General features: G+C 42.5%; 1 protein-coding gene across 5 annotated transcripts; it reads right to left on the minus strand.

The window, feature by feature from the left end:
• Positions 1-610: 610 nt before the first annotated feature.
• On the minus strand, positions 611-91410 carry Eya3 (EYA transcriptional coactivator and phosphatase 3). Of its 5 annotated transcripts, none has more exons than XM_057783988.1 (18): positions 91308-91410; positions 70805-70901; positions 65373-65416; positions 59395-59474; positions 57022-57088; positions 53871-54007; positions 43125-43175; positions 36560-36645; positions 34487-34670; positions 32223-32359; positions 26369-26452; positions 23262-23351; positions 19363-19421; positions 16077-16234; positions 12429-12543; positions 10511-10632; positions 5993-6093; positions 612-4058 (listed from the first exon to the last, which is right to left on the minus strand). In XM_057783988.1, the coding sequence occupies exons 2-18, from the start codon at positions 70835-70837 to the stop codon at positions 3978-3980; spliced, it is 1629 nt and encodes a 542-aa protein (XP_057639971.1). In that variant the 5' UTR covers positions 70838-70901; positions 91308-91410; the 3' UTR covers positions 612-3977. The 5 variants fall into 5 exon arrangements, with proteins under 5 accessions (XP_057639970.1, XP_057639971.1, XP_057639969.1 ...); XM_057783986.1 differs by having other exon boundaries at positions 43125-43262; XM_057783987.1 differs by lacking the exon at positions 26369-26452 and having other exon boundaries at positions 611-4058; positions 43125-43262.
• Positions 91411-115435: the final 24025 nt, after the last annotated feature.

Below are 115435 nucleotides of genomic sequence, written 5' to 3' on the forward strand. Positions count from 1 at the left end.
GAGGGTTTGTGCGAGAAGTGTTTTGTTAGGAGGAGAAGGAGATGTCTGCTCTTGGGATTTGGGGGGCAGTCAACACTGGGACCTGTGTTTTTCACCGAGCAAGGCACAGACAACAGCTAAAAGACCACTAGCCAGGGTATGAGATGTTGTCACACTCCTGAGGAAATTCACCTCAAAATGATAAACGAATCCTATTCACTTCACTGTAATACAGTAATGGCCACTCCGACCAGTGTGAAGGACTGGAGAAAAACGTGATCAGGCCAGTTAAAGGGTTCGTGTCATTTGTTTTACTGGTTTGCAGCTTATGCTCAGTACAGACTGACTTCTCTTTAGTAAAGCTCAGCATACTTGACAGCTCATGAAATCTACTTCACTTCCACATCTTAAAAAGCAGTGCATTCTAGAAACAATTGAAATAAAAACAATTCCTTGTTTCCCAACGTATACCAAATGATCACTTTTTGTGTGTATGAAATTAATGACCCAGTTATTGAAAGAGTGACATCTTTCTTAATGAAGCCCTGGTTAGGACCCTGTATGGCTCAGCAACTGTACTAACCATATTTAAAAAGACAAATGAGAAAACTGAATAGAAAATAAAAATTTTATTTTTTTCAAGTTTATAAGATAGTTCCCATTACATATAACATTATGATCAAGGACTCTATAGCCACAAATGCCCGCAGTCACATAAATATATCCAACCCAACCGATGCCTTTTCTTGCTAAAGAGGCATCTGAAGTCCAGAGGGAGAGTGGTGATGCCAGTAGAAATGGTCCTTAATGGGATAACTCCGCTCAGTGTGCTAGGAGGCAGCCAGGGAGCCTTGCTTGCTAGAGCGAACTCAGGGTAGAGGGAGGACAGGTGGCCTGTGGACAGGGCTGAGACACAAGCAGATTTCTGCCTCTTGTGGATAAGATATTTGACCTCAGAATTCCAACTTGGCATCTACAATAAGTCTGTCTGGATAGTTCTAGCTTCTTGAAGATGAAGACCAGGTTAGCAGCAAGGAACATAAACTTACTCAAGAAGGGCCTCTGCTACACCCTGGAGAGGAATGAAGGAGGGCCCAAGCTTGCCACCTGGGGGATAGCCCCCCCCATGCTTTGCCTGGTGCTCTTGTCAACTGTGACTCCTACTCAAAGTAGTGTCTGGAAGTGCCACACGCTTGCAATTGCAATGTCAATCAGATTCTAGTTGGAGCTGCGAAGGTTGAAATTTGTGTGAATCGCAAACAAGCTGTGCCAAGTCTCTTGGGATGCTAGATCTGACACCCAACTTGTACAGAAGACAGAACACCCCCAAATTAAAAGCCCAAAATAGGCACCTAAATTCTGGAGCAGGGATCCACTCTCCTGGACATCACCAGCTGTCCCAGGGGCACTGGACAGGGTGATGCTAAGGCACAGTCAGTTTTACATTCGAAAGTCACCTCATATCCCAGGACACTCCTAGAATCAGCCCACACCATGAGATGTCTACACTAACCCTTCAGAACACTGAATCCAGCAGGGAAGGATGCACCAGCGATTGCTCAGGGCGCTCTGTCCAGTAAAGACGGCCTCTTTTTAATGAAACGACCCAGTTTCTTGCAGCTCCAAGTTCTAACAGCTTTTGATTTTTAAAAGAAATTTTATTTTCTGAGTGTTTTCTTGCATGTATGTAAGTGCTTGGTGCCAGAAGAGGGCAATAGGTCCTCTGGAACTACAGTTACAGATGTTGTGAGCAGCCTTGTGGGTGCTCACACCTTGACCTCTGTACCAGCAACCAGTCTTATTAACTAGCGAGCCGTCTTTCTAGTACCAACAGTTCCTAATGCTGCCAGCTCATTTTCCTACCCAAGCCTTTGTGGGAGGGAGGGAAAGTCAATGCCAAGGGCAGCGATATACCAGTATACCCCTGCTTCCTGTCTACCAGAGCAGCGGCTCCTCAGCTCAGTATCTCCTTGCTTCTCTTGGCCAAGTCCAAATTCTTTTTGTAAAGAGAGCTAAATTGGGCAGGCAGGGCAAGATGAAAAGGGATTCCATGTTACATTCTAAGAATGGAGAGTTTCCCTTTAAGTGTTCATGGTATGACCTGTGTGCAGAAGGCTGTGCGCCACCACTTGACAGTCTTAAAAGCCTGAAGTCAACAGGTGGCCTTTGTCCAGGACAAGAAACTACACTGGCAACGAGGGACGGGGTTGAGGCTTCAAAGTAAAACTTATCCTCGAGTTTTCTATGGTGAACCACGAAAAAAGGCCGGGCAGTGTTGGGATGGTGGTGCTCAATGTAGCCTAGGAAAGTCAGGCTTAGATGCCACCTCTTTGTTCCCACCCCCATCTCAAAACAAAGCCAAATGAGTGACTAAAATGGAACACCAACCTCACTTCCTGTCTGAGCCCCTTCCTCAACTGCTGCTCTCAGAAGTACTGGCCAACAGGTCTGCAGATGGTGAGCCAGGCTTTCTGCTGCTGTCTGGCAGCCTCTGTGCTGCAGCGTTTCTGGGGACAGTGGCTGGAGCAGTGGCTGGTCAAGGACGACATTTCCTCACCTCTAGGGAAGTTTACCCCAATTAAGCAGGTACTCATATTGGTCCTCAAACAAAACAAAACAACAATAACAACAAAGCCAAAAAACAAAACCCAGCTGGACTTGAAGGCTGGGACTACGCCCAGGCTCTCCTCCAAAGCATCTGGGGCAGGCTGACAGGGCCCTTGCAACTAGCTCAGGCTTCCATTTTCAGGCATTTAAGTCAAGAGAGTATTTCTGGCCTGATTTCCCACTTCATGGCATCTGAGAAACGTAGTATTTCATGGGAAATTGGGTTTTGGTTCTAACAATCTGCTCTCTATTCCCAGACACAGATCTGGGCAAATATAAGTCTGGACAACTGCATGTAAGTGCAGGGCAGAGGAAGCAGGTGTAGCCTGCTCTCAAGACTTTTTGACTTTACCTGAGAGGGCGGGGGCTGGCCAGAGCTGCATGGAGAGAAGTGGATTTGAGAGAGAGCAGGGAGTGTGAACCCAACATCTGATGACTGAGCTGGCCACAGAGCAAGCATCTGCTGGGAACAGGAGCTGCTCTGCAGAAGGAGCACTAGGAAGACTCCTACCTCAGGAGCCAAGGATGAAATTCCTAAGGACCCTGAGCCCCCTCTCTCCAATTTGGAGGGTGAGCCTCCTGGGACACAGTCTCTAAATTATGAGCTAAAGGTGTAGATTTATTGTTTATGGGAAGGAGTTTCCAGGGTTGTGACTTTTGGTTACAGATGAAGAAGGACTGGTAAGGAGACAGAGGCTTACAAGATGGGAGACGCCAAAGTCTAAAGTTAGTAAGTGACCAGGGCCCTAAGACAGTGAGGAGCCTCCTGGAAAGCAGAGTCCTGGGCCACTAAAGGGTGCTGCTGACACAGAGAGGTATTTCAGACATTTCCATTACCACTGTCACGGAAACTTTACACACCGCTTTCTTCATAGAGGGGGGAGGAGTGCTTCAGAGACCAGACCCTCAGCTACAAAAGTAACACACCCATTCACTGGCAGAGGACTTCTCCATCTAACATTACAGGAGATGTTCTCATGGGACACATTTTCCGTCAGGAGGAGGAGGAGCTCCCAGTCTGTCCATGCACCAAAGGTGCAACTGTGCCCCAAGCATTGCCTTTTCTCGTTCTTCTTTCTTGAATGAAACAGAACTAAAGCATAGTAGCAGCATCAAGTCTGCTGTTCCAGCCAGCCACCTCCTGGACTATGGACGGGGCCGCGGCTTGCTCTTAGCAAAAACTGCAGTTGGTTCTGATTGTGTTCTCGCCAGCATTCCATGGAGAGAGAGAAAGAGCACAAGAGAAGGGGAAGGGGCGCTGAGACACAGACAGACAGACAGACAGACAGACAGACAGACAGACAGGAGAGAAGGGTCTCAGAGGGCTCTGGCCTGACTCCTGTTGGAGGTAAAAGAAGCTCACAAGGAAGGAAGGCTCTGCGTTCCAGTTCTCAGAGGAAGTCAAGCTCTAAAGCCTGGTGCAGGGACACCAGGTCTCCATGGTTTGTGATCCTCCAGAAGGGCATGTTGTGCTGGAAGAGAAGAAGGAAGGCTAATTAGCCCAGCTACCTATGCTTTTATAAGAAATACCTGTCCTAGCTTTTAAGGTTTTCAGGATCAAATAAAATGGTGATAAGAAATTAGTATTTCTGAATGTAGTATCGAATGCCTGTGATCCTAGCACTTGGGAGGCCGAGGCAGGAGGATTACAAGATTGATGCCATGGACTGGAGAGATGGCTCAGCAGTTAAGAGCATTGGCTGCTCTTCCATAGGACCCAGGTTCAATTTCCAGTACCAACATGGCAGCTCACAATTGTTTATAACTCCAGTTCCAGGGGATCTGACACCCTCACACCAATGCAAATAAAATGAAAGAAAAAAAAAAGGTTGAGGCCAGTCTGAGCAACACAGCAGATCCTGTTACTACTAACAGGCTGGGAAGGAAGCTAGTGTGAGTTTTACTGCTTTGCAGGTGGTCAGTTTCCTGTAAGCTTTTGCTCTAACAGGCTTAAATACTACCCATGTCCAAGATGCAGGATGATATGGCACCAGAATTGTACTAAGACCACATCCTGTTCTGGAAGGATTATTCCAGTGCAGAAAACCATGTTCGGTGAAGTGGAAGTGTGGAAGTGGATCACTTTCTCTGACCATCCTTTTTGGCTGCTCAACTGTCAGGTTGTTAGCAGACAGCAGAGGAAGAGAACAGCAGAACTAGATGGTGGCGTTTTGTCCAATGGAAAGAAGGACACTGACAGCTGGGATGTCCCCATGGGTAGCTGGCTTGGGAATCAGTTCCTTCTTCCTTTGGGTATGTTCATGCAAGGACTAGTTTTCTTCCAGAAAGGCTGGTAGAAAGATTCCTGACAGAAAGCAAGATAAGTTGCATAAAGCACTCAGACTTTTTTGGTTTTTCGAGACAGAGTTTCTCTGTTTAGCTCTGGCTGTCCTGGAACATGTTCTGTAGACTAGGCTGGCCTTGAACTCACAGAGATCCGCCTGTCTCTGACTCCTGAATGCTGGGATTAAAGGCGAGCAACAACACCACCTGGCACACTCAGACATTTTTAATCAATATATTCTGTTTTTTCCTCAGTGCTGAGGACTGGCTAGTAGGACTTTTACACCCTGGACTCCTGGAGAATGTATTTCCTAGTAGATTGCAGACCTTAGCTTAGGGTGACCTCTGCGACTGCTCAAGTGCTTCTCTTCCTTTCAGACTGAGAAGCCACTGAAGTTTTTCCCAAAGCTTCGATGGTTAACATGGAAAAGCTCTATCAAGCTCTATGTCTTGCTCTATCAAGTGGCAAATGATAACATGAAATAACGATGCCAACTGATAGTCAATCACATAGTTCACTGAAGTTGCTGTGATTTCTATGAACTGGGTGAAGAAAATCAGGGCAGTCCTAGTTGGTAAGCCATGGTTCTAAATCTAAAGAGAAAAAAAAGGCCATAACCCTTAGAGATGGTTGAGTGGCAGGGAGGAAAGGACTTAACAAATTATAGGAAAAACTCTACCTGGGGAAAAAATGACATTTTTCTTCAAGAAAAATGAGGAAGGACAATATATACTACAAATACACAATAGTTGTAAAGATTTTTCAGTTTTACCATTTTTCTCCCCTACCCCTTTTTTTGACAGTCTCATGCATCCGTGAACTATGTAGCCAAGGATGCCCCTTCAACCTCCTGCTTACACTTCACACGGGCTGTGATTGCAGGCAAGCTCCATCCTGGCTACAGAGTGCTGAGGACTGAATCTGGGTTCCGTGCGGCTGGGCAGCAGCCTGCCAAGCAAGATCCACCCTCAGCCTTTGCCTATAGTCCCACCGCAAGCACACGTGCTTCGCATCCTCTTACTGCCTCCAGATGTAGGGATTACAGATGTGCTCCGCTTTACAGGTCTTCTAACTGCTCCTAACAACCACATAGCTCATTTTTTACTTTCTTTCTACAGTTACCTGTTTGGCTGCGATTTCTTCATCTCGTCCGTCTCCAATCACTACATATGTGACTTTCTTCCCAAACCTTGACACAATTCTCTCAAAGCAGCTCTCCTTACCTGTAGGAAAAACACATCTCCTATTAGACCAGTCTTCCCCAGCTTTCTCAATACCGAAGGTAAGGACTGCTGCTCCACTCACCTGCCATGCTAGCAGCCTGTGCAGACTATTCGGGTTAGGAGCAGAGCCAGAGCTTCAGGAGCCCCTCTGCCCAAACAAAGTGAAAGCGTGCCATTACCAAAACAACTCACTCTAACCTTCACAACAACTATCTAGAAACAGGACAAGGAGCCTAGGATGAACAAGCTGTAACCACCCCCACCTCTCTTGTGTATTTCCCATACAGAGCTTACAAAGCACCCACCTCTTTCACTAAGCTGCCATTCCCAGCTTTACAGACCATCATAGGTTTAGTGTCTCACCAGATCACATGCCGGCAGCTAGACTCAGCTTGGTCTCGACTCCAAATTCAGGCTGTGGCCACGGTCTATGGCAACTGCTCTTTTTAGAACTCCATGATTTTTTCTCTCCCCCGAGACAGGGTTTCTCCGTGTAACAACTTTAGCTGTCCTGAAATTCACTCTGTAGATCAGGCTGGCCCTGAGCTCAGAGACCTGCCTGCTTCTTCCTCCCAAGTCCTGGGATTGAAAGTGTGTCCACTACTGCCCAGCTTCCATATTTTTTTATTGATTAAATTTGTTCTTAGAGAATTTCACATGTTTATAATAATATGTTCTGATTACTCTCAGCCCTGCCTGGCATCTCCTTCCCACCTCTGTGAGGCCCCCTTTCAAAGCCCCTTTCCCACATTCATGTCTTTTTTTTAAAAAAAATATTTATTCATTTATTATGTATACAATATTTTGTCTGCCTGTATCCCTGCAGGCCAGAAGAGGGCACCAGACCCCATTACAAATGGTTGTGAGCCACCAGGTGGTTGCTGGGAATTGAACTCAGGACCTTTGGAAGAGCAGACAATGCTCTTAACCTCTGAGCCATCTTGCCAGCCCGTCTTTTTGTTTTGTGACCAAGAGCTGAGAGCTATCCACTGGGGCCTGGTAGGCTTCTTTATCCGGCTCCATTAATCTCATTTTTAATTCCCGTCAGATCCAGTGACCCAAGACTCTTCCGAAAAACCCTGGAATGCCACCTGCAGGAAAGTAGTCATGATACCTGTAAATATGACACTCCTAGCCAAGCAGCAGCTCAGTGATGTCCTGGTGTAGACACTGGTCTGCTCTGGCTCCCAGTTTTTTCCTTAAGAGACAAGGCTTTTTGGGTATATGTGGCGTTTTTGGTGCTTACTTCACTGTGGCAGTCCTGCCTGACTCTCCTCTGCAGCATGCAGTTGTTGCTGAATGAATGCTTTTGACTGTACATTAACTTACCATAAGACTCCGAGAGCCGGGCGGTGGTGGCGCACGCCTTTAATCCCAGCACTCGGGAGGCAGAGGCAGGTGGATCTCTGTGAGTTTGAGACCAGTCTGGTCTACAGAGCTAGTTCCAGGACAGGCTCCAAAGCCACAGAGAAACCCTGTCTCGAAAAACAAAACAAAAAAAGACTCCGAGAGCCACTATACTGAGCCCAATTTGGATCAACTATTAGATAATCCAACTAATATTCCAATAATTAAACTAATCCTTTCTATTTTGGGTATGTATCTGTATGTGTCTGACAGACATGCACATGGAAGTCTGAGGTAGACCTCAATTGTCATTCCTTAGGAGCTTGTTCTATGAGACAGGGTCTCTCACTAGGACCTGAGGCTCACTGCTTAGATTCCTCTGGCTGACCAGTCAGCCCCAAGGATCCTCCTGTCTCTGCCTCCCCACTGCTTGGATTACAAGTGTCTGTCATCATATCCATTACATGTGGGCTGGGGACAAATTCGGGTTTTCAGGCTTATGTGGCAAGTACTTTACCAAATGAGCTCTCCTAGCCCAAAACTTTTATTTTTCTCTTTTCTTGTTTTATGACGCTGGTGACCATTCTGTCAATTAACTACAACCCCAGCCCTGAATTCTTTTTTAAGTTAGCATACAAAGTGATAGGTTTCATTATGTCATTTTCATATATGTTATAAATAAATTAGTATTTATTCACATGCGTACAGGTGATTGCAGAAATCAGAGGAGCTGAGCTGGAGTGACAGGCAGTTGTGAGCCACCTGACACAGAAGCTGGGAGCTGAATTCAGTGAAACACTATTAATTGCTGAGCCATCAAATCCCCACTTGCTGCTTCCTTTTGTCTCCCAAACAGTCTCTCTTCTGTTCTCAGCAGCCCATTGAACCCCTCTCTCTGCCTCTTTTAGGATCTTTTCCTTCCTTTCATGGCCCCTTTCTGAACACTCTTCTCCCCTACCCTGCCTTAAACCTAAATTCCATTTAGGGGAGAAAGTAGATGATGCACCTTTTTTTTTTTTTTTTTTTTTTTTTTGAAATGGGGGTCTCTCTACATAGCTCTGGCTGTCCTGGAACTTATTTTGTAGACTGGGCTGGCCTTGAACTCACGGAGAACCACCTGCTTCTGCCTCCCGGGTATGTCTTTCAAAATCTGGCATATATAATTCCCAGTTAAAAATATCATATTTCATTTTTCTATATGCCCAGTCATGAATTATTACGCCCAAAGTGTTAAAGTTAACTGTTTAATTCTATGATAGCCTTTCTAATAAGCCAGTATCTAAGAGTAATCTGCTCATGAAGAAAACAAAACATCGGTTCAGATTTCAGACATTTTCCTAAGATCAAGCAAAAGGACCATGTCATGTTTAGGAAGAAGGATGAAGAAATTCCCAATGTCGTGACATGCTCTGGTCAAGGAGGAAATAGCCTCTGGCATGCCTCTATCACACTCTGGGCACAGGAGGGCAGGGGAGGTGGGGGAGGAGAGACGCACAGCAAGAACCTACTCTAACGGATGCCACAGAGCGCTGGACGGGAGCTCTTCAGCTATAACAGATGTTCTGGAGGATGTGGTCAACCAAGTCGTTGGAGAATATCAGTCAGTGTGGAGCACAGCTTGTAACCAAAAACTTCACTAGGTGAGGCAGAGGGATCACTGTGAGTTGGAAGCAACCTGAGCTAGAGAACTTAATTCCAAAACAACAAAACAAGGTCCCTAAGCGCACTTCTGGCATTTTCAGAAATGATCTTGAGAATTCAATATCCAAGGTTACTGAGTGACTACATAGAAAATCATAATTTTAGCTGGGCATGGTGGCACATATTCTAGTCCCAGCTCTTGGGGGGTTGAGGATAATCAGAACCTTCCGGGTCATCCTTGATTACACAGTCTGTTTGAGGCCAGCCTGGGCTACGTGGGACCCTATCTCAAAAAATATACAAAAAGGAAAACCCTAATTTTGAAATCACTTTTTCCAGAGAAATTGGAAAAAAGCCTTCCTATTCTTGTTCCCATTTCACAGTTCTGTCAAGAAAAGCCTCGGGCTCCTCGCTGTGGTTACCATGGCACCAGATCACACTGCAGCTTCCAACATCAGCTTTGGAGAATTATGATTAAGGAAAATCACCAAATAAGCTCCCTAATGTCAGAGAGAATAAAGCCCTTCCATTAGTTGGATTAGCCTGTGGGCAGTAGGCCTTAGTGCAATGATCACCACAGAAAATGCAGCTCTTGGGTGTGGAGGCTTCCAGGGAAGGTCTGCTGCATGGGAAAGCAGAAACGGAGGCAAAGGTGAAGGGAGCCATTGTCTGTTTCCTCAATGCCCAAAGCTCTTATCAATGGAATATATAACTTATAGGAGAAAGGATTGGTGAATAAAACCCAAATGACTACAAAACTCCACTACCAAACTAAATTTTCTCAATTCTTATTTAAAAACTTAAAAAAATTAGATTTATTCATTTTATACATGTTTTGCCTGTATGCATGTATATGTATCATGTGTGTACTTGCTGCCCTCAGAGACCAGAAGAGGGCGTCAGATCCCAGAACAGGAGTTCTGGGTGGTTGTGAGCTGCCATATGGGTGCCGGATACCGAATTCAGGTCCTCTGCAAGAACAAGTGCTCTTAACTGCTGAGCCATCATTCCAGCTAATACATCTTTATTCATCAGTTGTATGTGAGTGTACACCTATGTTCCATGGTATGAAGGTGGAGATCACAGAACAACTATGGAGTTGATTCTCTCCTTCTACCACCTGGTCCTAAGGACTGAGCCCAGGCCATCAGACTTGGCAGCAGATTCTAACCTAGCCAGGTAGCGGGTCTCAATAACAGATTTTCAGCCAAAATAAAAAAATAAATAAACAAATGAAGAAAGAAATGTTGTGGAAGAAAGGAGCTTACTAGTTCAGTTCTGCTTTCTTGAGCGAACATGGTGCCTGCTAAGCCTCAACCCTCTTACGGAAGACTGCGGATGGCGAACAACATCTGCACTGTGCAGCAGAGCTGCCAGGAACACCAGCCCCAGGGGAAGTTTCCCAGAGGCCAACGGGAGAATGACATACCGATTTTGGTAGCACTGTAGATGTTTTCAATAGGGAATATTTCTCCTAGTCCATACAGGAGAACCTTGGCCAGGGCTGGAACCAGCTGTGTGGTAGTGATCAGAACATTCACACAGTTCTTCCTAGGAGGAAGGAGGAAAAGAAAATGGTGAAACTGAAGCAACCTAAGAACAAGAATTCAAATGGGTCAGCTCTTCAGGGTCTGACTGAAAAGGAACCTCAAAGAGCGGAACACTGCTGGTCAATGCACTGTCAATGTTATATTACTCGTCTTCTTCTTCTTTTTTCCCCCGAGAGAGGGTTTCTCTGTATAGCACTGGCTGTCCTAGAACTCACTCTGTAGATAAGGCTGGCCTCAAACTCAGAAATCTGTCTGCCTCTGCCTTCTGCGTGCTGTGTTACCACACCCAACTCAATTATTACTCTTATTCAGATTTTATTTTCTAGACTAAAGGGCAGAGGGGCCAGTGAGATGGCGTGATGCTAGGAATTGAACCTGGGTCCTCTGTAGAGCAGTAAATGCTCCTGCACTGAGCCTCTCCACCCTCATTCCCCAGCTCTGGCCACTGCTTTCACTGCATTTGTTAGCTATCAGCACCAAGTCTTCTTGTTCTGGACACCACACTCTAGAGACAAGTGCACAGAGGAGAGCTTTCATTTGTGGTCTGTTCAGTGGAAATGAACTCATAACACACGATTCACGTTCTCTCTGCTTGTCACTCAGTAAGACACAAAGATTCCCTAGGTCTTTCTTTACCTCCCATGGATTTCTATCCTCAGTTTTTTTTGTCCCCCAAATTATAGACCTGAGGGAGAGAGGAGCAACAGGATACTGGTACATGCTATGGCTGCATTTATTTTCCATCCTAGGCTTCAAGGTAAAATCTCCTTAATCACCTGTATGTTTGCATGTATACCTGCCTGCCAGAAGAGGGAGCCAGATCTCATTGTAGATGGTTGTGAGTTGCTGGGAATTGAACTCAGGAAGAGGTCTTAATCTCTTAATCTTTGCAGTGCTTACCTTCATTTTTTTTTTTAAAGTTACATTTATTGTGTATATAGAACTAACACCATTAGACTTGGTAGCAAGCACATGTTTACCCCTTAATGGTTTCCTTAATAAATCTTTTTTTTTTTTTTTTTTTTTTTTGTTCCAAAAAGGTTTCTTTGTGGCTGTCCTGGAACTCGCTCTGCAGACCAGGATGGCCTCTAACTCACAGAGATCCTCATGTCTTTGCCTCCCAAGTGCTGGAATTAAAGGTGTGCACTGCCACAACCACCACTCAGTCCCTTAATCTTCTTATTGCATTATTTCTCCTTTTCATTCTCGAGACAGTCTCAAGAAGCCCAGACTGCCCTCAAACTATATAGCTAAGGATGGCCTTTAACTAAGTCCTGATCTCCAGCCTACATCTCACAAGACCTGGAGTCACAGGCGTGCATCGCTATGCCTGTCCAGAGACCTTTTCATTGAAATTCTGCTTTCTTCTTTTGTTTTAAATTTATTTACTTATTATGTATATAATATTCTGTCTGTGTGTATGCCTGCAGGCCAGAAGAGGACACCAGACCTTATTATAGATGGTCGTGAGCCACCATGTGGTTGCCGGGAATTGAACTCAGGACCTTTGGAAGAGCAGGCAATGCTCTTAACCACTGAGCCATTTCTCCAGCCCAAGACAAGGTTTTTTTTTGTATAGCCTTAGCTGTCCTGTAACTCGCCGGCCCGAAACTCAAAGATCTGCCAGCCTCTGCCTTCTGCATGCTGGGATTAAAGGAGTGCGTCATGATTGCCAGCACATTTGAGCCTTCTAATCCCTGTTCCTAAACTCCATTTTAGGGGATGGCCTAGCTTGGATGAGTGATAGGAAGCAGTGCGTCCTTGAGAGGATAAGATGCAAAGGAAACATTTCCTTACCTAGACTGGATGAGAAGCAAGGACTTTAGCGCAGTTCCTAACCAGGAATCCGTCAGAACTTCGATCTCTGCTCTCAATCTCTGCAGTGCTTCCTTCCTCTGCGGGCTGAGGAGGCCTTCAGAGAAAAGCAGACACATTTGTTATCTGAAACATAAACTTGCTATGACAGTCAATTTGATAGTCAGCATGATGGGATTTGGAATCGCCATGGAAACAAATCTCTGGTCATATGTGTGAGGGATCATCAAAATTAGGCTACTGAGGTAGGAAGACCCACACCCTAAATGTAGATGGGCCGGGGTCCTGAACTGAACACAAAGAAGAAAGCAGCTGAGTACAAGTATTCTTCGCTCTGTTTCCTGACTGTGGACTTGATGGCCAGCTGCTCTCTCCTACTGCCACTGTGACACAAAATAAAGCCTTCCTTCTAAGCCGCGTTTATCTGCTGCTATGCTGCAGACCAGGAGCCAATATACTTGTTATACAAAGAAGCAACTCCCATGAGCCCCTGAGGTTATACAGTCCCCATGGTTTAGAAAACTTTGAGAATGGTACTACTCCAATGTGACTCCTCACCAAATTGTTTTCTTCCCTATGGGCACACCATAACAGGACATAAGCGTCATAGTGAGGTGTTGTACAAGCTTCCCTGCACAGGAACATGCCAGGGTGAAGAACCAATCCCCTGCAGGATATTTACATCTGTCAGCTACAGCTGACAGCAGACAAGGCACTGCTCTAGGACACTAGATTAACTGGGCATAAAACATAACAGATCTCATAGAGGAACCCACTGTCAGACACTCTGGGTTACAAAATTCAGAGCAAGTGTGACTCAGAATTATAAAAAGTCCTGTATTATAGGGAGGTACTACCTTTTTTTTTTTTTTTTTTTTTTTTTAGGCAGTCTTAGTATGTAACCCCGGCTAGCCTGGAACTTACTATGTAGACCAGACGGGCCTTGAACTCAAGAGATCCACATGTCTCAGCCTCCCTAGTGCTGGCATTAAATGTATGTGACACATGTCTGGCTGGCACCACTTTTTAAATGTTCTCCCAAGCAGGTTCAGGTGTGCTGTATCATTTTCTCCAGGAACTGAGGTCTAGTCAGTAGGCAGGAAAGGATCACACACTTAGGCTTGGGGGAGGGGAGGATCTGAAAAAAGAAATTAGGTTCCTGAGAGCTAGAAGCCCATGATTTTGTCTCTTTGCTCTCAGAAGGCTGTCACAGGATGACCCAACTCAACTTCAAAGCCCCATCTCTGCTTTCAGCCACAGACTGTGACATGGCAGAATGTTCTCCTGTGCAATCCACACAAATCCTAAACTTCATGCAGCACTGTGTGCAGTCTTTTTTGAGGGTGAGGGCTCATAGTTTTAACATTTTCTTATAAGAGCACATCGCTAGTAAATGAACGACAAGATTGGAAAGTGCATTGACCTCAAGTCAGGGAATGTGGCCAGCCTACTAATTTGCTCTATATGACTGTGTTGTGCTATGCTTGCCCCTATGATGGATGCTAATTTGTCAAATGTCAATTGTCAAATGAGGTATTTAGAGTAGATTTCTATAGTGATATTTTATTTGTGTTTTAATAAAGCTTGCCTGAAGAGCAGAGTGCAAAGCTAGCTACACGAGTCAGCCATAAAGGTCAGGCAGTGGAGGTACACACCTTTAATCCCAGCAGCTACACTAGTTAGCCATAGAGGCCAGGTGGGTGGCGCAGTAGAGAGGAACAGGAGGAGACAGGAGCTCAGGGTCTTAGTCTGCAGTCACATTGAGGACAGGATGGCCCAGCCTTGGTATAGGTAAGAACTCTAGTGGTTGGCTGCTTTGCTTTTCTGATCTTCAGTTTGATCCCCAACATCCTTTTCTGGGTTTTTATTATTTGCGCTACAGATTTCTAATGTCTGTAGAACAATCCATGAAACTACAACATTTCTGGGCAGATAATATTTCCAAGGCCTTTCAGATAACAGCACATGAACACTGCCACTATGATCCTGGACCTATCTCCCAGCCAGTGTAATAACTATTTGAGTTGCCATAATGAGTGTGGTTATTTGTTATTCAAACTATGGCAGTCTTAATTAGTACCAACAGTGGCTGTAACTCATTAAAAATTCTGCATCATAAAAGACAATAATCCCCAAAGGGAGTGGCACTATTGGGAGGTGTGGCCTTGTCAGAGGAAGTGCGTCATGATGGGGGCGGGCTTTGAGGGCTCTTTTGCTCAAATTTCCCTCAGTGTGGCTTTCAGTCAACTTCCTGTTGTCTGTAAGATGTAGCACTCTCAGCTCCAGAACCACATCTGCCTCACCTGCCGTGCTCCGTTAGGGTGATAATGGACTGAACCTCTGAAACTGTAAGCACGACACCCCAAATAAATGTTTTCTTTATATGAAAAAAAAATTCTGCATCAAATATGATATATTGAGGTGGTTATAGTAGGGCATGCCTAGCGTCTCAGTTCTTGGGAGCAAGTTCAAGGATAGACTGGGATACCTAACAAGACTGTCTCAACCTACCAACAAACCAACCAACCAAATAATAATCTGTGGGATGTATTATAGTTTAGATTTTACCTAATCTCCAAAAGCTAATGTAATGAAGGCTTGTTCTCACTGAAGGTGCTTTAATGTGATATTGGGAACCAAGCTACCTTCACTTCCTCCTCCCTCTTTCTCTGCTGCAATGAGATGACCAGCCTCTCCCTGCCATGATGTTCTGGCTGGCCACAAGCTCAAGATAACAGGTCCAAATGACCAATAAAATAAATAAATAAATAAATAGTAAATCTTTCATCCTGTTAAACTGATCATTTCAGGTCACAGCAAGGAGCCGGGCGGTGGTGGCGCACGCCTTTAATCCCAGCACTTGGGAGGCAGAGGCAGGCGGATCTCTGTGAGTTCGAGACCAGCCTGATCTACAAGAGCTAGTTCCAGGACAGGCTCCAAAACCACAGAGAAACCCTGTCTCGAAAAACCAAAAAAAAAAAAAAAAACCACTGTTCAGGTCACAGCAAGGGAAGTCAACAGCACATTTTCTTTAAAAAGATACTTGTCTAAGGAAAATAGCATAATCATCCGAAGTTACATTAAGAGGCTTTAGGAATGTAGAGCTTCTACTGAAACCCCCATTCAAACAGCCATCAATGGTGCAGAGCCTTAACTATCATCTCCCATTCTTTTCTTGGAGACATGGTGACATGGTTTCTCTGTAGCATTGGAGCCTGTCCTGGAACTAGCTCTTGTAGACCAGGCTGGTCTTGAACTCACAGAGAGCCACTTGCCTGTGCCTCTGGAGTGCTAGGATTAAAGGCATGCGCCACCACTGCCTGGCTCTATTCTTTTTTAAAAAAAATTTAATATTTTTTTCTTGAAAGAAGATTTCTCTGTATAATAGCCCTGGCTGTCCTTGTAGATCTGTATGGATCTGCCTGCCTCTGCCTCTTGAGTGCTGTGATTAAAGGTGTGCACGACCATTGCCTGGCTTGTGTTTTTTGTTGTTGTTGCTTAAAATACAGAATTAACATGGCATAAATTCCTAAGAATTAATTAAGTTGCAAGGTGGATTAAGGGCACTCTCAGAAAGGAATGTAGGAAACCATTAAGAAACAGATTCAGACTGGCTCTGCCCACACTTACCACCCACGTTGCTTTTATGTTTGTCATAGATCTCTCTCACTTTTCGATAGCGGAAGGCCAGCTTCCTCATCCAGTCCACACCTCCCTGAACGCCCACAGATGAACCGTGACCACTGCCTCCTGAACCACTGAAACCATCCGTTGAGAAACTATAGTTGCTGTAGAGAGAGGGGGGAGATATGAAAATTAAAATCTGTATCTAAGGGGCATGAGGTTAAATGTTACCTGAGATTCTGTGCCCTGTTGTGTCTAATAAACAAAGCTAATACTTTAAAACTCTTCTCATGGATATTGGTTCTGTTGGTGTTGTTTTTATTTTTTGAGGACAAGCTTCACGTAGCCTACACTAGTTTCAAGTTCTATAAGTAGCTAGTAGCTGAGGCTGGACTTACACTCCTGATCCTCCTGCCTCTCCCTTCCAAGGGCGAGAACACCAGGTGTGCACCGCCAAGCATGTCCAGTCTCTCCTGACCTTCTCAGGACAAAATGATGGTGACCACTGAGAGGAAAGTAACCTAAGCACCAGCGCCCCACAGAGGCTGACTGTTTTCATTAGTGACAGAATACTATACAGTGGGAAAAAAGCAGAATATACAGCTATGTAAATATAATTACAGCTATGTGAAAAGGAGAAACAGAACCGGCCATGGTGGCTCACATCTAATTCCAGCGTTTGGGAGACTGAATTGGAGGAGCATAAATGTAAGGTCAGACAGGCTACATAACAAGTTCTGAGCAGCACAGGCTACATTTTTTCAAAAACCAAGCAAGTCAAAACAGGACTCAATACATTAAATAAAGCTGCCAAGAGGCCTTTCTTTTTGGTCACCAACCAGCTCCTAAATCATGACACAGAGACTTATTAGTTTTGAATGCTTAGCCTCGCTTAGGCACATTTCTGGTGAGGTTTTTAAGCTTAACCTGTTTCTCTTTATCTCCTTTCCCCTTGGGGCTTATTATCGCCCTCACTTCTGCACATCTTACTTTTGCTGCTTCTCTGTCTCTGGCTGGACCACCTAGGCGTCTCCCTCAGCTCCCCTCTTCCTTCTCTTGTTCTTCCTTATCCTTTTTTCTGAGCCTAGATTTCTCCTCTTATTTATTCTCTTTGCCTCCTAGCCCTGCCTATCCTTCACCCGCCTATAGACGAATCAGGTGCTGTAGGCAAGGCGAAACAAAAATGCAACACATCTTTTTTTTTTTTAAATATTTATTTATTTATTATGTATACAATATTCTTTCTGCGTGTATGCCTGAAAGCCAGAAGAGGGCACCAGACCTCATTACAGATGGTTATGAGCCACCATGTGGTTGCTGGAAATTGAACTCAGGACCTTTGGAAGAGCAGGCAATGCTCTTAACCACTGAGCCATCTCTCCAGCCCAACACATCTTTTCTTTTTTTTTTTTTTTTTTTTTTTTGGTTTTTTGAGACAGGGTTTCTCTGTGGTTTTGGAGCCTGTCCTGGCACTAGCTCTTGTAGACCAGGCTGGTCTCGAACTCACAGAGATCCGCCTGTCTCTGCCTCCCGAGTGCTGGGATTAAAGGCGTGCGCCACCACCGCCCGGCCCAACACATCTTTTCTTAATTAAACAAATGGAACATAAACAAAAGTAACAAACCTTTACACAGCTGAAGTAATATTCTGCAGCATAAACAAATGTAACATATCTTTACCTAGTTAAAATAACATTCTACAACAGCACATGCCTTTAATCCCAGCAAGAGGCAGTTGGATCTCAGTTCTAGGACAGCCTGGTTTATAGAGCAAGTTCTAGGACAACCAGGGCTATATAGAAAAATCCTGTCTCAAAAAATTAATAAAAGGGGCTGGAGAGATAGCTCAGAGGTTAACAGCAGTCAGTGGTTCCAAAGGTCCTGAGTTCAATTCCCAGCAATCCACATGGTGGCTCACAACCATCTGTAATGAGATCTGGCGTCCTCTTCTGGCCTGCAGCCATACATGGAGGCTGAACACTGTGTACATAATAAATAAATAAATCTTTAAAAAAAATTAATAAAAAAACAAAGCTGCTAAGACATAAAATAGGAAATTCGAACATTCACACATAAAAGAAAACAAACAAAAATATATAAGCAAACAAGCTATAAACAGCTTGGCAGGAGGCTTCCAAGAGACAAATGAAATCTCAGCCATTAAGGCACGACACATGAGCAGCTGCTGTCTGCGAGAGAGGGGTTTCCTCTTTAGTGCTACATGGACAGGTGTGTCTAGCTCTGCTGTGCCATTAGGAAATTATAGATGAGCCAGGTGTGGTGGGACACACTTTAAGTCCCAGCACTCAGCAGGTAAAGGCAGGCAGATCTCTGAGTTCGAGCCCAACCTGGTTTATAGAGTAAGTTCCAGGACAGTCAGGACTACACAAAGAAACCCTGTCTTGAAAAACTAACAAACACCAAACATAGATGAAATGCTTAATTTTAGGGAAGACACAGGAAAGAACATTTTACCTATGAAAAGGGATAAAACATTAAAATAAATTAACATGAAAAGATAGGATAGTCTTTTCTTCTCAAGTCTTTAAATGTTTGGGTGTCTTTTAGACAAGATCACCGGGTCAAGGCCACTGGAATGGCTCAGTGAGTAAATGTGCTTTCCACACAACCATGGTGACTGGATTCAGTAAAGGTAGGAGAGACTGAGTACACAGTTATTCTCTGACCTCCACAAGCAAGCGTGTGTGCACGCATCTGTACATGCAATGACAAGAAATAATATGTATTTTTAAAAGGATCAGTGGGTCAGAAGAAAGAGTAGCCAACAGAGGAATGAGGAGACTTAGTTGCCAATGGGACTGCCCTGGTTTAATTTTCACAAGAATACGACAGTTGACTATTGTTATTCCTGACACCATCAAAGCCCCACGATTATGGGGTAAAGTTCCTGATGCTTAGGTGTGACTGCGACTGTCTAGTCTAGAAGCGTGCTTTCTCTGACGGAGAGTCTGTGTGAAGGGAGACCAGCATACTCTTCACTCTGAGATGCTGGCTCAGCATCCAGTGTCACTACCTGAGATTTCTTGAGGTCATCACTGAGGCCTCTCTAAAGGTGCCTGCACCTGCTCCCCTCACAGATCAGCACCACTCCACTTCCTGCTCTGCTCCTATCACTTCTCTACCGCTGCCTCGGCATATGTCGGTCAGTTACATTGGCTTTGGACTCTTCTAACAGGAGACAGCGAGTGTTCTCATCTTTCTCTTCCTCTGCACTCAGTGTTGTGCACATACTGGGTGTACTGATGTTCAAGGCATCACCATGTTTACCACACCTCAAATCCTGGCCATTGTCATCAGAAGCCACGTCTTCCACATGCACCTGGTCACACTCCTGTTAAAAGACAAAACGCACTATTTCACTCCAGGGAAGAGAAGTGCTATCACTACCATGTAAAGGACCACATACAATGGCAGAGGATGAAATACTTTGTAATCTCTCTGGCACGTGGCCCTCTCCATTGTCCAAGCACTTTAAGACCTGATATACAGCAGACAGTCGTTATGAAACCTTCTTACCAGTTCTGTCACTTCAGTCTGCTCTAAACAGTTTATTTCCTCACACTGTCCAGTGTGTCTGCCTCTATGATCTTGATTAGATTGTAAATTCTACAAGATATGCTGTAGGACTCAGAGCTTGTATCTCCTTTACATCACTTAAGATTTACTTTGTTATTTTGAGACAGAGTTTCCCTGTGTAGCCATGGCTGTCCTGAAACTCACTCTGTAGCCCTGACTGGCCTGGAACTTACAGAGATCTGCCTGCCTCTGCCTCTCAAGTGCTAGGATTAAAAGTGTGTGCTACCACTGCCCGGTTGATTTATTTTATTCTTTTATTTTTGTGTATGTGTGTCTGTAGATGTGTATGTGCAAACTAGAAAGAGAGGCAAGAAGGGGGATCAGATTTCCTAGGTCTAGAATTATAGGTAGTTGTGAGGCACTTGGCCTAGCTGCTGGGAACCGAACACAGGTCCTCAGAAGAGCAGTAAGTGCTCTTAATCATTGAACCATGTATCTAATTAGTATCTTTTTTAGGACAAGGTTTCTCTATGTAGCCTAGTCTGTCCTGGAACTCGCTCTGTAGACCAAGCTGGCCTCAATCTCAAGAGATCTGTCTGCCTCAACCACCCAAATGCTGAGATTAAAGATTTGCACACCACTGCCTGGATTGTATACAATTAATTTTTGTAGATGAAACAGATGTTGAAGTATGGTATCATAAGAGAACTGGCTGCTCTTCCAGAGGTCCTGAGTTCAATTTCCAGCAACCAGGTGGTGTCTTACATCCACCTGTAATGGGATCTGATGCCCTCTCCTGGTCTGCAGGTGTACATGTAGAAAGAGCAATATTAAATACACAAATCTTAAAAACAAAAAACAAAAACAGAATAGCTGGAACAGAAATGCCTACCTAAATATATGCATAAGCACAGGCCATCTAAGTCAATGCTAGATCTAGAACTTGTATTCTAAAGGGAGGGGAAATGATTTTCTCAGGATCAGACAACTGGTGAGTGGTAGGAAGAGACTAGAAGGAGTGGAATTTTCTGTCAAGCTCAAATGTACCAACTGCCTCAACTGGCTGCTTGATGTGTTCCCTGACACTACTAGGGCACCTGCATCAGAATCCTGGGGAAGACTTTTAAAAGTGCGTATTCTTGGGTGCATGGCAGACCTACTTGAACTTCTGGAATTGAAGTCCTAAAATCTCCAATTTTAAGACACTACTCATGGGACTTTTATGCCCCTAAAGTTGAAAACTACTGACCCAGGGGGCAGGAACACATTCGGTCCTGAGTGCTCACTATGTCTAGAAAATCAGTACAATTTGGCAATAATTATTGGCACACAGTAGGCTTCCAACTAATGCTTACTGATTAGAAAGTATGCTGTCTCAATTTGTCAACAAGTGAGTTGAGGGCAGGTTTAAAGGATTGTAGAGCTGAGGTAAAACCACTGGTGTTAGAGCCACAGGAAATCTGATTTGCAGGAGAACTAGTCTGCATTTAAAGAACAGGGCTTACTGTGTATTTATAACATGTTCTTTACTTCAAAAATACTACTTTTAGAAGTGAGGTAGTACATACACATTGCAGAGTGTGAAGACATGAAGTACAAACAGCTTTTCCCTCCCCACCTGTCCTGTACCCCCACAACCCGCTCCTCTGGCCGGAGCATACGTGACTAGTTTCTCGAACAAGATGACTGCGCACACCCAGGACGGGACCATGACTTTTCCAGCCCAAGACTCCCACACTGAATTTTTCACACTCCCAATCCTGGGATCTGCTGGACCATGTTTACTTCCAGAGGGAACACCAAAAGCAAAGCCAAGAGCTTCACCACACCCTCTCCGCATGCTCCATTCACCTATTCATAAGATGGTGAGAGAGTACTCAGAGCTTCACTTACACACAGGTAAAAAATACAAGGGGAAATACAGTCAAAGCCATGTATGGTATTGTATGCCTGTAAAGTCAGCACTCAGGTGGCTGAGGCAGAAAAATTTTAAGTTTAAAAGTCATTTGGGGTTATACAGACTGAAGCCTTGTCTCAAAAACTTACAGGTCTCCAAATGAAAAACAACAAACAAGGCCAAAACCAAGCAAAAACTATTAAAAGTTTCTATAAGAAAACACAGAAGAATATCTTTGCCATTTGAGGGTAGGCAAATAAACTTTAAACAAGAGCTAGAAACATTTTAATACAGAAGAAAAAATATAATAATAATTCTTTATTAAAACTAAAAATTATGGATTTCCAAAAGACATGGAAAAGTTAGAATTATTTAAAGAAAATATTTATAGTGTATATATGATACCAGGCTTTTATCTGTCATATAATGACCTTTGAAAAATTATACTGAAAAGACAAAAGTCAATTAAAGTGGACAATAAAACATCTACTAGCAATGAGTTATACTAATCATCTATCAATTAGAGACCAAAGGACCAAGATGGTAAATTATTGTTTTTAAAAAGGTAAAATTAAAGAATAGTCAAGATATAATCAAGAAGCTGGGCATAGGGACTGGAGCTGATTCAGTGGCCAAGCATACGTCTGCTCTTCCAGATGGGCTGGTTCCATTTCCCAGCACCCAAAGGGTGCTTTTAACCCCAGTCCCAGGGGATCTGGTGCCCCCTTGGGGCATCATGGACAAACATAAATGGAAAATACCCACACACACTTTCAAAAAAAAAAAAAAAAAAAAGACAAAGAAAGAAGGAAAAGGAAGAAAATATTTTTTCTAAAAGCAGTAGAAGGCTATAGTGATGCACACCTTTAATCCCAGAACTCAGGCAGTAGAGGCAGGATGATCTCTGTGAGTTCGAAGCCAGCCTGGTCTACACAGTTTCAGGCCAGCTAGACTTAAACAAAACAAAACAAACAAAAGCAATTATAAGGGCAAATAATGAAACCTTTTATAAATTATTTAATAACATACTGGATTACTGACTTTCATAGTAGTGTTCCTATAAACACCAAATAAAGTAACCAAAACAATAGTAAATTTTTATTTTTTGGAGACAGGTCTTGAACCCATGATATTCCTACCTCAGCCTCCTAATTGTTGGTGTGTAAGGTGTGTGTCACCAGACCTGTCTCAAAGGGGCAGTTCTGAGAAATCCACAAACTTTCTTTCTTAGTACTACTCTTTCTATTAACTCCTGTGCTTAAAAATCTGTTAAAAACATCTTCTAAACTCTAACAAACTCCAGCTGGTAGAGTGCTGACTAACACACAGAAACCCCTGTTCACACTGCATAAACTCCTGCGCTGTGGCACACCTGTAACTCTAGCACACAGAAGGTAGAGGCAAGATCACAAGTTCAAGGTCGTCTTCAGTTACATAGTGAGTTTAGGCCCCTCTGGTCTATATGGGACCAGGTCTCAAAAAAAAAAAAAAAAAAAAAAAAGAAAGAAAGAAAGAAAGAAAGAAAGAAAGGAAACAAAATATGACATATCCAACTCTTTTTAAAAAACAAAGCAAAATCAACTAAGTCTAAACTAGCACACCCAGATCTAGTGCTGTGACACTGATCTTCTTCCCAGAGAAAGACCCTTGTGGTGTTATTGTAGCATAACCGCTCCACCTCTGGTGTATCTAATTTCCCACCTTCTAAATACAAGCATTGGCACTAACAGAAGCAGAAAAACAATTTAAACCACTTACCTCTAAGTCATTGAAAAACAGATGTGTATCAGCCACTTCAAAAATCATTTCTTCCATTGTTAAACCTGAGCCAATTACTACTGTTGGGTCCTGGAACAAAAAAGGAGTGAGAAGAGTGTTTGATGTCACAACTCTGGTCACAACACTGATTCTAACTTTCAGATATTTTGAAACAACTTTGAGCCATGTCCAAAACAATACTGGTCACACACAATACTTCAAACCTTATATAATTTCACTAACATTTATAAGAACTTGGGATTACAGAATATAGAGGCTATAGAACAGTTATTACTAAAAATGTCAGGATTTCAATTTTAGAAACCAGTATTTTCATAAAGTTATAATTACAATTCACATATTGCTACTGTAATGTGCACGATCCCTTTCTGCTCCTATGACACACAGAACACTGGGAACCTAACAATCCTATCAGCCAGAAAATAAAGAAGGCCAGAGTCCAAGTATGTGCAGGACAATCATCGCAGGTTGCTTTAAAACTAAGCAACATCACTTAGAACCTAACTATTTTCCTAAGGGATTTAGGGATGTAGTTCTGGAGCCTGTTAGTTGGTCAGACCGTGGAAAGTACTTGCAGAAGAGATTCCTGGCAATCCCAGATAATTTGGAATAGCAAGACAATGAACAATTACTTTCATAACTTATTTCTAGAAATGAAGAAACACGACCCTGGAGATAATGTGTGGAGAAACACAGTTCTGCACTCAGGAGGCTGAGGCAGGAGAACTGAGCTCAGGGACAGTCAAAGCACACAGTGAGACCCTGTCTCGACAAAGACAGACACAGAGCTAACCTACCAAAGCTCATGCTTCTGTTACAGTAATGTTCACACTGAAGATTACACATACAATTCAGTTTTTATTTTTATTTTTATTAAATATTTATTTATACAATATTCCGTCTTTGTGTATGTCTGCAGGCCAGAAGAGGGCACCAGACCTCATTATAGATGGTTGTGAGCCACCATGTGGTTGCCGGGAATTGAACTCAGGACCTTTGGAAGAGCAGGCAATGCTCTTAACCGCTGAGCCAACTCTCTAGCCCACAATTCAGTTTTTAAAAAGCACATCTATTTTAGATCTAGGGGTAGTGGCTCACACCTATAATCCTAACACTTGGGAGGCTTATAAGCAGAAGGATAATTGACATTTAGAGGCCAGCCTGTGCTACAGAATGAGACCTAGTCTCAAAACAAAATAAATTTAACAGAAATCATATGACAATCTGTACTATCCATACTACTACCCGTACTATGGTCCTGTAACACCTGTACTACGTACGTGTACTACGCCTGTAGTGTACCGCCTGCACTACCGGACCGTTTGCGAGCCAGGCAAGTGGCTGGAGATTGAAATACACAAAAACACAGAGACACAGGTCATCCTTGAATTTCCCAAGAAGTCCCCTATATTGTGTTTCAGGGCAGCTTATATAGGAATCCTTAACTGATAGCCACGTCCCAGCCAAACCCACCAGAAACCACTTCCCTGCCATCAGGAACTCCTGAGGGTCTCGTGCTCAGAGCAGCTGCAAACACAGGAAAACAAGTTGTTTTGCTCAGAGCAACTGCAAGCATAACAAGTTGTTTACAGGAAATTCAGGGTCTGGAGGTCCACAGTCCCCAACAACAATTTATTTTAGAAATCTATTTTATCTATATGTTTAATTTGTGGCAGAATACTGGTTTAACTATAAAGATATGTTGCATTTAATTATTTAAAGATGTGTTACTATTTCACCTTGCCTGCCTGAGGCACCTGACTTATCTAATAAAAAGCTGAACAGCCAATAGCAAAGGAGGAGGTGCAGACTGGACTCCAGGCAGAGTAAGTAGGAGGAGGAATTTAGGCTTGGGGAAGGCAAAAAAGAAAAAGGAGATGCTAGGGGCCAGGCAGACAGACACGGAGGAAGCAGGAAAGTAGGACATACAGAATGAAAGGTTAAAAAAAAAAAAAAACAAGGCACAACAGATGACTAGAAACAGGTTAGATTAAGTTAAAAGAGATAGTGGGACAAGCCTAAGCTAAGGCCAAGCGTTTATACTTAATAATAAGGCTCTGTTAAACAGAGAAACCCTGTCTCGAAGAAAAAGAGAGACAGAGAGAGAGAGAGAAACTTTAGGAATTTAATGCTTAGTAGGTCAGTCTTTGGAATATATAACCCTTAGATTTCATTAAATTCAAGTGAGTCTTATTCCTACACTTCAATGCTTATAAAATTAATTAAAAATACTCTTATTTATTTTGTTATGTGTGTGTTTAGGCATGCACATTGTTGGAGGACAACTTGTGGGGAATTAATTCATCACTTTCACCAAGGCCTGAACTCAGGTTTGGCGGCAAGTACTTTTTCCTGGTAAGCCATCTCATCAACCTGAAAACGCTCTCCTCAACACCTTCAGCTTTTAGTACTGCTCCTAATCAAGTGTCTAGCTGGACCATCAAACCTACCTAGTCATGGAGCCTGCCGGCAGCTATGTGGTCAGGTTTATACATGGAGAGTCCAAAGTCAACAAGGTAGGGCTCGCTGCCTAGCATTTGTAAGGCCCTGGGTTTGATTCCCAGCTTTTTTCTTTTTGTTTGTTTTTTTTTTTTTTTTTGGTTTTTCGAGACAGGGTTTCTCTGTGGCTTTGGAGCCTGTCCTGGAACTAGCTCTGTAGACCAGGCTGGTCTCGAACTCACAGAGATCCACCTGCCTCTGCCTCCCGAGTGCTGGGATTAAAGGCGTGCGCCACCACCGCCTGGCTTTATTTTTAATTTTTATATGTATTGGTGTTTGGTCTGAATGCATACAGTGTCAGCAGAGTGCAGAAGAGAGTGTTGGATCCTCTGTTGTAAGCTGCCATGTGGGCGCTGGGAACCAAACAAAAACCAAAACTTGTTGCTCCTTTATAAGAGCAGCAAGTGCTCTTAATCAACAAGCCACCTCTTGAGCCCCAATCACTAATATTCATATATAAAAGCAAAAAGTCAATAGGGCAAGACAGGCAGCAGAGAAAATGGATTTTCTACCTTAATAGTTGGGAGAGTTAGGTCAAGCTGCTCATCTTGCCAGAGGAGGGATAGTTACAAAAAAGACTGAATTACCTTTCCATACTTCTGAGCATAGGATCCAGTGAGAAGGGAATGAAATATGATGATGGTTTCATCCAAGTCCCAGAGAAATACCCGCTGGGGGGGGGGGGAGACAAAAAATGAGTTATCTGTCAATTACAGTGGAATCAAATGAGAAACCAAAACCAAAAAATAAAGTCCACAAATACGTGGGAGTTTAATAACACAATTTTAGACAATCAATGGTCCAAAAAAGAAATCTAAATAGAGATGAATGGTAGTAATTAATATATTGTAAATAAATATATTGAAATGAATGAAAACAAATACAACATATTAAAATTTATGAGACACAGTGATGGCAATGCTGAAAGGGAAATTTTAGCTGTAAATGCATACATTAAAAAAGAAGGAAGCAGCTGGTATGAGAGCATGCCTTTGATTCCAGCACTTGGGAAGCAGAGGCCTGGGATCTCTATGAGTTTGAGGACATCTGGATTTATACAGAGAATTCCAGGCTAGCCAGAGATTCCCAGTGAAACCCTGTACCAAAAAAGCAGCTGACATGAGTGCATGCCTGCAACCCCAAAACTGGAGAAAGAGGCCAATCTAGGCTACACAGCAAGAATTCATAACAAAGGGAAGAAGACAAAGGAAGTGGAAAGTCTCAGAGAAGAGCTTATGTTTTATAAGCCTAAAGCTCTGGGTTCAATCCCCAGTCCAAGAAGAAAAATCTCAAATTATAGCCATACCATACTATTTAGACAAGACTATTTAGACAAGAATGGCAAACTAAAGCTAAAGCTACCAAAAGGGAGGAAATAATAAAGTAGAAAGAACCAAAAGAATAGGGTAGTAGAGAAAGCCAATGAAAGCTGTTGGGGAATACTATTTTCAGGTGTGTGACTTTTGTTTATGCTGCATTTGTTTAACTCTGTGAAGCTGTTACTGTGCCTGTCTAAAACACCTGATGGTCCTAATAAAGAGCTAAAAAGCCAATAGCGAGGCAGAAGCAAGGATAGGTGGGGCTGGCAGGCAGAGTATAAATAGATGGAGAACTCTGGGAGGAGAGGAGAAGAGCAACAGAGAGCAAGGAGAGGAGGGCTTCAGGGGCCAGCTACACAGCAAGTCGAGGAGAAGGAAGAAAGGTAGAAAGAAGAAAGATAAAAGCCCAGAGGAAAAAAAGCAGATGGGTTAACATAAGCCGGCAAGAAACAAGTCAGCTTTTCTTATCTTAAATTATCCTGACTACCTTTTGCTAGATTTTCTCCTATTTATACTCTGCCTGCCAGCCCCGCCTATCCTTGCTTCTGCCTCGCTATTGGCTGTTCAGCTCTTTATTAGGATCATCAGGTGTTTCAGACAGGCACAGTAACAGCTTCACAGAGGTAAACAAGAGTCACACACCTGAAAATAATATTCCCCAACAGAAAGCAACAGTGGGTTCTTTGAAAATATCAAAAGAATTGGCATTTACCAATACAAAGACAGAAACTCAAATTACTAAGATCATAAATGCAAGTGCAGACGATGTTATAGACTTCATAGAAACAAATGGACCCTGACTATGAATTATGAACAGTTGTATGCCAACAAGTTGGATAACCAGGTAAAATAGCTTAATTTCTAAGAAACACACAATACAATGTAGCACAAGTTCCAGATATTGGGGTAAATGCTGAAAGATCAGAGAAGGAGCCAACCACTAGAGAGACTTTTTACCTCTACAGAATCCTCAGACTGAAGGTGGCAAGATCATGACTCCAGGAATCCTCAGGCTGAATGTAGTGAGCTCCTTCTCCCAGTCATATCCCTTCCTGTCTCTACCTCCCCAGTGCTAGGATTAAAGATGTGAGCCACCACTGCCTGGCTCCTGTTTCTCTTTTAGACTGAATCAATCTCGTGTAGCCCAGGGTGGCCTTGAATTCAGAGAGTTTCATCTGTCTCTGCCTCCCAAGTGCTGGAATTAAAGGTGTGTGCCATCACTGCCTGGCCTTTATGGCTAACTAGCGGCTAGCTCCGCACTCTGATCTTTAGGCCAGCTTTATTTGTTAGATCACAAAAATATCACCACAATAAAACCTGAATTGGCTTGAGAAAAAGCAGAAAATTTGGTAAAGCCTGCCAGTAGTAAGAAGATGAAGATGAAGTTAGTAATTTAAAAGATTTCCTAACAGGCGGGAGAGATGGCTCAGAGGTTAAGAGCATTGCCTGCTCTTCCAAAGGTCCTGAGTTCAATTCCCAGCAACCACATGGTGGCTCACAACCATCTGTAGTGAGATCTGGTGCCCTCTTCTGGCCTGCAGGCATACACACAGACAGAATATTGTTTGTATACATAATAAATTGAAAAAAAAAGGCCTTGACCCAGTGACCTCACTGGTGAATTATAGCAGCTATTTAAGTAAGAATTAACAGCATTCTTCCTAAATTTTTCCATAGACACACTGAAAAGAAAGGAACACTTTCTAATTCATGCAGTGAAGCCAATGTTACTCTAAGACCAGGCAAGACCACAGCATTGTGGAAAACGACGCCGGCATGAAAAACAGTAGCAAGCCAAATTCCCCAACATATAAAAATAACTGTGTAACATGATTGAGTGTGATCAGTTCTTGGAATGTAAGAATGGTTCAATCAATACATAAAATTAATTAGTGCAACACAATAAAAGAGGGAAAACACATGATACTCTGCATTGATACAGAAAATGAATGTAACAAAAATCCAGTGCCTTTTCATTATATATATATTTAAAAAAAAAATCAATAGAAGTATAAGATGTCTTCAATACATTAAAAAATAAAAACAAACCTAATGTTTTAATGTAATGTGTGATCTGAAAAAATATTAAAAATCAATCCCATGAAAAATAACATTTGGGCTGGTGAGATGGCTCAGTGGCTAAGACCCCTGGTTGCTCTTCCACAGGACCCAGGTTCAATTCCCAGCACCCACATGGTAGCTCACAACTGTCTGTAACTCCAGTTCCAGGGGATCTGATTTCCTCACACAGATACATGCAGGCAAAACACCAATGCACATAAAATAAAAATTGGAAAAAAAAGTAAAAAAAAAAAAAAAACCACTCAGGAGTAATTTAACTAATAAAACAGATTTGCACAATACACTGAGAACTCTAAAATACTGCTGAGAATGGAAAATTATAAATATTCCTGGAGTAGAAGACAACATTGCTAAAGTGGCAACAGCCACGCCAGTCTACAGCCTGAATCACATTCAAATCTCCACTATTTTCTTTTTATTTATTTAAAATTCTCTCTTTAGGTTTCTTTTCATTTTATGTGTATGGCTGTTTTGCCCTTTTCCATCTGAGCACCTTGTGCATGTCTGGTGTTCTTGGAGGTGCTGGGAGTGAGTGCTGGGAACCAAACTTTGGTTCTCTGTAAGAGCAACAAATACCCTTGACTGCTAACCCACCTCTCCAGCCCCTCCAGTGTGAAAGTTAAACTCGGGTTAAAACAGTGTTTACATCTTATTGAACTTAATTACTAACAATTTAAAACAAACAGCTTAAAAAAAAGAAAAACTGTTCAAAAATTCACATGCAATCTGATGGGATCTCCAAACAGGCAAAACCACCCTGAGAAAGGACTAAGTTGGAGGAGTCATGCATTTTAATTTCAAAACACTACAAAGCTCTGGGACTCAAGGTAATGGAAAGAGGTTCAATACCATTGGTCATTAGGGAAATGCAAAGGAGACCTACAGTGAGACATCACTTGACACCCAATAAAGCAGCTTTCGTTTTAAAGGGGGAGGGGCCGCTCTATTACTGTGAATTAGGCTTGCTTAGTTTTCATACTAAGTTCCAGGTCAGCCAGAGCTATGAGGAGAGCCCTTGTCTCACCACCACCTAAAACACAATTTAAAAGGGGAGGAGAGAAATAGCAAGCCCTGAGGAGAATGTGGCTAATGGTGGGAATGTAACGTGTAAAAGTCTGGTGTCTCGGCCGGGCGGTGGTGGCGCACGCCTTTAATCCCAGCACTCGGGAGGCAGAGGCAGGCGGATCTCTGTGAGTTCGAGACCAGCCTGGTTTACAAGAGCTAGTTCCAGGACAGGCTCCAAAACCACAGAGAAACCTGTCTCGAAAAACCAAAAAAAAAAAAAAAAAAAAAAAAAAAAAAAAAAAGGAGTGTAGTGCAAAGTACTCAAAGCCTCATTATTCACATTGACCTAAAAAATGAAAGAGTCCTTCAACAGACACAAGATAAGACACAGTACGCATGTGCATACAAAATGGAGTATCATTCAGCCACTGAAAGAAAAGAAATTATGATCCATGCTGCAGCACAGATAAATCCCCAAAGCACTGCACCAATGAATGAGCCTGGCAGAAGAAAACAGACACTGTATGTTCACATTTAGATACATCTAGGTCAGGCAAACTCACAGTAGTAGAAAGAACAGTTGTGGCCATGGGCCAGGAAAGAGTATGGTGAGTTGCTGTTTAATAAAGAGGTGCCGAGTCTGTTTAGGATTAAGAAAGGTTCTGAACCCAGAGCAGAGTGGCTCACGCCTGTCATCTCAACACTTTAGGAGGGTGAGGCAGGGTTGCTCAGGAGTTCAAAGAAGAACAAGACTATCTCAAAGAAAAGCAAACACAAAAACAGGAAAATGTTCCAGAAATGGTAGCTAATATATTTAATAACACTGAATTGTGCTCCTAAAATGGTAAAGCTGGGCTGAAGACATGGCTTAGTAGTTAAGAGCATTGGCTGCTCACGTAGAGGTTTGACTCCTAGCACCCATGTGTGCGACAACTCTCTCTAACTCCAGTCTCAGGGGATCAGACAACCTCATCTGTCCTCTGTAGGTACCAGGCATGTTCGTGGTATACAGACTTACATGCAGGCAAAACACTCACACATAAGAAAACATTCATACACATAAAATTTTCACATCATAACAAAACAATAAATCCTTTAAAAAACTTTCTTTGGCCGGGCGATGGTGGAGCACGCCTTTAATCCCAGCACTCGGGAGGCAGAGGCAGGCGGATCTCTGTGAGTTCGAGGCCAGCCTGGTCTACAAGAGCTAGTTCTGGGACAGGCACCAAAGCTACAGAGAAACCCTGTCTCAAAAAACCAAAATAAATAAATAAATAAACAAACAAATTAATTAAATAAAAAGGGGAGTTATTAATTTTTCTTAAGAATGGTATCAGAACTTTAGTTTCCCTATTTCTTGCTGTGTTTGCTCTCCAAAAATGAAGAGAAAGACAGATACAGATTCAATTTACCTGCGCCAAAGAGCACATTTAAATTTCTCTTTGCTTTAAATAACCACATCAAAGAAAAATTAAAACTACAAAAAAGGTAATGTAAAAATTTTAACATTAGAATTTTATGTTTTTCTATTTTTCCAACCATAACTGCAATCTATGCCCACAGTAAGCCCCACAGTGCTCTCAGCACGGCACGGCCCTGGCACTCTCATGAAGCCATCACCAGATCTGTGTGTGTCTCACTCACTCTATCTTCCCACTTTTTTTAATTTCCAAATGGAAACAGTATGACATCATTCATAGCTCCCCTTTGTTGTCTTCTAAGATGCAGTGTTATCCTTCCTTCCAGTCCCCGAATGTGGGGAACAATTTGCTCTTTTGGTTAGAGCTACCCTGAATCAGAAAAGGCTTTTCGGTGCTTTGGTAGAACAGCAGGAAGGGGTAATTAAGTCGTGCTGCACATGGAGGAATTTTCTTTTACTTTTCCCCCCTCTTGGCCAATTCACTGCTCCCCAACCCCCACCAGGAGTTCAAGTGGACACAGCATACAATAACATTATCTCTGCAAATTCCAGACATGTACTTGACGGAAAGTGAGGAGAACAGAATAGGTAACTCCAGTGAGTTTCTTCACATACTTCTAATTCACTGTCCTGGGAGGAACCGGCATCAGCTTTCCTCTTGCCCCGGTTCTTGACAGTCATATTCTTCCTGGACTGATCATCGGCATCTTTATTTGGTGTAGCCTGTGACAGAGATGGGCTTGCAGACGAGTCTGTTGAAAGGAAAAGCGAGACAGTAACTCATAAACTACGAGAACCACAGGGAGAACTGTGGGAAGAGAGAGAAGCCTCAGTAGTTCTCAACCTTCCTACTGCAGTGGCCCTTTAACATGTTCCTCATGTTGTGGTGACCCCCAACCAAAAAAATATTTTTATTGCTACTTTATAACTGTAATTTTGCTACTGTTTCGAACCGTGATGTAAATATCTGTGTTTTCTAATAAGTCTTAGGTGACCCCTGTCAGAGGGTCACTGGACAACCCCAAAGGATTACGATCAACATGTTGAGAACCACTGGCCTACAGAGACAGTATCTGTCTTCCTAAAGATATCCCAAAAGGACAGCAAACAACAAATTATGCCTATTTATGGCCAGAATGTTTGTGACCTCGAGTTTAATCGTATTAGCACCCCCTCTCTCATCCCTAAAGCTAAACAATGTACCTCACAAAAAAAGGACCTTACAATTTCATTTATGAAGAAAATACCCTTGACTGAGAGATGGCTTAGTGGATAAGAACACTTGCTGCTTTTGAAGAGACTTGGTTTAGTTCCCAGCACCCACATGGGGACTCAGGGCCACTTGTAACCCCAGTTCCAGGGGACCCAAAGTCCTCTTCTGACCTTTGAGGGCCTAGAAGCACACAAAACACACACAGATATAAAATAAATAAATCTGAAAAATTTTTTTGAAGAGAAATAAATCTTGACAGTTTAAAAAAATTATTATTGTTACTTTATATGTATGAGTGTTTTTGTGTGCATGTATGTCTGTGTACCACACATATGCAGTGTCCCAGGAGGTTAGAAGAGGACATCAGATCCCCTGGAACTGCTAGAGTTCCAGACAGTTGTGAGCTTCCATGTGGATGCCTGGAAGTGAACCCCGGTCCTCCAGAAGAACAGTCAGTGCTCTTAACTCTAGGCCAACATCTAGTCCAACATGGAAGAACTAATCTCTAACTTTTTTTTTTTTTTTTTTTTTTTTTTTTTTTTTTTTTGGTGTGTGGGGGGAAGATATGGTCTCACTCTGGAGCCCAGACTGGCCTAGAACTCATAGATATCCAACTGCCTCAGTCTCCTAAGTGTCAAAGGTGTTCACCACTACACCCAGCTTTTTTTAAAAAAAATATTTATTTATTTATATTTATTATGCATACAATATTCTGTCTGTGTGTATGTCTGCAGGCCAGAAGAGGGCGCCAGATCTCATTACAGATGGTTGTGAGCCACCATGTGGTTGCCGGGAATTGAACTCAGGACCTTTGGAAGAGTAGGCAATGCTCTTAACCACTGAGCCATCTCTCCAGCCCCCACATCCAGCTTTTTAAACTTACTATTTAAACTTAAATTTTAAGTTCTGTTTATTCTTTAAATTTTGTTGTAAATTACATTCATTGAACATTATAACTTAGACACAAAGTCCTATCTGTAGCCATTGTAAAGCCACCTAAGTGAGATTATCTCTTGAGGAGTCACAGCATCATGGGCTGTGTGATCTTTCTCAAGCATTTTACCTCCCACACATACTTGTAAAGGCATGTATTCTCCCTGTCCTTAACTAACTCACTTTGTTCACTCTGGCTCATTCTAAAATTCTGTAGTATAAACAAGGACTGGACTTATGTAAGTGAGCAGTCCCTAGGTGGAAGAGAGTTCCCCAGGCTGCTGGGGACAGTGCAGGCAGAGCCACACCTTCCAGAGCCATGCACAAGCAGTGTCTAGCTTTGTGAGTCAAATGTTAGAACTGCTGGGAAAGGACTGTAGCTGTTCTCCTATTCTGAATTCCTAGCAAGAGCCTAAGACATGGCTGGATTAAAGCTGGAGCCCCCGCAAGTATCAACAAGTACACTTAGTCTACAGATCCGCGGAGTATATCACACTCACGGGAGGGCAGAGTATGTACTAGAAACACTAATTCGTACTGCTGGCACTTTTCTGTTCTCAGAAACTACAGACATTCTGCCAGTTTCTCATTACAGTCTCTTTGCTATGTTTAAACTTGCAAAGGGAAACCAATGGCATGGTGAAACCAACTTATCCCAGAACAAAATCATTTTTACCATCACTGGGAAATACCTGCTGGGTAAAGTGTCCTTAATTTAGCTTTCTGTACTCACCAGAGGGAAGTCTCTGTGTGGCTGGAGCAGGCACCATAGCACTAGGCTTCTCAATCTGGTACGTGGTAGCGGCTAATGCGGTATTCTCAGCATCACTGTTAGTCTGACCTGTGACTCCAAAACTGGAGCTGGGGTAGCAGGACTGGTACTGATTCTGTCCAAGAATAGTATAGGTGGGATAGTCCTGTGGACCAAAGGGAGGAAAATAAGATTATTACATAACAAAAGAGGCTTTCTCTTCCCTATTATTCATAATTATTTTCCTAATATATTATCTTATTTATCTATCTACCTAGCAGTCCCAAGAAATCAATGATTTTCAAAATAAGAAACCTGAGTACAGATGCACATCTAAGCTGACACTGTAAGTTTGGTTAAACACTCTTCAGGAGTAAGTTACGATGTGAAAAACTAAAGACACTGGCCTTAGAAGACCAAAAAGAAAAGCTGTGAAAGAGCCTGCAGCCAGGCAGAGGCAGGAGGATCTCTGTGAGTTCAAGGCCAGCCTGGTCTACAAGAGCTAGTTCCAGGACAGGCTCCAAAAGCTACAGAGAAACCGTCTCAAAAAACAAACAAAAAAAAATGAGGAGGAGGAGGAGGAGGGAAGGAAGGAAGGAAGGAAGGAAGGAAGGAAGGAAGGAAGGAAGGAAGGAAGGAAGGAAGGAAGGAAGGAAGGAGCGAGCCTGTACAGGACTGCTCATCTGCACAGGAGGACAGATGGACAGGAAGGAATTCAATAGAAACACTGTGCCACTATGGTGGCACGTGAACTCAGCTCAGAAGACAGACAGGAGGATCGATGCAAGTTTGAGGCCAGCCTGGACTATGGTGCATCCCAGGACAGTCAAGCATACACAGTGAGGCCTTACTTCAAAAAAGCAACCCATCCATCCAAAACAAAACATCACCCTCTCAACCCCAAGGTAACTGTGTACTTCAGAAGTACAAATGCAGCAAGACCGGGACAGTGAGACACGGAGTAGGTAAACTGCAGCCAGAAAAGTTGGTAGAGACATCAGTGAATGTCTACATAGAAAGTTTGCACATGTTAAAAACAAAACAAACTCAACACATACACAATATAACAGTGATCAAGACTGATGGAAGTGGGTCATCTTTCTATCTGTTGTTTCATTGGTTAAGTAATAAAGAAACTGCCTTGGCCCGTTTGATAGGACAGAAAATTAGGTAGGCGGAGTAAACAGAACAGAATGCTGGGAGAAAGAAGCCGAGTCAGGAGTCGCCATGATTCTCCCACTCCAAACAGACGCAGGTTAAGATCTTTCCTGGTAAGCCAGCTCGTGGTACTACACAGAATATTAGAAATGGGTTAGATCAATATGTAAGAGCTAGCCAATAAGAGGCTGGAACTAATGGGCCAGGCAGTGATTAAAAGAATACAGTTTCCGTGTAATTATTTCGGGTAAAGCTAGCCGGGTGGTGGTGGGAAGCAGCCCTGCCGCTCTTATTACTACACAAGACCAAATCACAGCTGGGCATGGTGGTACACGCCTTTAATCCCAGCACTCAGGAGGCAGAGGTAGGTGAATCTTTTTGAGTTCGAGGCCAGCCTGGTCTACAAAGTGGGTTCTAGGACAGCCAGGGCTACACAGAGAAACCCTGTCTCAAAAAACCAAAACCCCCAAAAAACCAAAAAAGGCCAAATCACAAATAGTAAGGAAATGGGTAGAGTTAGTATTTATTCACCCACAATGCTTATGAGTGTTTTTTAAGTGAGTGCCTGGGGTTTGTCTAGGCTCTGGGAAGATAAAGTGAACAAAAATAGAAAAATCCCTGCCTTCATGGAGGGCATGATCTAGTGGGGGCAGGGTTGAGGCTTGGGGTAAACACAGTAGTAGGTAATGCTGTAGACAGAACCATATTCCTGGGAGGATTAGCAAGAAAAAAGAGAAACAAGACAGTAGCCAGAGAGTTCCATCTAGAAATAGGACTCAACCGACTACACTATATTCCTGGTTGTTTCTTAGATGGGCAAGTTAACCATGAAAAGAAGAGAGCAAGTGAAAGACAGGTGAATCACATCAAGAAAGATGAACAAATGGGGCACGGTACCTGGTTTGAGATGCTGGCCACTGCGGCTGCTGGAACATTGGCAATTGCAGATGATGTGGATATCAGGCTGGCATTTGTGCTTGAAGCTACAAGATTGAGAGTATTAGGAGATATTAAAGATCACATGTGTAAATGGCCTAAAGATAGGGAAAATAATCAGTTTTAAATGAATGTATCTGCGAGAAGACAAAGAATACTGGCTAAATAGGCAAATGCTGGAAGCTGGAGAGAAGGCTCAGTGCTTAAGAGTATGGCTGCACACTGGGTGGTGGTGGCGCACACCTTAAATTCCAGCACTCGGGAGGCAGAGGCAGGCGGATCTCTGTGAGTTCGAGACCAGCCTGGTCTACAAGAGCTAGTCTCAGGACAGGCTCCAAAGCTACAGAGAAACCCTGTCTTGAAAAACAAACAAACAAGAGTATGGCTGCTCTTCCAAAAGACCTGGTTCAAGCCCCAGCACCTATATGATGGCTCACACCCATATGCAACTACAAGCCTTCCTTCTAGCCTCTGTGGCACCAGGAACACATATGCCACACAGACAACAACAACAACAACAATAATAATAATAAAATCATACACATACAATTCAACAATTTTTAAAAATCAAACACTTGTTTTGTTTTTGCATGCTATATCTCAGACATGTCGAGAATCAAAACACTTGGAATGTTTGCTTCAACTTGTCCTCCATTCTTTCTACAAAAGTCCTAGAATGATGTATACACAAATCACAGCTCCCACTGACACACCAATGAAGTCAGAACTAAGCCAAATCACCCCAGTCTTTTCTAGAAACTGAAGAATGATTTCCTGCAAGTAACCTGACAGTCAGCAGAACTCTGGTAAATCCTATACTGTGGTATTGTTTATGCCATTTTCCCCAAATTATGTCTATGTAAACATGTGACTCATAGAGATCCACCTGCCTCTGCCTCCTGAGTGCTGGGATTAAAAACATGCACCACTACTGCCTGGCATCCATCAGGTTCTATCCCAGACTTCAGTGGCTGGCAGATACCACAGAGTACCCAGGTAGACAGGGTAGTCAGTATTATGAAGCACTAGTTCTGAACTCTTCCCATCATAAGCAGAGACATGGTTCCTACTGCAGTCATCCATGCCCAAAGTGCTCACCACCAGAACCAAACTGATCAGTGACAAAGTCCTCTGGTGAATCTAGTACAAAAACCTCCATTAGGGACAGAATGGGAGAAAACACAGCAGGAAAAACGCAGGCCAGACTAAACCAGGTTCCTTTCCTGAAGGACAATGTCCTGAAAGCTCTGTCTAGACAAGAAAGCTCAGCTAGCTGAAGAGTTTAGTCAGAGAAGAGTTTAGACAATGTGTTCAGAGGTGCTGTGTCGGGGTCCGATGCCAGCCCCATCATAAACTAGCTCACTGGAGCGGCGTGTGGAGGCGGAATAAAGACACAACTCATATGGCTTTATCAGGAGGGAGATTTTTAGTGATCCTCATAAAATCCTGAGTTTACATCTTGAAAATTCCTCTCATTTATTTTACAGCCTTTATACCAAAATATATATTCATTAGCATTCTATTTCCTAGGTAACCAGGTGAATGGCTTTAGTCATGTCCACACCTTTGACCACACCTTTCCATGCCCATTTTGTCACTTCTCCCTATCTTCCTGCTCTGTGTGCCTGCTCTGTCATGTAGGCCTGATAATTAGCATCTCTATCCCAAGCGTCCTCCAAATTACAAAGAAGCAGAACAACATCCCGACCCTTTGTTAGGGTAGCAACAGCCTGTCTGGAAGGCTATGTGACCACCTCAGGTGCAACTATGGCCAGGCTAGAAAATTTTAGATGCAAGTTTAAGGTCAACCTAAACTATACAGAAAGACCCTATCTTAAAAAGGATCCGGTTTTTACTCACTCTTCTATTTTAAAGCATGTCACCTGACCTTGTTTGCACACAACAGCTCTATATATGGTACTCAAAACAAGACAAATTCTTGAAGGACTAAGGTCAATTAAGGTAAACCCTCTCTAATCTTACTGTTTATGTCTTTTATTCCCTCCAATAGACTGTAAGCTCCATGAAGATATATCTTATCATCTCCAGATCTAGCCAAGTATCCAACATCTAAAAGATGGAGTGGCGCAAGCCTTTAATCCCAGTACTCGAGAGACAGAGGCAGGCGGATCTCTGAGTCGGAGGCCAGCCTGGGTTACACAGAGAAATCCTGTCACAAAAAAGAAAGGAAGGAAGGAAGGAAGGAAGGAAGGAAGGAAGGAAGGAAGGAAGGAAGGAAGGAAGGAAGGAAGGAAGGAAGGAAGATGATACCCATTAACTGTGAGATTCAGTTTTCCTCGCATTAGGCATGAGAGACAAAATCTTTTTATCCGTTAGAGGCTGACAGTCTAGTGACACACTCTTGAGGGAGTCATAAACTCTCAGCACCTAACAAAACACCTAATAAAAACTCAAACCAATTCCTAGCCTTTGGGAGCTAGCAGAAACTGCATATTTGGTTAAAACTGACTGCCTAAGTGGGTCATTCATTCATTCATCAAACACTTACTGTTTTCTAAATGTAAGAGCTATTTCATGTGCTTGGACTGTAACAATGTATTAAAAAAAAAAAACCAAGAGAAAAGAAACCTGCACTCAAAAAGCTTAGTTAATAAATCAAAGTAACATCTCCTAAACAAGGACTGGTGAGATGGCCTGCTACCAAACCTAAGGACCTGATTTCAGATCCAGAACCTCCATGGTGGAAGGAGAGAACTGATACCCAAAGTTGTCCTCTGACCTCCAAATACACACTGGGGCACATGCTCATACCTGCTTGCATGCACAAACATACACAGTAAATGTTGAAGTACAGATTTATATCAATGATGAATAGTCAGAAATGATCTATGTCATAACAGATTAGAGGTAGAGAAACCAATAAGGATTCATGTTTAACTTTCATATGTGTACTTCCACAGGTCAGAACACACACATATTTCTTGCTCTGTTAACAGAATACCTAAAAAGTTATCACCTGACACCATAGTAGCAATGTGTCAACATCTTGGTTTCTTTAAAAAAAGTTTTATTATTTATTTATTATTATAAATAATTTATTGCAAGCCGGGCGGTGGTGGCGCACGCCTTTAATCCCAGCACTCGGGAGGCAGAGGCAAGCGGATCTCTGTGAGTTCGAGGCCAGCCTGGTCTACAAGAGCTAGTTCCAGGACAGGCTCCAAAACCACAGAAAACCCTGTCTCGAAAAACAAAACAAAAAAACAAAACAAAACAAAAATTATTGCATTGTAATGTGTAGTGGTCTGAATGAGAATGGACCCATAGGCTCATGCGTGTGTTTGTGCATGTGTGTCATGGTGCGAATATGGAGGTGTGTGAGTAAGAGGAAGACCTATGGGAGGGAGCTGGCTCTTTCCTTCCACTGTGGGTTCTGGGGATTGAACTCAGGTTGTATGGCTTCCACAACACATGATTTTACCCACTGAGCCATGCTGAGAGCTCTACTTCTTTCTTTAAAAATTACATCTATATTTGGATAGTGGTGGTGCATGCACCCAGCACTTGGGAGGTAGAGGCAGGTGGCTCTGCAGCTTGGTCTACAGAGCGAGATCAGGGGTCTATTCCCAACACCCACATCATGACTCACAACCATCCATACCACCAGTTTGAGGGGACCTAATATCCTCTTCTGACCTTTGCTGGCATTAGGTATGCACTGATACATACACAGACATGCAGACAAAACATTCATGTATGTAAACAAATCTTTTTTAAAAAAAGTCTGCTAAAGAAAGGAAAACTCCTGGTCAAAGACTAATGGGTAGCCGGGCGGTGGTGGCGCACGCCTTTAATCCCAGCACTTGGGAGGCAGAGGCAGGCGGATCTCTGTGAGTTCAAGACCAGCCTGGTCTACAAGAGCTAGTTCCAGGAAAGGCTCCAAAACCACAGAGAAACCCTGTCTCGAAAAACCAAAAAAAAAAAAAAAAGACTAATGGGTATTATCAACAAAATAGTCTAAAGACATCAGATGTGTGTGTGCTAAGGAAAGAGAAAGCAGGGGAGAGGTGCTAATTATGAAGACGCTACACTTCAACCCACAAATAATGCCCATACATCATTTTAGCCAAATGTTTTCCTATAAACTCTTCAGATTAAATAGTAAAGATGAAAAACTTGATGCCTTAAAATTTCTACTTTATGTCAGTGTGTTAACAAATAATAAATGGAGGAAAAATAAAGTTTTAGATATTTGTTAATGCAGTTCCTCAAATATGGGAGAGTTGATACTGACAACATGATTTCAACCCTGAATGACATATTACACTCACACTTTAGAAGTAGAACGCTCTACGTCTATCCTGACTTAAATAGTTACTTAGATTCTCTGTGCTTCAGGTTTCCCATTTGAAAAGCGGAGTTACTAGTACTTAGAGGGCTGTGAAGATGACATGAGCAATACCTACCCTACTAAACACTAGCAGTTACTACTAACAGAAAACTGAAGGAAACCAGTTAGCAGAGTCAAAGGCACATGACAGGTTAGAACAGCAGTTAATGAAATTCAACAGATACTTCCATGACCTATGACAGTAATGACTTCCAGCTTCACTCCTCGTTGATGCCACTTATTTTCCAGGGAAGAAAAGTGAGTGTTAAATTCAAGACACAACTACAGAAGAGTGGAGATTTGTACCCCAGCAGGAAGAGAGCCCTTACTCCTCCTCCTCTTCCTTCATGACCTATGTATACCCTAAGAGGGACCTGATTACCTCACTGTTGATTCCAAAAGTCTATTAACTTAGAAAACAGTAAAGAGAAAATCAAAGTCAGAAATGGTGGTGTATGCTGCTCCCAGATGGCCGCAAAAGGCTGGCCTAGGAGGCTCTTTTACTACGCCCCGGTTCAAGGCGAGCCCGGTCATGTCCTTAAGCTTTGCTCCTCCTGGTTGGCTCCTGTTAGAAAGAAGGAAAACAGGGAGGCAGGGACAAAGAAAGGATGAAATGTAAGAGAGGGGATTCTTGAAAACTGGAGGAAAGGTAACTTAGACCTAGGTCTTCAGAACAAAGTAGGGGCAGAAGTGATGGCTCAGTTTTAGGAGCACTCACTGCATGTCCACTTCACCTGAGTTCTGCTCCTAGCACCCATGATGGGCAGCTCACAACCGCATATAACTCCAGCTCCAGGTTATCTTCTGGTCTCTGTAAGCTCCATAGGGATACCTTCATGCACATGCATAAATACACACAAAAATTAAATCTTCAAAAAAACAACAACCCAGAACAAAGAATAAAGTGGCCTAGAGCTCTTCCTATAGAATCAAACAATACCAAAATCAATGAACAGAAAACAGTTAAAATTACAAGTCTTTCCCATCAGCAAGGCTCCTATTTACAGCTTTTTGGTGTCTGCACTCATCCCTGTAGAGTCTATTTTTTATCCTTTTTTCTTTTTGTTTTGTTTCTTGAGACAGAGTTTTTCTGTAGCTTTTTGGAGCCTGTCCTGGAACTCATTCTGTAGACCAGGCTGGCCTCAAACTCAGAGATCCACCTGCCTCTGCCTCCCAAATGCTGAGATTAAAGGCATGCATCACCACCACCCAGCATAGAGTCTATTTATAAAGAATGAAATGTAAAAAAGCTATAAAACAAGCAAAGAACAATCATAGGAGCATGGAGACAGATGAGAAGTCAGATACATGAACAATGCTTTCCACTCTAGATCAATGGACTCGGGAGAGTAGGAATTAAACATCACACTGCCCCTTTGCCTACTTATCTTGATTATAAAATTCTAACCTTTTCAAAGAACTCAGGAAAGTAAAGTTGCTTAAGATTTAAGTTTCACCCTTATTAAAAATGAAAATCAAGCATTTAGGAGGCAGAGGCAGATGAATCTCTGTGAGTTCGAGACCAGCCTGGTCTACAAGAGCTAGTTCCAGGACAGACTCCAAAGCCACAGAGAAACCCTGTCTCGAAAAACCAAAATAAATAAATAAAGAAAGAAAGAAAGAAAGAAAGAAAGAAAGAAAGAAAGAAAGAAAGAAAGAAAGAAAGAAAAGAAAATCAACTTTTCTTTTTTCTTCAGTGCCTCACACATGCCAGGCAAGCACTCTACCACAACTTGCACCCTCAGCCTGCTAATCATCTTTTTGCAAGAAGGAGTGGGGGTGGGTGTCACAAAGCCACCAGCAGAAAAGCAGTCCACATGGCACATTCCACTACAAGTCACATAGAAGTCAGCCAAATCCCGACTCAAGGAGTCGCCAACTTACATGTGAAGATGCCACTGAGACCAGACTAGAACTAAGAGGAGCTTTCTGGATACCAGCATGCAAAAGAGAAGGCTTCACTTCTATTAAGCAGCTCACATTCAAAGTCTAAGCTACTGATAAACCACACTTCTGGCTCAGGCTTGCCTAACACAAAAAGCATGCACAAACGCATGCCGTTCCTTTACTTTAGAAGACAGTGGTCCTGTATCATCCAGTTTGTTTGGATATACAGGCATATTAAAAATAAAAAACTGATAAAAATGAAATAACACACACACAACCATGCCTATTTACCTTGAATGGGAAAAGAATAGTGAGCTGGGCTTGGCTGGCTTGTGGTTAACCCTGTAGTGCAGGTAAGAACACTGTGTTGACTTGGAGATGGAGTCTGAATTAAACCACTTTCAGGTTTCATACCTGGCCACAGTGCACCTGAATCAGATAAAGTGGACCAATTACAAACAACACACGGGGCCGAAGAGCATGGCTATGCTTTAAATACCAGCTGATAGGTTTAAAGTCAAAATCTTTTTTTTTAATTTTTTTAATTTTTACTTTTTTTCTTTTTCTTGGTGTCTAAAGTCGAAATCTTAAATAATCTTGCCTGTAGGAGGAAATTACTGATTCTCCCACTTATACCACAAGCAAATATATTCTCAAAGAATTAGAGGATGGGGTCATGGGAACAAAACCTTTGCTAAAACCCCAACAGTAGCATCTCAACAGCTGGAGCAATTGAGCAGAAGACGGATGTCAGTGTATGAGGAGAAATTCATTTTCTTAAACTGACTGTTCTATAAACTTTTTTTTCTAGATTAGGAAGACATGCCTGCTTTTAAGAAGAGATTAACAATACTACATCGGCCCCAGAGGTGGTCTTGTTTAGTATATGTAAAAGCTTTAGTTTCAATTCCACCACATAAAGTGGGCATGGTGGTGCATGTCTATAATCCCAGCACACAAGAAGCAAAGGCAGGAGGATCAGAAGTTCAAAGTCATTCCTTGCTATATAACAACTTTAAGGCTATCTTCAGCTATATGAGACCATTTCCAAAAAAAAAAAAAAAAACCTGAAAAATATAACTTAGCTGGTTATTTTTGGTGCAACATATATATGGTACATGCCTATAATTTTAGTGCTCAGCAAATTGATACAGGTGGATTGTGAGTTCAAGGCCAGCCTATTCTTCATGGCAACACATTATCTCAAAACACAAAACCAAAAACATCTTGAAATGGAACTGTAAAAAAAGTTACATAAAATTCTATCATCCAAACTTCTGGGTTGCAGAAGAATTACATCTCTCAGGGTGTCCTATCTCTCTGCCTTTCTCTTTGAGACAGGGTCTCTCATTAAACACAGAGCTAGTTGATGGCCAGCAGGCCCTAGTGATCCTCCTGTCTCTGTCTGCCACCCACTAGTGCTTGGGTTATACGCACACACGCTGCCATACTTGGCTTTTTACATGGGAGCTTGGGATCTGAGCTCAGATCCCCATGCATGAGAAGCAAGTAATCTTTCCCACTGAACCACCCACCCTCCGAGCCACTATTTTATTTTTAAAATTTTATATGTAAAAGGTGAGTAAGACTCAGTGCTATGATTCTTGGTAGTCTGACATGCATTTTTGTTAAGCTAATTATCATTTACATGTTAGAATAACTTCCATATTTATTGTAAACAATGTAGTTATATTTTCCAAGTCGGTTTTGACCCCAAACAATTAGATTTATGAACATGTTTATTAACACCTCGTATTAAAGCAACATCTCATCTATAGCAATGCATCAAGTAAGAATGCCTTGTTAGCCTTGTTACTTAGTACTTCATTTTCTGAGGCAAAGTTTTGCCATGTGGACGTCCTCCTGAGATAGAGATTACAGGCATTTGCTATCATGCCAGGCCAGAAGCGCAAACAGACTTAACCTAATTTTTTTTTTATAAGGAAAGGAGGAATGAAAGACAATACAAAAACTGCCTCTAGCATCACTGTAGCTCCTGTCCTTTACACATGAAAATATATTCCTTTGGGGGCTGGAGAGATGGCTCAGCGGTTAAGAGCATTGCCTGCTCTTCCAAAGGTCCTGAGTTCAATTCCAAGCAACCACATGGTGGCTCACAACCATCTGTGATGAGGTCTGGTGCCCTCTTCTGGCCTTCAGGCATACATGCAGAAAGAATATTGTATACATAATAAATAAATAAATATTTAAAAAAAAAAAAGAAAATATATTCCTTTAAAAGCATCCTGTCCAGAACGCCTTATATTAAGTAGTATGACCAAATAGCTCAATTCTATAGGACTATTGACAGAGCCAAAGAGGAAAGCAAACCATAGTTTCTTTATTTAGAGTGTGCTCATGAGCATACCCGACACCAGAGGACAGCCTCTCTTCTTCTACGGTGTGGGATCCAAGACACAAACTCGGGCCATCCCCTTGTCAGCAGGCTGCTGCTCCACCACCTCACCGGCATTCCCTCATTCCTTCACTAACTTGTGATTTTGAGCCAGGGTCTTACTTTTTTAGAGCCAAGCTGGTCTTGAACTTATGTCCTCCTGCCTCTGTCTCCCAAGGGATGGGATTACACCTGTGCACTATCATATTTAAAACCTCAAGTTTTTGTGTGTGCGCATGTGTAGGTTTTCAAAGTTACTTTTTCAGTTAGCATATAAAATCACGGGTTCCGTTATGGTGCTGTCACGCATGTGTCATATCTGGTGCTGACTCACCGCCCCCCCCCAGGTCTGCCTCCCGCCCCACAGCCCACTCTCCTGGCCTCGCTCAGCAGACCCCTCCTGTTGCTTTCTCACCGCATCTACTCCATTAACCTTCTCCTTCCCCTCCCTTCAAGACTTTCTGCTTACAAGATCCCTCCCTGCTTATACACCAAGAAAACACTGGTGTTGCCGGGCGGTGGTGGCGCACGTCTTTAATCCCAGCACTTGGGAGGCAGAGGCAGGCGGATCTCTGTGAGTTCGAGGCCAGCCTGGTCTACAAAGGGAGTTCCAGGACAGGCTCCAAAGCTACAGAGAAACCCTGTCTCAAAAAAAAAAAAAAAAAAAAAAAAAAAGAAAACACTGGTGTTGATCTGAGTTTGGCTTGTTTTGCTTAACATAATGAGTTCCAACTTCAGACATTTTTTTCTGTAAATGTCATGACTTTATTTTTCTGGGTTTTCAGTTTGTTTTTGTTGTTTTAGACCTTCAATTCTTAACCTTCCTGCCTCTATTTCTGTGTGCCACCACACCTGGTTGCAGTCCTACTGATGGACATTACGGCTTATTCCATTTCCTGAGTACTGTGAACAGTGAAGTAATAAAAATGGATATTCAGATAGCCCTGTGGGAGCTGAGGTAGTGTTCTTCAGACAGAAACCAAAGTGGTACAGCTGGGCCATATGTGGGTTCTTTTTTGAAAAAGTTCCACAATGGCTATATAAATTTACATTCCCAATAGCCATAGATGTTTTAAGAATATAAATTATGGGGGCTGGAGAGATAGTTCAGTGGTAAAGAAAATGTGTTACTCTTGCAGAGGACCTGAGTTTACTTTTGAGCATCCAGCTTGGGCAGCTCACAGCTGCCTCTATATTTTAGTTTCAGGGCATCTAACACCTCTGGCCTCTATAGGCAGTATACTTAGGTATACACACATACTTCTACCCCCTATCAAATTGTGGCTGGAGAGGTGGCCTCACAGTTAAGAACACTTGTTGCTCTTGCAGATGACCCAGGTTTATTTCCCAGCATCCATGTGATGGCTCACAACCATCTATGACTCCACCAGGGATCTGATATTCTCTTCTGACCGCCACAGGTACCAAGCATATGGCACACATACATACAAGCAGACAAAATATTTACTCACAAAAATAAATAGACTTAAGAAACATTTTAAAAGACCATAAATTATAATGGCTACTGAGTTTTCCATTATATGGACAACTGCAATTTAACATATGCTTTTCTCTTTTTGTTTTTGAGACAGGGCTTCTCTGTGTAGCTTTGGAGCCTGTCCCGGCACTCACTTTGTAGATCAGGCTGACCTCGAACTCACAGGGATTGCCTCTGAGTGCTGCGATTAAAGGTGTTTTGTTGTTGTTGCTTGAGACAGGATTTCTCTGTGTAGCTCTGGCTGTCCTGGAACTCACTTTGTAGACCAGGCTGGTCTTGAAAACACAGAGATCCACCCGCCTCTCCCTCACAAGTGCTCAGATTAAAGGCATGCTCCACCACGGCCTGGCCTTTTTCTAAGTTCTTACTACTATAAATAATGCTGCAATGAGTATCTCTGTTAACAAATTTTTGTACCTCTAATTAGTTCCACTCAATAAATTTCTAGAACTGAATCTGATTCTGGAACTGGAATGAACTTTTTTTTAAAAAATATTTATTTATTTATTATGTATACTATATTCTATCTGTATGACTAAAGGCCAGAAGAGGGCGCCAGACCCCATTACAGATGGTTGTGAGCCACCATGTGGTTGCAGGGAATTGAACTCAGGACCTTTGGAAGAGCAGGCAATGCTCTTAACCTCTGAGCCATCTCTCCAGCCATGGAATGAACTCTTAATACGCATCACTAAGTTTTCCACCTCACATCAAAGTTCTTTCAAAATAAGCAGATTAGTGCTGGCTCCGACCACACTGTGTGAGTCTTACTCACTTCTCAGTTCACCAGACACAGGGCTTCAAACCCCTTTCCTATCACAGCACCCAGCTTTCTAAGCTCAAGAAAGATATGAGTACAGACTACCCCTAGCAATTTTTCTAGATTTCTTTTATTTTTTTCCCATATTTTTTAAAGAGGACACTTTGATTTCAAGCTGAACTCTGAGACCATCTTTTTAATAAAGATCAAAATTTAGAAGAATTTATCAGACCAAGGCTTAAATCTAAACCTATACATTTACTAATTTTATGACTTTAGCTGCTGAAAGGGGACAGTATTACTACTTACCACTAAGATCTACTTTAGGATTGAATGAGACAATAATGTGAAGCCCTATTCTAACATATTTTGCATGATACAGTGACTATTTTTGTTTGTTTGTTTGTTCCTCAGTGTAGTCCTGGCTGTCCTGGAACTCACTCTACAGACCAGGCTGGCGTGAGTGCTGGGATTAAAGGCGTGTGGCATCACTGCCCAGCTACAACAAACATTTAAAAATATAATTATAATGAAAATTTAGGGCTGGAGAGATGGCTCAGTGGTTAAGAGCATTGCCTGCTCTACCAAAGGTCATGAGTTCAATTCCCAGCAACCACATGATGGCTCACAACCATCTGTAATGAGGTCTGGTGCCCTCTTCTGGCCTGCAGACATACAGACAGACTATTGTATACATAATAAATAAATAAATAAATATATTTAAAAAAAAAAAGAAAATTTATTCATTAGTTTAGGGTTTTGTGTGTGTTTATTTGTTTTTTTGTTTGTTGAGTTATGGTTTCAACAAACAAAATTTGTTTTGGCCCAGGATGACCAAAGTCATGGCAATCTTCCTGCCTCTGTTTCCCAATTAAAGAAGCGAGTCACTATAGTTAGCTACAATTATGAAGATGTTTTCAAATGTCTACTTATACTTGAAATATATTAACAAACTAGTTAACCTGAAAACAGCACTAAGGTAACAAACCCACTAAAACCCTAACTTCAAAAGAAGCATTTTCTGCTGGGCAGTGGTGGCACACGTCTTTAATCCCAGCACATGGGAAGCAGAGGCTGGGGGATCTCTGTGAGTTTGAGTGAGGCCACTCTGATCTGCCGAGTGAGTTCCAGGACAGTCAGGGCTACACAGTGAAAAACCTTGCCTTGAAAATAAAAATAATAAAAATTTTTTTATATCTAAGTACATAAATATAATACCAAAGAGAGTCATGTATTAAATTCCAAGGAAAAAGTATTTATTTAAATCAGTATTGCACTCATGTGTAAATACCCTCATGCACACACATTTGTGAGAACCACAGTGCAACTTAGTGGAAGTGGTTTTCTTCTTCACCTATGTGTGAGTTCTAGGGATCAAATTCAAGTTGTCAGATTTGCACTTCAAGAGCCTCTACCTGCTAAGTGATCCTGATGGTTCTAAAAAAAAAAAAAAAGACTCTTATTAAAGGCAGGTCCCAAGAAAATGATTTGTAACTAGGCCAGGCATGGTTGCACATGCCTGCTATCCCAGCACCTGGGAGGTGGAGGCAGAAGGATTGGAAGTCAAAGGTCAGATTCAAATACATACAGAATTCAAAGCCAGCCTGAACCAAGTGAGACCCTGTTTAAAAAAGACAAACAAACAGAAGGCCTGTGAGATACAAGAGGCCCTTAGATACAGGACATGTGTTTGATTTCCCCCGATCCCACAAGGGGGCAGTAGAGAACTGGCTCTCACTCTTGCATTCACTCAGTTACATGTACACAAAATTCATAAAATTGAAACAAAAAAGATAGAGTAACGTTAAGAGATATAATAAATAGGGGCCAGGTTCTCTGATTTCTTTCTCAGCCCAGAGAAACATCACCCTTCACAATAGCCACAAGTAAATATCCTGGAGTAACTCCAACCAAACAAATGAAAGACCTGTATCACAAGAGCTTTAAATCTTTGAAGAAGAAATTGAAGACACCAGAAAATGGAAAGATCTCCCATGCTCTTTGGAAGGTAGAAGTAACATAGTAAAAATGGCAATCTTACCCAAAGCAATCTACAGAGTCAATGCAAATTCCAGCAAAATTATTTACAAACTTCAAAAGAACATATGAAAAAGCAACAACAAAAATCCTCTACAATAAAGGAACTTCTGGAATCATCACAATTCTAAACTTCAAACTCTACTACAGAGCTACAGTACTGGAAAACGCCTGGTACTGGCATAAAAACAAACAGGAGGACCAATGGAACTGAATCGAAGACCCGGATATCAATGCACACACCTACAAACCTGATTTTTCACAAAGAAGCTAAAAATATAAAATGGAAAAAAAAGCAAATTCAATAAATGGTGCTGGCATAACTGAATATCAACATGTAGAATAATGCAAATAGATCCATATATATTGCCATGCACAAATCTCAAATCCAAATGGATCAAAGACCTCAACATATAACTAAACACACTGAACCTCATAGAAGAAAGTAACCCAGACCCAGAAAGACAATTATCATATGTACTCACTCATAAATGGTTTTTAAACATAAAGCAAAGAAAACCAGTCTACAAATCACAATCCCAGAGAACCTAGACAACGAGATCTCTAAGAGAGACCTACATAGATCTAATCTACATAGAAAGTAGAAAAAGACAAGATATCTTGAGTAAATTGGGAGCATTGGGGACCTTGGGAGAGGGTTGAAAGGGAGGGGAAAAATAGGGAGGGGAGCAGAGAAAAATGTAGAGCTCAATAAAAATATAAAAAAAAAAAGAAAGAAGAGAAAGTGGTAAGGAGACCACTTCCTAAATATAACCCCAGCAGCACAGACACTGAGAGCAACAATTAATAAACGGGACCTCCTGAAACTGAAAAGCTTCTGTAAAGCAAAGGACATGGTCAACAAGACAAAACGACAGCCTACAGAATGGAAAAAGATCTTCACCAACCACACATTGGACAAAGGACTAATCTCCAAAATATACAAAGAACTCAAGAAACCTGATATCAAAAGATGTAGGGGAGACCCAGCCAATCACCTTGCTAGCAGGGGGCGGGGTCCCCCGAGGATATTTTTTACTTATAAAGATTGCTGGAGTGCTCCCAGCCGCCCCTTCTGCTTTCCTGTTCTCCGCTGGAACTTCAGTTCTGCGAGTCTTTCCCTAATTAAAGCTGAATATTTTTTATAATTTCTGTCTTCCGTTCATTTATGCCGCGACAAAAAGAACAAATAATCTAATAAAAATAATGGAGTACAGACCTAAACAGAGAACTCTCAACAGATGAATCTCAAATGGCTAAAAGACACTTTAGGAAATAAATCAAGAGAAATGCAAATCAAAATAACTCTGAGATTCCACCTGTCAGAATAGCCAAGATCAAAAACATTGATGAGCCGGGCGGTGGTGGCGCACGCCTTTAATCCCAGCACTCGGGAGGCAGAGGCAGGCGGATCTCTGTGAGTTCGAGACCAGCCTGGTCTACAAGAGCTAGTTCCAGGACAGGATCCGAAGCCACAGAGAAACCCTGTCTCGAAAAAACAAACAAACAAACAAACAAAAAAAAACCATTAATGACAACTTATGCTGGAGAGGATGTAGGGTAAGGGGTACACTCCTGCATTGCTGATGGGAGTGCAAACTTGTACTGCCGCTTTGGAAATCAGTACAACTTCTCAGAAAATTAGGAAACAATCTCCCTCAAGACCCAGCAATACCACTTTTGGATATATACCCAAAGGAAGCTCAATCATACCACAAGGACATGTGCTCAACTATGTTCATAGCAGCCAGAACCTGGAAACAACATAGATTCCCCTCAACCGAAGAACAGATAAAGAAAATGTGGAACATTTACACAATGGAGGACTACAATGCAGTAAAAAAATAACGACAGCTTGAAATTTGCAGGCAAATGGATGGATCGAGAAAAAAAAAACATATTGAGTGAGGTAACTCAGACACAGAAAGACAAATATAATATGTACTCACTTATACGTGGCTTTTAGATTTGGACATAAAAAAAAAGAAAAAGAAAAAAAGAAAAACCAGCCTACAGCTCACAACCCCAGAACCTAGGCAACAAAAAGAATCCTACCTAAGAAAGACATACATGGATCTACACAGGAGAAAAAGACAAGAGCTCCTGAGTAAATTGGAAGAGCTGGAGTCATGGGAGAGGGTAGAGAAGGAAAGGGGAGGAAAGGAGGGGAGCAGAGAGGAATGTGTATAGCTCAATAAAAACAGATAGATAGATAGATAGATAGATAGATAGATAGATAGATAGATAGATAGATAGATAGAGGCAAGGAGAGATGGCTCAGTGGTTAAGAGTTCTGTGCTAATCAATCATGAGGACCCAAGTTTGCATTCCAGAGCCCATGTAACAATCTAGGCATGGTTTCAGTATGTGCCTGATCTCAGGGCTATGGTGAACAGGGATAGGACAATCACTGGGGATTGCTGATTGTCAGCTTACCCCAAAATGCAAGATCCAGGTTCAGGAGAGACTGGGCCACAAAGAGATGGGCAGAGGCACAGAGGAGGATACTCAACAACGTCCTTTGGCCTGAGTGGACTTAGAGGTACATGCTTCTGCACACCCATGTTGCACACCACATCCACCCACACACATGCATGCACGCAGGCATGCATACATACAAATACATTGCAAACATCTCATATACTTCCCAGAAAAAAATGGAAGAAAATATATCTATCATATACATTGCCCCTAACCTAAATCTTTTATCAGTAAGTCTTACTTCTTACTTAAAGTCAAATCAAGTAAAAATAATCAATTATTTTTTCTCTCTCATTTATTCACAGGATAATATATGTAAATTTCTCTTGACTCCAACTTCAATAAATAGATTACAGACATTATCATTACCAATTATTCTTTGTAATATAATACTTTCCTAAAGTTCTCAGAAGAGCTCTATTTAAAGAATTTCCTTTTTCGGTATGAGAGAGATAAGTGGAATGACTATAAAGGATACACAGAGCACCTTGTGAGGCATTTCTACTATCTATCTATCTATCTATCTATCTATCTATCTATCTATCTATCTTTTTTTTTTTTAAGATTTATTATTTATTATGTATACAGTGTTCTGCCTATATTCTGCCTGCAGCCCAGAAGAGGGCATCAGATCTCATTACAGATGGTTGTGAGCCACCATGTGGTTGCTGGGAATTGAACTCAGGACCTCTGGAAGAGCAGTCAGTGCTCTTAACCTCTGAGCCATCTCTCCAGCCCTCTATCTTTTTTTTTGAGACAGGGTTTCTCTGTGTAGCTCTAACTGGGAACAGTTGCTACTGGCAACTGAACCTGGGTCTTTGGCGAGAGCAATAAGTACTCTTAACCACTGGGCCATCTCTCTAGCCTCCCAAAACGTAACTTTTAACATATTAAGTTAATTTAATACTAAATTTTAAAACCGGGGCCAGAACAGAGGAGCAATAATGCACACTGTACAAATCTACCGATTTATACATACATGTGTAGAAAATGTGCCACAGATATTATTAAATGCTCAACCTCAAATTAACTTCCAGTAAATAATTTTGATTTACAGTTTATATCCAAGATAAATAAAACTAATAAAAACAATTCCCTCGGCACATGGCTTCAAATGCCATCCATTCTAAAAGCACTTTTGGTTCATCAGAACATTTGATCAATTTGGGGAAGGAGAAGTAGGGGAAGGGAAGAGAGAAACTAGCCAAAACAAAAAACAGAAAACAACAATGATAAAACAAAAACATGAGACATATTCTAACTGAATATTTAGACTACACGGTTTTAGCAGAAATCAGTCACCTCAAAATATATTTACCACATTTACCTTAGCATAGTACTATGTCCTATGTAAGTAAGTAAGGCAAATCAATGATGATCCCTCAGTTTCCCAATGATTCCAAACTTCTAGCTGGACGTGATGGCACACACCTGTAATCCCAGCATTCACCAAGCTGAAGCTGGAGTACTGAAATTTCCAAGTTAGCATTTGCTACACAGCAACTTCAAGGCCAGCCTGAACAATGTAGCAAGATTCTGTTTCAATAAGCTAAAGTTTAGGGAGCATAGCTTAGTCTCAGAGATCTTAGCATAACAAGAATGTGAGCACAAACCTCAGCATTTGGGGGGATGCAAGTAGAGGGGGCCACGTTTCAGAGACCTTGGAAATAGGCAAGTTTTGGTGAGTAACCAAATAATTATGGAAAGCCGTGAACACAACTTCTACCACACACTTAATGAGCAAGCACCTATAAAGCACAACGTCTCTTCCTCTTTCCTGGTCAGCCTTGCTTGCTTTCTGAGGAGGGACAAGTTTCTGAACGATGAGACACTCTTCTAAGAACTGCTCACAACAGGCCATCTTACCAAAAGGAGGTAGTCCGTATGTTTGGGTTGCCTGAGGGTAGACAGCGTAGGGTTGAGATTGCTGCAGTGTCTGGTACTGCGTCTGCCCAGGGTAAGCGGTTTCCGAAACAGGAACTGAGAGGATATGTGCATAAGGTCTAGGTAAATAGAGAAAATGAAAAGTTCCATTTGTGGCTCATTTCAGCTAATGAAAATGGACAAAACAGCTAATATCACTAAGACAAAGAATCCAGGAATGAGGAGATTAATTTTCCATGGCAAAACAACTCTCATGATCAGAAAACACAAATTTGTCCATTACTCTTTCCAAGGAATAATTTAATGAAAAATTAAATAGTTCAAACATCTTCCCAAGTTATAGCTATTACTCTACAGAAAACTGTGTTACATGAAGGCCCTAAATGAGATACCTATTTAATCTCCTAAATGAGGATTACTTATTTACACCCCGTGTTTGACTAATGACTAAAACCTGGGCTGGTGACATAGCTGGTGGAGCATTTGACTCTTTTTTCCTTTTCTTCTTCTTCTTTTTTTCTTTTCTTTTCTTTCTTTCTTTTTTTTTCGAGACAGGGTTTCTCTGTAGTTTTGAAGCCTATCCTGGAACTAGCTCTTATAGACCAGGCTGGCCTTGAACTCACAGAGATCTGCCTGCCCATCTCCTGAGTGCTGGGAATAAAGCCATGCGTACACTACCACACCACATAAACTGGGTATTGTGGAGAAAGTCTGTAATTCCAGGACTTGGGAGGTGGAGGCAGGAGGATCAGGAGATTAAAGTCATCCTTTACTACAGAAAGAATTTATTCACCCTTGACTATGTAGTGAGTTTGAGGTCAGCCTGGATCTCTTAAGATCCTTTCTCAGAGCTTTTAATTCCAGCACTCAGGAGGCAGAGGGCAGGCAGATCTCTGTGAGTTTGAGGCCAGCCTAGTCTACAAGAGCTAGTCCCAAAGCCGGGCAGTAGTGGATAGGCTCCAAAGCTACAGAGAAACCTTGTCTCGGGGAAAAAAAGAAAAGAAAAAAAAAACAGAGATCCTTTCTCAGAACTAAGCAAAAGCAACACTTTAGAACAATGCAAGAATGAACAGAACTAGCATCTGGCTTTCTCTTCATTCAAGCGTTGGGCCAACTGCAGCTCTCAGACAAGGAAGGTGAGGCTGATGGAGCAAGGAAAAGCAACCACATCCAAAAACAGGGAGTAGAGGTGTGTTCCAGTATCGTGTTTGCTCCTTTGTGAACAGGAGCCAGCTGAGTTAACAGATCCCAGACGTCACTTTAAGCTTCAGCACACTGTCCCTAGTTGGTGCCAGTCACACCAGGGACAGCCAGGGAATCAAATTCACCAGTGAAACCCCTGAGTCTTTAGCCTGGCTTTCAGACTTGGCAGTTTATCCATTCTACTATACTCTATATAAACTCTACTTACCTTATTTGGTATATGTTGCAAGAAAAAGTGCTATCACATACCATAAAAGCTTTAATAAATATGGGGCAGAAGGGTTATGCCTTAACAAGGGAAAAGACAACCTCTCCTCCCAAAAACTCACCTTTGGGGGAAGCAGATAATAAACAATACTAGAAAGAAGCAGCACGAAGGACTTCCCATCTAAGCGGGAGCCTTATACTAAATCCTGAGGGAGGTGCATTCAGAGAGGAAAGGAGCACGGCCCCAGTACCAGTCTAGAGTTCAGACAAATACAAAACAGGAAGGCCCATGCTCGCTGAATGAAGAATGGCAAGAGCAGAGCGGTTTTTCTGCTTTGTTCTCTTTTGTTTTTTAAATAAAGATTAATGTCACGTTGCTTTCTAAAATGGATTAAAAGGACATAAAATTGGAATGAAGGTCAAGTTAAACGAGGACTTGGATGCAATGGTCCCGTAAGTGGTGAGGAGGTGAGAATGAAGGGAAAGGCAGACCCAAATAAAGAACTGGAATGTAGCGGCTATACACACATCAGGGCCGACTGTGGTGTGTGCATTACACTCATATTTCAACAGAGTCTCGGAGACTTGCATCAGCCTGGGAAACAGATTAGACAAGAGTTGCCACTCAAGTCACATGAGAATGCTTTGAAATAGCAGTGTCTTAAAACAGTCGATTTCCAGGTATTGTAAAGCCCATAGTCTCTTCTCCCATGTCTTTAAGGATAACACCACCAGGACAGTCAGGATAGCTCAGAAATGAAAGAAGACACATGATCTCACTTGTTAGTCTTCCAGACTATAATATGGCACAACTTGGATACCAGAAAGCTTGCTTAGTTGACCTGTTTCACATTTAGTATCTAATCTAGGTGTGCGCAATCTGTGACCTGCAGGCTGAATTCATCCCAGGCTAGCTATGCACGAGGCCTAGTCCATTTGTAGAATGCACAGCAGAAGAGTGGACACGCCTATGGCATGTTAAAGTCTCCCTACAATGTTTCAAGACAGTGTCAGCCATGCCACAGAAGAAAACCACATGAGAACAATTGACCCAAAAAGACATTAATATTAACATCAAAATGTGGAAAATTTTAATTAGCTTATTTTTTTTAACTAAAGGTATAAGTAAATGGTACAATAAGGAAAAAATGACAGTTTCCTTCTTGTAACAGCCTCATACTGATTTCTCACCTTTGTTATCCATTTCTTCATGAATCGTGCATTTGCTCACGAAACCAACAAGAACATGCTAGCTTAGCAGCTGTCTGAGTCTTTGTATGGGTAGGTTCATTCTTCATTAATACACAACTACAACTTGATACATATTGTTCTGCACCCTACCCACCTTAAAGATGACTAACCTGGTTGGTCTTAAACACTGACCGTATGCTGTCAAGGCCTAAAATGTACCTCTCTGTAACTTTAACCCATCACATTTGTCTCATTTCAAGCTCAACTGTCTGTAGTTGCCAATCCGGAGCCACCTTAAGCTGCTTTTACTGCTCCGTATGTCAATGTACAGAAAGGAAATGATCAGCTTGCTAACATGCTTTCTGATCAGTCTTCTATTCCAGCAACCATCTGGTTTTTAAAAGGATGACAGATTTTATTTAGATGTGATAAAAACTGGAGTAAGGACATAAAACAAGGGAGGTGAAAATAGCTAAATATTAAATTTTGCAATGAACTTAGAGAAAAGTTTGGAAATAATTATTCAACTTACTTTGCAGAATACATTTGTGAGGTATAATCATTGGATGAGCGAGGGATGTAATCGGTGCATGTCATAACTGAAAGAAAGATATTATCAGGTAAAAATAAGTTAGAACATTTTAAAAATCAAGTGGAAAACATCTTCCTGTATAGTCCTTCAAAGTGAGTAACATAGAGACTGGATACCAAAAAGGTCCAAAGACTAGCAGAAAACACCGCATTTCTGTTTACAGACCTGTCTACAGAGTTTAAGAGGCAGTGAAAGAAGCAAGATAGGACGGAGGTGGATAGATAGACACAGAAAAGATCTGAAGATGACCCATCTAATCCCCACTTTCTCATCACGAAACTGTCTACGAAGCCAATTTCCCTAGGCTCTCAGCCATGCTCATTGACAAACTTTAAAAGCCATACCCATATCTAAGAAATCAAACGATGCTTCTTCTTTGTTGTCTTTAGACTTTTGATGCTTACTCCAGGGCATAATCTGTCACTATACAATAGGGGATTTAAAAGGTAGCCTATTGTCACAGAGGACAGTAACAACAGTGAGGATGAAACAGAGGGAAGGTGTAACTAACACATCACTTGAATCAGCTCGATGTATGGAATAAGGAAGACAGGGAAGCGCAAGGTGACTTCCAGGTTTGTCATTTGAACAGATGGTGGGACAGTACTACAACTTCCTAAAAAGGGGATGTTTGGGAGAGGAGAAAATCTGATTAGTTAGAAGAGACAAAAGCTTCTTACATATTACTTATGATTTTGTTTTCAGACACTAACTAGAGATTTCAAATAGGTAGTTGGAGTCACAGATGAAATCAGAGAAATTAGTCTGGGAAAAAAAATGTGGGATTTGGCTGGGCATGATGGTCCATGCTTTTAATCCCAGAACTCAGGAGGCAGAGGCAAGTGTATCTCTGCGAATTCAAGGACAGCCTGGTCTACTTCTAATGAGTTCCAGGCCAGCCAGGACTAGTTAACTGGAATTTGTTAACAACGTATGACATTTAAAGTAATGTGATGGATGGGAGGATCCCCAAAGAGGATGGTAGCCTAGAACCCAACCCTGAGGCCTCCTGACATTAAACAGCTAGAAAAGAAGGGTCCATTGGGGACGAAAAGTGAGAAAGCACTGCTGAGAGGGAGACTGTGAGGAGAGAAATGTCCACTAGAACTGGCAACATAACAGCAACTGAGGGACTCGCCAAGCAGTTTCATGGGAAGGGAGACAACAGAAGCTAAGTCACCCGGCTGAAGAGTGAATGGGTGGGGTGGAAGCAAGCAAAGGCAGTTTCTTTCAGGGGTTCTGATATGTCAGGAAACACAAAAAAAAATCTGTAACTCACAAAAGATGCAAAGAGTTTGTGTTGCCTTCTAAAGACGGCAGACACCAGAGCACACCTCTTTATGGCCAGAAGAGTTAGAAGAAAGAATGTGGCGGTGCAGGAGTGGAGGAGAGAGGAGCATCACACCGAGTCCTGGGGAAGCTAGAGGGAGAGGATGCAAAGACAAGGACTTAGATTTGACGAGAGCAAGAACACTCTTCTGAAACAAGACAGCATCACAAACAGAGACAAGGTAGTGACTAAGGAACTCCTCGTGTGGGGCTTTTATTTGAGAAGAGCTAAGCTATGAGGGAAGTGAGAGTGAATCTTGATGTTCTGAGAGAAGAGGTGGTGCAATTAAAATGAAAGGCTCAGCAGAGAAATGAAGGCTGAGTACTCACCCGAGGCCTGTGGTTAAGCCAACAATGCTTAGTTATTTGTACACACTTATACAGAAGAGGGAGAGTTGAGTTGCATTAGAGTGAGGGTTTAGGAGGACATTTGATTGATAGGATTACTTGGCTTTATGTTGTTTTTGCTTAAATCCTCTTTTAGGATCAGTTAGGCATTAGCCCACAAGTATTTTAAATTTTTTTTTTTGTTTTTTTTTTTTTGTTTGTTTGTTTTGGTTTTTCGGGACAGGGTTTCTCTGTGGTTTTGGAGCCTGTCCTGGAACTAGCTCTTGTAGACCAGGCTGGTCTCGAACTCACAGAGATCCACCTGCCTCTGCCTCCCGAGTGCTGGGATTAAAGGCGTGCGCCACCACCGCCCGGCTATTTTAAATTTTAATAAAATGCTACTACTTTTATAAATTCAACCTCCAAGCAAAAAAAAAAAAGTCACTGAGTATGACTCCTTGGATGAGCAGATTCCTTGAGATTTGTCCTCAGCTGGTATGTCAATGATGCTTATAGAAGTACATGTATGAACATGGTGAGAAGAGCCTTCTAGACATTCTGGACAACCCAGACACTCAGTGAAACCCCATTCTACAAGAAGAACACCCCTTGGTTACAGGAATACCACATCCACTGTGCATACCACATGGTACTTACTTTCCTCTGACATGTTAAGATTTGACGCAAGGCTGGATGTCTCAGGCTTCTGATCACTGACATCCGGGTTGTTTACTTGACTAGGAGAACCAAAACAAACATATTAGCCCCTGAATGAGGTGCTGCAAGGCTGAAAAGGATAATCTCAAACCCATCTCCTCCTAGGCTATTCCAGTAAGAAGTAAATCTAGACGATCTCCTTAGTCTTGGTTTTTAGCAACTAAGCTAAAAGCAAGAGGGTCAGGGCCAGTACCTTCCACATCTGACTGTTCTTTTTCATATCCCTAAACCTGAGGGAGGAAGGTCATTGGTTAAAAAATAAAGAAACTGCTTGGCCCTCATAGGTTAGAACATAGGTGGGTGGAGTAAACAGAACAGAATGCTGGGAGGAAGAGGAAGTGAGCTCAGACGCCATGCTCCCCTCTCCCGGGCAGATGCGATGAGGCTCCAACTCAGAATGGACGTAGGCTAGAATATTCCCGGTAAGCGCACCTTGGGGTGCTACAGAGATTATTAGAAATGGGTTAAATTAATACATGAGAATTAGCCAAGAAAAGGCTGGATATAATGGGCCAGGCAGTGTTTAAAAGAATACAGTTTGTGTGTTGTTATTTCGGGGCATAAGCTAGCTGGCAGCTGGGAGCCGGGTGGCAGGAATGCAGCCCGCAGCTCCCAGGCCAGCCCGCAGCTCCTTCTACATAGACCCCTTGAAATTTACATCACTTTGAAGCCCCAGTTAAGTCATAAACAAGTCAAATATTTTTCTCTAAGATCATTTGTTAAAGTAACCCTGAATATCTAACACATTATATACATTGTATCCAGGTGGATTGTAATGTAATATGTTGGTGTGTTTATACTATGAAATAGCAAACCAAGCTACTTAACAAACACCACCTCACATGCTTATTCTTTGTGATAAAAACATTCAAAATGTATACTTTCTTCCCACACCATTCTGTGTATGTTACTCTGGTTAAAAATACAACAAAGTAGGGAGATGTCTAATTAGAGAGAGTGGTCATCATCAGCTACAAATCTTAATTTGAAGAAGTTTTTAAAGATTAAATATGTTTGTTCCCAAGGAAGAGTTCTGAGCCTTAAAACTAGTTATCTTTTATTAAGAAAAATTAAGTGTGTTATAGTATACCTATAATCGCAGCACTAGGGACTTGTAAAGCAGAAAGATCAGGAGTTCAAGGCCATCTTCTAATACGTGAGCCACAAGAGTCCCCAAGACAAAGAGACAAAGTTAATACCGACAAAGTTAATACCAGGACACTAGCTCGATCTGTCTGTCTGTCTGTCTACTATCTGTCTACTATCTGTAGCATTAGTGACTAAACCCAGGTCCTCAAATGCGTTAAGCAAGCACTATAGCTTTTTATTAATTAACCTTAAGAAAGCTAAGAGAAATTCTAATAGGTAAGTCATATAAATGAGGAGGATTAAAGTCATTACATTAGAAACTACAATGTTACAAAAATGCCACTAAAATTCTGGAACTGAGATGACTCCAAGTTGAGTCCCTGATAACATTTTCCTCCTCTACTTTCCCTGTGAGTCCCATCACTTCCTACCACAGCAGCACAGTGGTTAGAGTACAGTTTCTAACTTCATGTGCTGACTCACTCCTAACTCTAGCACTTGGGTTGCTGAGCCAAGAGGGTTTGTGGTAAGTGAGGCCAACATGGGTTATAAAACCAGTTTAAAGCAAGTCTGCACAACAGAGTGAGACCCTATCTCAGAAAACTAGCTAACTTTATTACCATGTGTAAGCTCCAGAGCTTGAATGCGGAGTTCATGATCTACTTTTCCAATAACAACTAGCTGTGTAGTTTGGACAAGTCACCAAATTCTCTAGGCTTTGGTTTACTTGTCAGTAAGGATACAAACAGAACCTACCTCTATGGGTTATAAGGAAAATGGCAGTACAAAAAAGTAGCTAAGTCCAGACATAATATGTGCACTAACCGTGCTGTTCTATTTCTTGGTTGCAGTTCATGCACCCTTCCCACATTTATGCCTGAGAGAAGCCTGCTTTACTCTTTCTCCCCTGGGGACAGGTAAAGGCAACAGTGCCAGAGGCTCGGTATCGGAGGATATGCCTGAGTGGAGGTAAAAGTAGTTCCTACACAGCAACATTTAAAGCTCTCTCATATGACCTCTGAAGCTAACCATATCCAAGTATCCAAATATATATATATATCCAAATATAAGGAAATTTTCTTCTGGTATATTTTGAATGTTAAACTTTCCTCAGATTCATTCATTCATTCATTCATTCATTCATTCATTCAGAGGCAGGATCTCATTATGTATCCCTGGCTGGCCTGAAACTCGATATAATGACTAGACTAGACTCAAACTCAGATATCAACCTGCCTTTGCCTCCTAAGTGCTGGGTTTAGAGGTGTACACCACCATGCCTACATTTAGTTGGGAAAAAACAAAAACCTTTCTTTTAATGTATATGAAAGTTTTGCCAGTATGCATGTATGTGGACTACGTGTGTGCCTGGTACCTATGGAGCCATAAGAGGCCATCAGAGCCCTTGGAACTGGAGTTATAAAGTCACCGTATAGATGCTGAGGACAAAGTCCTGTTCCTCTGCAAGAGCGGCAGATGGTTTAGCTGTCTTCTCAACCTGGAAATTTAATTTTTAAAACTAAATCTCAAGCAAAGTTCAATTTTATCTCTGCTCAAATGATTACACTTTTGGAACAGAAACGCACTCCCCAAGTTATAACTATGGAAATTAAATGGAAACGGAAATAAACGGCATCAACTAGTTATATTGGTACAAACCAACATGCTAAATCATAATGCCCTGAATTTTACATTAAAGCTAAGGACTTATGAGTCTCCCCTCAATACCTACTTCAATAGAATTCATACAGGAAGAACATGAAAGAGACCAGAATTTCACATTTCCATTGCAATGGTAGTTTCTTTTCTGTTCACTTGAATAACTCTGACTTACAAAGTTATATTTACTGCTGAATATTATTTTTAAGACCTGAATCTTAAAAGTGGTATGTCCTCATACACATGGGCACACTAGTTTTAAAAGGTCTCTGATTCTAGTATGATTCTATAGAATTTTATTATAGCAAAATCCCCTACATATTCAAGTGAACATGCACAGATTAGAAACACACTATCAAGATAGTGAATTAACTCTAGCACTTTGTTAAATGTTTAAAATTGTCCCTAGAGAAACTGCATACTGCCTGACAACATTACTTTTAGAACATATGAATGTAAAATTTTGCTTAACAAAAAAGCTGCTTAAAAAACAAAAATGATTGTCAGGTGTGATGGCATACACCTTTAATTCCAGCTCTCGGAAGACAGAGGCAGGCAGATCTCTGTGAGTTTGAGGCCAGCCTGTCTATAGTGCAAGTTCCAGGACAACCAAGGCTACAATGAGAAACCTGTCTTGAAAAACCAAATAAATAAAAAAAATAAAATGAAAAAAAAAAGTCAAACATCATAAACTAAACAGCTCAAATACCTTCTCATTCAACAAAACTCTTGTCAATTATCAATAACTGACAGGAAAAAAAAGGAAAAAATAGAAGTATTACTCATTTTTAAAAGGAAGAAAATTAAGTAGGGTGTGGTGGCCCACATCTTTAATCCCAGCACTCAGGAGGCAGAAGCAGATGAATCTCTGAGTTCAAGGCCAGGCTGGTCTACAGAGTGAGTTCCAGAACAGACAAATATACACATGCTATGGAGAGGCACCTTGAAGACATTATTACAAAGCTACAAAAAGACTATACATGTATGTCATTTTTACTATATGTCATTATCTTATAGCCTTTTCTATGAAGTTTTTAGAATAGTCAATCCCACAGACCAATCTCACAATAACAGAAAGTGGAATGGAAGGTGCTAGGGCCAAGCAGACTGGGGCAGAGGGAAGCTTTGTTTAACAGGTATGAAGTCCAGAGAGGGATGGTGTCAGTGGTCAAGACAAGTTCATGTTCACAGTGATACTAACTCATACTTTTAAGAATGCTTTTAGGGCTGTGGGATGTAGCTCAGTGACAGAGCTTTTCCTAGCACACACAAGGCCCTGGATTCAATCCCTAGTGTGACGGATGGAGGGGAACGTTTACAGCTGGGCATGGTGGCTTAAGTCTTTAAATCTCAGTACTCAGCAAGCTAAGGGTCACAAGTTGAAGGCCTACACAATATGACTTTGTCAAAGGAAGAGGGGGTAAATGTAAATTTTATGCTAAGAATATTTAGGCATAGACTTAAAACTTTCCAAAGGAAAAAGAACTACAGGAAAAAACAGAGTTGGCAGTAGCACAGCAGGAGAACTGACTTCCCAGGCAAAGGAAGAAGAAAGTATCCACAACAGATTTGCTGAGAAGCAAGATGCTCTTTTTTTAATGTCTCTAATTTGTCCTTCAATTAGGTAGCAAGTTCCCCAGCTGAGTGAATGAGAATTGTGGGAAGGAAAAAGAAAGGGAGAAGACAGGAGGCAGAGATGAAAGGGAGAACTCCTAAGATGATTTTCGACACTGGGAAATCAGCTACACGGAGAAGACTGTGTGTCTACTTGAGACATAACCATGAATAGAAACTAAGATGAGCCAGTAGATTTTTGGGCTGTTCTATTACAGTGTTACAGTGACAGGGAACAGATGAGTGATCTGGGTTTAAGCAAAGTTCTGGTATTACTGGTGTGCAGATCAGGAATATGCACGGAATAGGTGGACAGTTGGGTTCAAGGAAGGATGTAATTTTGCTTGGTAAGTATAACATAGGAAGAGTGGAGAAAGCTAACATTTTCAAGGGACAGGCAACAGTAGTAGATTGTTTTTAACAGAATTTTTTAAAAATTAAACTTTACTTTATGTACACTGGTGTGAAGGTGTCAGATCTCCTGAAACAGGAGTTATAGACAGTTGTGAGCTGCCATGTGGATGCTGGGAATTGAACCCACGTCCTCTGGAAGTGCACCCAGTGCTCCTAACCCCTGAGTCATTGCTCTGGCAACGCTCCCCCACTTTTTTCCCTTTGGCTTTTTTCTAGACAGGGTTTCTCTATGTAGCCTTAGCTGTCCTGGAACTTGCTCTGTAGACTAGGCTGGCCTCAAACTTAGAGATCTGCCTGCTTCTGCCTCCCAAGTGCTGGGATCAAAGGCATGAACCACCACACCCTACAGTAGTAGATATCAGAACTTAACTAGCATAAGAAAGAAACTGAAGTCTGTTTTGAGAGAAAGGCAAGTGAGTAATAAAGAAAATAAAGAAAATTTAGAAATGTAAAGTGTAAGAATGAGATCCATGGCAGTTGTAGGGTAAAGATCTGGGTGACCTATGTGGTGGTAAAAACAGCATTCTTGAAATCCATGTGCTGGAAATGCTGCAGATACTGGCTCAGATGATTAGTGGACAACCAACAGGAGGTAAAGCTCTGGAAAAGTGACAACCGTGACGGCACTGTAGGCAGAACATGAGATGCTCAGAAGACACCTCCTTTCTATAGAAGTGTGACCAATCAATGTCTAGGGTATTACATACTCAACTGATAATTAATGCCAAATTCTTTGTATTTCCTTTATTTTGGTCTCTCCTTTCTTTATACTGTACATTTGACTGAAGAATTTATCATTTTTCATTTATGAGTTTCTCCACAAAAGCTTGATATATATAAAATGAACTCAGTACATACTGTTTAATAAGTAATGAAGGCCTAACTACAAAAATTTAGATAAGTACTAGAGGATAGCTATTTCGGAAAAGTAGTTTTTTTCCGAGACCGGGTCTTGCTATGCTGTCCAAACGAGTCTCTAGTTTGGGTGTTTTATGAATCCTATTTTGGAGAGAATATTTAATTGAAACCAAATAATTTCACAATGAAAGGTGACAGTGAAAACACAAAGCAGGCCCTATGCTAATTGGCACAGGGTAAAAAGTAAGACAGGTTATTTAAAAGAAGCCCAATTTTATAAATACCTTAAAGTTTGTTCTCCTGGCTCCTGCATCTTGGCTTTCTTCACCTGTAAACATCAGCATACGCAGAAATCAGTGCAGTAATTTGATCTGAAACCCTAGCTGTTCAAACACACAATTGTCTCTCTGCATCACAGGAGCTGGCTCCAGGAACCCTCCTCACTGATACTAAAATCTGTAGATGTCCATGGCAGTTATATTACAAGCATAGTTCTCATGTACTTTACACAATACTTATGCTATCTAATACAGTGTAAATACTGTGTGAATAGGTGTGCTGTATTACTTAGGAAATGAGAATGTTTATATAATAAGTGTACTAAAAAAATAGTTTTGCACATTATATTTACCCTTATTTACCCTTGGTTTAGTTCACAAATATTGACAACTGGTAGGGAAAGTTGACTATATATCAACCAATATTTGCTTCATTTTGTTTTGATTAGACCTAGAATAAATGTTATTATGCAAATATGTGAAGCTCTTACACAATAGTAATTACCTACAATAAGCCAACCAAGAGGCTAAAGAACCCCAGGATGAAATGCAGACTCTGACAAAACACATACAAAAAAAGTATTCTATCATTTTTAATTCAATTGAGAACCCCAGTGTGGTGGCTCATACCTTTAGTCTTAGCACTGTGGGGGGTCAGAGGCAAGTGGATGTGAGTTCAAAGTCAGCTTGGTCTACAGAGTGAGTTTCAGGCCAGTCAGGGCTATAAACAGCCTGTCTTTAAAAAAATAATAATTAGGGGCTGGAGAGATGGCTCTGAGGTTAAGAGCATTGCCTGCTCTTCCAAGGGTCCTGAGTTCAATTCCCAGCAACCACATGGTGGCTTACAACCATCTTTAATGGGGTCTGGTGCCCTCTTCTGGCCTGCAGGCATACACACAGACAGAATATTGTATACATAATAAATAAATAAATAAATAATTTAAAAAAAATTAATAATTAACAATGGAAGCTGAAACCTGATAAATTGAATTCAGTAGGTACAGAGGAACATGTATCTGGGAGTGGGGAAGGGGGGACTGATATGAACAAAAAGTCATAAAAAGGGTTCAATGATAATAAAGAACATGAAATTCAAACACTCAGAATTCACTGCACTAGGAGTAACCCAGGAGGAGCCAAGAACATAGTGAAGTGTCAGTGAACAGTAGTCTGATCACACAGGTCCATCCTTAGAAATCAGACCAGGGAGTTCCGAGCCTACCCTGAGCCTTCGAGCACTAACAAGATAATAGAATCTGCACTGAAGATCATCTGAGAAAACAGAGAAAATGGAAAGGAAGGAAAAACATCAAATGTAGAAACCATAGGAGACTACACAAATGGAAAGGAGTGTCGTAAAAATAAATTTCAGAGTAAACTAAAGGCCACAGCTGGACAGTGCCGGTTTAGGACAACTCCCTATACTGTCCTCTCCATTATAACATGTATACACAATATACACTTATTCCTATGCTTTTTTGCCTACTGAAAATCTGGTAACAAATGAAGGAGGCTGATTCCATCTATTTACAGCGTTTTTGTCCCTTAAACACATGGGGACATAAAGCCAGCATTCTTTTTTTTTTCTGGTTTTTCAAGACAGGGTTTCTCTGTTTAACAGTACTGGCTGTCCTGGAACTCACTTTGTACACCAGGCTGACCTCAAACTCAGAGATCTGCCTGCTTCTGCCTCCCGAGTGCTGGGATTAAAGGTGTGCACCACCGTTTTTTGGGTTTTTTTTTTGATGGGGGGGAGCAAACCAACATTCTTTAGTCACAGTGTGACATGGTAAAAGCAGAAAATAAAATGGTAGAGCCTCTTATTTTTTGGAAAAAAAGGCACATCTAGGAAATACTACTACCAGGCCACACTTAGCCAACAGTGAGGAGAAATCATCAGCTTACACACAGCTTTGGGTGCTATCATGTGCAGCCTTACAGGATGCAGCAGTCCTGTCTTCAGATGAAGGACCCTCTCGCTGACAGTGTCAGCCTCTACTTGAAGAGGGGAAAACAGAGTAAACAACCGGAAATACCCAAAGGCTAGCCAGGAGATAACGCGCTCGCTTAGCGCCAACAGGACTCTCATTCAACATTTAGTACTTACTGCAGACAAGAGAAATAAGAGCCAAACAAGCAATAGACAACCACCACGACTCCCACAAAAAGAAAAAGAAGGGGGGCGCTCACTGCAACTTACAGAGTGAGCAGTGCTGAAGAAATAATGTCATTATTCTGGGATACTTAGAAGACTTTTTCTCAGTTTTTTAGTATCATAAAAAGTCACTTGAGCCATTCATATCCTAAAACTTGGAACTGTCAACATTACTACCCAGATGTCATATTCTTTTCTAAGGTCCGTTCAGTTTTAGGATGCTGTTACTGAGTCGACATTAATCAGCACAGGCATGTAGTTTCTGGCCCCTTTTCCTTCATTCCTCCCTGCCATCACTCTCAAGAAAACAGTAACAAGGCATTGGCAACACGCTTCTTTGCAGCTGTTTCAAACATGTCACTCATTCGCTGGTTTCTGTTTTGTTCTTCCCAGAGATGATAAACATTGGTCTGACAGCTGTGTTCCTAAGTCTGGGGTCCACTGTCTGGGGTCCACTGTCTGGGGTCCACTGAACAGCTGCTTATGGTACCACACGACTGCACTCCTAGCACTCAGACTTGCCTGCAGTTCAAGGACAGCCTGGACCACAAACAGATTTTGTCTCAAAGAAACAAAATGAGCTTATGAGGAAAAACTTCAGAGTCAGGAAGATCAGAATTCATTTAAAATATCATAAGATGGGGCTGGAGAGATGGCTCAGCGGTTAAGAGCATTGCCTGCTCTTCCAAAGGTCCTGAGTTCAATTCCCAGCAACCACATGGTGGCTCACAACCATCTGTAATGAGGTCTGGTGTCCCCTTCTGGCCTGTGCAGACATACATGTAGACAGAATACTGTATACATAATAAATAAATATTTTAAAAAAAATAAAATAAAATAAAATATCATAAGATGGCTATGGTGGTACATTCCCAGAGGCTTGAGGCAGTGGGCTCACGAGTTATAGACCAGTTTGAGCTATACAGAGAAGTCAAGACCAGTCTGGGCTTCTTAGAGAGACACTGCCTTCAAAACCAAAAGAACAACCAGTTCAGGGAGGCTGTCCTTTACAGTCTATAGACTACTCCCCCCACAGAAAAGAAGAGTGAAATACAGGATTGAGTCAGCCATGCCATCTTAGTGGTCTGCGGCAGAGCCACTTGTTCTATCAAAGGGATCTCTACCACAACCTGCCCCACAGCTCTTCTCCTGAAAATCACATACTCTTCCTCTGGTTTTTGTTTGTTTGGGTTTTTTTTTTTGGTTTTTTGAGACAGGGTTTCTCTGTAGCTTTGGAGCTATCCTGGAACTAGCTCTTGTAGACCAGGCTGGCCTCGAACTCACAGAGATCTGCCTGCCTCTGCCTCCTGAGTGCTGGGATTAAAGGTGTGCACCACCACCGTCCGGCTTTCCTCCGTTTTTTTGTTTTTTTTTTAAACAGTAAATACTCCATGTTTTCTTAGATTCTATGCTTGTCTACTCGGCATCTACTATATTATAGGAGCAACCTAGAGGACAAAGCTGTTTGTATCTCCCCTAGAGTCCAGAGACTACAGTCAGATATACTTCCTCTCCCTAATTCAAACACTTTTTAGTTATTGTTCTGAGACAGGACTCATGCAGCCCATGCCGATTTAGAACATGCTACACAGCAGAGGATGAGCTTGACCTCCTCATGCTTCTGCCTCCACTCCCCGTTGTCTTCATTAGATTCCTACTGCTGTGATAGACACCATGACCAAAGGCGACTTGAAGAACAAAGGTGTGTTTCATCTTACACTCCCAGGAGCTGAAACAGAGGCCGTGAGGGGTGCTGCTCCAGGCAATATAGATGGGGCCCATTGTCTCAACCAAGGTTCCTCTTCCCAGACAACCCTAGCTTCTGTCAAGTTAAAAAAAAACAACTAGTCCACCAAATGCTGGGATTCCTGGTCTACCCCACCTCAGCTGGTTTCCCTATCCTAAATCAGCCTGCTAGAATTAATGAGTCATGCCATTGCTGTCTGCCTTGTCTTTATGCAGTTTCCTGAAGCCTGTGGTCACATCTTCCCTGGGGTGTGTTCTGCCTCCTTACTGACACTAGTGATGTTAGGCATACTGTGCCTTTTACAGCAGCACTGGCATTGTCCATGTGGTCACACAATCACCTTGACAGAGATTTATGCTGGGAGCACAAGCCAGTAAGAAAGTGACTTTCCAGATGGGCGGTGGTGGTGCACACCTTTAATCCCAGGATTCAGGAGGCAGAGGCAGGAGAATCTCTGTGAGTCTGAAGCAAGCCTGGTATACAGAGAGGGTTCCAGGACAGCCAGGGCTACACAGAGAAACCTGTCTCAACCAAGAAAAGAAAGAAAGGAAGAAAGGAAGGAAGGGAGGGAGGGAAAAAGGGAGAGAGACTTTCCATAACAATAACCATAGGACAGGAATTCTGGCTTTAAAGTGCTTCAGTTTCCGCCCTTCCACTAACAATTTGCTTTGCAAACAAGTTCTAGAAACTGAACAGAATGACAAGGGAGTGAAGCAGAGTAGAAGCCATGTCAGTCTCACAGTTCTTGTTACTTTAATTAGGTAGGGAGTAACTAAGGATTCTCTTTCAACAGTCTGTCAACATTTATGTAAGTCTTTCTGAATTTATGAGTAGACTTTTCTCTTACTACATTAACATTCAATGATACAATTTTCCTTGGTACATTTAATGTCTATAACTCAGTTGTTTGTGTCAACAGTGCACATCCTATATATACTGCTCACGATGATTTTAACCCTATTATACCCCTGGTTAATAATAACTCACCAAGGGCAGGAATCACATTTAAAAATTACAGTATTTCTATTAATTACTTATGTCTCCCTAACTTTTAGTTACTTTAATTGAGAGGGCTAAAACAATGGCAGAGTAACCATAAGTGTGCAACTCTCAGCACATAAAGAAAGGGCAACAACAAAAAAAAAAAAAAAAAAAAAAAAAAGAAAGGGCAACACTCACTTGGTAAAACACTCACTACTGAGTGTGCAGCACAGATTTCCCAGCAGTAAGTTAGCCAAGTTTAATTTTAAAAACATGCAACATGCCAGGTAAGGCGGTGCACATCTGTGATCCTGATTTGGGAAGTTGAGGTAAGAGGATCACATGTTTGAGGCTGCCAGAGACTGCATATAGCAAGTCCATCTCAAAAGCAAAACAAAAGAACATACAACATTGCTTTCTCCGAGGGAAATCACTAAGGATCCTGTTCTTCATTCTTATTTCTAATTTGGATTCTGTAAGTATAACTGAACACTACTCAAAATCTCTTCAGCTTAGCTTTTCTACAATCAACTTGAACTTGAAGGGAACACTCACCGGCTGCTCTGGTAGGTCTTGCTCCTCTTCCATGAGGACCACTATCTCTTTACACACTTAATGTGACTGGATCGCAGGTCTCCGCAGTCTTCACAAACTGTAAAAAGAGAGGAATGCAAAGCTTTATATACCCATAAAGTATTATCATCAAGGCCATCAGAGAATAACTTTTTAATACTTTGCTACTCAAGCTTTCTACGTTAGTTCCAATCTCAAAATCTCAAACTTGCACGTGGCTTCTCAAAACTGACATGCTGTTCCAAGTCACGAGAGCTGTACGCAATAACTTCTGTAAAGCTCTGCAAAAGCCAACACGTGGAGCCACTTCCACCGGTTACTATAGTGCCTAATGCCTTAAACACTTTACAATGACAGCCATGTGCAGATAATAAAACAATTTTTTTAAGGATTAGGGTTACGTTTAAAATGATAGAGACTGGCCTAGAAGGTCAGTAAATTAAGATAACATCTAACCTGCTTTAATGTGGAACATTTACATAACTGTTAACACAGACACACAGAATCGCTTTAAATAGGACAAACTGGAAAATCAATTAAATACATCACAATCAACTATCTGTCTATATGTAATCAATTTAAATGAAAATGTAATTCTTCTGGATCTCGATAAGGCAAATAAACAGGTAAAGTGAAACCTTGAATATGAAAATTAAGGAAAAATAATTATGTAAAGCTAAGATTCAGTTTAATCTGAAATAATGAGCATCCACCAAATATACTAGGTAATTATTTAAATAAATATTTTTCAAACCCTGTTCCTCTGGTCCTAATTTCAATTTTTAAACCTTTCTTTGACCTGCTAACAGGAGATACTTTATAAAAACGAAATACTCCATTCCTACTTAACTGAGGATGGCTCTTTTCTGATAAATGCTCCTGTGTGACTTTTCCTACCAACCATCAAACCCACCTTAACACAAAGTTTAAAGTTCAGACCCTTGCTGCAGAGATAATGAAACGAACAACAGAAACAGGGAGAGCAAAGCCTTCGTTTCTGCTGCCCAGTCAAGCTGTGTGGCTCTCTTTTGGTACGATATAGTACACTTTGTAGAGCCATACTTCAGAACGGAAAACGAGCGCGAGCAATGCAAGCAGCTGAAAAACCTTAACCATTAGGTGATAACAGCTTTGCTCCTTCCTCTGCTCTTCAAATATCAAAAGGGAAACAAAGTTAGATGCTCAATGCACACGTGCCTCTTACAGTCTCTCAAGACTCTGTTCCGACTATATGACACAGACAAATAGCCCTGCAGAATTACAGGATGCAGAAATGAAAGCTCATGGCTACAACCCTCCCCAGGCTCATTTTGCTCAACACAGAAGAGCATAAACTATGTGACCATAAAACTGATTTATGACTGTAAAAGATAAACACATTTTTTCTTTTACCAATTTATGACTACCTTAAATTACAATCTCTATGTGATTACTGCACTATGTAAACGTACATTTGTAAATATATGATTTCAACCCACAAGAGCAAACAAAATAGGATCTAACTCTTAGAGAAACAGAATGCCTTCACTCTTCATTTTTTTTGAAATTGTGTCTTACCTACAAAAAAAGTTATTAACACTCCATGTTGTGTCAACCAATGCCTATGGGTGTAAAAACTGTACTCTGAGTGTGCTCTTAGCTGAGAGGGAGGGGAATCTCTTCCCTGGGGCAGGGTTAAAATCTACACTGAGATAGAGGAAGATAAAGACAATAATTAAAGATGATAGTCAATAACATGTTCTCTAATTTTTTTTTAAACACAAAATCTGAACATTAAAAGAGAACACAAATTTTTTTACAGATCAAAATGGGGGTAATAAGTTTCAAAAGAAAGAAATGCATAACCAAATGTTCAAAATATTCAAAACTATATTAAAATCCTGAGTTACTCAAGATGAATTCTGTAGTATGTTACAAGGTGACTTGCTTATGAAAAACAATGAGAAAATAATTCTACTTGTTTCTTCTTAGAAAATAAACATTCTTTTTTTTTTTTGGTTTTTCGAGACAGGGTTTCTCTGTAGCTTTGGAGCCTGTCCTGGAACTAGCTCTTGTAGACCAGGCTGGCCTCGAACTCACAGAGATCCGCCTGCCTCTGCCTCCCGAGTGCTGGGATTAAAGGCGTGCGCCACCACCGCCCGGCGAAAATAAACATTCTTGCTAACATCTTTTTTTTTTTTTTTTTTTTTTTTTTTTTTGGTTTTTCGAGACAGGGTTTCTCTGTGGTTTTGGAACCTGTCCTGGAACTAGCTCTCGTAGACCAGGCTGGTCTCGAACTCACAGAGATCCGCCTGCCTCTGCCTCCCGAGTGCTGGGATTAAAGGCGTGCACCACCACCGCCTGGCTCTTGCTAACATCTTTTTTTTTTTTTTTTAACATTTATTTATTTATTATGTACACAATATTCTGTCTGTGTGTATGCTTGAAGGCCAGAAGAGGGCACCAGACCCCATTACAGATGGTTGTGAGCCACCATGTGGTTGCTGGGAATTGAACTCAGGACCTTTGGAAGAGCAGGCAATGCCCCCAACCTCTGAGCCAACTCTCCAGCCCTCTTGCTAACATCTTTAAAACTACAAATATCCTTCCTCTCAGCTCTTCAACTGAAAGGAACAAAAAGACGTAGTTTCCATATTTCAGAGAAAAGAACTTAGAAAACACAGGCTTGATTTTTTTTTTTTTTTTTTTTTTGGTTTTTCGAGACAGGGTTTCTCTGTGGCTTTGGAGCCTGTCCTGGAACTAGCTCTGTAGACCAGGCTTTTAAAAGATTTATTAATAATGTACACCTGCACACATGCCTGCATACAAGAGGGCACCAGCTCTCATTATAGATGGTTGTGAGCCACCATGTGGGTGCTGGGAAATGAACTGAGGACCTCTGGAAGAGCAGCCAGTGCTCTTAAGCCCTGAGTCATCTCTCCAGCCCCATACTTGATATTTTTAAGTAACTGGTCAATTATCACTAGTCATTTCCATAACTTTAAAACAAAAGCTGGATGGTGGCACACACCCATAATTTCAGCACTCAAGAGGCCAAGGCAGAGAGATTATTCCAACTCTGAGGCCACGCTGGCTACACAGGCAAACACAATCTCAAATAAAAAAAAAAAAAAAGAAAGAAAGAAAAAAAGAAAGAAAAAAGAAAGGGGAAAAAAAGAGAAATAAAACAGCAATTCCACCAAAACCAAATCAAATCCAAGTAGCCTGAGGATCTCCTTGGATCCTGACAACTGCTGTATGAGACACTTTCAAAAACACATTCTAGTTGGGCGGTGGTGGCGCACGCCTTTAATCCCAGCACTCGGAAGACAGAGGCAGGAGGATCTCTGTGAGTTCGAGGCCAGCCTGGTCTACAAGAGCTAGTTCCAGGACAGGAACCAAAAGCTACAGAGAAACCCTGTCTCGAAAAATCAAAAAAAAAAAAAAAAAAAAAAAACACATTCTAGTACATGTGCGAATAAAAAATATATATATTAATAACTATAAATTACATAATTCCATTACATTCTTCACATTTCTAGCATCTATCGATGTGCTAAAATTTGTACTATTTTCTTTTTTCTGTCTCTTTTTTTTGTGATTCTAGAGAGCAAACCCAGAGCCTCATACATGCTAAGTATATTATTGTCTACCTTTTTTTCCTTTTTCTTTTTCTTTTTTATTTTGTTTTTTGTTAGTTTGTTTGAGATAGAGTTTCTCTGTGTAGCTCTGGCTGTTCTAAAACTCGTTCTATAGACCAGACTGGCCTCGAACTCACAAAGATCTGTCTGACCCCACCCCCCACCCCACCCAGTGCCAGGATTAAAGGTATGCACCACTACTACAGGCTAATTCAACTACTGTTTATGCCACCACAACTTTTCCTAATTGACATAGACTATATAATAGAAAGTCCACTCACTATAAAACATAAGCACAATTCTTGGTTCCAATTTGGATAATAAAAGCAATGTAGAGTTATTGCAAAAAAAAAATCTTAAAAATTCTCATTTCCATGGATTAGTTCTAGTTTATACATATTTTCACCATTAGTGAAACCTGACATTATTCTGTGGTAAATGAAGACTTAAAAACACCAAATAATAATAGCTATGTCAGATGTGGGATGAAGATTTGAATGCTATGAAAATGAACTTAATAAAAACTCAGTCAATAGCTGATGAAGTCATAAACCCATCAAGCTAATCTCTTAGTTTAAGTACCTTGCAAGCATTTGGACAGGAAAGTCAACAACTTTCAAGTCTTGCTTTATCATCCTTTCTGAAGATGTCAACTCGCTAGTGTTCATATGCCTTCATGGAAACACACACACAAGACACATGGGCTCAACAGGTTATATTTAAGATATATATGCATACACACACACACATATGCATGTAATAGCAATAATGAAAAAAGAGGCCAAGAATTTGAAGGACAGCAGAGGCTGGTATATGGGAAGGTTTGGAGCAGAGCAGAGGCTGGTATATGGGAAGGTTTGGAGCAAAGCAGGGGCTGGTATATGGGAAGGTTTAGATAGAGGAAAGGAAAGGAGAAAATGTTGCCATTAAATTGCAATCTCAAAAAAAAATCAAGGAAAATATAAAATCGAGAAGAAAAACAGTATTTCCTATGATTTCATATTTCTCTAAGTGTCAATGAAAAAGTTAAAAACTGGTTTGATTCAAAGGAGTTGACACAGTCTGTTCTTTTGTGGGGAGTTCCTCACAATGTCATGCTGGCCTAGAAATCAAACACTCTGACACCCCCACCCGAGTTAGCTTTACGTTTCGTCTGAGTCACCACTCCATGCCAACGTATTTTTTTCCATTTGTTTATTTTGTGGGGATAAGGGGCATGCGCTGTGCACATGTGAAGCAGGAGACTCTTCTCTCCTTCCACCATATGGGTTCTGGGGACTCGACTCAGATCACCAGGCTGAGTCATCTCACTGAGCCCCAAACACCCAATTTTTAAAATACTACTGCAGATAGTTTATGAACAAACATATTCAAAAACAAAGCCAAATCTTTTTATAATATGAAAACTTAACTTTTATTTTCATGCTAAGAAGTCAGAAAGTAAATTAGTAGTGAATACTTCAAAATTCTGTATTCCTGTCTCATCTTTCTTGTGTAGCTGTATCTACAGTACTCGTCTTGTGATCACAATGGGCATAAGCATAACTCAGTCTATTTCAATGTGCTGCTACAGCTCTTAGGCAAGGGGACGTAAGTATATATTTATGATGTGGAATAACCTTTCTGTACACTGTGAAGATGTGTCACTCTGACTGGTTTAATAAAAAGCTGAATGGCCAATAGCTAGGCATAGCTAGAGATCTCTACTTGATGTTGGGGGCATCCGATCTGATCATGTTTTGCCATCTGCTCTTTACTATTTGGTCTTTTACTTTTGTTTGGTATGTAAATAAACTCACTCATCGGAAACTGAAGCATGGTTATTATGAACCATTCTTTGGACATACAGGAACAGCAGTCCAGGCTATATAAGATCTTATTTAAAGAAACAAAAACGGCCAGGAGGTAGCAACACAAACCTTTAATCCAAGCATTCGGATGGCAGAGGCAAGTGGATCTCTGCGAATTTGAGGCCAGCCTGGTCTACAAGAGCGAGTTCCAAGAGAGGCTTCAAAGCTACAGAGAAACCCTGTCTCAAAAAACGGAAGGAAGGAAGGAAGGAAGGAAGGAAGGAAGGAAGGAAGGAAGGAAGGAAGGAAGGAAGGAAGGAAGGAAGGAAACAAAAACAGTAACAAAAGAAGGGAAACAGAACCATAAAACCCTCAAAAACATTTTGAATAACTGGAAATTTTGTCTAACAAATCTGGCATATAACTCCAAAGTTAGCATCCGAGTCCAATTCTAAATTTAAACACAAGAAATAAATACTCAATCAGTATCACTGACAATTTCACATACTCTGTTGTCTTGATGAATCTTAGAGACTTTTCTGATGCCTTAAGAACAAACTCAAGTCAGGTGGAGGCTCGAGCGCCTTTAATCCCCGCACTCAAGAGGCAGAGACAGGCTGACCTCTGTGAGTTCAAGGCCAGAATGGTTTACAGAGCAAGTTCCAGGACAGGCTCCAAAGTTACAGAGAAAGAAAACCTGTCTCAAACTACCCCCTAAATTTTTGTTTTAAAGACAGGGGCCCAAGTAAGTAACCAAGGGTGGCTTTGAACTCCTGATCCTCCTGCCTCAGCATCCCAAATGCAGAAATTACAGGCATAAACCATCACACCTGGCTTAATTGTTTAATTTTAAAACACTGGAATTAGGAGTTATAAACTTCAAAGGCCACTTCTCATTAGGCTCCACTCCTAAAGTTCGCCAATCTCCCAAAACAGTGCCCCCAGCTAGGGAACAAGTCATGGCTATCTCTTTCATAATATTAATTTCCAAAGATGACCGATAAATCTGGATTATAAGTCTAACCAGTTTTCCTTAGAGGAGGTAGATGAGCATCTCTATTCCTCTGTTTCTATATACAGGTTCTAATCATTTACATCCACCTCTCCTGACTACAAGATGAATGACACATGTCAGCACCAAGGTAGCAAAAACAGGAGGACTGCACATTCAAGTTGGATGAGGACTATGTAGTAAGACCCTAACATCAGGGAAAGGAGGAAAGAACAGGAAGAAAGTGGGAGGGAGGAGAGAGTAGTGAGGCAATGTTTGAAGGCAAGTTTGCTTTCTGGATACGAATTTATTTCTTCCAAACATCACAAAAAAATTACATGGGATTTAGCTGCTCTCCTATGCCAGGATGAGTGTCAGCAAGTACTGGTAAGGAGTCTGGGGAAGCGACAAGGGTCAAACAAGAAAATGGCATGATTTCATCTTCACTCACTAAATGCTATGGTGGACAGATGGTACAGAAATAGATGCTTGCCTGCCATGGGCAGAGCCTTCGACGTCTTTTAAGAATGTTCCTAGGTTACAGATGCTCAAAACTGAGAGCAATGGCCAAGAGACTTGAGGAATGCCCCAAGCACCTTCCACTCCGGTTGGTGCCTTGGTGTCTGCTAAGTCTACATATGCTTCAATTTCTCACCTAGTTTCTCCATCTAGTTCTTATTCAGTCTCCTTTGGGTCTTATTTTTTCAAACTCCATTAAAGTCGCATCAGCTGAAGGCAATGTTTCTACCTTTAAAAAAAAAACAAAAACCAACAAACCTAAAATACATACCAGAATATCCTTTCAGAATCCTTTATTCACAGCCCTACAGAAGGAGGCAGAAACATCCCGTGGATCTATACTCAGCCCTTAATACTTCCTTAGAGTGGTTCTAAGAGAGGCTTCAAGCTGCCATAACCTGGGCAACAGCACAAATCCCATGGGGCGGAGGGAGGAGTGGGAGGGCACAACACACACCTGCAATCAACACTTTTTGCAGGCAGACAAAGCCATCACATGCAAGGCAACTACTATAAATATCAGCCCAGGCAACTGACTGATAAAGCTGCTGAGACTTGGCTCCTTTATTTGGAGGCATGAAAGACAGACATGCTTTAGTATTGTCAGCTGTAGGAATATTTATGCTAACTTTACACTGGGAAGAATGTATCGTAATGACTGAGAAAGTTACAGACTTAGGTTATATTGAATTCTTGTAAGAATATTTTAGGAATATAGTAAGAACAAGAATTACTTTTACAATTTCTAATTTTACTTCTTGGAAAATCATCCTTAAAGTTGTCTATAAATCGTCTCTAAGGTTGTCGGTCGGTGGTAGCACACACTTTTAATCCCAGCACTCAGGAGGCTGAGACAGGCAGATTTTTGAGTTTGCCTGTCTGGTCTACAGAGTGAGTTCCAGGACAACATGGGCTACATAGAGAAACCCTTTTTCAAAAAATCAAAACAAAGAAAACTGTCTCTAGGAGCTGAAAAGATGGCTCAGTGGTTAAGACCACTGGCTGTTTGTCCGGGGGACCTGGTCTATTCCCAGCACCCACTTGGCAGTTAACAATGTCTACAACTCCAGTTCCAGGGGACCTGATATCTTCACACAGACAAAACACCAATGCACATAAAAGAAAAATAAATCATTAAAAATCACAAACACAAGCCGGGCGGTGGTGGCGCACGCCTTTAATCCCAGCACTCAGGAGGCAGAGGCAGGCGGATCTCTGTGAGTTCGAGGCCAGCCTGGTCTACAAGAGCTAGTTCCAGGACAGGAACCAAAAACTACGGAGAAACCTTGTTTCGAAAAATCAAAAAAAAAAAAAAAATCACAAACACATGCACACACATACACGAGGGGAAAATACAAGTTTCGTAACAACTAAGTCCAACAACTCAATTCCTTCTAACATGCCTTAAGACCTCTTGAGTTTTCAGTTTGCCAGTTTTAGAATTTCTCTGATTTTTCAAGACTTCAGAACCCCAAACTCCAAAACATTTCCTTTATACTTTAATCCACAACCTTAACAGTTCTCAGAGAATTACTTTTTTTCAGTAGGAGCTGCAAATGGACATATAATATTACACTTTGGCATGAATATTCCAAAAATACATTGCTTCTAGTTATATAAAAAAAAAATACTCCATTTCACGTATTATCTGATCTACATGTCAGCTAGGGCTCTGGTATTTGAACAGCATTAACCTCAAAACTAAGGCTTTCAGCCGGGCAGTGGTGGCGCACGCCTTTAATCCCAGCACTCGGGAGGTAGAGGCAAGCGGATCTCTGTGAGTTCGAGGCCAGCCTGGTCTACAAGAGCTAGTTCCAGGACAGGAACCAAAAGCTACGGAGAAACCCTGTCTCGAAAAATCCAAAAAAAAAAAAAAAAAAAAAAAAACCAAAAAAAACCTAAGGTTTTCAAAAGTCTGTATTCTAACTGCGGAAAGAACTAAGAAACCTACATCGGTTTATTAATTTTTATTTCTCCAAATTCATTTACTACTTCAAAGGTCTATAAACAAAACCCATCAATCTCACTCCCCGTGCAGTCCCTGCAGCTCGCAAAGAGAAGAGCAGTGAAGGGAGATTTAATAGTGTGCTTTTTTAACAAAGTTAATCTCTAAGAGCAGCAGGGCTGACAGGCGGAAGTTACTGGGGACACACACTTTGGGACCAGACTACCAGCTCTGACAGTAACCATGAAACCTTAGATAAACTGCTGGATCTCAGTCACTTTACGTGTGAAACAGGAATAACTACCCGTCTTTCCTTTCTCTCTCTATCTCTCTCTCTCTTTTTTTTTTTTTTTTTTTTTTGGTTTTTCAAGACAGGGTTTCCTGTAACTTTGGAGTCTATCCTGGAACTAGCTCTTGTAGACCAGGCTGGCCTTGAATTCACAGCGATCCACCTGCCTCTGCCCCCCAGTGCTGGGATTAAAGGCGTGCGCCACCAATGCCCGGCTATAACTACCTTTCTTATAAGGACTAAATGTGTTAATATCTGTAAAACGTAAGCGCAGGTTAGCACATAATACTCATGATGTATTTGTTTAGAAACAACTTTGAAGGGCTGGAGAGATGACTCAGCAATCTAGAGCTCATACTGCTCTTTCAGAGGACCTGAGTTCAATTCCCAGCACCCATGAGATGGCTCACAGCTGCATGTTAACCAATTCCAAGGGACCAAGGCCCTCTTCTGGTGTCCTCAGGCAACAGCACTCACAATCATATACCTACACACATAATCACAAAATTTAGATTAAAAATAAAACCTTTGAACTAAGAATATTAAAACCATTATGAGCAAGGTCCAAATAGTAAGAAACTACAATGAAAGATTAGGTAAGATGGACCTGCATATCTGCTTATCTTTGTCACACGACTTTGATACTAAAACCCCACACAAGACCTTTCTATACACAAATTCAAGAAAAGATGCTTCCAGACTTCTGGACAATTTAACATGCCAATCACAATGTTTTTATTCAGCATATATATAAAACACCACAGTCAAATATTCCCAAGAGATCCAAAATATGAGCTCATAGTACCAATAGCTAACATTTATAGAATGCTTTTTATGGATCACGCACTGTTCTAAGTACCTTTATACACTACTGTTTTCATTTTCCCATTATGCTTGTAACACAAGAACCATTTACGATCATCACTGGTCTACAGATGGGAAAACTAAAGGCACAGCAGGTAACCTGCTCAAGGATATATACCTAAGAAGTCAGCAACTGGAAGTCAAGGTCAGGCAGGTTTATTTTCCAAGTCAGAGCTCTCAATCCATAGTCTGTACCTCACAGACAAAACGAATAAGTGATGTAAAAATGTATGCTATGCATGCCACAGTCACCAGTAGCCCGCGCTGACTAGAGAGATAATGACAGGACACTGGGGAGAAGGCGAGTTTTCTTCTTCCCCTCCGGCTCTCATTACCCGGTTCTCCGCTACTCCTGTGTGTGGACCCCACTGAAGTGCACTGACAGCACCGACTCACAGCAATTGCTCGTCAGGGTTAAGTGCAGCCTTCGGCAAGTCTGCTGGGAATTTGAGGCCAGTCTGTGTATAGCACAGTTAACACTCAAAAAAGACTAAATAAATACGAGGTACGAGGTAGTAACCAATTAAACGCAAAAAGTTGGCTATGTCTGCTGACCTCACACCACTAATGGCCCGGACAGGACAGAAATGTTAGAATCCACACCTTCCTTTCTGCTCTAAGATTTCAAAAGCTGAACGGGGACACGGACATGATCCACCACTGCAGACCCTAACCGTGACCTCGCACAGATGAGCAACTGCTTCGTGCCCTCAGCCCTCTTTTCTTGGTTTTAAAGCCTAGAGTGGGGATAAAAAAAAAAGGGGGGGGGGGGAGAAATAAAGCAGCTTTGTCCCCTACTGACTAAATGCCAGAACAAAAATGACGCCTTTGGAAAGCACTGAACAGGCCTAAACTTTGGCTGTTATGTGGAAACTAAGAAAGGATTCTTCTGAGGGGTGCGCTGTAAACCAAGCGCTTCACAACCTCAGGACTCAGGACTTCTGCGGGTGTGGGGGCCATTTTTTATTTTGTTTTTTAAGTGCTTTACTGGCACATATTAATCATACACAGAGGCCAGAGAGATGCTTAGCAGTAAAGACTGCATTCTGCTCGCAGGACTCGGGCTCGGTGCCAGCACCCATATGAGCAGCTCCTAACTGCCTGTGACCCCAGTCCCAGCGGATCTGACAGTCTTTGTCCTCTGAGGGCACTCGCACACATGTGCTACACGAAATCTCATGCAGCTAAGACACAAACACATGAATACATATAAATTATACACAGGACTGGATTTAACTATGACAGCTTCATGCATGCATGTAAAGCATTTTAATCATGTTCACCCCCCATGGTTTGTTTTTTGAGACAGGGTCTCATGTAGCCCAGACTGGCCTTGAACACTATTTGTAGTTGAGGATGGCTCTTTTAACTCCTGATTTTCCTGCCACTATCTCCCAAGCTGGGACTGTATGCACAGATGGTTTACTGAAGTTAAAATCATGGTCCAGTAGGGTCCCCTCTCAACTGTTTTACACATTTATTTGACTAAAATGCTTACATAATCAAGGTAACTTTCAGAGGTCAAAACCTAATAAAGGCAGGAGCTGTAGAGATGACTCAACCGTTAAGAGTGTGTACTGACAGAAGATCTGAGTAGTTCCCAGCACCCTAGTCCAACAGCTCACAACTGCCTGTAACTCCAGCTCCAGCAGGAACCGATTGCCTCTAGCCTCTGAGGGCAGCTGCAATAGTGAACATATACCCACTTGACATACAACTCACATAATTTAAAATAAATCTTCTGGCTGGGTAGTGGTGGTGCACACCTCTAATCCCAGCACTCGGGAAGCAGAGGCAGGTGGATCTCCGTGAATTCGAAGGGAGCCTGGTCTACAAGAGCTAGTTCCATGACAGCCAAAACTACACAAAAAAACCTTGTCTCAAAAAAAAATCAAAAACATAAATAGATCTTCCCCCCAAATCCAGTAAACCCACAAATTTAATCCCCCCAAAAAACTAATGTACAAAGTTAGAACTAGAACTTTTCAATAGCGGTATACTATATTATAAATAGTCACAACTTTGTGACTTGAGGCAACCAGCAACCTATTTAAATGAAGTATAGTAAACAGAAAACACTGCAATTCATCACCAGTGAACTGTTTCACTGAACTCACTTTGAATACTGGATGTACATATATGTTTGTGAAACTGTAATAATGTAAAATGCATCTACAGTGTAACGTGACCAAAACCTTGAAAGCCACTTTGTCACAAAAACTGACCAATCAAAAAGGGAATGAAGGGCCTGCAAGAAGGCTCGTCAGGAAAAGGCACTTGCCACCAAAGCCCAGTGACCCGGGTTCCCACTGGTTCTCACACAAGAGACAACAGATCCCACTAAGTTGTTCTGTAGCTGCCATACAACATGCTGTAAAACAGGCACGCACGCACTCACACACAGACAGATAAATAAATGTCAAAGGGGCTGGAGAGATGGCTCAGAGGGTAAGAGCATTGCCTGCTCTTCTAAAGGTCCTGAGTTCAATTCCCAACAACCACATGGTGGCTCACAACCATCTGTAATGAGTTCTGGTGCCCTCTTCTGGCCTGCAGGCATACACACAGACAGAATATTGTTTACATAATAAATAAATATTAAAAAAATAAATGTCAAAAAAATTAAGGAGTGAACTATCTACTTCAAATTATATACTCAAGTTTTGATGATTCAATAAATTAGTTTCATTAATATCTACTTTTTTTCTTTTTTAAGACCTCATTATGTAGCCCTAGCTGGCCTGTAACTCAGAGATCCACTTCTCTCTGCCTCCTAAATTAAAGCATATGCCATTGCATCTGAGTGAAGTAAGCCTCTGAGGAAAAAGGACCTCAAGAAGACATAAAATAGCTAATTTAAATTATTGCTTTAAATAGGATGGTCTTAATGAGATGATTATATTTAATTTTGCAAAAACTTTCAATTTTGGAAATGAAATCAGAAGTAGGCAGAAATCTGTTTTAGCCTTGTTTTATATTCCAAAGTTCACAAACTAAGATGAGGGAATGCTAACAGTTGAGGCTATTATACAAGCTTATCCAATATGCTTTAGCCTATGCTAAAGAAAGTGACTTGACTATGTTTCTCACTTCTGTTGGTGGTGGTGGTTTTTTGATTTTCAAGAAAGGGTTTTTCTGTGAAACTGTCCTAGATGTCCTGGAACTGGCTCTGTAGACCAGGCTGGCCTCAAACTCTCAAGAAATCCGCCTGCCTCTGCCTTCAGACTGCTGGGATTTAAAGGCGCGTGCCACCACCACCACCCTGTTTTTTATTTCTAATTCTGTTTCTGGGAGAGTTAAAAAGCACAGGCAGTGACAATTTTGCAATCTACCTTAAGCGGGCATTCATAAACAACCAGGCAAACTTTCTGATAGGGTTGTCAACCAAATCAGTCCCCTGGGGGGCTGGCTCAGCAGCTAAGAGTGTGAGTTCCAGGACATAGTTGTGCACGCCTTTAATCCCAGCTCTCCGTAGAGGCAGGCAAATCTGAGTTCAGTCCTGTAACTACCTATAACTGCAGTTCCAAGAATCCCACACCTCTAATGGTCCCTACATTTGTGTGCACATACGCAATTCAGACACATAAGCAGACATATACTCAAAAATAAATATTTAATTAAAGCAGTGATACTGGCCGGGTGCACACCTTCAATCTCAGTACTGTAGAGACACAGACAGGCAGATTTTTGTGAGTTGAGGTTAGCAGAGTGAGCTCTAGGTCAGACAAAGCAACACAGAGACACTTTGTCTCAAAAAAAAGGTAATCATTTGTTTCAAATTGCTTTTTATTTTTTCTTTTCTTTTTTTTTCTTTTTCTTTTTTTGGATTTTCGAGACAAGAGTTTCTCCATAGCTTTTGGTTCCTGTCCTGGAACTAGCTCTTGTAGACCAGGCTGGCCTCAAACTCACAGAGATCCGCCTGCCTCTGCCTCCTGAGTGCTGGGATTAAATGCGTGCACCACCACTGCCTGTCTCAAATTGCTTTTTAAACCTTAAACTTTTACAGTTCCTTTGTGATGCAGAAGACTAAAAATAGTAGTCTCTTGAACAACAACAAAGATGGAAGTTGAAACTAGGAAGACCAAATTCAAATCTGTTTAAGTAGCCTTGTTACTCTGGGCAAGTTATATACTCTGACTCTGTTTCTTCATATGGAAAATTAGAATATACTCATAATGCTGTAAGAGGTGGAGTTAGTAATGTATGAACCATTTAGAATAGAATAATACCTGACAGAATTGTCATGTAGTGTTCTGTTTTGTCTGTTTAAAGACGAGGTCTTGCTGTGTCGCCCAGGTTCCGCAGGAACTCACAATCACCATGTCCAGCCATATCCTGGTACTGCAGACACAAGGCACCATGTCCATCTGAACTCACTTCTTTCTTTATTTCTCCTCTTCTATCTTTTTATGTATTTTGTTTGTTTACTATTTTACTACAGATTTTTATAGGTCAGTTGCAAAAAAAAAAAAATCCCCAAATGAAGATTACTTGTACTTACAAAGAATAAAATCTTTCTATTAAGCTGTGATAGAGACTCAAACAATAATCTTAAAACTCTAAAATGATTTCAAAACAGTAGGAAATCATACATCTAGTTTTAAAAATCATAAGCCATTTTCACTGGTGAATGACACATTTTTAGGTCTAAAAGTTCATTTTCTGGGAGCTTAGTTTCTATTTTTAGTTTGGTTTGATTTTTCTGAGACAGAATCTCACTCAAACTCACCAAAATTTCTACTTCCTCCCAAGTGCCAGGCTTACAAATATGCACAATGTTCCTCTTAAAGTAGTTTAATGCTAATTATGTTAAGTCTTTATTTAACTCAGAAATTTATAAACAAGATGAGATTTGGAATTTAATATAATTGCTGGTCCTATACAAGAGCATCTGATTCATGTAAGCAGTCCAAATACGTATTATTATAATGGACACAGTAGACATCCAATTTATATTTACTGAAAGAACTGTACTACAAAGATTACTGCTCACTATTTTACAGGAGGAAAAAAAAAATCTAGCTGGTACAAATATTAACCAAAGTAATAAGTTAAAGTGCATCTACCACAATCTGTAGGATCTATGAGATATTAAATACTGTCTACACTGGACTGGTCTGTTAACTTATTTAAAATAAACCACTATTAGGGTACACATGGTGGCATATGACTGTAATCCCAACATTTGGGAGAGGGAGGCAGGAGGTTAAGAGGTCAAGGTCATCCTAATCTATATAGGGAGTTGGAGGCCAGACTGGGCTTCGTGAACTCCATCTCAAAAGAAAAAGAAAGTCAGATTTAAACTATAGATTTCTTATAATTTAAAATAATTCTGCATGCTCAAAAGGGGGAAATATTAAAGATAAATATTAAGAGTTCTTTGCTTTAAATTTCTGGTTTTATTATGATTTTGGGGGAAGAATGAATTTTTCAAGACAGGGTTTTTCTGTGCAGCCCTGGCAGTCCTGGAACTAGCTCTGTAGACCAGGTTGGCTTCAAACTCACAGAGATCTGCCAGCCTCTGCCTCCTGAGTGCTGGGATTAAAGGCATGTACTTTCACCACCTGGCTTAAATGTCTAACTTTTAAATATACTATAAATAAAATACTCCAGGGAGAGGACAAAAAAAATACCCCAAAACTTCCACATTTACTAACTAGATACCTTATGACTTGGGTCAATTCAATGGCTCCAAGATGGAATGTTCCATCATGTGCTATGTTTTCTAATGTAAAACATAAAATCCAGCTCTTTTTCTTAGTACTTTACTATAAATTCAACACTTTGCTATAAACTATTTACGAGCATTTATGGAACAATAACCCAGTCCTAACTGTACATTTCTATTTGAACTAGCCTTATTCCATTTATTTTTCTTTAAATAATCTATTTACTCTTACTTTATGTACATTAGTGTTCTGCCCACAAGCATGTCTGTGTGAAGGTATCAAATCTTGGAATTACAGACAGTTGTTAGCTGTCACATGGGCACTGGGAATTGAACCCGAGTCCTCTGGAAGAGCAGTCAGTGCTCTTAACCGCTGAGTCATCTTCCCAGCCCTCCATTTAAATGATGCACAAACTACAATAATATATAATCACCTGCAATACACAAAAATCTTTTAGACAAATAACCACTAAAAAGTAAGCTTCACGAGAGCCTTTTTATTTGTGGTAAGAAGATGACGTCATGAAGTAGTGCAGGCAATTACAAATCCAAAAACAGTGGTAAGGACAGGTTGGAGATATATTTTGCTTCTAAAATATTTAAAATTGCATCATCATTTAAGTATCATAGAACAGGGCTGGAGAGATGGCTCAGAGGTTAAGAGCACTGACTGCTCTTCCAGAGGTCCTGAGTTCAATTCCCAACAACCACATGGTGGCTCACAGCCATCTATAATGAGATCTGGTGCCGTCTTCTGGCCTGCAGACATACATGGAAGAAATGTTGTATATATAATAAATAAATAAATCTAAAAACAAAACAAAACAAAATGCTAAAAATAAATAAATAAATCATAGAACACAAGGGAAAAAATTAAAACATTTGTGACAAAACACAGTAACAAGTAAGTTAACAAAAATAACCACCAGAATGATCAAGCCAAAGCAAGAAAGCGTGGTAGGTATAAAACATGCAGGAATGCTTTCTAAATTGAGCTCTCAGACTTAAACTACAACAAACGTAAGGTAGAAATTCCTATAGAAAATCAACCGTGTTTGATCCCACTGCACGTACTGGCTTTGCAGGAGCCTAGGCAGTTTGGATGCTCACCTTACTAGACCTGGATGGAGGTGGGTGGTCCTTGGACTTCCCACAGGACAGGGAACCCTGATTGCTCTTTGGGCTGACGAGGGAGGGGGACTTGACTGGGGGAGGGGGAGGGAAATGGGAGACAGTGGCAGGGAAGAGGCAGAAATCTTTAAGAAAGGAAGAAAGGGAGAAAGGGAGAAAGGGAGAAAGGGAGAAAGGGAGAAAGGGAGAAAGAGAGAAAGAGAGAAAGAGAGAAAGAGAGAAAGAGAGAAAGAGAGAAAGAGAGAAAGAAAGAAAGAAAGAAAGAAAGAAAGAAAGAAAGAAAGAAAGAAAGAAAGAAAGAAAATGAAAATCGCCGGGCGGTGGTGGCGCACGCCTTTAATCCCAGCACTTGGGAGGCAGAGGCAGGCGGATCTCTGTGAGTTCGAGACCAGCCTGGTCTACAAGAGCTAGTTCCAGGACAGGCTCCAAAACCACAGAGAAACCCTGTCTTGAAAAACCAAAAAAAGAAAAAGAAAATGAAAATCAACAGTGAAGCTACGTGGTAGTGGCACACGTCCTTAATTCCAGCACTCGGGAGGCAGAGGCAAGCAGATCTCAGTGAGTTCGAGGCCAGCCTGGTCTATAGAGCGAGTTCCAGGACAGCCAGTCTCTCGTGACTAGGGAGCTGGCATCTGTGGTGATTTGAATGAGCTCATGTTTAGATACTTGGTCCTCAATGAAACAGTTTGGGAAGGATTGGGAGATGTCTTTGCTGGAGTAGGGATGGTCTTCTTGAAGAAGGCATTGAGGTTTCTAAAAGCAAGGACCAGGCTCAGTCTCAAGTTCTTGCACATTCTCTCCTGTCTGCTTCCTGCCATGTTCATGGATTAACCCTTTAAAACTGTAAGCAAGCCCCCAATTTAATGCTTTCTTCTCTAAGAGTGGCCTTGGTCACGATGTCTCCTCGCAGCAATAGAACAGTAACTAAGACAGCAGCCAAGTAAGAAAGGCACCTTCTTCCGTACCTAGAAAGTCTGGTCTATCAGTGTTCTGTCCCAAGTCCAGGGGCGTGAGCACGGCTGCTCCAGTGGCAGTAGAGAAGCTTCATTTTATTTAGGGGTGTCTGTGCAGAATTCAGACCACAACACGACAGTATCACTTTTAAAAAGCTAACTTCTACTTCTGTATTGTTAGTTTCTCTAGTCCCTTTTAATGGCAAATCAATATTACAGGTTTTGTTTTTTTATTTTGGAGACACAATCTGGCCTGGAACAACCAACAGCTACCTGCCTCTGCCTCCCAAGTGCAAAGATTAAAAAGAAATGCGCCACCATTGCCTAGGCCATGGCATAGATCTTTGATCCTAAGAGTTCCAATCCTATATCCTAAGTCCATCAATATGGCCCACCAAATACTATATTGTGCTCACTAGTCCACAGCTTGCAAAGAACTAAAACTCATCACTCTGAATGCAAGTGCAGGACTTCTTTTAAAAAACTCAATCTTGGCCAAGGCGGTGGTGGTGCACGCCTTTAATCCCAGCACTCAGGAGACAGAGGCAGGTGGATCTTTGTGAGTTCGAGGCCAGCCTGGTCTACAAGAGCTAGTTCCAGGACAGGTTCCAAAGCTACAAAGAAACCCTGTTTCAAAAACCAAACAAACAAAAAGAAAACCCAATCTTGGTGGGCTGGAGAGATGGTTCAGTGGTTAAAGGAACAAGCTGCTCTTCCAGAGGACCCAGGCTTGAGTCCTAGCACCCACATGACAGCTCACAACCATCTTTAACTCCAGTTCAAGGGAATCTGAAGCCCTCTTTTGGTCTCCTCTGGCACCAGGCAGTTATACACAGTTAAATAAAAAAGGAAAAATAAATAAAAGACTTTGGAAAAATCATCATTAATTCTTAAAGCTGAGTTATCATGAAGGAGTACGTTTGAACTCTGAATTCCCTTTGGCTATAGATCATAAAAATCTCACTGGGTTTGGCCTGAAAATAGGCTTAAGAAACAGTCAAGCATGATGGCACAGGCCTGTAATCCAGAATTTAGAAGGTGGAGGTGTAAGGATCAAGAAGGAGTTCAGGGCCATCCTCAGCTACACAGCAAGCCTGGCCAGCCTGGGTCAAAACACACCACAAAAAAGGGGAGAAAGGGGGGGGGAGGTAAAGAAGAGGAGAAAAGAAATATAAAGTTCAGAAGTAAAAAGAGTTGAAAGTTGTGTGCCAATTATATTTTAGAAAGAAATATTCTTCAAATCTAGGGGCAAAGAAGTCACTGGAGCCAGCCACGGTCACTGGGGTTGTTTTCAAAGATGGGAAATGAGGCAATCAGGCTGATCTTCCAGGGTAGATACAAGATGGACAGATAAATTTCATAGGGGCTTCCCTCACCAGTTAAATCCTGAAAGCCAACGACAAGGGTCTTTCTCTGTGGCATCCAAGACTAACATGGACAAGCTCCAAAGTTCTTTGCTAAAAATAGGTGGAGAGCAGCCCAATTTGGACTAAGCCAGGCTATGCTACACTCTCACATGTGTATATGAGGAGAACTCAGCCAAGAGAAACCAATGAGAAACGTTGGATTTGTTCTGCTCGTGTTAAATTATTAATACTGAATTTTAGACACACAAAAGAAAATGACGGCTGCAATAAAATGCTACAAACACCCAAAACCTGAGAGGGCAGCGAATTATCCAAACCTGTACCTCTAGATATAACTGTACATCACAAAATTTGAGAACCAGGATACTAACCATTACTAAGTCTAATCTCTTCACATTATAGATCACTAAAAATCTCCAGAGAATGTAAGGTGTTTTTGTCTTTAATCTCAAAACAAGAAAATCATGGTTCCTAAACTATGCTGGCAACACTAAAAAGTTAAAATAACATTCTAATGTCTGGCTTATAAGGAAAATTACTTTGAGTTACAGTAGCGAATTCTAGCAGAAAACTGTACGGCCACACTAAGACGTTCTAAAAGTGAAGTTTATAAAGCCAGGGCTGGTAATCGCCCAGCAAACGCGGTCCTCCGTCCTGACACTTGTCCTCTAACTTAAAATCCGTGCCGAGCGCAGAGCATCCGCATTCTGGCCTCAGCTGTGCACATCCATTCTCGCGGGGCAGAGGACACAAAACAGACAGGACGTACTCGAGACCTGTCAATTAACAAGACCACACAAGCCCGATGGCGAGCCCGCCACCTGTTCGCTGCTCTTCCGAGAGCCCGGAAAACTAAGACAGAGCGAGGAACCGGGAACGCCTTTGTTGTTCGTAAGCTAGGGAAGCGAGCAGGGTTCGGTCCAACCCCGTGCCTCGGGGCAAAACTTGCCCCGGGCAGGAGAAGTCGGCCCTGACCGTGGCTCGGAGGGAGCCCCCGTACTGCACCGCCAGGCAGGCGAAACTCTCTTGTCATCTACCAGTCCCTGGAGGAGGCAAGGGTCACAGGTGAGGAGAGCTGGGGGACGGAGCTGAACCCCAACGCTCCCGGCTCTCAACACACCGGTGCGGAGGCAGAGGCCGGGCTGAGGCGCTGAGCTGAGAAGGAAGAGGCGAGGCCAGCGTGACGGGAAAGGCTCGAGGGGAGACCGGCAGGGACAAGGGGCCGGCGGAGGGACCCCCCACCCAGCAAGACCGGAGAAGAACTCTTCAGCCGTCGCCCTGCGGGCTGCACCCGAGCCGCCGCGCTCACACTTTGGCGGCGGCGGCGACGGAGGCGGCGAAGACTCACCCGAAGGCTGCAGACGCCCCACGGCACAACATGGGACCGCTACGGACCCACTCTGAAACCAACAGAGTGGCGGAAACCGCGGCGTTAGCGTGACCCGGATGAGCATCCCTAGGAACCGGATGTAGCCGTACGGGGCCGCCTCATAATCCACACCTCGTTCCGCCCGAACCCTGAGTACGCGTCAGGCTTCTCGGGGCGGGGAAAGACCCAGGCCCCGCCCACGTCGCCGATTTAGGTCGATGATTGAGTCTCGGGATCTTAAGCTCGGATGTCTTTTTCTGAGCACTTTGCAGGATCCTGGTGCTGCTCTGCAGCCGCCCGCTTTTCTGTGCCCAACCCCCCCACCAAAATAAAGTCTCATTACGTAGCTCAGGTTGGTCTCGAACTCATGATCCTCTTCCTTAAGCCAAGGACTGGTGTTAAAGGCTTGTGCCTCCACGTTAACAGCTCTCATTTTTTAAAAAGTTCTTTAAAAAGCGTGTGATTCCTACGGTAAAGGTGCAGTAAGGCTGGAATACCGACTGCGATTCGTAGATTTAGAAAAGCTGGGAGAGGAAAAGGAATGGGAAGTTTTGAAGACACTCGGAAGACTAACTCAAAGTGAACGTTTTTATCCGAAATTTTAGTTTGTGCCTAAGTAGCATGCTACACTTGCAGTCACCTCATTGTGTGCACATTGTTTCCAGGAAGTTTTTGTTTGCTTGTTTGGTTGGGCTTTTTTGTTTGTTAGTTTTGTTTTTTCTAGACAGGGTTTCTCTGTGTAGCCCTGGCTGTCCTGGAACTCATTCTGTAGACCAGGTTAGCCTCCTTAAACTCAAAATTCTGCTTGCCCCTGCCTACCAATTGTTGGGATTAAAGGCATATGGCATATACCACCACCACGCTCAGAGGAACATTTTTTCTAATGCTTCATTAATTTTAAAATACAACTCAAGTGTGGGCAAGGAATGGATGTGGAAACAGCTTTTCTAGAGTCTTCAGTGTATTCAGTCTCAGAGACCCTCAAGAAAAAAAAAAAACCCAAATTACAAATACAGTATTAGATTAATCACAAAGTTTGTTTTAAAAGCTATCTTTTAGATAAAAATAAAAAGAAAAAAAACTGCTTCTATTTCAATAATTTTCTAAGCAACTACTTTGGTAAAATTCTTAACCCTTCTTTCTCAAACACCACATCTAATTAGCTCAGTCAGTAGACGCTGTCTTCAAAGTCTTGGCAGAACTTGACCCTTCACCGCCGTGCGGGTATAAGTCACAGTCCATCTGTGACTCTGAGTGTCCTCTTTATACACTTGCTATCCTTCGCTCCTCACCCAGAACAGGAGACTCTTTTTAAAGCCTTAATCAGATCAAGAGCTTCTTCTAATGGCTTTCTATCGCAGGGCGGAAACTATAATCTTTACATTGCCTCTGGGACCCACAAGACTTAATTCTGTCAAGGAGAATGCTTGCCTCTTCTTGAACTTCCTTTTGTCACCCCTTCACTTAAGATGCCCTGGCCTTAAGTGGTGGTGGTGCACACCTTTCATCCCAGTTCCAGAAGGCAGGGGCAGGTGGCTCTCCAACCAGCCTGGTCTACAGAATGAGTTCCAGGACAGCAGGACTCCACAGTGAAGCCATCTTGGAAAAAAGAGACTCTGGTCTCCTCCGCTGCTCTTCAAGCCTACAGGTAGGCTGGGGCACTATCTGCTATCTACTACCTCTGCCTGGAATGCTTTTCCCTCATACACCAGCATAGTCCACTCTGCCAGCTCCTTTACATCTTCATTCAAATGTGCCTTCTCAGGGAGACCGTCCCTGACACTGTACTTTAAATGGTGTAGCGGTTTGAATAGGTACGGCCCCCCATAGACTTCTGTGTTTGACTCCTTGGCCCACAGAGAATGGCACTATTAGGCACTATTGGGCCTTGTTGATGGAAGCGTGTCCCTGTGGGGGCGGGCTTTAAGGTCTCATATATGCTCAAGCCATGTCCAGCGTGGCACACAGTCTCCTGTTCCCTGTGGATCAAGATTAGAACTCTCAGCTCCTTCTCCAGCCCCGTGCCTACCTGCACACTGCCATGCTTCTTGCCATGATGACAATGGACTAAACCTTTGAAACTGTATACCAGCCCCAATGAAATGTTTTCTTTTATAAGATTTGCTTGGGCCGGTTGTGGTGGCACACGCCCGCAGGATTTGCTGAAGGAGGCAGAGGCAGGAGGATCACGAGTTCGAGGACAGCCTGGGCTACACATTGGGGCTGGAGAAATGGCTCAGTGGTTAAGAGCATTGCCTGCTCTTCCAAAGGTCCTGAGTTCAATTCCCAGCAACCACATGGTGGCTCACAACCATCTGTAATGAGATCTGGTGCCCTCTTCTGGCCTGCAGGTATACAAGCAGACAGAATATTGTATACATAAATAAATAAATATTTTTTAAAAAAAAAGATTTGCTTGGTGCCAGGCAGTGGTGGCGCACGCCTTTAATCCCATCACTCAGGAGGCAGAGGCAGGTAGGTCTCTGTGTGTCTGAGATCGTGCTCTACAGAGCAAGTGCCAGGACAGACTCCAAAGCTACCGAGAAAGAGCTGCCATGGTCATGGTGTCTCTTCACAGCAATAGAAACCCCAAACAAACAGGAACACTATTATCTTCCTGGGACTTTCTTACCCCCCAGTGATTTTTCTTGTGGCATTTGTCCAAGTGGCTTGTGGATTTGGCTTACCAGCTCCCTGCCCACGAGAACACAAGCTCCGTGAGGGCTTGGATTTTGGTTTGAAGCGGGGGAGGTATGTTTTTTGGAGGGTTTTGTTGTTTTTGTTTTTCTGCAATAAGGTCTCCTATGGCCCAGGCTAACCTCCACCTAGATTTGTGATTGAGGGTGGAACTGAACTTGTGATTCTCCTCCTCCCTTTCTAGAATCTCTGGTGTGTACCACGATGTCCAACTTGGATGTTTATTTTTTGTGGGTGTTTTAGCTCTAGAACACAATGTGTCACAGAGTAAACACCCAATAAATGCGTGTTCAATGAAAGGATAAATGAATTGCTAGTTGTATTTTGTTTTCACGAACATGAAACCATACAGGTTGAACCACCAGCTCCACCAGAGGGAGCCCACAAACAGTGAGATGTCCCCAGGCAGTAGTCCCAAAATGTATATTGTACATGCACATCAGTCCTGTACCTTATTAGCAATTAAAAAACAATGCTCTAGGACCAACAAGATGGCTCAGCAGGTAAAGATGCTTGCCCCGAAGATTGATGACCTGAGTTCAATCCCTAAGACCCACATGGTGGAAGGAAAGAGCCAATTTCTGCAAGTTGTTCTCTGACCCTCACATCCACGCTGTGACACCCATACACATATACACAGATAAACAAATAAATGTAAAAAATTAAAACAAACTTGCCAGTGTCTTTTCAGTATACACACACACACACACACACACACACACACACACAAATGTATACACACACACTGAGTTTCACTATGTCGCCCTGGCTATTCTAGAACTCTATGTAGACTGGGCTGGCCTCAAACTCACAGAGATCTGCCTGCCTCTGTAATGCTAGGATTAAAGACATTCTGCCGCTGCACCAAGTCTTTGACGTCTTTTGAGAATAAAATCCTTTCTTCTTGTTGCAATCTATAAGGTCCTGGTTGGCCAGCCCTTCCCAGCTCTCAGATTACAGACTGCATGCCTAGCCTCCACTCGTGTACTGACCTCTAGCCAGAGTGGTCTGTTCCTATTTGCCTGTTTATTTTGAGGTCACGGTGACACAGCCTGTAATTCGAGTACTGGGGAGACAGAGACAAGAGGACTGTTCCAAGTTGGAGGCCAGCCCAGTCTCAATACCGAGACCTTGTCTCAAAAACAACAAAAAAAGAACAGAACAAAACCTAACTTTAGGCCTTGACTTTGGATCTTACAAGTGCACCCAGAAATCACAATTGGGTTCATTCTAGAGATGAGGTCATTGTGCTAAGGAAAAGTTAAGCAACTTGCTTGAGGTCACATGACTAGCAAGAAACAAACAAAGCTCAGCATAGTGATGCATACCTGTACTCCCAACATGCAGGAGGCTGGGGCAGCAGGGTGGTGAGTTCAAAGACAACCTGTGCTACATAGCCAGGCCCAAGTTCAGAAAACCAAAGAACAGCAGTTACCTGTGGAGCTGCTCAGCCTGTCCAAAGTGTAACTTTCCCCTGTTCCTTCTTTCAGGTACTTGCCAAAGTCTGGACCTGTTTTCCTCAGTGTTCGGAGCTCTCTCACTTTCCCTCTGAGCCACCCTCCTGGGTCCAGCTTCTGCCATTGGTGATCTCTGCGCCTAACTCAAAAGGTCTCTCCCCCCCCCCCCTTCCTGGCAGCTGCCAATACTTAGAGCTAACCTGTTCTGTTGTTTTTCTCTTAAGCTCTAGAAAGTTATTCTGGAAAATAATAATAGTAATAATAATAACAAAGGAACAGAACATCTAAGAACGAGGTAAACCAGGTCAGGATGACTTCAGAGCCCAGGATCTTCTCTCTTACTTCAGGAAGAGCAACAGGTAGCCAAGGATGAAGGAGGTCTGTATTTACTTACAGGCTTCTCCATGATATCATATGCCTCTCTCCTCTTCACCTCCCTCTCCTCCTCCCCAACCACCCACCATTTTGTTGTTGTTTTGATTTTGGTTGGTTGTGGGGTTTTTTTTGTTTTGTTTTGTTTTGTTTTTGGAGACAGGGTTTTTGCTTTTTCTCTCACTCTGTTCTAGAACTTCCTCCACCTTTGCTTCCCAGCATGGGGATTCAAGGCATACGTTGTATATTGTTTTCCTTTGCCTTAGTACAGTGTTACTGAGAACAAACCTAAATAAATATACCAAAAATGCTGTTACTATTTCTTCAAGCTGAGTTGCAAATAATCACGTATCTATATAATTTTCTAATCTTTCTCTGTGGATTTGGACTCTTCTACTCAAAACTTAACAGAAAAGAAAGACTATTGCTAAATGTTATATACAGATATAACCGAACAAAAGAGAAGGTGCAAATCAAAACACAAAACTAATTATCCTAAAGTAAGAGTGACTATAAGACCTTGAACTGAGTTACTTCCAGTTTAGTTTTGTTTTTGTTTGCAGAGCCTCCCTATTTAGCCTTGACTATCCTGGAACTAAAAATGTAGACTAGGCCAGTCTTAAACTCAGAAATCTAAGGATTTTTATTTATTTATTTTTATTTTTATTTTTTTTGAGACAGAGTTTCTCTGTAGCTTTGGAGCCTATCCTGGAACTAGCTCTTGTAGACCAGGCTGGCCTTGAAATCTTTAATCCCTGCAGGTAGAAGGCAGAGGCAAGCCTTCTTTGTGAGTTTGAGGCCAGTCTGGTCTACAGAGTGAGTTCCAGGAAAGCCAGGGCTACACAGAGAAACCCTATCTCGAAATAACAAACAAACAAACAAACAAGAAGCAGAGGGTGGGGAGGGAGAAGGAGGAGCAGGAAGAAGAGAAGGAGGAGGAAGAGAAGGAGGAGAGCCAGGCAAGGTACAGCATGTGGGAGCTTCGGCCCAGGTCATTGAGAATCCTCCTTGTGCTGTCTGCATTGCTCCACACTTTGACCATTTGGGATGCCTGATCACACACATCCTCATCCTCCTGCCGTGTCCAACCCGCTTCTGCTAGGATGCCTTTCTATTTTGATTAAAACACTTGAGAGTGTCTTCTTGCACAGATGTCTAGCAACAGCTGCCTTGGCACCGTAGTATGCCACATAACTGTAGACTGTCCTCATGAACAACGCTACACCCACAGAGCAGTTCCTTGATGTACAGGTGCTAAATTAACTTTCTGGCTGAAAATCTGGCTTCCAGATTTCTGTCATTGTCTTAATGGTATGAAATCCTAATCTGTCTTCTTTTGGCCACCTGTAGCTACTCTTTCTTCTCTTTGGTGCCCCCTGCTGTGGAGAGGACTAACTAAACTGAACTAAGCCCACCCAAATTGAGGCCATTTGGAGGTTCCTGCTAACTACACAAACACACACACACACACACACACACACACACACATATTAGCTTTATATGTATAAGTAGTTTTGGTTTTTTTTTTGTTTTTTTTGTTTTAGTTTTTTGAGACAGGGTTTCTCCATGTGACAGCTCAGGCTGTTGCATGAGTGTTCTGTCAGCCTGTATGTCTGTACATCATATGCATGCCTGGTGCCCACAGAAGCCAGAAGAAGGTATCACATCCCTTGGAACTGGAGTTACATGCTGTTGTAACCGCCCATGTAGGCGCTAGGAGGAATTCAACCCAAATACTCCAGAAGAGCAGCCAGTGCCGTGAACTGCTGAGCCATTTCTCCAGTGTCCCCCATCCTCACCCCTTTCTTCCTTTGAGACAAATTCTTTATAACCCAGGCTGGCCTTTAACTCAATATGTAGCTCAGGCCAGCCTTACACTTCTTTTCTCCTGCCTCTACCTCCCGAGAGCCGAAGTTACAGATATGGATGGCCACACCCTAAAAACAACTTTTCTGGATTAGAACATTTCTTTTAACAATACCAAGGAAGTTGGACACGGCACCACATACCTATGATCCCAACATGTGGGAGACAGAGGCAGGAGGATTAGGAATCCAAGAACACATTTTTTAAAAATCTTAAGACAACTCTGTCTCTTAGAGGAGCCAATACCTGTGCTTTGGGGTATATCTTACTTCCGAGTGGCTCTTATAACACTTATCCATAACCTGTATAAAAGTAAAGTCCCCATTCATTGTTGTTGTTCTCTTTTAAACATGTAGAGAAGCCAGACAGTGGTGGCACACTCTAATCCCAGCACTCAGGAGGCAGAGGCAGGTGGATCTCTGAGTTGGAAGCCAGCTTGGTCTACAGAGTGAGTTACAGGACAGCCAGGGCTACATTAAAAAAAAAAAAAGTCTCGCTGGGTGGTGGTGGCGCACGCCTTTAATCCCAGCACTCGGGAGGCAGAGGCAGGTGGATCTCTGGGAGTTCGAGGCCAGCCTGGTCTACAAGAGCTAGTTCCAGGACAGGCTCCAAAGCTACAGAGAAACCCTGTCTCGAAAAACCAAAAAAAAAAAAAAAAAAAGTCTCAAAAAACAAAAAGTCAAATGAGGGGCTGGAGAGATGGCTCAGTGGTTAAGAGCATTGCCTGCTCTTCCAAAGGTCCTGAGTTCAATTCCCAGCAACCACATGGTGGCTCACAACCATCTGTAATGAGATCTGATGCCCTCTTCTGGCCTGCAGGCATACACGCAGACAGAATATTGTATATATATATATATATAATAAATAATAAATATTTAATCTTTTTTTTTTTTTTTTGGTTTTTCGAGACAGGGTTTCTCTGTGGCTTTGGAGCCTGTCCTGGAACTAGCTCTTGTAGACCAGGCTGGGCTCGAACTCACAGAGATCCGCCTGCCTCTGCCTCCCGAGTGCTGGGATTAAAGGCGTGCGCCACCACCGCCCGGCAATAATAAATATTTAAAAGAATCAAACAAGTGAACATAACATGTAGAGGGCCAGAGATGTAGCTCACTGGGGAGAGTGGGTACCTAAGATGCTCAAAGCCCGGGATTCAGTCCCTAGTGATAGATAGACCAAGCATGGTGAGGCACACCTGTAAACCTGGGGAGGTAGAAGAAGGAGGAACAGTTCATTCTCAATGCATAGTAGTTCAAAATCAGCCTAAGCTATGTGAGACCCTATCTTTTGTGGGGGTCGCAGGGCAGACCTGGAGAGATGTGTGGACTTCTCAGCACCATGTGGAATGGCTCACTACCACCTGTACCGCCCACATCAGGGTGACTTGACACTTGCATTCTTAAGCATATACACACACATGCACATAATTTTAAAACATAGACATTTTATAAAGAAAAAAAAGCTGTCTCTCTGTAGCCCTGGCTGTCCTGAAATTCACTCTGTAGACCAGGCTGGCCTCCAACTCAGAGATCCGCCTGCCTCTGCCTCCAGAGCGCTGGAATTAAAGGTGTGCGCCACCACCGCCTACTGCCCAGCTTAGTAAGGGTTTTCATGGCTGGGATGAAACACCATGGCTACAGCAAGCTGAGGAGGAAAGCCTTATAGCCTTCCACAATCACTAATTAAGAAAATGCTCTGCGCCGGGCGGTGGTGGCGCATGCCTTTAATCCCAGCACTTGGGAGGCAGAGGCAGGCGGATCTCTGTGAGTTCGAGACCAGCCTGGTCTATAAGAGTTAGTTCCAGGACAGGCTCCAAAACCACAGAGAAACCCTGTCTCAAAAAACCAAAAAAAAAAAAAAAAAAAAGAAAAAAAAGAAAATGCTCTGCATGTTTACCTACAGCCTGATCCTATGGAAGCATTGGCTCAGTTGAGGTTCCCTCCTCTCAGATGATGCTAGCCTGTATCAAGTTGACATAAAATTAGCCAGCACACACATATACACACAATTAAAATTAATTTTTAAAAATTATTTTTATTAATAACCAGGCAGTGGTGATGCACACTTTTAATTCCAGCACTTAGGAAGCAGAGGCAGACGAATCTCTGAGTTTGAGGCCAACCTGGTCTACAGAGCAAGTTCCAGGACAGCCAGGACTACACAGAGAAACCCTGTCTTGAAAAAGTAAATAAATATAAAATTATTTTTTAATTTTATATGTCTGTGTTTGAACTCTATGTATATGCAACATATGTGTGTAGTGTCAGCAGAGTAAAGTCAAAGGCGATTAATCTTTTGGACCTGGGGTAACAGACAATTGTGGGTCCTCTGCAAGAGCAGTGTGCACCTTTCACTGAACATACCTCTAGACACCCGGCCGCTCCACCGCACTTTAACTAGAACGTGAGTGTAAAGTGAGCCATCCAAGGATGGAGGGCTAAGGTGCAGTTAGAACCAGGCTCTCCTTACATCTGAGCCTGACTTAATCTTCATGGGCAGTAAGGCATGGACACAGCACTCCCCACTCCATGGCTTGGACACAGTGCTTCCCACTTCAAGGCATGGATGCAACGCTCCCCACTTCTGAACCTTAGTTTCCTCGGCTACACAATGGAGCATCTCCCTCTTAACTTTCGGGGAATGTGATGAGGATCCAGAGAGTCATGGAAAATTCAGATACCTGCACAGAGTACATACGGATGACGTCAGTATCCTTCCCACCAGTCGCATCATTGTCTCAAAAACCCCCGGACAGCACCCTAAGAGAGCCATCCAGCAGAGGAGGAAGCGGCAGGGCTCTCGCTCTTTCCTGTGGCTCCCTCGACTTTCCCACAATCACGACCTCCCGTGTTTCTCTGAACTTCAGCCACTCTGCAGTTAGGGGTAGAAAATGGGAAGACACGCGGTAGAAAGGCTTGTCCCCAGGGACTCAGCTCAACCCAAAGTGGCCATGCTCGGATGCTATTTGGTCATGAGCCAGAGTCGCTCTTTAGAAAAACACATCCGTTCTGGGCTACCTCAGGGAAACTCAGGAAAGCTTCAAAGTGACAGTAAGATGACTCACGAGCTAGACTTCTGAGGAAAATTACAGGAGTCACACTAGGTAGGTTCAGCAAGGAAAGGCCAGAGGGAACTATGGGACTGCCAAGAATCCACACTCAACTGTAGGGCTCGATGCATACCTGGGTCCCAGCACCCATGTGGCTGAGGCAGGAGAATTGCTGCTAGTCCAAGGTGATGTTGGCATATATAGTAAAACCCTGTTTCAGGAAAAAAAATAACAACAAACTCTTGGACTGGAGAGACAACTCAGCAGTTAAGAGCACTGGCTGCTCTTCCAGAGGTCCTGAGTTCAATTCCCAGCAACCGCACGGTTGCTCATAACCATCTATAATGAGATCTGGTGCCCTTTCTTGCCTGCAGGCATACATACTGCAGGCCAAACACTGTATACATAATAAATAAATAAATCTTTTTTTTTTTTTTTTTTTTTTTTTTTTTTTTTGGTTTTTCGAGACAGGGTTTCTCTGTGGCTTTGGAGCCTGTCCTGGAACTAGCTCTTGTAGACCAGGCTGGTCTCGAACTCACAGAGATCCGCCTACCTCTGCCTCCCAAGTGCTGGGATTAAAGGCGTGCGCCACCACCGCCCGGCTCTAAATAAATAAATCTTAAAAAATAAAACCAAAACAAAAAAACTCATAGCATTTGCCTACTATGCACCAAGCCCTGGTTCTTTCTGTCTGCAACACAGTACATTTGCACGCGCACTCACACACACACACACAGAGGTGCTGCAGAAGACATACTAGGTCTATGCTGCTGATTGAGAGGAATGAATGGCAGGAGATCCGAAGGATCTGGGCACATCCCTTGAGGCAAGGTCTGAAATAGGAGGTCCTTCTCTGCACAGATATGTGAGCACCTCCTGTTGTGCTCATGGAGGTTAGGAAGGAGTCAGATCCCCTGGAACTGGACTTACAGAACAAGAAAGGTAAGAGGAATCTCAACAGCTAAAACAGAGACAAGGGCAAGATCCAGGTAGGAAACTCAATCACAGAAACTACTGCCCGTTTCCCTGGGGCAGTTTTTAGTGGAGAAGAGAACCGTGCGGAGGGGTTGTTCAAATAGACTTCTGGAGCCCAGTCCCATAATTCTCAAGTCAATACAAAGGGATAGGACCAAGTGTAACGTATTTCTAGCAAGTTCCCAGATGCTGGTGTTGTTGGCCCTAGATCCATATTATGGAAAGGTCGGCCCTAGGGAAGAACCATCAAATGACTCAGTTCCTAATGCCTCCCACCTGCAGGTGTCTCTACTCATGGCTCTAACGTTCAGAGAAAGCCTAGCTGACCCAGGATTGAGTAACTCCATCACCAGAGAGATGAAACCCTGTGACTGGCAGCCTCGTGGGTATCAAATGGGGTGGGGGAGGGAAGTTCTCCAAAGGAAGGAGTGCTGGGTCCACAAAACTAGATGTCCTCAAAGCAGGAACTGAACATCTGGAGCAAGATCTTCGCCAGCAGTTTCTCTCGGGTCAAAAGTTCTAAAAGAAAGTATGGGCGGGTGGAGGATACAGATTCCTACAAACCAGCATCACAAGCGAACCTCATTCAGTTTCCGGATCAAGAGAGAGGACTCTACCTACTGTGGCTGCTGTAGTGAATGCAGAAGCCTAGAGGATGCTGGAGATTGCACTGGGTCCCCTGCTGACCAGCGAGGCCTCTAAGCAGGACAGTGTGTCCTGAATCTCGACCTAAGATAGTCAGATGGTCCAGGGTTGCGGATGGTCCAGGGTTGCGGATGGTCCAGGGTTGCGGATGGTGCAGGGCTGCGGATGGTCCAGGGCTGCGGATGGTCCAGGGCTGCCGATGGTCCAGGGCTGCCGATGGTCCAGGGCTGCCGATGGTCCAGGGCTGCCGATAGTCCAGAGTTGCTCTTTTCTTTTGGCATCATTTGACAAATACCCGACAGGAACAACCTGAGGAGGGAAACCTTACTGTGGCTGATGGTTTGGGAGGTGAGGTCCGTGGTTGCTTGTCCTCCTGGGCAGGAAGCAAACATTTCATTCTTGCCCCAGATCATGCAGGCTCCTGTAGGAGAGGAAAAACTTCCTTCTCCCTTCCTAGGAATTAAATTAATTTCAGTGAAAGAAACGGGAGAACTGGGCATGAAGGCACAGAGCTGTAACAAGACAGGGGATCAGGAGTTCAAGGCTAGCCTGACTTACATGAGATCTCAAGCAAAAAGAAAAAAAGCATTCAAGTTTATTTACACATACATGAGAGAGTCATAAGACCCAAAAACTAATATACTTGATTGATTGATCGATTGATTGATTGATCGATTTTATAAGACAGGATCTCATATATCCCAGACTAGCCTCAAACTCACTAAATGTAGCAAAGAATGACTTTGAACTTTGAATCCTTCCAGCTCTGCGTCCTGAGGGCTAGGATTACAGTGTGCACCATCATCCCCGATTTTATTTGGGGCTGGGGATCGAATCCAGGACTTTTTGCATGCTAGACAAGCACTCAGCTAACTGAGCTACATTCTCAACCCTCATTCATGCATTCTTTTTTTTTTTTTTTTTTTTTGAGACAAGGTCTCTGTAGGTAGTCCAGGCTGGCCTCCAATTCACAATCTTCCTGCCTCAGTCCCCTAAGTACTGAGATGCCATGAAAATATCTCCAGCCCACTTTATGTATGTTTTAGTACAACTCATAAGCTCCAGGGCTGTGACAAGACAAAGGGAATGCCGTAGGACCATCACATTGTGGGATAATGAGTAGGGCGTGATCATCTCAGTGGGAAGAGACTAATGGAACACAAGGTTGATCTGCTCAGATCTCTTTTGGTGTCCGCTATCCACGTCTAGAAATAAGACTGTTCTCTTCCTGGTACAAGGACGGACTCCTTAGAGAGACTTTCTTGAGATGCTTTTGGGCAGAAGGGGGAACCAGGCTTTTCCTGAGTTTGCTGTATCTCAAGTGCCTTCAGCTCCAAATAATCTGCTAAAACGACATGTTTCGGGGCTGGAGAGATAGCTCAGCAGTTCATCGCTTCTGCTGTCCTTGACAAGGACCTGGGCTCTGTTCCTAGCACCCACGTTAAGTGGTTCACAACTGCCTGTAGTGCTGGCTCCAAGGGACCCAATGCCATCTTCTGGCTTACACACACATGTGGCATACCTTCACACAAACACACACATGTACAAATAATTTTAAAAATAAAAGAAGTTTTGAAGTAGCTCGGTGTGGTGGTGCACGCCTTTATTTCTAGCACTTGGGAGGCAGAGGCAGGTGGATCTCTGAGTTCAAGATCAACCTGGTCTACAGAGTGAGTGCCAGGATAGCCAGGGATATACAGAAAACCCAAGTCAAATATGTATGAATGTGCATCTGAATGCAGATACCAGGAAAGACCAGAAGAGGGCACCACATCCCCTAGAACTGGAGTTACATAATATAAACCACATAGGTTCTGGGATCTGAACCTTTGTCCTCTGCATGAACAGTGAGTGCTCTTTGTTTTTGTTTGTTTGTTTGTTTGCTTTTGGGAGGGTTGTTTTTGTGTCTCTGTGTAGGCCTGGCTGTCCTGGAACTAGCTCTGTAGACCAGGTTGGCCTTCAGCTCACAGAGACCCTCCTGTCTCTGCCTCCTGAGTGCTGTGATTAAAAGCGTGCACCACCACTGTCTGGCTTTGGTTCTTTTTCCTTTTTTGGTTTTTCGAGACAGGGTTTCTCTGTGGTTTTGGAGCCTGTCCTGGTACTAGCTCTTGTAGACCAGGCTGGTCTCGAACTCACAGAGATCCGCCTGCCTCTGCCTCCCAAGTGCTGGGATTAAAGGCGTGCGCCACCACCGCCCGGCTGGCTTTGGTTCTTAACCTTGTAACAGATACCGTGGTGGACCTCCCAGACTCATCCTTAGACCAATCCCTGGGGTCTATGAATGCTGATCTGGGTTGACCTGTCTCAGACACTCTACCCACTGTTGGAATTTGGGGTCAAAAGCACAGAGCCTGAAAGTGGATGAAGCCTTCCTGTAAGAACACACGCATAAGAACTGCAGGTGGCTGCCATGCTGTGGTGGCGCACGCCTTTAATCCCAGCACTTGGGAGGCAGAGGCAGGCGGATCTCTGTGAGTCCGAGGCCAGCCTGGTCTACAAGACCTAGTTCCAGGACAGGCTCCAAAGTTACAGAGAAACCCTGTCTTGAACTCCCCCTCCCCCCAGAAAGAACTGCAGCAGGGCAAGGGAGCACAGTCCTCGTTTTATGTTGTCCTCTGAGAGGGCAGGAGGGAAGTGTGAGAGGAAAGGCTGTTCTGTGCCTCCCGAAGCGGGGACAGAGCCTAGGTCAGAGAGGCCATGGGAGAGAGACCCTGTCCATTTCTGACCATGAAGGGTGTCTGGAGACACACTGGAGGGGCACTTGGCTCAGTCTGGGAGGATAAATCAAGGAAGGCCTTCTGGAGGAAGAAGGGTTTTAGCTGAGGCCAAAAGCACCCCGGAGATTGCCAAGGCAGTAAAAGAGAGCTTGGTTATGTAAGCAGGGAAAGTCGGACTTTCAGCTTTGATGTCACCATTTCCACGCTGGGGACTTTTTCACCTCCCGAATCTCCTTCCCGTTATCAGCTCTGCCATGCCATAAACATCAGTTTTATTCACCGTGGGAGTTTCCAGAAACATTGTCACACTGGTTGGGATAGTGGGTGACAGCAACACTCTCTCTATGACTTCCCCTCTCGGGAGGAAGAGTTATCTTTTTTTTTTTCCATGTTCAGTATGTGGGTTTGGGTATGTGTCATACATGTGGAGGCCGGGGGCTGATGTCCTAATCTTCTCTTCCATTTTATTCACGGAGGCAGGGTCTCTCGATCAATCCCAGAGTTCCCTGATGTGGTTAGTCTTGCTAGCCAGCTTGCTCTGAGGATCCTATCTCTGCCTTCTAAGGCTAAAAGGACGGCCTCACCTACTGGGATTTGTATGGGTTTCTGGGGATCTAAACTCCACTCCTAATGATTACATGGCAAACACTGTAATGACTGAGCCTTCTCCCAACACTGAGTTATCTTATTTATAAAAATGTAGTGAATACATTGATGACAGGCATGGTTGTACATCTCTGTGACTGGGATGCATTGCACTGTATGCTTTAAATGTGTCAATTATATTTTATACAAACTGTGTATCAATAAAACTACTTTTAAAAAAGATAGTAGGGCTGGAGAGATGGCTCAGAGGTTAAAAGCACTGGCTGTTCTTCCAGAGGTCCTGAGTTCAATTCCCAGCTCACGACCAATCTATAATGCCATCTGGTGTCCTCTTCTGGCCTGCAGGCATACATGGAGGCAGAACAGTGTGTACATAATAAATAAAGAAAGAAATTATTTTTTAAAAAAGATAGTAGGTAGGCTGGGGGTGCAGAGCACTTGCTGAACATGTAGGAGACCCTGTACTGGATCCCTAGGACTGAGGAAAGGTTTATAGTGAGCGAGGTGAGGAAGGAAGTGTAGTCTAGGGTCATAGGGCTGTCACAATCAAGGCTTTCCTAGTTTTACAGTTACAGAACACATGGCTTTATTTCACTAAACTTAGTTATTATTCATTGTAAGAGGAGAATTAAATTTTTTATCACATTTATTTCTTTAGTGTGCTTCTGTGTGCGCACCTATGTTAGCATGTGTGGAAGTCAGAGATCCGCTCACTAAAGTTGACTCTCTTTCCTCCACGGGTATTCTTTCATGATGAACTTCAGATCCTCCTGCCTCTACCTCCTGAGTGCTGGACCCACACCTGATCTATGACGTTTTAGGGATCAACCCAGGGCTTTGTGTGTGTTAGGCAAGCACTCTACCAACTAAAGCTACAATTCCTAGCCCCTGAGACTGCGATTCCTGTTCTCATCCTACCTCTATCATTAGCTCTCACTCCATTTTCTCATCTGTTAAATGGGGCCAAAGAGAAGTACATCACTGGACAGTTGAGACTTTGAGATTGCATAGGAACTTAGAAAATTTTAAGAATTATTCCTGACACATAGTGTAATAAATAGTAGTAGTTCATTTTTATTTCTTTTATACCCTGGATACTGTTTGAGCTCTCCTGCTCAAGATGCAACTGCCCACTGAAACCTAGTACTGAACCCCACTGCCCAGGTCCAAGCCCTGCCCTCAAGGTGGTACACAATTGGGGGCATCCTAACAACCCACGCTCTCTTTCCCACAGAGGTGGGCCCTAGAAGTCTCCGTCCATTGCTAAATGTACCAGAGTAGATTCTCAACCAAGTCACACCAGTTAATTTCTCCTTCCCAGGAACCTAGAATGCACTTTTCGGGATTGTCAACAGGTCGAGGGGAGCTGGCAGATGACACACCTGAGGCTGGGGCAGCCTTTTGTGCCACATGGCTGTGCAGGTCTCAAGAAGGCAGTGAGAGAGGCTCTTGAAACAGCCACAGAGAGCAACAAGGAACCCTAAAGGCTCAGAGGAAGACAGGCAGAGAGATTTTTACCTCGGATCTTGGTCTTCATCCGTTTTCTCTTGTCATCACAAAATATCTGAGCAGGGGCTGGAGAGGTGGCTTTGGGGTTAAGAGCACTGGCTGCTCTTGCAGGGGACCTGAGTTCAGTTCCCCGTGCCCAGCTCAAGTGACTAACAACAGCCTATAACTCCAGATCTACAGAACCCAGTGCCCTCTTTTAGCCTCCGTGGGCATCTGCACACATGCTCACATGCTCATACACACACACACATGTGAAAATAAGATCAATCTTTCAGAAGAAATTTCTGAGTGTAAGTATTTATAAAGACATATTATTTAGCCCACAGGTTGAAAGGTCAGAAGTCTAGATCAGTTGGCCCATCAGCCTCCGGCAAAGGCTCCCCTTAACTTAGCCAATTCAGGTTGAGAGGAAAAGGGAGAAATCACATGATGAGATTTATACGATCCCCTTTCCCTACTTTTTCATGTTTTTAATCTTAGAGACAGGATCACTGTAGCTCAGACTGGCCTCAAATTCATTGTATAACCTTGAATTTGGGTTCTCCCGTCTTTACCACCATAGTTCTGGAATTGCAGGCATTCACCACCATATCTGGTACATGGAGGACTAGGAATCACATCCAGGGCTCCACGCGTGTTAGGCACACACTCTGCCAACTGAACCACATCCCCAGACCTGGTTAATAAACATCAAAGATGATCATTATTCAATAACGTATGGAACTAATTTTACTAGTTCTTCTCAAGTTTTTTTATTATTACACATACAGTGTTCTATCAGCATGTATGCCTACATGCCAGAAGAGGGCACAAGATCTCATTACAAATGGCTGTGAGCCACCATGTGGTTGCTGGGAATTGAACGCAGTACCTCTGGAAGAACAGGCAGTAGTCTTAACCTCTGAGCCATTGCTCCAGCTCATTTTTACTAATTCTTATGCCTATTTATTTATCATTGTTATTTTTTGAGACAGAGTTTCTCTGTGTAGCCCTAGCTACCCTGGAACTTACTAGACCAGGATGGCCTCAAATCCACAGAGATCTATTTGCTTCTGCCTCCTAAGTCTGGGAGTAAAGGTGGAGGCCACCGCTGCTCAGCTAGAGACTGGGCTTGCTCTTTGATAGCAATTTATTCTTTCAAGAATCAACAAGAGCCGGGCGATGGTGGCGCACGCCTTTAATCCCAGCACTCGGGAGGCAGAGGCAGGCGGATCTCTGTGAGTTCGAGACCAGCCTGGTCTACAGAGCTAGTTCCAGGACAGGCTCCAAAACCACAGAGAAACCCTGTCTCGAAAAACCAAAAAAAAAAAAAGAATCAACAAGAGGGACTTGAGAGATGGCTCAGTGGTTAGGAGTACTTGTTGCTTTAGCAGAACATCCAGGTCCAATTTCCAGCACCCACATGGCTCTCAACCATCTCTAACTCCAGTTCCAGGAGATCCACTGCCCTCTTCTGCCCTCCACAGGTACCAAGCATTCATATGGTACACATCAATATGGGCAGACAAAGCACTACACATAAAATAAAATGAATAAATCTGATTTTAAAAAATCAGCCAGGTAGTAGTGCTACATGCCTTTAATCCTACCTAGCACCCAGGCGGTAGAGGCAGGCAGATCTCTGTGAGTTCCAGGCTAGCTTGGTCTATAAGAGCTAGTTTCAGGACAACCACCAAAGCTGCACAGAAAAACTCTGTCTTGAAAAAAAAAACAACTAAATAAATAAATCAAATCTTTAAAAAAAACAACAAGCAGAATCCCATAAAAACTGAGGGCTGCTGTTGGATAATGCTCTTATACACTGTAATGATTTATCATTCGCATTGGTTTAATAAAATGCTAATTGGAAGTAACCAGACAGGAAGTGCAGGCAGGGTGACTAGACTAGGAGAATTCTGGGAAGAGGAAAGGAAGACTTGGTCATCATCCAGAAGCAGAGGGAGCAAGATGAGAATGCCTTACTGAGAAAAGGTACCAAGCCACATGGCTAAAAATAGATAAGAATTATGGGTTAATTTAAGTTGTAAGAGCTAGTTAATAATAAGCCTGAGCTAATAGATCAAATAGTTTATAATTAATATAAGACTCTGTGTGTTTCTTTGGAACTAAATGGCTGTGGGATGGGGCAGGACAGAAACTTCTATCTACAAATGGCACCCAATGCTTAGCAACTACATTCACATAAAACATGAGAGAGCTTGGGAAGAAATTCTAGACACAAAAGAACAGTTAAGCATGGCTTCTTGGTAGCAGTATTTTCTTGAGTAGACTCTGTTTGCTAGAGGCAAGCAGAGGTGCACCTCATTTAAGAGAGGCTTCTTGACCCAGTGTTAGTGGCAAAAACCTCTCAGCTCTTTTAAGAAGCTCTGCCACCAAACACTTAAATGGTGTTTATGAGAAGCTGGCATCAGGTTTCTTGGTGATGGCATGGACCTAGAAACTCCATAGAATTGTGGCAATAAATGTGGCTTCCACCAATACCTCCTCTATGAAGCTAGACTCTTAGGAAGCTAAGAAATGGGTGGAGCCAGCTGCCAAAAATGCTGCTTTAATCCTTAGCCATGCTGCTTAGCAGATTAAAAACTTGTGGTCACAAAAAGATAGAGATATATAGTAAAGACAAATTCAGACAAAAAAAAACCCTTTAAACGGTTTACAGTGTGTTTAAAAATATACATTGGCTTGGGACAGAAAAGAAGGATAGAGAAAGTTTTTAGAAAAGAAATAGAGTAAGAAAAAAAAGTCATGTAAACATGGAAAATACATAGAGAATCTAGGTACTGTATGTTATTGTGTTGTCTTTGAATTGTTTGACTGCTGAGGAAGGAACAACAGTTGCTAAAAGACACTTGATTATAAATGCTGCTGGATTAATCCAACCTATATATTTTGAAAATGCCTTGACTTCAAAACTCAAGTCAAAAGATAGGTTACTTTTTTTTTTTTTTTTTTTTTTTTTTTTTTTTTTTTTTTTTTTTTGGTTTTTCGAGACAGGGTTTCTCTGTGGTTTTGGAGCCTGTCCTGGAACCAACTCTTGTAGACCAGGCTGGTCTCGAACTCACAGAGATCCACCTGCCTCTGCCTCCCAAGTGCTGGGATTAAAGGTGTGCGCCACCACCGCCCTGTTTATTATTTTTATTTTATTTGTTTTTTGAGACAGGGTTTCTCTGTAGCTTTGGAGCCTGTCCTGGAACTCCCTTTGTAGACCAGGCTGGCCTCGAACTCACAGAGATCCACCTGCCTCTGCCTCCTGAGTACTGGGATTAAAGGCGTGCACCACCACCGCCCAGTAAAAGATAGGTTACTTTGGATAAGAGGTTTTACTTTTGTTTCCATAGGAAACGAAAGACTGTGGATTCATTCTGGGTTAAGAAAAATAAGGTTTGATCAAGGAAGATCTCCTAAAAATCCTCCAATGGGAACTGATGGTCCAGACAACCCAAAGTTTCAGAGCACCTCTGTTGCTTCAAGACTGTTGGCTGAGATGATCCAGCCTCACAGAAAACTCTAGTCAGGACTTGACCATAATCCTAAATTTTTTTGGGGGGTCCCCATAAGATTATCAGTGCCCCAAATCAGCAGGATCTAGCTTAGAAAACTATGCCCATGTTCCCAAGGATTATGGATGTTTGTCTTTGTTTAGAGTGTTGGTTACAACTTGTTATAGATAATGGTCAGGAAAAAAGCTAAACAAAGGAGATTATATTTAGAGCTCTTGATTTGAAAAGAAATAAAGCAGAAATGTTAAGTCTTGTAGACTGTAAATATTTGTCACTCATATTGGTTTAATAAAATGCTGATTGGCCGGTAGCCAGGCAGGAAGTATAGGCAGGGCAACCAGACTAGGAGAATTCTGGGAAGAGGAAAGGAAAGACTCAGTCATCATCCAGAAGCAGAGGGAGCAAGATGAGAATGCCTTACTGAGAAAAGGTACCAAGCCACATGGCTAAACATAGATAAGAATTATGGGTTAATTTAAGTTGTAAGAGCTAGTTAATAATAAGCCTGAGCTAAACTGGGTGGTGGTGGTGCATTCCTTTAATCCCAGCACTCGGGAGGCAGAGGCAGGCAGATCTCTGTGAGTTTGAGGTCAACCTGGTCTACAAAAGCTAGTTCTAAGACAGGCTCCAAAGATACAGAGAAACCCTGTCTCAAAAAACAAACAAACAAACAAACAAAGCCAGAATTAATAGATCAAATAATTTATCATTAAGATGTCTCTATGTGTTTCTTGGGGACTGAATGGCTGCAGGACAGGGTGGCACAGAAACTTCCATCTACACAGGGCCGTGTACCCAGTGACCCAAACAGCTCTCATTAGACCCTGCCTCTAAAACATTCTCAGCTCTTACACTCAGCACACTGCAGACCAGGCCTCCAGGTCACAAGCTTTTAGGAGACAAACAGAGCAGATCCTAAAGCACTTCCCATTCATTCAACAAATGTATTTCATTTCTTCTCCTGTGCAAGAACAAGACAGAGCAGTGCATAAAAGATATGAACCCCTGTTCTCTTGAAACCTACAGTCTAGCGAGAAAAAGGGCACTAAAGAGCAAAAGAGAAGTCACAATTACAAGACAGGTGTGATGGTGCGTGTCTGTAATCCCAGGACTTGGGGGCAAAGCAAGAGAATTATCAGAAGTTGAAGGCTAGCCTGAGCTATACAGCAAGACCCTGTCTCCCGAAACAACTACAGAGTATATTATTATTATTATTATTATTATTATTATTATTATTATTATTTTGCTTTTCAAGACAGGGTTTCTCTGTAGCTTTAGATCCTGTCCTGGAACTCGCTCTTGTAAACCAGGATGGACTCAAACTCACAGAGATCTGCCTGCCTCTGCCTCCCAAGTGCTGGAATTAAAGCCATGCACCACCACCACCCAGGAAAATTTAATTTAATTTATTTTTATTTTATGTATATGTGCTCTGTATGTACACCTGCAGGCCAGAAGAGAGCATCAGATCTCATTACAGATGGTTGTGAGCCACCATGTGGTTGTTGGGAATTGAACTCGGGATCTCAGGAAGAGCAGCCAGTGCTCTTAACCCCTGAGCCATTTTTCCAGCCCTAGGCAAATTACTACTAGAATTATTTCAGGAAATAAGGACTGCCATAAATGTTTTAAAAAACAGAGTGAGGAGACAGGTGGTTGAAAGGTCAGTACTTTCTTTTTTTTAAATATTTATTTATTTATTTATTATGGATACAATATTCTTTCTATGTGTATGCCTGCAGGCCAGAAGAGGGCACCAGACCCCATTACAGATGGTTGTGAGACACCATGTGGGTAGCTGGGAATTGAACTCAGGTCCTTTGGAAGAGCAGGCAATGCTCTTAACCGCTGAGCCATCTCTCCAGCCCCCAGTACTTTCTTTCTTTGTTAGAAGGAGACGCTTGTTTATTTTATTCAATACACCATGATGAGGTGAGTTGGCATGGCCTTAGGAAGAATGCCCAGTCTGCCTTTTGTTTTCCGGTAGCGGAGGGGTTTTCAGCTGGGTGTTGAGGTGTGGTTTTCCTGAGTAATTAAGAGCATTCCAGGGGCAGAGAGGATGATCACATCCCTGAGGTGGAATGAGGCTCTATATTCACAAACTGCAAGAAAGGAGCCTCAAGCTTTGGGTGGAAGAAGGGAGGGAGGGACTGATGATAGAGGGAGGGAGAAAGGGAATGAGGGAGGGAGGAAACGCAGCAGCAAGCAGATCTCCACGAGGTTTGGTGAGGAATCTGGAAAGATTCGGGGGTCCCCTGAGAAATCCCCGAGGGGTTTTTGTACAGGAACACAGCAGAGGATCACAGCATTTTTAGATCACTGTGAGGAAGGTGCGCTGGCTCAGACCTGTAATTCTGGTACTCGGGAAGCTGGATCAGGAAGATAGAATGTTGAGGGTTTGAGCCCAGCCTGGGCTATGACCAGGCAATAAAGATAAGAGCCTGTCTGAAAAACCGAAAAGAATCATTTCAAACAAAAGATCACTCTGTCACTGTGTAAATGTGGGTGCCAGGGCTGGGGAAGGGGAGAAGCCAAGAGGATGTCCCACGGGTCAGGCCAGCTGCAGCAGCAGCAGCCAGGGCCGGGCTGTTGATGCAGGGGACGGTGAGGAAGAGTGGGAGTCCGGATCTATTTTCACGGTTCCAGTTCCTGGTTCTGGTTCCTCATAAAATCAATCTGCTTGGTCTTGCCCCCGAGTTCACCCAAATTCCCCCCTTTATCTTCTTCCTCCTCTCACTGCACCCCGTTTCCTTTCTGTTTAAGTAAGCGAATGTGTAAGAAGGGGTCGGTAATTTGCACCTTTCCCACTCTGACAATGAGACATGGCAGCTCGCTAGCCCGCTCTAATGCGCCACTCCCCTTTCATCTGCCCCAGGAGTAAGGGACGAGTTTTATCTTGCCAGTAAAACACACAGGAATGATAATCTGAGGGAAATCTTCTTTCAGGGAACTTCTGAAGGGAACTTACTTTATGGTGTGGGAAGGATGTTAAGGATGTGCCCAGAGATGTCTGCACCCCAGATAAGAAGCGCAGGTAACACAAGCACTAGCATGTGTAGCTTATGCACCGGGCTTTGTCTTAAAGGGCTAGCACGTATTAGCTCATTTAAGCCTCGGGGAGGCAGTAAGATGTAGGCTGCCGTTGTCCCATTTTTACAGATAAGAATCACAAAACTAAGGCGGGGGCTTGGCTCGGGATTGATGATAGTCTAGAACGGATGAGACCCTGGGTTGGACCCCCGCCAACAACAACACCCACAAGAATAAAACTCACAAAATGAGTGGGAGATGTGCAGGGGAGCCCAGCCGTTCTGACTTCCCACTCTCAGCCGGTGTTGTTTGTTTCCTGAGACCCTGATGAGGCTGAACTCTAAGCTACTCTCTGTTGTATAAAACAGTGGTTATGCCTTGCCCTACGAGTCTCCTTTTTTTTTTTTTTTCTTACAAGCAGCTTTTGACTCTGCTTCAAGGGAAAAGGATGATATGGCTGGATGGACCCAGAATCATCTGTCAGGCACCACCCTCCAGCCCAGACTAGTAAACTACATTTTCCTAAGAATAGATAGGGCGAACTGACGCCATGGGGAAAAACGATTGGATCAAAACCATATTAGGAGGGAACTGCAACAGTGGCCCAGTGGTTAAGAATTTGTCCTTTTCTTGGAGTTCAGTTCCCAACACCATGTCAGGAAGCTCACAGCCGGTTTATCCCAGCTGCAGGGGGACTCGATGCCTCTGTCCTCTGCAGACACCTGTGCCTATGTTCGCCTAGCCCCATACAGACACGCACACACGCGCACACACACAATTAAAAATAAAATAACATACTAGTTGGTGGTGGCTCATAATTTTAATCCCAGCACTCGGGAGGCAGAGGCAGGCATATCTCTGTGAATTCAAGGCCAGCCTGGTCTACAGAGTCAGTTCCAGGACAGTCAAGGCTACACACAGAGAAACCCTGTCTTGAAAAAAAAAACATAGGTAGATAGATAGATAAAATAATTCTTTTTTAAAATATTTATTTATTATGTATACAATATTCTATCTTTGTGTATGCCTGCAGGCCAGAAGAGGGCACCAGACCACATTACAGATGGTTGTGAGCCACCATGTGGTTGCTGGGAATTGAACTCAGGACCTTTGGAAGAGCAGGAAATGCTCTTAACCTCTGAGCCATCTCTTCAGCCCCTGATAAATAATTCTTAAAACTATAAGGGAATCAAGCCCAAGAATGTAGTAGATACATCAGTCCAAGGCATGGGTGTGCCTCCTTCTTTTGGACTTTATAGTGGGACTGACGGACCTGACAAGCAATGGCATGGTCCCACACCAGGTCATCATCTGATACTTGACATGTGCACCAAGAACCAGGCAGGGGCTGGAGAGATGGCTCAAGCAGTTAAGAGCACTTGACTGTTCTTCCAAAGGTCCTGGGTTCGATTCCCAGCACCCACAGGGCAACTCACAACTGTCTGTAACTCCAGTTCCAGGGTATGCGACACCCTCATACAAACAAACATGCAGGTAAAACCCCAATGTACATTAAATAAATAAATCAGAAGAAGAAGGAGGAGGAGGAGGAAGAGGAGGAGGAGAAGCAACAGGCAAAGGATTCCAACTGTCTCTGGAGGTTCAGCTTTGCCATTGATGCACACACACACCCACTCGACTGCCTGCCTATTCATTTCCCTATCTGGAACTAGACCTGAACCCACTC

This window comes from Chionomys nivalis, chromosome 11, assembly GCF_950005125.1.
Source record: "Chionomys nivalis chromosome 11, mChiNiv1.1, whole genome shotgun sequence".
In the NCBI taxonomy this organism is placed as follows: Eukaryota; Metazoa; Chordata; class Mammalia; order Rodentia; family Cricetidae; genus Chionomys; species Chionomys nivalis.

Excerpts from the sequence above, each read along its gene's own strand:
- Eya3 (XM_057783986.1), bottom strand. The coding sequence starts at position 70,837 with ATGGAAGAGGAGCAAGACCTACCAGAGCAGCCG. Across the intron at positions 54,008-57,021 it reads TCACAAATGTATTCTGCAAA|ACCTTATGCACATATCCTCT; the intron begins GTAAGTTGAATA and ends CTATTTACCTAG. Across the intron at positions 23,352-26,368 it reads ATGCTCAGAAGTATGGAAAG|GACCCAACAGTAGTAATTGG; the intron begins GTAATTCAGTCT and ends TTTTTGTTCCAG.